At 43.5% G+C, this 125194-nt stretch overlaps 2 protein-coding genes across 3 annotated transcripts; one reads left to right on the top strand and one right to left on the bottom strand.

Annotated features, from left to right (window-relative positions):
- The first annotated feature begins 47792 nt into the window (after nt 1-47792).
- LOC311233035 (RNA-binding protein MEX3B-like) lies at nt 47793-64323 on the top strand. Its single transcript, XM_084319893.1, has 5 exons — nt 47793-48652; nt 49815-50062; nt 56574-56619; nt 57352-58085; nt 59585-64323. Exons 1-5 carry the CDS (start codon nt 47995-47997, stop codon nt 59993-59995), a joined length of 2097 nt encoding a protein of 698 aa, XP_084176019.1. The 5' UTR covers nt 47793-47994; the 3' UTR covers nt 59996-64323.
- A 13183-nt stretch (nt 64324-77506) lies between these two features.
- LOC311245046 (mothers against decapentaplegic homolog 4) lies at nt 77507-116349 on the bottom strand. 2 transcript variants are annotated; one of them, XM_084334808.1, is made up of 11 exons: nt 116248-116349; nt 112808-112896; nt 112161-112613; nt 107765-107939; nt 103772-104020; nt 101315-101422; nt 100640-100690; nt 91845-92028; nt 90748-90916; nt 86425-86563; nt 77507-85276 (listed from the first exon to the last, which is right to left on the bottom strand). In XM_084334808.1, exons 3-11 carry the CDS (start codon nt 112398-112400, stop codon nt 85065-85067), a joined length of 1527 nt encoding a protein of 508 aa, XP_084190934.1. In that variant the 5' UTR covers nt 112401-112613; nt 112808-112896; nt 116248-116349; the 3' UTR covers nt 77507-85064. The 2 variants fall into 2 exon arrangements, with proteins under 2 accessions (XP_084190934.1, XP_084190933.1); XM_084334807.1 differs by lacking the exon at nt 112808-112896 and having other exon boundaries at nt 116248-116332.
- Nucleotides 116350-125194: the final 8845 nt, after the last annotated feature.

Genomic DNA, 125194 nt, shown 5'->3' with positions numbered 1-125194 from the left:
TTTAATATATAATATAATATAATAATTTTGTGCTTCACCAAGAAATTTGGTCAGCAGCCGCCACTGGTGGGTAGATAGATAGATTATTGATAATGAAACATATATACAAGTATACATATAAGGCTCACCATTATCAAAAGGATAAAAACACAATAAAGCGTACAGCTTATTTCCATTGCGGTCCTTGATATTTCTGTGAGTAAAATGTACTGGTGAGTGTATGCCTGGATGTGTGTATGTGTATGAGAGTATGAGCCTGTTAGAGCCTGTGGGTAAAGCGAGGGTGTGCCCACCACGCAGGGGGTACGAAAACATAAAATACAGTAAAAGATTATCATACAATAAAAAACAATTAATACAAATAAAAAATATACCCCTAAAAACCAAATAAAATATAATTAAACCCATGTTCTGCTTCTCCTGAAAGAGTAATAGGGACTTATTAATTTAATGTCTGCTGGTAGCCTATTCCACTCTATCTGCCGCCGAGTACAGGAATGAGTTTTGCCCAATGCAACGTTTACATTTGACTGGGACTAGATCTGTAGGGGTCCCTCTAGTGCCGTGACCATGTAAGTCACTGAACTCGGTGAAATAATTTCTGAGGTAGTTTGGAACAAGATTATTGACTATTCTGTGGACCATGCTGAGTTTGATTTGAGTTACTCTCTCATCTACTCTGAGCCACTTGAGGCAGTCGAAATGAGACTGTTGTAGGTGAGTCCTGGGATGTAACTGTAAAATGAGTCTAATTAATTTATTTTGTGCAGTCTGCAGTCTATTCTTCAGTGACACTGTGATGCTGGTGTACCAGGAGGAACATGCATAATGAAATTGGCATTGAACCAGGGCCCCCGCTAGGATTTCCATTGCTGACCTGTTTACATAGGTTGAAATCCTAGTGAGGAATTTTACTCTCTGGTTGACTTTAGTGGCTACTGGCTAACCTTTGTGCCATGCTCTCTCCTGATAGGGTGTTATCCAGAACACAGCCCAAGTAGGTGACCTCCTATCTGGCTGAGACCTCTCCCATCACTATCCTGAACCCAGGAGACCTCCTCAGTCTAATGGCGGAGCCAAAGAGGATAGCTTCAGTCTTCCCTAGGTGAAGGGACAGCCTGTTGTCAACCAGCCAGTGACTGATCTTCAGTAGCTCACGGCTGAGTGCTCTTTCTACCTCCCCTTTATCCTGATGGGAGACCAGGGGAGCAGCATCATCCGCAAAAAGATATAGATTACAGTCACAGGCTGACTTCATGTCATTTACATATACAAGAAATAAGAATGGACCCAGAATACTCCCTTGCGGCACCCCACACGTTGGCTGGAGTGAAGAGGATATAGTGCCATTCACTTCTACCACTTGCTTCCTACGCCCCAAGTATGATTCTACCCACCTTAATGTAGCACTTTCAAAACCCATAGCCTTCAGTTTAAATATAAGTACCGATATATCGTGGTTCACTGTGTCGAATGATTTTTGCAGATCTAATAAGACCATACCACACGTGTGTGTGTGTGTGTGTGTGTGTGTGTGTGTGTGTGTGTGTGTGTGTGTGTGTGTGTGTGTGTGTGTGTGTGTGTGTGTGTGTGTGTGTGTGTGTGTGTGTGTGTGTGTGTGTGTGTGTGTGTGTGTTGTTACAGGCATATGTTTATAGCCTGTGTTAGAGGGACACCTAGTGGTGCTTGACCGGATGTGATGTGTTGACATGCGCACTGCTGTAACCTCAGTTTAATAAAAGATATACTGAAACATGGTGTCAGAAGCGGGAGCTCCGAAAGAAATAAACGTATAAGGAATAAAACCACGCCATGGCGAGCAACAGCATCCCAGCGCCCGAGGGCATGCGCATGTCTGGGGATTTGGCGAAGAACTGGGATGTTTTCAGGGCAGAGTTTGATGATTTTTTGCTAGCTACCGGTCTGAATGAAAAGCCGAAGCCAGTTCAAGCAGCCACGCTGAGACGGCTAATGGAAAGTGAGTGCCGTCATGTTTATACACACAGCCTCGAGTTGACGGATGATCAACGTAAGGACCCAGCTAATATTTTGCGCGCATTGAGGGATCATTTCAAGCCGGCGAAGAATGTGATCTATGAAAGATACATGTTTGGATGTTGCAAACAGGAGACTGATGAGCCAATAGACTGTTTCCTGACGAGGCTAAAGGAGAGAGCGTCAGCATGTGAATACCGCGCACTGAAGGACGAGCTGATTCGGGACAGGCTTGTGCTGGGTGTCACAAATGAAGGCACCAGGAGGCGCTTACTGCGGGAACGTGAGTTAACGTTACTAGCGGCGACTGAAATCTGTCGGCTCGCTGAACTGACCGAGAGACATATAAGGGTGATGGCCCCGCCATCGCAGACAGACAGTGTGAATGCCGCAGACAGACAGAGCGAGAGGCGCGCATTTCAAAGGAGGGCGGCGCCAGCGGAGAGGGAGCCCCAGTGGAGCTGTAAATATTGTGGGGGGAGCCACAAACGGGGCAGAGAGCAGTGCCCAGCCTATAGTAAAACCTGCCGGATATGTGGCATAGCAAATCACTTTGCCAAGGTATGCCAGGCTGGTAGCAGGTCTGACAGAGTAAAAAAGATAAATGTGCTTGAAGATGATGACAAGAAGGGGGAATACTCAGATACAGATGATAGACTGTTTCAAGTCACTGAATGTGTAAATACTGCAAAGGCCCAGCAGGGGCGCAAGTGGTTTGTGAATCTAGGCCTAAATAAAAAAAAAAGCAGCAGTGCCAGCTGGACACAGGCTCTACCTGCAATGTCATGGGCCGCAGGATTAAAGAGAAGCTGTCACCCAGAGCGGCGCTACACCAGAGCACGGCCAGGTTGAAACTATACTCTGGGGAAATCATGCCATCATTGGGAAAATTTCACACTGAATGTGTCATCCGCGGAGAAAAGCACAATCTCACATTTGAGGTAGTCGACACCGAGCAGAAGCCTCTTCTCGGGGGGAGCACGTGCGAACGTCTGGGCCTCGTGAGCTTCACGGTTCCGGATGAACTTAATAAAGTTGATATAAGTCCACCTATGCCCCTCACAAAAGTTCAGCTGCTGAGAGACTATCATGACGTTTTTAATGACCCAATCGAGTCGGTCCCGGGAGTGATACACTTTGAGCTGGATCCTGAAGTGGTGCCGGTGCAGTGCGCACCAAGGAATGTCCCAGTGGCTCTGAAGGAGAGAGTCAAGGAGGAACTTGACAGACATGTCAGGGTCGGCAACATCACGCCTGTGACTGAGCCCACACCATGGATAAGTAACATGGTGACAGTGGCAAAGCCAGATAAAATAAGGATTTGTATCGACCCGAAGCCTCTCAACCAAGCGCTGCGGAGGTCTCACTACCATATGCCTACACTGGAAGATGTGTTGTACAAGTTGCCAAAGGCCCGCCTCTTCACACTGGCGGATGCTCGCGATGCCTTTTTACAGTGCAAACTTGACGACGAGAGCAGCCGTCTGACGACCTTTTGGACGCCGTGGGTCGGATGAGATGGCTCAAGCTCCCTTTCGGAGTCTCTGTTGCGCCTGAGATATATCAGCGCAAACAACATGAGCTGCTAACGGGCTTGGCCGGTATCGAACCGATCGCTGATGACATCCTGGTGGTCGGATGTGGCGATACGGATGCCGAAGCCGAACTGGACCACGACAAAAACTTGAGTGCTCTCATGGAACGATGCAGAGCAGTGGGACTCAGGCTGAGTGAGCGCAAGCTGCAATTCAAACTCAAGGCCGTACACTTCCACGGCCACATACTGTCTGCGGAGGGACTGAAAATTGACCCAGAGAAAACACGTGCCGTGCTGGAAATGCCGACGCCCACAGACGTGAAAAGCGGTGCAGCGCTTTATTCGATTTGTGACGTATCTAGCAAGGTTTCTGCCAAAACTCTCTGAGGTCTGTGAGCCGCTCCGCAGGCTCTTGGATAAAGACGTCATGTGGCATTGGTTGCCAAAACACGAAGATGCGGTGCGTGAAGTGAAGCGAATGGTCACCAGCACACCTGTACTCAAATATTATGACATCACAAAGCCTGTTACGATCCAGAGCGACGCCAGCATGACCGGGCTGGGGGGCTGTTTGTTGCAAGGGGGACAGCCCGTGGCTTTCGCCTCGAGGGCACTGACGCAGACAGAGCAAAACTACGCTCAGATCGAGAAAGAGTGTCTGAGCATAGTCTTCGCCTGCCAGAGATTCCACCAGTACCTATATGGCAGGAACACTATCACCGCAGAGACTGACCATAAGCTGCTGATCACAATATTCAAGAAGCCCCTCCTGAGTGCACCGAAACGTCTCCAGGGTATGTTGCTGCAGCTGCAGAACTATAATCTTGATGTGGTCTACAAGCCTGGCACCGAGATGTATGTCAGCGACACCCTGAGCAGGGCCACCCTGCCGTGCCATGGGTCTGACACCCCGTACGTGCAGCATGCTGTGTGCGCTGTGGACAGCACCCAGGCAGAGTATTCACAACTGGACCAGGCGCAGCACCTGAATGTTAAGAGAAAAAAAAAAACAGTTGGGCAATGTTATGTTAGAATGTCATTTGAAGTTGTGATTGATAAACAAGATGCAAGCATATCATTATTTGCAAACAGCTAAAGGAAAGGAGATGTTACAGGCATATGTTTATAGCCTGTGTTAGAGGGACACCTAGTGGTGCTTGACCGGATGTGATGTGTTGACATGCGCACTGCTGTAACCTCAGTTTAATAAAAGATATACTGAAACATGTGTGTGTGTGTGTGTGTGTGTGTGTGTGTGTGTGTGTGTGTGTGTGTGTGTGTGTGTGTGTGTGTGTGTGTGTGTGTGTGTGTGTGTGTGTGTGTGTGTGTGTGTGTGTGTGTGTGTGTGTGTGTGTGTGTGTGTGTGTGTGTGTGTGTATGTGTGTGTGTGTGTGTGTGTGTGTGTGTGTGTGTGTGTGTGTGTGTGTGTGTGTGTGTGTGTGTGTGTGTGTGTGTGTGTGTGTGTGATAGGGGGGGTTCCCCTTGTGTGTTTCTCCTCCACCATCAGTGGCCTGTTCGCCTCAAGCCAACAGGGACGTCAGTAGCAATTAGATTAAACTGATAAAGAGGAGCAGACAGAGAAAGTCAACACAGTTTGAAGCAAGGGATGAAAGGAGACAGATTAATGGAGGGAGATAAAGGGAGGAGAGGAGGAAGAATGAGGGAGGAAGTGAAGAGACAGGAAGACAGGAAGGCAGCAGCTCCATCAACACCTGGGAGAGGAGAGGATACTTTACCTCGTCATTCATCTTTAAATTAGACTGATCATCACACTTGTGTGTGTGAGAGTGGTGGTGGTTTCAGGATCTACTGTTTCACTAAGGACTAAGGACAAGAGTGTGAGAATGTGATAGCTCTGTGTGTGTGTGTGTGTGTGTGTGTGTGTGTGTGTGTGTGTGTGTGTGTGTGTGTGTGTGTGTGTGTGTGTGTGTGTGTGTGTGTGTGTGTGTGTGTGTGTGTGTGTGTGTGTGTGTGTGTGTGTGTGTGTGTGTGTGTGTGTGTGTGTGTGTGTGTGTGTGTGTGTGTGTGTTTGTGTGTATGTATGTGTGTATGCAGGGAGCGAAATTAAAGCCCGCCAAGCGCCATTTGCGGGCAGATTTTACGTTTGGCGGGTGGGACTAAGAGGTCTGTCCACCATGTGGCGGGCAACGAAATAGTCATGTGAAAACCGATCGAATAACATGATCCAATTCTTAGCGGAGTTCTCCCTCCTCCAGCCCCTCCCAACCCCATGTAAACAGAGAGGCTAGAGTCGGGCCGGGCAGTCTGCTGACTGCTCTAACGTTAGCTACCGTTACAAAATGACCCAGTCAACTATTCACTTTTAGTTTAATACTGAGGCATTGTCCGTTATCTAGCCGGCTAGCTACTGATAGCTCCCGATATCAACAAATGCTCCAGCAAGTCTAGTAGTGCATAATACCTCCGTTGGATAGGTAGCTACCTAGTACACGTTAGCTCCAGTAGGGTCCAGCTGCAGCGCCGGAGAATCCTTGCTGGAGCTGGAGGCTACAGTATAGGGTCCAGCTGCAGCGCCGGAGAATCCTTGTTGGAGCTGGAGGCTACTCGAGTATACACACAGACAGTGGAGCTGTTTGCAGATAGCGAGCATTTTGACTTGTTGCATGGTGGCGATGTCTCGCAGATAATACAACTACAAGTATGATTATATAATATATATATTTTATTAAAAAAGAATTAAAAAAAAATTGGCTGGTAAGAAATATGCTTGGCGGGTAGATTTTTCTCATCTACCAGCCACTGGCCGGTGACTCAACAAGTTAATTTCGCTCCCTGTGTGTATGTGTGTGTGCCTGTGTCTCTAGACCGCCTCCTCCCACTATTGTTGTTTTTCAGACAACAGTGTTGTGCGCAAGCCAGCCAGGTCTAGCAGCGCCGGCCAGGTCTAGCAGCGCCGGCCAGGTCTAGCAGCGCCGGCCAGGTCTAGCAGCGCCGGCCAGGTCTAGCAGCGCCGGCCAGGTCTAGCAGCGCCGGCCAGATCTAGCAGCGCCAGCCAGGTCTAGCAGTGCTCACTAAGGCTCCGTCTCCCTGGCCATCAATAGACAAACATAATGCTACAGCTGAACGAGCAGCATCCTCGGAGCACAGAGACTCAGTCAGACGGGCCTGAAATCTCACTTCTATTCTATAGGGTCACCACCTCCTTCAGGTGATCATGTAATGACTGCGGGTAGTAGCTAATCGACGACCAGTTGAACTTCTCCGCTCACATCGCAGCGACAACCAGAACCTGCAGATTCCTCCTGAGCAACATTAGAAGGATCTGCCCCTTCCTGACAAAAGAAACCACCCAACTCCTCGTCCAATCAACAGTCATCTCCCGCCTCGACTACTGCAACGCACTGCTTGCTGGCCTCCCGGCCACTGCCACCAAGCTCTTCAACTCATTCAGAACGCAGCGGCCCGCCTGATCTCAAACCTACCGAAGTCGGCCCATGTCACCCCACTTCTTAGGGACCTGCACTGGCTCCTCCCCATTGCTGCACGAATCTGCTTCAAGGCCCTCGACCTGGCATACCGTGCGGCAAAGGGAACCGCTCCCGCGTACCTCCGGTCAATGGTCTCTAACTACACACCCTAAAGACCCCTACGCTCTGCATCTTCTGGCCGTCTCTGACCCACTCCTATCCGAGCTCCGGGAGGGTCATCAAGGAGAAGCCTCCTTTTCTCAGTCCTTGCCCCACAATGGTGGAATGAACTGCCCAACCCAGTTAGGCCAGCCGAAACCCGTCGACTAATAAACTAACCTACACTGTAGCACCCAACACTTTGATGAACATTACTCAGCTGATAGAGTTGTGCCCTTCCTGATGAGTCGCACAGAACTTGTAAGTCACTTTGGATAAAAGCCACAGTAGCAGCCAAGGGATGTAACTTAACGTTCCCTGTCAAAGTACTCGCACAAGGGAACCGGAGGAGTAGAGCATGAGGATTGTGGTTTGAGGATATTGGCATCTCTCTACTGCTGACTTCTCAAGATATCGACGCGCCAAGACCTTTCAATTCTCAAGCATTAGAGAGAGAGAGAGAGAGAGAGAGAGAGAGAGAGAGAGAGAGAGAGAGAGAGAGAGAGAGAGAGAGATTTGATTTTTAAGAACCTTTATTCCAATAAATAAAAGAATTTTTTTTCATTTGTCAATTAAACATATTCACACATAGACACTATTTAAATCCTCACAGAAACAAGGGGTTAAAACGGAGCTGCTCATCAACAACCAAACAAAAAGCTTCATTGAAGCACCAACGCTCCAAAAAACTGTGGAAAACAGACTCTAGTTCCTGATAAAAAGGACAGTTGTTAGACATTGTTGGATTTAACCTGGAGACAAAGCTCTTAGCCACTTCTCCCTTCAGTATCCGCCACTGCAAGTCTCCCGACCTCTTGTTTAGTGGTGCTTGATAAAACACCCTCCATACTGGTTTACAGTCCTCCTGCACAGAGGCCCAGTCCACACGAATGCAGGGTTTTATGTAACCGTGATTTAATGTTCGCGGTTGCACTGTTCGTCCACACGCAACCGTTCAGGAAAAAGATCTCCTGCATCAGGAATGTCCGTTCCACTTAGATAGTCTTGTAACATGTCCCACTCCTGAACGCATTCAAAAAGTTCCTGGTTTGGGTGGCTGGGTGGCGCAGCGGACTAAGCGCTCGTCACCAACGCGAGAGACACTGGTATCGAATCCGGCTGTCAGCGTTGCCTCCGGCTGGCTCAATTGCCTCCGGCTGGCTCAATTGGCAGAGTCAGCGGGAGGGAAGCCGGTGGGGTGGTATTCTGGTCGTTGTAAAACAGCGACTCCTACAGGTCAGTCAGAGCACCTGCACAGCGAGGGAGGGAGATGGTGAGGGTAGTGTGACCTCCCACACGTTACACTTCACCAATGAGAGTCCACGCTGGCAGGTGAAAAAATGCTGCTGGCTGTCTCCTATGTCTCGGAGGAAGCATCTGATAGACTTCAGGGCTCCCTAGACCGACCAGTGGGGGGCACATGCGAGCAACGACCAGGAAGGGGAGGGGGGAATTGGCATAACGACTAAATTGGAATGGGAGAAAAACACCGAAAAACAGGAGGACAAAAAGCGGATAAAAAAAAGAAAAAAGTTCCTGGTTTGGCGACCAGACCTCAGACCCATCAGAGAGGACACTTCCTCTATGTTACGAAGTCCTGGGCCCGCTGCATCCACTATTTGTTTCAGCTTTACTATCCCAGCTGAAACTAAATGCTGGGTGAGACCAATTCTGCTTTCCTTCTGAATGTCCAAACGGACCCCATAGATTAAAGGCTCCTGCAGTAGCCAGAACAGTGAACGTTAGGTTATGACTATAACCAAGTTCTGTTAATTAGGGGTGACGCTTGGCATCACTACTGCACTCGCTCGCGTACGTGCACGCGCACTGAATAAATTCCACAAATGTACCTTTAATACCAGTATTAGTCTGACCACACCCCTCATCAGCTTACCTTCATAAGCAGGTGTGTGGTCACCTGCTCTCCTCCTTCCCAAACTTTCACCACAAGGTGAGGTCAAGGGCTGCAGCGGCCGTCTGATGCCAAGCGTCACCCCTAATTAACAGAACTTGGTTATAGTCATAACCTAATGTTCTGTTTCATTAGGGGCTCTGCTTGGCATCACTACTGCACAAAGGGAGGCCAAGCGGAGCCGCTGGCTGACAAATACACCCCGCTGACAGCCCCCCAAAACCATCAGAACAGGGAGGGCCGAGCCCCCCCGACCCCCCCTAATGGAGGGTATCCCCCCTATTAGAGGCTTCACGGGAAGGCGACGGACCCGACCGTGCGAAGAGGCACTCAAGCAACTCAACGCACAGGGTGAGCAGACCGTGGCTTGACCCCACGACTACACACACGCACAACCCGCATGCCACCCGGGAACGAACGAAGGAACAACCTCGTTACTGCCCCCAGAATCACGGGGTCAAGGGCAAACCCAACCCCGTGGCAAGGCCGTAGCAGCGGAGCGCGAAGGAAGACCCAGACCCACCAAAAGGACTGGACTCCCTGGAATGGGGGCCCGGAGAAGTCCATGATGTCAGCATCAAGACCCCACCAGGTGGGCACGTAGTGCCCCGCCCCCCACATCGCCAGCGTATTCGGACAAAGGCCCCTCAGTTACTGCACCTGGTATTCCCAGGCGGTATCCCAACCAAGTACTAACCAGGCCAGAACCTGCTTAGCTTCCGAGATCGGACGAGATCGGGCGTGTTCAGGTCGGTATGGCCGTAAGCCGAGCGGGCCCTGTCCCCCCAATAGTACACCGCCTGGCACACTGACCCTGCAGAACATGCAGTCAGCATGGCCGTAAGCACACAAAAAAGGTTAACCAACGGAAGCAGGCAGCGCACCGGGGAAAAAACCAGGCAACAGGCTGTTAACCCTAGCCTGGAGACTGCGGACGAGACAGGCGCCAGAGGGGACAGCTGAACACAGCCGCCCCGGCGGAAGGAGCGTAAGCTGGCGGTGTTGCATGACCAAGCCTCCATTTAAAAACCCCCACCCAGAGGGGTCGAGGCAGAGAAGGCTGACACGATTGGCAGACGTCATGAACGTGCAGGGGCACCCTCAACCGGTGAACCCGGGAGTTGACACTGCTCCAACACACCAGGGAATCAACCACCTCGGTGTTACCCAATGCGGTGGTTGTTCCTATAACCCCTCAAGAAAAAACTCCAAAACACACCTGTGGGTATACACCGGCTATACTGCAGTACAAGTGTCTCAGTTTTCAAAAAAGGTTAACCCAGGCCTACGGGTCGACGAAACATTACTTCGGACCGGGCCTGGCGGTACGGGAAGCACAGGGTCACCAGAGGAGGTCAAAAAACCACCCCCACAGGCCCCTCATCGCCATGCGTGAGAGAGGAGCGAAAAAGAATGGAGAACCAGCCCCTAAGCACACCGTACTTGGTATTCCCAGGCGGTCTCCCAACCAAGTACTAACCAGGACCAACCTGTGTAGCGGCCGAGATCCGACGAGATCGAACGTGTACAGAATGGCATGGCTGTAAGCCATTACGACAGTGCTGAGTAAAAACGCACCCAACCAGGGTCTCCATAGCGCTTAACCCTGTGACACCCAGACCGACCTGGCATTTTTCCCCCTGAAAAAAGCCCAAGTCCCTCAGGGTACCAGAACAGCAGATCTGCATCCCCGGCGGACAACGGGTTCAACTGATCTGGACCAGCGTGACCAGAACCAGTCCCGTGCCCTAACCACGCCGACATGACTACTCCAGGAGAAGGGCAGATATGCGTGTTGATCTTAACATGAAAAGAAGGCGCCACCCAGACGTTCGGGCGAACCGCGCCTGGTGGCCCACCCCAAGGGCGTGAGACCCCTCTACATATGTTCAGATCCATTCCGTCATCATCCCCCAGACATGAACGAGAATCCGTCAAAAAACCAACCCAGGTCATGGGATTTGGTCGTCGGAAGAGGAAAAACCCCCATCTCAGTTGCTTTATAAAAACGCTGTTTCAACCACAAGCAACCAAGGCGTGCCAGTCAATCGCCTGTTTACAGCGAGCTAGCACTATACGTGCGTCGGGACACACCCCCATCAATGAACAGGCTATTTAGACCTGTCATTGAATCCCCAAGGCGCCCAGGGGAACGACAAGAGGGGTGTGACACTCCCTAACTCCAACACTTCTGGAATAGAAAAGAAGGAAGCATCAACAGTATGTATCCCAGTCTACACAGCCGGGGTAAAAAATGTACACATTTTTACATCCCACCACCCTCCCATAGGAAGGAGACGGGGATCCCCAGAGAGACTTCCCACGCGAGCTGTACAGATTGAAAAGAATATATTGCACCTTGAGCCATGTAAAAAATTGGTTTTAGGGCTCTCCGGGGAAGAGGCACTGAACCCATACACACTCAATAATCGAATTGAATCGAATACATATACAATAGAATAGGACCCTTCTAGAGGGTCCACTCACTTTGACAATCTGAGGAGGAAGGCTCTGTACTCTGATGGAGGCTCCCTCACATGGAAGAAGGAGTCCGAACTCACAGAAGGCCCGAATAGGCGCTTGGTGAGGAGGAGCCCTGACCACCCCCCCGAAACAGATCCATCACATGGACCTGAACAGCACACGGAAGTCCTACCAACAGAGACGCGCACGGTGACGTACTCTGGCGGGGGAATTCCTGCGGTGCACACGCCCAATATACCAGGCCGTGGGACCAGGAAACTCCCCCCCCCCCCCCCCCCGTAACGTGCCGAACCGCCACGTGACGGGAACCTTGAAGGACAGGGGGTGTACCCCTGACCGACAGAAACAAGGGGGAGAGGAAAGGTTACCAGTTCACCCCTTTACGACCCCACACCCATGATACGATGTAATGACAAAAAGAGAATATGACACAGTCATAGTCAGCTCTATGAAGCGTTTGACAGCTCCACACAGCGCATGAGCTAACCTGCTATCTGATTTTTACTAAGGAAAAACACAGAATAGAGAGGGCTCTAAGAGCCCCGGTCCAACATACACATGTGCTTCTGTGGCCAGTCCAACCCAGTTGTAGGTCACATGACACACACAACCCATCATCACCTACAAAAAATGGCAAAAAACACTCAACAGAGGAACGCCGTTTTTCACAATGAGAGAATACATCATTCTCGATTAGTATCGGCCACAGGCCTTGCTAAGCACACATGACAGCGACCAAACCATTTTTTCTTTTAGGAAAATAAAGTTTCTCCAGCAGATTTAGCACAACCTCAGCAAACAAGCTAAGAGTTACATCGCATCCCTACCACACAAAAGACACAATTAGTGCACAACATGTCTGATAGGAGGATGAAAAAGTCCCCAGGGAACCGGGGGGAAACACAATCCTCTTATTTTACCCTCAATACGGCCAGTTAAAACAGGAACCTGTTAATATGTGAACACACTGTTCATTGTCATCACAGGCTGAGAAAAGAACATTCTTTTACTCACTTGTCACCAAGCATAGCTTCATAGGTTAGTTACCTTAGTTGTGAGTACACGGTACATATAAACACCATGATGTTTCTCACACAACAACCAGATCATTACATCCCGATTTGCACGGAGAAGCTAACTGCCAGTGACAAAAACAGCTCACACATAACCCGCGCCGTATCCCAAATGCATTGCAGCAACACACGTTTTGGGAAAAACATCGTTATTCACAATACATTTAGAAAAGTAAAACCAGAAAACGTGTTATTAGGTCTGGTCAAACCTGTTCCTACCCGGAACGTAGATCAGCGAAGTGCAGTCACAGACACCGTAGGAACACAGCCGCTCCTGTGTTGATCGAACTGGGCAGCGTCGCCGCCCCAACCCGCACTACAGTCCTTTGTCGATGCAACCTTGCCGTCCTGGCTCAGGGCAGGGTCAACGAAACATCCCCTGTCAAGGATGACGTCGTAGTCAAGAGTGTAAAACATGTTAAAATCAAAGCACGTTCAACAGAATAGCATCAAGCTAACGGCCGCTCCAACCGTTCGGGTGCTACTGCTTCTGCTCGCGAGACGCCGAGCTAACGACGCATGCGATCAGAAGCGAGCCCACGGCGGCGCGCGAGAAGCTAAGCTACCCCGCGCCAGGCCATGGCCTATAGCAGCAAGCTAACGTTACCTAGCGATCACGACATGTTAGCACCGCAGCTAACAGCTGACTGGCTAACAGTAGGCCCACCTGAGCAGGCCATGTAGCGATCCCAGCAGGCTAACGCAGCAGTTAACAGCTGACTGGCTAACCGTAAGCTAAGCAGCTATCAATTGAACCTGTAAACAATGACATAACACTCACCCAGACAGGCCGCCGTTCTGAACCTCTCCTCACTTTTTAAGAGAAAAGAGAAAACAAGATGTCAACACCGCTTCACAACGGTGATATTACCAACACCCGACGGAATCAGCACAATACCAACTGGCCTGTGTAGCTGACTTTGAACATGAATCTGCCGCTATCGCACATTCATGCACATATCCCCTCGTGAAGGAATACTCTCATTTGGATATGAAAGATGGGGCCTTAACACGGTGACAGAGAGAATCCACTCGTCCAAAACACACAGGGATCACCAGTGTTAATAGTCGCGGCCCACTAGTTAAAACTATAATGGTCTTCAGACCAAGGTCTTCTGTCGCCTAGGTGGCTGAACAAAGGACCCTAGCCTGGGGCCGGTTTCCATAAACATTGTCAAGTAGCCCCCATAGCACTAACAGACAAGTGGAGCCTGCCAGCAAACACTACTCACCCAACCTGGAACGCACCGCTTCTCACAACAGCGGCATGTCCGACAGTTCAGCTGTGGCCTGACAGGTTTCACCCCAACAAACACAGCAAGGAACTGCAGTTGAGAAGCATGCAGCGGCGTGCTCCCAATACGAAAAACCGGTGGAGGGTTTTTAGAATGATCATCATCTTCTAGACACTCCAGTACGAAGACAATATCGCCGTATTTTCTCGAAAATAGTGAGAGAGAAAATAAAGATATGATGTCAACGTATCTCCTTCCTTGTAAAAAAAAAAAAAAAAAAAAAAAAAAATTCCCTAACAACACGTCAAGTGGGGTACTACCGAGGCACTTTCTTGTGGTGAAAGCGAGAAGGAGGAGAGCAGGTGACCACACACCTGCTTATGAAGGTAAGCTAATGAGGGGTGTGGTCAGACTAATACTGGTATTAAAGGTACATTTGTGGAATTTATTCAGTGCGTGTGCACGTACGCGAGCGAGTGCAGTAGTGATGCCAAGCAGAGCCCCTAATGAAACAGAACTTGTGGGTTCCGTTATGCTCCATTTAAACAGAGTCCATGTTTTAAAAAGTCCTTGATAAAATGGAGTCAGATCATATAAACGTATTTAAACAAGAAAAAAACACACAGGAACCAGCCTGTCCTAGACCTTTGTTTCATCATCATTGAACATTCCCTTTTTGATATTCTGTACTATTTTCTTCAGTCTACAACCCCTCCTTTGTAGTATAACCTCCCTTCTCTCTGCTTCTCAACTGTGAGTTGACAGAGGAACAAAGAGCCTCTTTATCTGAGAAATAATATTAAATTTCACACTTCTTGTTTTTTGTTACTCACAAGAAATGTTTAACCCTTTTTACATAGTTTTTCCCCCTCCTTCACTTTTTTGTGATTCAGACCAGCTCTGACTGCCTTCACTTTCCTCATCCTCTTCCTCCATACCAGAGTCAGGTGACTCAGACTCTGACTGCTCCTCCGGCTTCCTTCCCCTGACCCTGCTTACTGCCTTCTTGGCCTGAGAACAGTCTATTTTATTATTTTCTTTTCCTTTTCTTTTAACAGCACTAGGGACTTTGAAAGACTCATCCATCAATTCTCCATCACTATCTACTGTTTTTCTACTCTCCTTGTTTTGACTTTGTCTCCTGCTGATTGACTTTTCCTGCACTCATTATTTGTCCTTCATTTACATTCTCTTCTTCTTCATTTAAACCAGTTTGATCTCCTGTTTGACCACTCTCCTTGCTTTTACTTAGCTCCTGGTTGACATTTGATGCACCCTGAGTTTGACTCTCAGTTACAGTGTCTTCCTCTCTGCTTACTAGGCACGTGCACACATAGAGGCCAAGGGGTGCTTGAGCACCTGCCTTTTTGAGCCTCATCAAAAAAGTGCCATTTTTGAAAAAAATAAAAAATAAAAAAAGATTTTTTTTTACCGTTAAGCATATAGACTGCCCTTCCAACTGAAAAATGTCAGAATAGAATCAAAATATTAAGTAAAGAGAGAGAGATGCCCCATATTCCATTGCAGTTTGCACGGCCTCCTCAGCGTGCCTCTCCGCGGACCTATATTTTATGCATAGCGTGGGTGGTGATGATGATGATGATGATAGAAACCGCTGTGGTGCATACAGTTGAATGCTGGTATTACACTCATTGAGGGACACGAAGAAGTCAAGTCCGATGGGATTTGGGAATCTCAAATACAAATCGGGATTGGAATAAAAAATGCATTTATATTAAACAATACAGAATATACAGCACTTCTTGGGGTCTGTAGGGTAAGCACTTATTCCCTCCCCCCTGAACATTTATGGAGATGTATGGGCCTTTTAAGTCAGTGATAAAAGTGTCTTATAAGGATAAGTGAGCTCCTGCACTGATTATTATAGTTCAATATTCAATTTTTGATCACCAAAACCTCCCAAAAAGCATAAAAAGGAGGCCCCCCGCTCGAAAAGGGCCCTTAAAAATTGTGCTCGCGCTCTATGTGCGCTCGGTATATTTAAATATATACACACAAGTGTAGTGCCCTTTTCAGCCTTTGAGCACCTGCCCCTCTAAAGTCCTGTGCACGTCCCTGCTGCTTACACCCGTCTGATCCCCTGTTGTTTTTTCACTGTCATTATTTTTCTTATTAGCGTTCGTTAGCCTTCCTCGCCACTGCATCATAAAAACTCTCCCCACTGCGCTCCCGCAGTGGAAGCTTTATCAGGACAGTCTCGATAGAAGTGGCCTTGCTGCTTACAGCCAAGACAGGTTGAAACCCCAGAGCTCACATATACCATATATTCAAACCCATCAACTTTAAATTTGAACACCAGATTAAGCTCTTCGTCATGTTTCCTCATAATCAGAGGATTATGTTTGTGTGACACAGCGTGCACCAGTAATGGGGACTTACAGCCGGATGACATCTTTCTAATGGGTGCGATTATCTTGCCATATCGCAACAACTCCTTCACTAATAACTCATCACTGATTAGCGGTGGTATGTTCGATATGGTAACTCTTGTATACGGCGTAGACAGAGGAGTCACCGTCACAAAAGTGTCTTTAACCGTGGTGCCGGTTTCAATGGTTTTCACCGTGATCCACAAACATTACCACTGCGTCGTTCATCCGAGTGGAAGATACAATGCTGTCGTAACCCACAACTTTTCCCACAGCTAAACTGCAATCCTCCACGGACACATCAACTCCAACCACAAGTTTGAAGCCATGTTTTCTGCTGAGAATAGGAAACTCCATGTCAGCGTCCCTACTATTCCGACCAGCGCGTGCTGGCCGACAGGCGACAGCGACACACGAACTGAGATTAACCAACCTCCGTTTTAACACAATAACACTAAAATAGCAACCTAACAATAAATAACCAACACTCTAATTCATAACATTAAAATCAACACGGATAGAAAAAAGTTAGAAAAACTCACTCACACGCAGTCTTTCACCGAGCTCCTCACTCCACTCCACACACACGCATGCGCACAGAGAGAGAGACAGAGACAGAGACAGAGAGAGAGAACAAGAGAAAGAGAGAGAGAACAAGAGAACGAGAGAGAGCGAGAGAGAGAGAGAGAGAGAGAGAGAGAGAGAGAGAGAGAGAGAGAGAGAGAGAGAGAGAGAGAGAGATGAAAGTAAGTGAAAAAGCAAGAGGATGAATGCGTTCATGAAATAAAGAGGAAATAAATGCGTCCATGAAATAAAGAGGAAATAAAGCAAAAACTAATTTCTACTTATCTGTTTTCTCATGGTCACCCCTGACCAGGTGCTGATGAAGCTAAAGGAAGACGGGAAACTGCAGCCAAATGTCACTGTGTCAGACATCTGGTACCAGGACTCGGGCCTTTCTTATCTCTGTGTTTTACAGCCTGCTTTATTCTCGCTCTGGCATTTGAGATAGAGGCCGGCGCACCCTTTGGCTTAATGACTAGCAGAGGAGAGATCTGGAAACGAACAGGCCATTTACAATCATACGCATGTTAATGTTTTTTTTTTCCTGTATTTTTTAAAAAGATTTGGGGAATCCTATCGTAATTGATGACCGCTGCAGCGACGGTGGAAGCGAGCGATGTCTCTCCATGTGGAAGCCGTATTTAGCACTGTAAATTGGATTAAGACGTGGAGGAAGTCATTTAACTGTACCGAAGGAATTAAACTTAATTGTATGAGGACACATTTTATTTTTGGTAGTCCTGAAATTAAAAGGTGTTATAGATAACATTTGGCCACAGGCCACTAGGTGTCGCACTAGAGCACCGGCATGTCATTTATCCAATCAGGTGCATTCCACATGGGGAAATGGGAAGTAGGGAGGGCATACATGCATGCAACATGTAAACAACAACATTTTGGATAATCAAGCCAAATTTTTACCAGTACACACTTAGATAGATTTTTTCCGCACCTTTCTAAAAGCTCTGTGGATATGTATGTTTTTTTATGTGATACATTTCTTTTCTATAGCACCTAATCAAGAGCATAACATAAAGTCTTCCACATTCAAAATGTCTAAAGTTCTTCCTTTCCATTTTACTTCGCCAGAACTCAAGTCTATTCTATGAAGTAGATACAATTATTTTTTTTATAATTTTGTGTGAGACTTCTATAAAATATCCATTGGAAAAAAAGAAATAAACGAATGCACTTTTTAGAGACAATCCAAATGCAGCGCCAGTCTCAAAAGTTTCCCTTTCGCTCGCTTGAGGCGTCTCTCCTTATCTGCCTCCACAGCCATCGGGAGGACAAGATCTAAGGTTCCGCCTCCTCTGATCTTTCCATCCAATCAGTTTTGAGGGGGGATAAAGGGAAAGAGAGGAGGGAAAGAGTATGTGAGGATGATGATAGAACTATGAGACTCAGCCTAAAGGTTCGGTGCAACTGTGTCACATACACACAGATACACACACACACACACACACACACACACACACACACACACACACACACACACACACACACACAAACGCACACAAACACACACGAAGATGATATCTTGCATTCAGAGACACAAAGTGTCCATTCATGTCAAGGAGAGCTTTTAGAGACGGAGCGGGAAAACAACTCGGGGCGAAAACATCCTCACTTTGCTATGATGGAGCAGCAAGAAGGGCTGTTTCCTATTCCACTCAGGATAAAACATCATAATGAAAATAAAACTGTGTTGTTGTTGTTTTGGTTTTTTTGCACCCCGGTGGCTTAGTCTGCTGTTATGCGTGCCATAAATTCCCAACCGAGTCTGGTACAGATATTAGGTTCACTTTTCTTTTTTGTCATTTCCGTGGGCGAGAATCATGATCATCAAATGATCACATTTGAAATGTGTATACACGGGTAAACAAACAAATGTTTTTACAAAAACCCTCAGGATGTGTAGTTACCGGCGTACAGTATATATAAGTCGAGTGACTTGGACTTGAGTCACGAATTTGATGACTTGGGACACTGGAAAATGACTTGAGACTTGACTTTACTCATACATGGATGACTGGAAACGTGCTCGTTAACATTACTAGGAGCCTCACAGTATGTATTGCAGATGTATGTAAACACACTAAGACGACGTGTACATGCCCTGTTGCTCCCACCTTCTCACCAGAGCTCACGGCTACTGAAGCAGGGCGATGATGTGGCTGTCGCCCTCTGTGATGACATACAGATCTAATGTAGGTGTGTGAGGCAAGACACAGTGTTGACAGGCCTATTATCCTCATGTCCTTTCAACTTGACTCTGCTCGCTTTGTTTTGTTGGGACTTGGAATTGGGACTTGTTGGCCCTACTAGTGACTTGCATGTGACTTGAGCAATTAATAATGAAACCGGTTTATATCGTCATCAACCCTCTCAAATGGATGCGTACGCAACACGTCTACAGGTTCCTTCAGAGGTTGTCAGCGTTGAAGTAAACTGACTCAGAGAGAGAGAGAGAGAGAGAGAGAGAGAGAGAGAGAGAGAGAGAGAGAGAGAGAGAGAGAGAGAGAGAGAGAGAGAGGGAGAGGGAGAGAGAGATATAGGGAGATAGAGAGAGGGAGAGAGGGAGAGATATAGAGGGAGAGAGAGAGAGAGAGAGAGAGAGAGAGAGAGAGAGAGAGAGAGAGAGAGAGAGACAGAGAGAGAGAGAGGGAGAGAGAGAATGTGTCAGATAATGATTCAAAGAAAATAATCCCATCAAAGAGACAGAGAGAAGCAGAGGCCTAGTCCCCACCAGGGCCCTCATTTATCAATGCTGCGTACGCACAGAAATGTGCTTAAACCGTGCGTACGATGATTTCTAAGCAAAGTGTGGGATTTATCAATATGAACGTGTGCATATATGGCACCAATCGGTAGAATAGAAAAACTTTCTTACGGAATACGCTTTCATGCATTAGAGTTTCAACACTGACGTGTTCGGTATGACTCATAATTAATTATAATTGTAAAATAGAGACATGAGTGTAATTATTGTCAAACCCTATAAATAGCATTTGGAATAGGTCTTTCCGAATTAATGCAGCATGGTTTATCTTGCGTTATCGGAAGACTTGTCACAAGGTGCGCTCCGTGGGGAGCTTGTTTTCAGAGATAAGGCAGTCTATTTGCAGAGAGCACATAAGTAGAGTCTGCTACCCAAGACACATTCTCCTTGATTTTTACCGCAATTTCATTCAAGTCCTCTCCACCCTGGGATTTTTGGACACTGGCACGGTCCAGTGTGAGATTGGAGATGGATCGGGCATTTCCCAAACCTCCATGAGCAGGATTATGCCCGCAGTGTTGGATGTCATAATTTCCCCCAATCCCCAACTACATACAATACCCATATCAATAATAACAGCAGGCCAAGGTAAAGAGAGGATTTTACGACAGGTTACCCAACATCATCGGAGGAATAGACTGTACCCATGTAGCTGTCAAAGATCCATCAATAAACAAATTCAGTTATGTGAATAGAAAGGGATTCCACTGGGTCAATGTACAGATAATCTGCGATGCACATTTATCTGATAAATGTTGTTGCTGGTGGCCGGGAGGAACACACAACTCATTCAGGCCTAATTTTATTGAATTCAATTGTAATGGTATTACTGGGATATCTGTAATTAAAATATCACTTAAATGCAGGTGATCGGGGTTATCCACTTAAGCCATGGTTAATGACTCTGACCAACCCAACGACCCAACAGGAGCACAATTATAACTGGGCTCACACGCAGGGCCGCCTGGGAGAAATGCGAGGCCCTGTGCGAGATTTAACCCCCCCCCCCCCCCCCAAAAGGAAAAAAGAAGGGGAAAAAAAGAAATTTTTTCATACAGTCAACATATTCTTAAATAATAGCGCTGCCCGAGGCTGGGCATGATACAGTCAACATATAGCAAGAGAGAGAGCGAGAGAGCGAGAGAGAGCTCCCGTTCTACAGTCAATATACAGTGTTATCGCTGCACAGACCCGGCAATGCCCCTGACCCTCCACCAGAGCAAGGCCAGAGAGAGAGAGAGAGAGAGAGAGAGAGAGAGAGAGAGAGAGAGAGAGAGAGAGACATTGGAAAGAAACAACCCAAAACCAGAGCAAATTGAAATGCTATTTGGCCCTAAACAGAGAGTACACAGTGGCAGAATACCTGAGCACTGTGACTGACCCAATACTAAGAAGATCCTTGACTAGGTACAGACTCAGCGAGCACAGCCTAGCCATCGAGAAAGGCCGCCATAGGCAGACCTGGCTCCCAAGCGAAGACAGACCCACTGCACACAAGATGAGGTGGAAACCGAGCTCCACTTCTTAACAACCTGCCGACTATACCAAGACATATACTTCCCACAAATTGCAAACACCCAAAGAGACTTTGAAAACATGGACAATAACTCTCATACCTACTGGGAGAAATACAAGAATGTGAAATAAAGCCCATTTGAATTGAAGAGAGAGAGATAGATAGAAGAGAGAGAAGTAGTATACGGCACATGTCTCATTATGCAAAACACGCCCCTTTTTTGTAAGAGGCTGGACATCCGTTTTCAGATTTTCTTTTTTTTTAAATAAAAAAGATTCAGAAGTTTTTATTTTTCATATATTGTGTGTTTTCCAAAAAGTCTTAAGAAAATATCTTCACAATATGTATTTGTGTATCTTCACAATAAATGTGTGTATCTTCAGAATATAGTTTCACAACAATCTTCTGAATAAATGTGTGTGTGTATTTCATGGTTTACAGAGTAAATGTGTGTGCGTGTGTGTCTGTGTGTATCTTCAGAATAAAATACAATATCTTCCGAAGGTATTTTGTGTATTCCAAATGCCTAATGTCAAATACCTTGTATTTCTTCAGAAAGTGTATTTATTCCAAGCGGCGATTGAATCTTAAGAATACCCTTTCGCAAGCCTCTCTATCCGTATTGTGTTAGTGAAGAATGAATTCGACCCCCAGGTCTGCTGCTGCTGCTGCTGTTGTTACTGGTGACGCAGAACGTCGTGCAGTACAAGGGTTCGGACCGGGTCACGACTATGATCGGGTGTCGTGCCGTAAAAGAGCATTTCACCCTCTAACTAACTGTATCTGAACCAACAACCCCTATGCGGTGTGATGAAGGCGCTGGTGCAAGGTGTTCTGAAGCAACATACCCCCTGCGTGGTAGTGAACGCGCTGCTGCATGTGTGATCGCTAGAGCGATTGAAAAAATAAAAAAAATAACTTTTTTTAGAATGACAGGGACTGATAAGATGGCCTGACTGGGGCCGATAGGATGTTCGCCACCTGTCAGAAAAGCCGATTTATGACCCGGCGAGTTCCACCTTGCATACGTCAGAGGTGTGTGTGTGTGTGTGTTAGTTATGCGTCTAACTGTCTGTCTGTTTTCTAGGATAAGCCCCTAGCCAGCGCGAAGCATTTCTGTATAAAAGTATTCTGTACATCTGTATGACAACTATTAAAGAAAGTTGAAACTTGAGACCTGAAGATAAAATATGTCTGTACAGATAGAGACCGGGGAAAGCCCTACTACCGAGGGTATCATCGAGGATGATCAAACCAGTATTATTTTGATGGAGAGTTTCACTAGGTTACTAATAAAGGCTAGCATTATTAGTTTGTGTTCAGGGGGAGTTATGGGGGCATGTTTTAGTTTGTGGAAGGTGTGTGATATTATCCATGACATAAATGGGGGCGTAATGTAGAAAAAAAATAAACTATATATATGTTTCTGATTGTGACTGATAGGTCTATGAACGCAATGGCTGACGATATTTGTACACCTGTTATACATACATCTGGTAGAATAGCTCGTATTAGGGCCTTATTGAGAGCCCCTTACAGATATGGAAGGGGTATTTATAATGAAGTATGGGCAACGAGCGACGGAATATTGTGTCTGGAATATGAAGGAAGATTGGACAGAGTTGCGATATACAAACTGGGTCCTGAGAACTTCGAAGGCGACGGAGAAAGGCCTGAGATCTATTTAAGCGAAAGAGAGTTCTGGCAAGTAAAAAATAATTCTTTTGACGCGCTAGACGGTTTGGCCGCCAGAAAACTCCAGGAAGGACAGTTAATTAAACTGTTAACATGCTCCAGTGACTTAGAAGGTTATCTTGTATATTACACAGCACGTGTCTCTATACAGAGCACCCCCGGAGTTATTGGGGTAGGGGTTATGACCATTTTCAAACGGTATGCATCTGGACCTTTGAGAGCTCTATTTACCGTGCCGGTGGCAACATGGTTAGAATGTCTCAACACCTGTGGTGCCGTCACGTGCGAAATGTTAAAACTGCAACAGGATATGGATCATTTGAAGAGACGTCTCTTTCCTTACAAGGAGTCTGAGGATGAAGATAGCCGAGGGGCTGGTGAGGGTGTGATGGAAGGGGAGTGTCAAGCGTAAAAACAACCTTTAAAAGAAAAAAAAAGTTACAATAGACTTTAAAACTCTTGACTTGACTTGACTAAGCATGGCCTCTTTCAACAACGGATACACCATGGAGTCGGCTGTACCAGACTCTTCGTTACTCTACATTTATCCATCGATGGATACCTACGAAACACCTGATCAATCATCACAAGAGACCATCGCCGATGGAGAGGATGGGGACACACCGCCTAATGATGAATGGCGATCGCACACACCAGAGTCGGGTCTCCCTCAAGATCTGCCTACCACCGAGAGGGGGAGAAGACTTACAGTACTCCCAGTTGTCGTGGACGAAAGAGCTGGATTCCTAGATCACCAAATGATCGCCTGCATCAAGTTACTTATGGCCGAAGTGCTGAAGTGTTGCATAGATCTGCACCTCGTCGAGCATTGCTACGGCTGTAGCATACAACATCCCAGTCAACGTCAACATGAATGCTTGTTTGAACCGGCCTTGTATTACATGATTAACGAACCAGCACTAATGACTTTGTTGTGGAGTGGCGAACTGACTCCTACCATCAGCGCGCTCCTGGGCAGACTGTGTTTACCTATACCATCGCCGCTGCGAATACAAGGAATCTGCGAAGGCCTTCTCTTCGAGTTTCAGTCATTTAAGAATAGCGAATGTCTCAAGGATATGGTTAAAGAGATACACATTGATTACCCTGAGATTGATACTGAGGCTGTCTTCGATTCAGTACTGTTATTCATGTCCACAGTGCCAAAACTTCCCAAAGTCTATAGAATGTAATTTTTTTTATTTCTGAAAAAATAAAAATGACGTGTTTAAAAAAAAAAAAAAATGTATAATAGTTCTCTGCCTCATAACTGCAAGGGTTAACTCTGCAGGCAGCGATTCTCTGTCAAGGTCACATTCCTGGCTTCACAGAACAGTAAGTCTGTGAGTAAGTCTTTCCATTCTGCAGGACTACACAATATATTTACAGTTTTACACAAGTAGGAGGAAGAATACAAAGACATTCTTCATAATTACTGACGCTTAAGTCATCTCTTAACATATGCTTAGATTTAAAACAGATATATATAATAAACATGCTTAATCCTTTATATCTTACAAGTGACAGGGAGAACAGGATGTCATAATAAAAAGTGTCACTAGTTGTTTGTGGCACTTCAACACCGCCTCTGTCATCCTGGTCGGTCACTTTCCACTGTTTTAATAGCGTCTGTACGGGGGGACGAGATGGCAATTGCGGGGTCACGTGGCTGTGACTCTCCACACCCCCTCTGTCATCTTGGTTCCCTGGTACCCAGTCTGGGCCATTCACCGGGCCGCTCCTTGTATCAGAGCCATGGACTGCAGAGGGGGGGTGTTTGGACTGCGGGCAGAGGAAGGAGGAGAGACCGTTACGGGATTTGTCACAGATGATAAATGAGGCAAGGTTGAACCAAACACATACAGATATTACGGTATCATCCTAAGAGATATTAGGTAATAATGTACTGAACTTGGTTCAGAATGAAGATGTTTTTGAATGTGCTGTACATTGCAATGGTAAACTTGGGTTATGTGTGACTTCCCTGAGATTATATTTCATTCTTTGTGAAGAGTCTGCAAATTTTGTTTTTGTTTCTTGCTGTTATCTGTTCTTCGTTACTGAAAGAGTTTTATGGGAATTGTTTGTTTTGAATAAGTTTGTATGGGAAATGCTCTTTTTGGCGAGATACTCTCCTGGTTTTTTTTGTGATTCTATTTTTCAGCTTGGTGGTTAGAGGATATGGTGCAGCTGTTCCGGCCTTGACAAAACCAGAGATTGGACATTGTACTGTTGAGTCCTTCGACCATCGTCTGGACATTTGCAAAGAGACACTAATGATGGTTGGCTGTTATGGCTATTTCTCTTTTGCACGTGACACAGGGTCAATCCAGAGGACCTTTTGTTTTTAGATAATAAAAATAGTTTGTGCTGAGTTATTATTATTTGTGTTATTTTTGGTTTAAGGATGATAATATTTTTTGTTGTCTTTATGAAGTGATAATGATTGTGATTAATTATCAAACGGGGGAGTTGTCGTGGAATATATTATCATGTTCTTATAGATCTGTGTTGAGACATCATGTTATACAGCGTGACTTTCAGTGTGACCAGCTTGACTGGTTAATGTGTGTATGTCTCTTTAAGAAGACTCCGACATACCCCCAGCCATAACTTCTTTGTTGTTGTTCCCAGTGACTGAGAACCATTTTTGTTTACCTTCATCATCATATCTGATATTATGTTATGACTGACAACTGTGTATTTAACATATGTCTGAACAGCGCTCTGGGTCAGTCTATGGCCAGACGCTAATGTGTTAACATATTGTCTCTGACTATAAACTGTCCTTTCATTTGTGGCCACGGTGAAATAAACGTTCTTATTATTATTAATAATGACTCAGAATGATTTGTAAACGGCTCATCGTTTAGACCTTTAATATTTCCCATTACAACACCAAACAGATTAGAGGTTCAAAACAATCAGCTTATAAGTTACAAGTTATACAATCATAAAAACAAATCATGACTCAAAAGCAGAACATAAATAAAAACTGTTCTTAAAATGTTGTTATATACGGTCTATCTATAGCTCTGACTCTTTTCCTCTCCCTCTCTCCTTCCAAACTCGTGTGGCTTCAGGTAGTGTGTAACCATCATTGGCGGCTGCTTCAGTCCAACATACCATCCATCCCGTCTCCGGGTCAGGCCCTGGGCTACGAGGAGGTCACCCAGGGTGTTCTCTGCAAACAACTGCCCCCTGCCAGGGACCTCACGCTGGGGCCCGCCTACTACAATCCACTGCTGGTAAAACAGACTATAGCCTGCATGTCTGTAATGAAGAAGCACGCTCACACACACACACACACACACACACACACACACACACACACACACACGCACACACACACACACACACACACACACACACAGTTGGACAGTATATCAGGCTCTGCCTTGCTCGTAAGAAAGATTGTCTACGTACACACACACACACACACACACACACACACATTTAGAATCTTTATTTATGTCCACATAAAGACAATGTTTAAAGGACACAAATATTATCAGTGCACTTGTACATTGTGGGTTATTCTGATACAATCGTGCCCAAATTGACAACCAAAGTTACAAACACACATGGATGATGAACCTGAAAATCTACACACAGCTCATGGATACAGATAGCAGCGTCTTCTCCAAATTGCCCGGCTGCCAATAATTGCTGACAATATCTTGCTAATTGTTTGGCTCTTCTCTTCGGAAGACCGGCCATCTGAAGGCCTCTAACACCCAACTTATGGACACACACACACACACACGCGCGCGCGCGCGCGCTCGCACGCACGCACGCACGCACACACACACACACACACACACACACACACACACACACACACACACACACACACACACACACACACACACACACACACACACTTGCACAATCACTAATTCACTTACATGCATAAACCTTTGTATAACAATATCTACTTAAACAGAAAGTGTGGACATACATTCATCAGGGAATGTTCATTATATGTGTGTGGTCATTAGCCTCTGTTGTGTGTGTGTGTGTGTTTTTCTTCATTAGCCTGTGTGCATGCCTGTGTGTGCGTGTGTGTGTTTGCGTGTGTGTGTTTGTGTATGAGTGTATGTGTGTGTCTTCATTACCATGTGTGTGTGTACTCTGCTCTTAAGGCGATGTTCATTAGCATTAGGCAGATCTAATACGCCACCCCCCGGCCCCCCACCCTCCTTCATTTGGCCGAGAAATAGCTAATGAATGCCACTCCACTTTAAAAAGTCACGGAGTGCCGGCGCTCATCCATTTTACATGCCAACAAAGAGAGCCATTAGTAATTATTCTTCAAGCTATATTACAATATTCACTTAAAATAATGCACACGCCCGCTGGTCTGGCCCTCAATTAAGCCATTCTTCATGTGTTAATGAGTAGGAGAAGTCAACAGCGTCCTTGGCTGAGGTTGTGTGCAGAACAACGCTCTGGTGCAGAACAACGCTGTTATTTAGAGCCATCAACAGTCCATCAATCCACACCTTACTTTAGCCTCTACTACTTCTGTTGCTTGTCCTTTCAACGTTCCTCTCTCTCTCTCTCTCTCTCTCTCTCTCTCTCTCTCTCTCTCTCTCTCTCTCTCTCTCTCTCTCTCTCTCTAATAATAATAATAATAATAATAATAATAATAATAATAATTCATTTAATTTATATAGCGCTTCTCAATGACCCGAAGTCGCTGACACACTAGAATGCTAGTTATGTAAACAAAAACACAGCTAAACTGTCTCTCAGCATCAAATAGTGTATCCACAAACTTTATTAACAGATTTTAGAATGGGTACAATACAATACGGCTCAATACACACAATTGTTAAATAGAATAGAATAGAATGGAAATACTTTTATTATCCCGGGGGAAATTTGACACTGCAAATCGCTCAACATTAAACATTTAGACAGAACAGGTCAGGTCACGAATAAGAATAACAAAACAAATCAAATTGCCTAAGATAAGAATAGAATAAAATAGAATAAAAATGGAATAAAATATACAGTAAATAAATACATAAAAAATATACTGAGGTCTACAGTAGGTGTAGTGAAACACAGTGCTGTTTCAAAAGTAAGAGTCCAGGAAGATGGTAACTGTCACTCTGTGCTCAGTGATGCATTGAGGCACAGTGATGCATTGTATAGTCTGATGGCTGTTGGAATGAAGGACTTCCTGTGCCGTTCAGTGGTGCATTTAGGTAGTGTGAGCCTAGCACTGAACATGCTCCTCCTGTCAGCCAAGTCTGTGTATAGTGGGTGGGAGGGGTTTTCCCTGATGGCCTGGAGTTTAGCAAGGCTCCTCCTCTCCGCCACCCTCCCTTAAATTTCGTTGTAACAACTGTAACAATGACAATAAAGATCTATTCTATTCTATTCTATTCTATTCCTAGGGAGTCCAGCTCCACCCCTACCATGCTACTGGCCTTCCTGACCAGCTTATCCAGCCTGTTTGTGCTACTGCTCTCAGTCCGCTGCCCCAGCAGGTTACAGCGTACAAGAAGGCGCCCGCCACCACCGACTCATAGAACATCCTCAACATCCTTGTACAGACATTGAATGATCTCAGCCTTCTGAGGAAGTAGAGTCGGCTCTGGCCCTTCTTGTACAGTGCCTCTGCGTGTTTTGACCCGTTCAGTTTGTTGTCGATGTGCACACCGATTGTGCACCATTGCGACTTCTATTTGTTAACGGGCACGGAGAGGAAGCATCCAGCCTTCGGAGCAACGGCTATCCACACAGTACTTACTGCGAATACGGAACGCAAGAAATTACCCCCGACTGGCAAGTTTAATAGGAAATCAATGTTTCTATTATATCTGCTCATGTCGGGTGACATACACCAGAACCCTGGACCCGTAATGACACGGAACCAGAGACAACAGTTAGGACTGCTGACCCATGAAGCGGCGGCTAGCTTCGCTAGCACAACCAGACAACTGCTACCTACACAGACGGCGGCGGCGGCTGGCGACACGATCAACGGCAACATTCCTCCTCTACCACCTCTACAAAAGAACCCACGAGAGGCCACAGCGAGAAGGAATGAACCAGGGTTCACAATCGAGGCGCCCAGCACGTCGCGGGACCAAAACAGCGAGGCATCGCCCGATGGCCGGCGAGCTAGCCGGCGAGCTAACATGGCTAATATCAATGTACAAAGGACCCAGGAAGCTAACGGGGCTAACAACAATGGACACAGGACCCCATCCCCCCCTCCCCACCTACCGCCACCCGGGCAACCAGACACCACAGACTATCAACACTTTGAACTCGACGACATAAACGAAATAACGAACACAAATGGACTTCATATATTTCACCTAAACACAAACAGCCTGAGACCCAAACTGGCTGAAATCAGACATTTGTTTTTAAACTGTAAGGCTAACATATTGTGTTTCACAGAAACAAAACTAGACTTATCTGTACAGGATCCAGAGATTGAAATCGAGAACTATTCAATAGTCAGGAGGGATAGAAACCAGTATGGAGGTGGCGTCTGTGTGTATATTCACAAAGATACCAAATTCATCAACCGTACTGACCTTAACCATGACGAGATTGAAACTGTTTGGATTGAAATCTTATTTGAAAGGGCGAAATCAGTACTAGTAGGCACAATCTATAGACTGCCAGAACACAGTGGCTTCTATGACACACTTGATGGGTGTTTAGCTGGGGTGGAGGGCGTAGAAAAAAATTCGTATTAGGGACTGGAACACGGACATGCTACGTAAAGCAGCACCCGTCTTCAAGGCCTTCAGTAGGTTTTGTGATCTACACGGCCTCAGCCAGCTAATCACCCAACCCACAAGAGTGTGTGATTCAACTCAGACTACCATTGACCTCATCCTGACCTCTGACAAGTCCAAGATCTCCAATAAAGGGGTTATAGCATGCGGGTTAAGTGATCATTATATGATATTCTGTACCCGCAAAAAGCTAAAGCAAAAGGCTGGCTGTCACAAAACAGTCACATCTAGAGACCTCAAAACCTACTCTAGCGAGGCCTTTAACCTCGAACTGGAGAGCCTGGATTGGTCAGATGAGCTCAATGGTACACTGGTTGAAGAAACATGGCTTGGCTTCAAAACCAAATTTTGAACCACCAGGGTAAAAAATCACGCTGAGCCGTGGATGCACACTGAAATACTGACCGCTATGAAAGCCAGAGACAAAAAATGCTCTGAGTTTCGTAAAAGTCAGTCAAAGCTTACCAAAAGCACAAGCAGTGAACTCCAAGCCCACATGACTGAACTCAAACTAGAAAGAAACAGACTAAGAAATGACGTAAACTCCATGATCAAAACTGCTAAAAAAAATTGTCATCAATGACAAAACTGAGGAAAACAAAAATAAACCATGTGAACTTTGGAAATTACTCAATAATCAACTAGGCTGCAGTAAAAAACTTAAAACCAGGTTCTCAAACATAAACATAAAGACAGACAACACGCTCATCACAGACAAGCTGGATGTAGCCAATTACTTAAACACTTCTTCACAAACATAGCCACAACACTGGTAAACAAACTACCCTCCCACTCAGGGCATTATGGGGTAGAACACATAGATTGATTGATTGATTGATTGAAAAGTTTATTAACAGATTGCAGAATGGGTACAGTACAGTACAGCTCAATACATACAATTGTTAAGAGGATGCAGACCTGAGAAAGACTTTCGTCTTGTTTCCATCAGGGTCCCCCATTTTCAATTCATCATATAGTAGCATACTACAAGAACCTAGGCGTCCACAAAGACGACTTCAAACTGGAAATGGTAACTACAGATGAGGTACTCAAAAAACTGAGCACCCTCCAACCGAACAAGGCCACTGGCCATGACAACATCCCCTCCAAATTCCAAGCACCTCAAAGGCGCTTAAAACAAAATTACAAACATCACAAAACAAACTGGTCAGACTACTACTTGACCTGAACCCCAGAACCCACCTCACCCCTGCCCACTTTGACAACCTAGGATGGCTTAGAGTAGACGACAGAGTACAGCAACTTGCAATGGGCCTGGTCTACAAGATACACTATACGACCGGGGTGCCCATGTACATGTCAAAATACTTCCCAAAGGTCAGTGAATACCACAACCACTACACCAGAGGAAGCTCAACAAATCATGTTAAACCCAGATTCGGCTCAAACAAGGGACTAAACACGTTTCGCAATTATGCCACAACAATGTGGAATGCCCTTCCCAAAGCTGTAAAGGAATGTGAATCCCTGCCCACATTCAAAACCGCTCTTTAAGAGCACCTACGGGTAGGGTTGGGCACCGAAAACCGGTTCTAATAGGAACCGGTTCCTAACTTCCGGTTCTGGAACCGGAAGTAACATATTTGAATTTCGATTCTAAATTTCGATTTTTTTTTTTTTTTTTTTTTTTTACTTTGTTAATTAATACCCTAGTTACAGTACAGCAACCAAATTAAACTGTATCAAGTCAACTGAAAATGTGAATAGTATGATTTTCTTTTTGAAATAAAAAAAAAATAAAAAATCTCCTTCGAAATAAGCTGTGACCTGTTTTGACCTGCACCTCAAAGAATCGGAATCGAGAATCGTTTAGAACAGGAATCGATATGGAGAATCGGAATCGGAACCGGAATCGTTCAAATCCAAACGATGCCCAACCCTACCTACGGGAGGCTGCAATTCGAAACTGGCCACCGTAAATGCCCAAAACCCCCACCACCTCCTAATAGACAGTCTCCTCCCCACCGCATGTATATATTCCCTCCCCGCCGTATGTATATTTCTCTCCCACCCACCCACCCCCTCCTAATGTACAGTCCCCTCCCCATCATATGTATATACTCTGTCAGGATCTAGGGGTAACAGTACTGTATATTTGAATACCGTTTATGTCACAAATGTATCAGTACTAAATACCTATATGTCCCTATGCCATACATGTCATGTATGTTGTGTATGTCATAAATGTCTATATGAATTGAAAATGGGGGACCCTGATGGAAACAAGACAAACGTCTTTCTCAGGTCTGCATCCCCTTAACAATTGTATGTATTGAGCCGTACTGTATTGTACCCATTCTGCAATCTGTTAAATAAAGTTTTCATTCATTCATTCATTCATTCATTCAAACCTTTTGATCTGTTGCCATAGTGATTTAGACAATCGCACGTCAAGGAACGGAAAGGTCTGGCTTAAGTCAAGTTATCCTGAAAATTATCCGGCTAACTCAGTTAGCCAGGTACGAGGAACAGGGCCCAGGCCTTATGACTTCATTCCAGAGGTATAGTGCTCATTCATAGAAATATGACTATATAGGCCTATAGGCTATAGCACAGCAAGACTAAATGAAAAGTGTCCCCCTAGTTGAAGATTCGAGCACACATAACTTCAACTTTCATTCCTGCAAATATTTTGTAGTGTACCCGTTTTTTTTGCATTTAGAAACTTCCCAAACAGCAATAGAGGCCTTGCACGGAATTTTTGTGTAGTTATCTTTCTTCCAATATTCGAAACATTCCTTACTGGCCTACAGAGCACTGAGGCACGCGCTTTCATTTATCAACACAGGCCAGCTGATATCAAGACTCCTTGTACAGTGCCCCCCCCCCTCCCCCAACCCCCTCCAATGTAAATGACCTAGCATGATTGTCAATATCCCAATGTACAGTTTTGCTTGTACAGTTGTACAGTGTTTCCCCCCCCCCCCCCCCAACCCCTCCCTACCCAATGCCCCCCCCCCCCCCCCCCCACACACAACCCCACCCAACCTCCTCCAATGTACAGTTTTTACGTCAAATGTATATACCCCCTTTTCTGGACTCTTTTTGTATCACAAACAGTACTGTATTTGCAAATCTGGTACGACATAAATGTATAGATGTAGCAGTACTGTCTATCTCAGTGGCGTCGTTAGCCCTGGGCTTCCGGGGCTTTAGCCCCGGATGTTTTTCTCCTAGCCCCGGACCTTAAAAAAAATAAAATAAAAAAAATTGTTTACATTTTTTTTTTTTTTTTTTACTTTTTTTTGTTACTTTTTTTTTTTTTTTTAGATGTCAGCATCCCCATTGTCTGTGCTGAATGTTTGTTAGTGTTTGGTATTTTTTTTTGGTTTTAAGTACTTTTAATCCATTTTTAGTAAGTAGTTTTCATTTGATCCTATAATTCTTTCATTCACCGATTTGTGGACTTTTTTTTTTGTATCCTGAAAGGCGCATTATAAATCAAATGCATTATTATTATTATTATTATTATATTATTATTATTATTATTATTATTATTATTATTATTATTATTATTATTATTATTATTATTATTATTATTATTATTATTATTATTATCATCCAGGAGGGAAAAGACACTTTGGATAGTAGGGACTGCATCTCTGCCTGTCCTGACCAGGAAACACTTTGCAACTGTGATCTCCTCTGGCAATAGTTGGATATTGTAATGTGTGGCGAGGGGTTGCAGCAATTCCACTGAGAGAAACTGGTCTGAGGCTGGATAACATGCCTGTGTATGCCTCTCATAAGTTGTTATCCAACTCATGAGAACCTGCTCTCAAGCTCTGGATAGAACAGTCTCTGTCTCAGCTGATCTCCTGAGCTGAGGTCTGAGCTTGTGCCACAAGATGCCATTACATATGGCCTTTGTCCTGTCATACATGTCCACTGCCATCTCTGAGGTGCGATAACCTTTGAGTGTGTCCTGCACTGTGCTTTTAAATAGTACAGATAGGTATTGAAGATGTGCACTTTAACGCAGCAGCACCTGGAGCCTCCATACCCATGTCCAGTGTCCACTGACAAAGACATGCTCATGATACTGTGATAAACTATAATAAGCTTTAATCGAACCCTGGTTCATTTCCTCGGATAGTCCGGTTGGTTTGGGGTGGTGTGAAAGCTCATTCACTCTTGCAAGTGAACCCTGCATTTGAGATGTGAATGCAAAGCGGACCAAAGGCAGGAAAATACCCAAAAATCTAATATCTTTTTTATGAGACTTTTTTTTTCGATTGCTTAAGCATGATTTTTAAAACGGGGCCCGGTATTTCAAAACACACAATTAGCACAACCACACACACAATTATCAGAACACCTCAGATCCTTTGCTAAATTAAACACTTGTCAAAACCATACACTAATTTAAAAAAAACTACATTTTGTTACTATATGAAACACACGTTTTATATGACTTAATTCTGTTTGAACCAGTTACTCACACTGCTGTGCTTAACCTAAAACACATTTAGCTATTCTACTTCTCAGTGATTAGAGTACTGTAAGTGAAGTACGCAGAGAATGTGCAAATATACAATAAATTCACCAAACACTACACAAGACCAATGCTGTAGACTGATGAAAATATAATTTATTTATCTACATATACCCAAATCAATGATGCAGACTGCTGGAAAAAAAACATTTTCTCTCCATATACCCAAATCAATGATGCAGACTGATGAAAATATAAATTTTCTCGCCATATAACCAAATCAGTCAACATTTCAACATGGAGAATCACAACAAAACATGTCCCAGTTTTCATGCTACTATGTGCATAACACTGTAAGCTCAGCAAATATCAGACAAACATAAAATACTGTATCCAGTAGGCCTACAGGTTAAAATTACAGTAAAACAAAAACAAATTTGAAAAAATTTAAATAGAGTACAGAAAATACTAGACATTATCTCTTTGCCTAGCTGGATCTGGCAAGATACTTTTTTGCTCTGTGTATTGTTTTGCAAAAAGTGTGAGGCTGACATTGTGCTTATAGAGGTGCAAATCTGGGCCTATGTTTTGCTCCTTGAGTGTAATGTTTTGATAATTGTGTAATACTTTTGATTTGAGTGTTTATGCAATTGAAGAAAACTGTAAAGACTAGAGATGAACTGTTTATTTCTTTTGTACATAGGCTGTGCATATGTTTGTTTGTTTGTTTATTTGCTTATGTGTATGATTCTTAACTGTTTTTATTTTGTTATTGGTGTATATGTGTGTATGTATGTACAGTATATGTATATATATATGTGTATATATGTATATTTGTACTCCTGTTGGGGCCTCTTGGACCAGATCAATGTTTTATCTGGCTAAATAAAGGTTAAATAAATAAATAAGAAACTGATGATTTGGTCCTGTTAACTTTGAATTTTCTATGGGGACTGCCCAGATCCCTCTCATGGACATGGACCTCATTTTGAGAACCTCTAATGATTCTAGTTCTTCAGTATTCATCTCTAATTACTCTAAAATTGCGTATTACTGTGTTTAAAAAAAAAAAGAAAAAAAGGGGGGGGGGGGGAAACCCCCCTCCACCCCCCTGGGCTGAAGCCCCCAATGTTTTCTAACCCTAAAAACGCCCCTGGTCTATCTGTATGTCATGTATGTCATATATGTCCTGATGAATTGAAAATGGGGGACCCTGATGTAAACAAGACGAAAGTCTTTCTCTGGTCTGCATCCCCTTAACAATTGTGTGTATTGAGCTGTACTATATTGTACCCATTCTGCAATCTGTTAATACAGTTTTCAATCAATCAATCCTACCTATACCTACACTACCTTTACCTACCTGCTTTCTTATATTTGTTTTGGACAACATTGTAGGATCCTGGGCCAACTTTAGATGGAATCTTGGAGCGCGTCCAAACATTATTTTGACCCCCCTAATAATAACGAGACCGGCAAATTGACCATTCATTACCACGCCGTTGCGCTCAATGTTATTTGACGCGTGCGTCGTTGCTTGGACACTGACTGCGTTCTCTGACTGCTGAGGAGTCACATTTCACACGCATCGACTGGACGCATTCGAATTTTAAGCATTAGAACTTAGAAAATATTCCGTCAGTAATGTTTCACTTTTTAATTACTACATCGTCGTCGTCATCATCATTATCAACAACATCAACACGATTACAGTGACACTTTTCATCTTGACCGGTTGCTAAACTTTATTCGTGATCCAATGCTACCACCTAGTGGTTGTGTGATGCAACTGAACGTTCCAACAGTCTAGTGTAGTTTTGCTATTTGCTTTCAATTTGCTTTCAGATATAATGTACAATTATTAAATATAATGTACAAGTATTAAATATAATGTGCAATTATTAAAATAAATGTATATATGGCATTCTTGGATAATAGATAATAATACAAATCTAGAATCTAATGCTGTCAAACAGCAACCTCTAGGCAAAAGATCCCCACTTGACACTTTGTTGTTTTGTTTTGGTCTGATGTGTGGGTTGTTGGAGTTTAGTAACTTATTATACTGTTAATAGCTCCAGACCTCTCCTGGCAGAGCATGAGATGTGACCAGCAACCAAAGAGCTGATCGTGGATTTTAGGAGAATACAGCAGGGGACACACACGCCGTTGTGGATAAACGGGGCTATCGTGGACAGGGTGAGCAGTTTCAAGTACCTGGGAGTCCACATCACAGAGGACCTGACATGGTCTACACACATAGATTCTGTGGTGAAAAAGGCGAAACACATCACCTGAGACAGCTAAGGAAGTTCAGAGTATCGGGGAAGATACTCCACTCCTTCTACTCCGGGGCTGTAGAGAGCATTCTGACTGGAAACATCACTGCCTGGTTTGGAAACAGCATGGCACAGGACAGGAAGGCACTCCAGAGAGTGGTGCGCTCAGCTGAGCGTACTACGGGTATTGCACTACCACCCCTGCAGGACTTATATAACAGGAGGTGCAAATCCAGAGCCTGCAGAATTATGAAAGACCCTCACCACCCCAACAACAGCCTGTTTAAGCTGCTGCGGTCAGGCAAGCGCCTACGGTCACACGCTGCAAGAACAGAGAGACTCCGACTCAGTTTCTTCTACCAGGCCATCAGAACACTGAACACTGAACTCTCCACTCACAATTACACATGAGCACACACACACACACACACACACACACACACACACACACACACACACACACACACACACACACACACACACACACACACACACACACACACACACACACACACACACACACACACACACACACACACACACACGGCAACCGCTAAAACAATCACTTTAAACAAAATGTCATTTTAAAAAATAGAATCTTTAGAAACACTTTAAAAGAAGGAGGTACTGTATAGTTTAGATACATTAAGAGTTAACACTGTAAATTGTATATTGCATATAGTAGTGTATATAAGAACCAGTTGCTCAGGAACCTAGCATGTCTTTTTTACCATGCATATCTTGTGTCTTATCTATTTAATTTTTTCTACGCCTATTTTATTATTGTATTTTGCACAATCAATGTGGGCATGACCACCCGCATTTCACTGTATGCCCTGGTATGTATGTGACAAATAAACCTCTTGATTCTTGATTCTTGATTCTTGAATAGCAACCCCTCCCCTATCCCCACCCAACTCCAACCCACACATAAGACCAAAACAAAAAATGTAAACAAAGTGCCAGGGCCCTGTTTCTTGTACGTGGTTCAACTAAGTCGATCAAGATGTCATTATCCAGCTTCAGTTAACCCGATGTTTGAAGCCGGGATTTTCCTGTTCCAAGAAGGTGGATTCAGTCTCGTTAACTCAAGCCAGACTTGATTCTCAGGATCAGTGCGCGCGCCCGCCTCAGCTGAGAAGACAGCAGGTGTCGATCGCAGAAATCCTGATTCTCTAGCGGCATTGATTGATTAATTGATTTAAAACTTTATTAACATATTGCAGTACGGCTCAATCGCCTCGCCGACAAGTTAAATGCGTTATCTATAGGCTAATTTTAAGTCCCTCATTACCTCAATCAATCAGATTATATTTCCTTAAACTTGCCTGCTGGATTGAATAATCAAATGAGATCTTGCTAGCGAAAATAATTAGTTAACTGTTATACAGAATTACGATACGGCTCTCTTACCCATTGATTGATGTATAGTCAATCTTTAACTTATCTCCAATGTGGTCTAATGGGTTGTTCTTTTGACTTTCACACAGACGACCGGGGTTCAAGACCCTAGTCGTCTCCTTCTTTTTGCAATATAGGAATAATTAAATTTGGTGCACGTTGAGAGCTATATAAAGAATGACATCCTCAATGCATGTAGATTTATAATATTTTAACTTAAAACCAGGCTACTTTGGCGTATAATCATTAATATTATATTCAAAAAAATCATATTGGAAAGACCGGGATTTGAACCCAGGTCGCTGGGTTGGCAGGCTTGAGCACTACCACTGGACCACTGTGCCAGATGGGATAAATTCATTGTTTATACATTAATGAACGAGAGACCCGTGTTTAGAATATCCTTTGTTATGAATGAAGTTTATCTCTTTATCCTCATTCATTAATGTGACGTCAACGGCTCATTCAATTTCTCAAATCCGTCAAACAGCGCATCTCATCAGACATCTTAATCCCAGTTACAATTGAAATAACCACATAATGTGTACATCGCACGAGCGAGCGCCACCGTCGCCACGGTATATATAACATGCATTATTTAGGACAAAGTGAATTTAGTATCAGCATTTTGGGTCTATTTTACATTTCAAAAGCCCCCTCTGGAAGAATGGAGCACAAGAACGTAATTCAGAATGGTATAATGCAGATCGTAGACTGTGGGAATAGTTTCAGGAAACGGGCCGTCACTTCTTTGCGGGGGCGTGGCGATGGTTCAGGCTAAGTTGAACTTGAACTCTGCTTTCGACCAGGCTCAAACTTTTGGATATGTTGTCATGGTGATTTGGAAAATCCACGTACATGAAACCGGAAAGTCCGGCTAACCCAGTTATCCAGTTAAAGTTATCCGGCTAACTCAGTTATCCAGGTACAAGAAACAGGGCCGGGCTCTTTGCCTTGAGGTCTTTGTTTGACAGGATTACATATTCTACCTTTAAAGATCCCCTCCAGATGTATTTGAAATCCTTAAAAATGTAATATGAATTTGTATATGGTAAATGTGTTTTTTTTAGCACCTTTACCCTGACTGGGAATGCAAGGATCTATGAATATGCAAATTGCCAAAAAAACACACATTAATATTTACAATGACTTCCAAGTCGACAGCTTGTATTATTTCAAGACATACCAATACCTACTCAGCTTTCTGTGCATGCTTGCTGATTGATTGGGCTTGCACCACTCTATCTATCCGATCTCATCTCTCGATACTCGCCCGCTCGTGCTCTGCGTTCACCAAATGCGGGGCTTCTATCGATTCCTAGGGTTAAAAAGAAATCCGCCGGCCACAGAGCCTTTGTCTACCACGCTCCCTACCTGTGGAACAAATGACCTGCCGTCGTCAGGGGCGCCTGCTCTGTCGAATCTTTTAAATCCCTGCTTAAGACCTATCTTTTCTCTCTCTCCTTCAACCTACCCTGATCTCACCTGGTCGGGAACTGACCCTTAGATTAATCTGTCTAGTTTAGTTAGGATGTCTATTTGCTCCCATGTCTGCTTTTCTGCAGACATGGGAGAACCTTTTTAACCTCTGTCTCTGTCTCAACCGGTCCCATGGAGCAGCTTCATACCGTCTTCTGTGTGGCCTGCGGTGCTGAGCCTTCTGGGTGGCTTCTCCTGCCCCCACGGGGCATACGGCCCTGAGCTATTGTCTTGTATCTCATCCTGTATCCATACGCCTGCAGTAGTTCTATCTATTACTCAATTTCACAATTTTCTTATATACTATGATTCTACTGTCACCATGTATGCATATGCTCACTACATGTATTTATTGCTCCATCTCCACCCACTACAAACATGGGAACTCTCTAAGCCCCCCCCCCCCCCCCCCCCAACTCTCTGAGTGCTTGTCTCGTAGTGCTGAACAAGGTGGTGGATGTCTCTGTGTCTTGGCCAAGATTGCAGTGACTGTTCTACTTGCACCACCGAGGCCATGGATCAGCTTCTTATCGTCTTTTGTCCGTGGTCTGTCAACATGGTTTCATTACTGGGTTAAGTACTTCTATTCTATTCACATAATATGCTTACTACATATATCTATTCTATTCACATATATGCTTACCACTTGTATCTATTGCTATGTCCGCCCATCACAATCACGTGAGCTGTCTAACGCCTGTCCCGTCTCCCTGTCTCCCTGACTCCCTGTGAGTGGCTGTCCCGGAGTGATGACCGGAGTGTTGGACGTCCCGTGATGAAGACCGGGAAGATGCAACCCTCTCTGCGCCCCCCCCCCCCCCCCCTGTCTCCCTGTCTCCGGCTGTCTCGTAGTGATGACCGGAGTGTTGGACGTCCTGTGATGATGACCGGGAGGATGCAACCCTCTCTGCGCCGCCCCCTGTCTCCCTGTCTCTGGCTGTCTCGTAGTGATGACCGGAGTGTTGGACGTCCCGACGCCCATGATGAAGACCGGGAGGACGCGACCCTCCTTGCGCCGCCCCTTTGCCTCAAATAGATCCGCTATCAGCTCTATCTTTAATCTTTCAAAATGTTCAGTTGCTATCGCTATCAGCTCTATCTTTAATCTTTCAAAATGTTCAGTTGCTATCGCATGCACTTATCTGTGTTTCACTACACACATGAGTGCATGCTTACCAACTGTTCGCCTGTTTTTACTGCAACACTACTATCACCGACATCTAAGAAGGGAGATCCCCCCTTGAATGGCCCTTCTACGGTTTCTCTCCTCCACATTGCCTGTGGTGCATTTTTTCCTATTGCTAGGTTTTAGTGAGTTTTTCCTTACCTTTGCGTGGGGTATGTCTGGGAGTGTTGCATTTATTTAGCTTTTTTTAATTTTTTATTATTGACTTTATGGTGTCCTTGTTTTGTTCTTGACTTATTGTGATGTTTCTTCTTGACTTGTTTAAAGAAGACGTGTCCGGCCCATGGGGACATTAACGTGTGTTGTCGGGCCTTACAAATAAATTTGATTTGATTTGATTTGATTTGATTGATTGATTGATTGATTGAAAAATGTATTAAAGGTGACATGTACTATAAATGTCATTTTTCAGTCTCTAGCATTGTATTATAGTAATAGGAGTTCGTATCAATGTGTTTTAGTGTCTAAATACCATATTGTCGGATTGCTCTGATTCAGCTCAGCCCCTTTCCTCCTCCAGTAAATCAGGCCATTTTGATTTGAACGGCTGATATACGTCATACGGCCGCTGGGTAGCGCACAGTGATGTGATTGGCTCTGTGGTTGGAGCTAATGCCCGCCCCCATTCTACCTAGACTAGACAGCGAGTGGAAGCCACTTCCTCATGCAGCGAGGCGGAGTGGGGCCGGCCGCCTCTGCGTGCGCTCTGGAGGGAGAGAGGGAGAGAGGGGGCACTTGGGGGGGGGGGGGGGGGACCTGCTGCGGCACACGCGGCACTCCCTCCGGAGTGTGTGCACTGCAGAGGTGTCGGGTTTCGCTCTGGAAGAAGCTCTCTCTCTCTCTCTCTCTCTCTCTCTCTCTCTCTCCCCCCCCCTCTCTCTCTCTCTCCCTCCGACTCTCCGAGTGTGTGCAGAGGTGTCGGGTTTCGCTCTGGAAGAAGCTCTCTCTCTCTCTCTCTCTCTCTCTCTCTCTCTCTTCCACCCCCCCCCTCTCTCTCTCTCTCACTCCCTCCGACTCTCCGAGTGTGTGCAGAGGTGTCGGGTTTCGCTCTGGAAGAAGCTCTCTCTCTCTCTCTCTCCCACCCCCTCTCTCTCTCTCTCTCTCTCTCTCTCTCTCTCTCTCTCTCTCTCTCTCTCTCTCTCTCTCTCTCTCTCTCTCTCTCTCTCTCTCTCTCTCTCCCCTATCTCTCTCTCTCTCTCTCTCTCTCTCTCTCTCTATCTCTCTCAGTCTCTCTCAGCAGACTGTGTGGGCTGACTGTCACTCAAAGTGCTTATGACCTCTGCCAGTGGGTCTTGGACTTCCTGACTGGCAGACCCCAGGTGGTGAGAGCAGGCAACTGCACCTCCTCATCCATCACCCTCAACATAGGGGCCCCCCAGGGCTGTGTTCTGAGTCCCCTCCTCTACTCCCTGTACACACACGACTGTGTGGCTCAGCGGAGTAGCAATACAATCGTCAAATTTGCTGACGACACAGTGGTGGTGGGCCTGATCTCTGCCAACGACGAGAGGGCCTACCTGGAAGAGGTCAAGGTCCTGGCGGGATGGTGCCAGGAAAACAGCCTCTCCCTGAACGTCAGCAAAACAAAGGAGATGATTGTGGACTTCAGGAGGTCGGGGGTCAAGGACTACAGCCCCCTCAGCATCGACGGGGCACCGGTTGAGAGAGTCAACAGCTTCAAGTACCTCGGAGCCTACATATCCGAGGACTTGACATGGACCACACACATTAACAGTGTGGTGAAGAAGGCACGACAACGCCTCTACTTCCTCAGGCGCCTAAGGAAGTTCCAAGTCAGCCAGAAGATCCTTAAGAACTTCTACTCATGTACAATAGAGAGCATCTTGACCGGCAACATCACCTCCTGGTTTGGGAATAGCACTGCACAAGACCAAAGCAGACTACAAAGAGTGACACGTTCAGCCGAACGCACAATTGGAGGGGGGCTCCCCACCCTCCAGAACATTTACTACAAGCGTTGCAAGGGCAAGGCTAAGAGAATCATTAAAGACTCCAGTCACCCGAACAACTGCCTCTTTGAACTGCTGCGGTCAGGCAAGCGATACCGGAGTCTCAAGGCGAGCACAGAAAGACTCAGAAGTAACTTCTATCCCCAGGCCATCAGGCTGCTAAACGAACAATGAATGAACACTACACAACAACAACCACCAAACGCACATAGCACACACATCCACACGCACACACTCACTTTAAACAAACACACTGTAGCACCCACTCCACACACTTTATAGCACACACCCACTTTAAACAAACACACTGTAGCACCCACTCCCCACACTTTATATTTATGGATGAAGGATTGCACTACAACTCGTACACCTTACTGTAAATTGTACCTAAAATTGTACCTCATCCCATTTCTGCTTTGCACTAGATAGTACTGTACATTAGTACACTGCATAGTATTGTGTATTGTATATTATATGGTAACTCAGAACATTGTACATATGTCTATACCGAACACTGTGACCTCATTTTCTTCTTCTAAATTCATGCTATATTATGTTATTATGTTATTTGATACTATCTTGTCTAGCACAGTCTCTGGAGCGTAACAGTAAGAAGCATTTTGTATGAAAGTATTCTGTACTTCTGTATGACAACTATTAAAGAACTTGAACTAAAGAACTTGAACTTGGGCGGAGCCAGGCCATAACAGCTTGAAATCTTGAAGCTGGAAAATGATGGTTTTGAGTACTTGATTAGAAATATAAAACAATGCATTTTTTTTTTTTTAAACGTACAGATGTCTTCAATAGACTAACAGGAATTGTGTAAAGTTGCCCAAATAGTGCTAGGAATAGCAGTACATAGCCCCTTTAACAGATTGCAGAATGGGTACAATACAGTACGGCTCAATACAAACAATTGTTAAGGGGAGCAGACCAGAAAAATACTTTTGTCTTGTTTACATCAGGGTCCCCCATTTTCAATTCATCAAGACATTTATGACATACATGACATACAAATATACAGTACTGTTTCATCAAGACATTTATGACATGCAAGACATACAAATATACAGTACTGTTTACAAGAAAGAGATCATAAAAAAAATATATACATTCGAAGGGGAAGAAACTGTACATTGGAGGGGGTTGGGTGGGGGCGGGGGGTTTGGACATTTACCGGGGCCAGTTTCTAATTGCAACCCTGATGTGAACAAGACGAAAGTCTATTTCTGGTCTGCATCCTTGTAGGTGCTCTTTGAGAGCGGTTTTGAAGGAGGGTAGGGATTCACATTATTTTACGGCTGTGGGTAGGGCGTTCCACATTGTTGTGGCATAATTGCGAAACGTGTTTAGTCCCTTGTTTGAGCCGAATCTGGGTTGAACATGAGTTGTGGAACTCCCTCTAGTGTTGTGGTCATGGAATTCACTGTCCTTTGGGGGGGTGGGGGGGGTCAGCAGCGCTGCGCGTGCCTCACAGGGAGGACTTTACTGTGACGCTTGCTGACATAGGCTATAGGTATGAGTAACGTTACAGAACCACACATAGTCCACACCACACAGGTCTGCATGCATGATGAAGACGCACATATTGAAATACACGTGCTCAGATTAACCCCTCTGATCCAACACTAAAATTCACACACAACAGTCCTATTTACACATAAACACACACAGATGAACCAATACCGAACAACAAGTCCACGACCAAACACATTGAGTCTAACATTATTATAGTAAGCAAATGCAACATTATCACACCAGTCAGCACCCTGGTCAGTACTCAAAGAGTGACGCACCCACACACGAGACAAGCGCAGCTGCGAATGTAACCAACGCACAATAATCATACCATAGACATTTTTATAAATGAGCAATAATGATAATAATAATACAGTTACTGTAATTAGGAAAAGCAGGTTTTACCTTAACACAGAAGCGACCACACAGGCCTGGGATCAGCTGCCTGCGAGATGCGTCCTCACTTGCTGTTTTAAAGTGGTGCGCTAAAGCAGGGTAGTTATTCCAGACTGCTTTTACAGAATTAAAATTACTCTCCACCCACCTGATAGTGAAGATCTGCCCAATTCTCAAAATCTGCATGTCACAGAAGTAGTCCCCGCAGCAGGTGTAATGTTGTTAGCGTCGCCAGCAGTCAATTTAAAATTGTCTGCGATTGAAGAAGTAGATCCTACCGGCTCCTGCTCAGTCGAGTCCATTGGCTGCTTCGCCTTCTTTGTAAAAACCAAAATTGCTTACTTCTTTGATTTTTCGTTTAACTTTCGACATTATCCTGAATACCTGTATTTTTTTTTTTTTTTAAACGGCGGGTGAAGTTTGATTTGTGCCTGCAGGCTGCAGCGCCGCCACGCTCCGAATGGTAATTGCAAGAATAGCATGCATGTCACCATCTATTGAACCAACGGTGAATTAGTGCGCAAATCATGAATCATACATCAAAATAGCCTAATTTTACGCATTATACACGATGATGACGATACAGAAAAATGAGAAATGCATGGCAAAAATAGCATTTATTGTCAGTATTTTAGAGACCCCCCAAAAATTCACAAATCATGTTTTCAGGGGAGCTGATGTCTCATCTAGGAGCTCCCCTGTGGTTCGCACCCTGGACCAGTCCCATTGCAAGTTGCTGTACTCTGTAATAATGTCTTCTACTCTAAGCCATCCTAGGTTGTCAAAATGGGCAGGGGTAAGGTGGGTTTTAGGAGTAAGGTCAAGCAGTAGTCTGACCAGTTTATTTTGTGATGTTTGTAGTCTTGTTTTTAGCGCCTTTGAGGTGCTTTGGTACCATGAGGTGCAAGCATAGTCGTAGTACCCTTGAATGAGTGCTCCTGCCAGAGTCTTCAGGGTATTCTTGTTTACCAGAGAGGAGATCCGGTACAAGAATCTAGTTCGTTGGTTGAATTTTTTTATTACATTGGATGCCATTTTGTCACAGGAAAGATTTGCCTCTAGGATGGAACCCAGGTAGGTAATATCTTCTTTCCTTGTGACAATATTGTCACCCACTGTAACTGAGAAGCCGTCGGTCTTGCTGAGTTTGTTATTTGAACCGAAGAGAATGGACTCTGTTTTGCCCATGTGTAATGATAGTTTGTTATCAGCGAGCCATATGCAGATTTTGCCTAGTTCCGAGCTGAGGGTTTTTTCAACCTGTAACTTGTTCTTGTCAGAGACCAGCAGGGCTGAGTCGTCCGCAAACAGGAACAAGTTGCAGTCACAAGCTGACGACATGTCATTTGCATAAATTAGGAACAGTAGCAGACCTAGTATGCTTCCTTGTGGAACACCACAGCTTACTGTGAGGGGGGGGGGATAGGGTACCGTTTACCTCCACCATCTGCTCTCTCCCCTCCAGGTAGGATTGCATCCAGCTCACTGATAGACTATCAAAACCAATTGCTTTTAGCTTGTCAATCAGAATGGTGTGATTGACAGTGTCGAAGGCCTTTTGTAGGTCCAGCATGACCATGCCGCAGTATTTGCCCGCGTCCACCTCTTGTTTGATGTGGTCGTTTAAATAGAGAAGGCATGTGTCAGTGGAGTGGGATGTTCTGAAGCCAGATTGGAATTTGTAGATTAGATTTTTTTCCGCGAAATATTTTTCGACCTGTTCGTATACAATTTTTTCCATGACTTTCGAGATGGAGGTAAGGATAGAAACAGGCCGGTAGTTGCCTGGGTCTAATTGACTGCCTTTTTTGTGCAGGGGTGTTACTCTCGCAATTTTGAAGTCCTTGGGGACGTGTCCCTGTTTTATGGAGAGGTTTATTATGTGTGTGGTGACTGGGGTGATGGCGGCTGCTGAGTCTCTGAGGAATTTGGAGGGGATGTTGTCATGGCCAGTGGCCTTGTTAGGTTGGAGGGCGCTCAGTTTTTTGCCTACCTCATCTGTTGTTACTGTAACGGAGGTACCGCAGTATATCCACAGTCACGTGGTACAAGTAGTTCGGTGGCTGTGGATGGTAAGCGGTACTGCAAGTAAACTCACTCCCCAGAGGCATCCAAACTGAGTGCTTAGGAGGGATATCCTTTCTTGGCGCAGCGGTTTGTGATGTCAGCCCCGGTGCGGGAGACCGGGGTTCAACTCCCACTCAGGGCGATCCCTTAACAGGGTTCGAATAGGAATTTGAAACACAACGCAGAGCAATACGAGACCGGTTACAGTGGTGCCTATAGACCCGGATGCCCTGGGTGGAGTGAGTTTAGGGGGGTGAGTGTAACGGAGGTACCGCAGTAGATCCACAGTCACGTGGTACAAGTAGTTCGGTGGCTGTGGATGGTAAGCGGTACTGCAATAAACTCACTCCCCAGAGGCATCCAAACTGAGTGCTTAGGAGGGATATCCTTTCTTGGCGCAGCGGTTTGTGATGTCGGACCCGGTGCGGGAGACCGGGGTTCAACTCCCACGCAGGGCGATCCCTTAACAGGGGTCGAATAGGAATTTGAAACACAACGCAGAGCAATACGAGACCAGTTACATTACCATTTCAAGTCGTCTTTGTGGACCCCTAGGTTCTTGTAGTATGCTACTATGTGTTCTACCCCATAATGCCCTGAGTGGGAGGGTAGTTTGTTTACCAGTGTTGTGGCTATGTTTGTGAAGAAACTATTTAAGTAATTGGCTACATCCAGCTTGTCTGTGATGAGCGTGTTGTCCGTCTTTATGTTTATGTTTGAGAATCTGGTTTTAATGTTTTTACTGCAGCCTAGTTGGTTATTGAGGGGTTCAACCTACTTACTAGTGACGTCACAAATGCAACTCAGATTTCAGGGAAGTACAGCGAAGCTCTCTCTCCAGGGAAATAATGTGAATGGGGCTCTGGGTAATAGTTCTGCACAATTAACAAGCTGTATAGTCAAAGCCATGCATCCAAGAGGAGTTAACCATAAAACACGTTTTGAGTGGAGGGAATCTTTAATGACGCCATGACATTTATGCATGCTGGGCTGAATGAATTAATGAATTAATGAAAACTTTATTTAACAGATTGCAGAATGGGTACAATACAGTATGGCTCAATACACACAATTGTTAAGGGGATGCAGACCAGATAAATACGTTTGTCTTGTTTACATCAGGCTCCCCCATTTTCAATTCATAGTGACATTTATGACATACACAACATGACATCATCACATTTATGGCATAGGGACATACATGACATACAGGTATATAGTACTGTTACATTTGTGACATCACGATATGCACTTTAATACAGTACTGTTACCCATAGATCCTAACAGAGAATATACATTATGATGGGGAGGAGACTGTACATTAGGCTATTGTTAGCACTTGTTTTACAAAATGATACATTTGGAATGGATGTGAAAGTTCAAACGAATCTGGAGTTGATAAAAAAAAACGCAATTTGATTAGCAAATGCGCTACACATGCGCCTCTTTGATGGTCGTGAATGCAAGACTGACCCCAAAAATAATCTCGCGAAAATCAGCACCACGAGACTGCTGCTGTGTGTGGACAAAAGAGGACTCAGAAAGAGGGAGGGAGTCTGCATGAAGAGCTGGCAACTAAACAAAAAAAGCAACACATCTTAACGGGCGCTGGGCGCTTTTACACACACACACAGAAACGCAATCTGTATCGGTTAATTGCAACGGGATATACTGGTATATCGCTGGAAAGTTTCGCAGCATGCCTAGCAGCACATCTTTGTTGGAGGCCGACGAGGGGGAGTCGGAGGTCCCGCCGCCACTAGTGCATGTATTCGCCGGCATAGGCCTCGAAGAGCACGGCGCGCAGAGCCAGACCGCCGAACAAGCCGACGAAAGCCTCTCCTACCACCGCCTCCCGCCGATCTCGCACTTCGCTCTCCTCGGCGGCACGGTTCTCGACTTGAAGCCGCTGTCGCTGCGCCAGCAGCCCCCGTCGGAAGAGGAGGAAAATACCGCGGCGGCGGCGCCCGACAGCGAGCGAGAAGAAGAAGTCGCAAATGTCGATCCCGAGAACGTTCGCGTTGTTAGCAGCGGCGGCGGCGGCACGTTGCAGCAGCTAGCGCAGGCCCAGCGCCACCTCGCCTCGTCGGGACCGCTCGGTTCTGTTGTCCTGCCCCCCCCGCCGCCGGGTATGGAACCTTCGCCGGAGACCATCCTGCTGTACAACAGTAGTGACGATCTGGATGATGATGCCTTACAATCGGCCAACGGGATGCTCATTCTGCCGCCTGGGGTGTACGGAGAAGCGGGCTATGATCTGGAGCAGTCGTTGTTGATGAGGAGAAAGAGCGTCAACACCACCGAGTGCGTCGCGGTGCCGAGCTCCGAACACGTCGCCGAGATCGTGGGGAGACAGGGTGAGTTGTTGTTAACCGACGAGAAACTCTTGGACTTGTTCTCGCGGTCTTGTCCCCGGTGCCTCGTTTGTGCACATTAATAATACGTGAGCACGCGCCGGTGTGTTTTCAAGCAAAAGCCGGATCTCTTTATGTGGAATCATGTTGATTGGGGAACAAAGGTGTTGTTGCTAACTGGCTACCTAGCATTCCAGCAGCTAGCGGGGAACAGCCTGTCTTCTTCACGCCATTTCGCCCCCCCTGGGCCCTGGTTTTACTGGACGAAATTATTAGAAAAATAATAATTCTCCTCTAGTTTGAGGTTATTATGGGGTTTTAGACGTGAGGTCTCCAGTAACGTGTTAATGTAAGGGTTTATGAACAAGCGCCCCCGAGGTTGAATGGCTTGGGGGGAAAGGAGTGTTGGCAGTCTTGCTAAGTGGGTCATCATTACCCGAGAAAGACCCCACAAAAAGTTTGCATCAAAAGTTTTTATTTACGAAGCAGACCATGGCTATTTTTTTTAGCCTGCCAGACATTCGATGATATAACTTGCCTAGTTATTTTTTTCTTGCTTCATTCAGTAGTTGCTGTCCCGGCTGCCTTTTTGCGTTTGTCAAGTCACAACATGAACATATTTTCTGACCACCATTGCCACACCAGCCACAGTCTACACAGCTAGCTCCATGTCATAGCCGTGTACCACAGTTATCCTATTTGACTAATACATGGATGCCGTAGTCGCATTTTATGTTCCCATTCCCAAACTTTACATAACGTGATGGTAGGGTTGGGAAGTGTTGTTATGTCAGGTTTGGGACCGGTGGGGAAGGGTGCGCTACTCCGCTGTCTGTTGCACTATTGACAACAGGAAATTACTTTGGTGATGTTGGACTTTTAAAAACTACAAAGTTGTCTTGAGGATGATACAAGGACCATTGAGAATAACCGGTACAAACATATTTAATTTGTAAAATGGCATACTTGTGGAGTAGAGGTGATTTTGATGTGTATAATCTAATATGCTCATAAACCACTTTTTTTAACACTAATTAATGGTTTATTCTACCATTCCCTCATCCTTATCTCTCTTTCTTTCCACCTATTCTTAACCCCTTCATCTCCTGTCGTCTCTCACTACCCTCTTACTTTTTCTCTACCCCCGCCCTGCTCTCTCCCTCAGGCTGTAAGATCAAAGCGCTGCGAGCCAAGACCAACACCTACATCAAGACGCCAGTTCGGGGTGAGCAGCCTGTTTTCGTCGTAACTGGCCGCAAGGAAGACGTGGCGATGGCCAAGAGAGAGATCCTGTCTGCTGCCGAACACTTCTCCCTCATCAGGGCCTCCAGGAACAAGGCAGGCCCGCTGTCTGCTGTGGCGGGTCCCGGGCTCCCAGGAGCCCCTACTCTCCCTGGCCAAACAACCATCCAGGTAAGTTGGCATGGGACAAAAAGTAATCATGCAGACTAGATGGGCCTATTAAATCACAGGGACATTTAACCCTCTTGAGATATCGCATTTTCGAAGGGGTCCCTTGACCTCTCACCTCAAGGTATCTGACCGAAAATGGGTTCCATGGGTAGCCCCAAATACCCCCTTTACAGGTACGCCCAATGCCCATTTTATGCTAATACCATGCCGTTTTGAGCAAGAACCATGCAATACAAATCTGTAATTCTTAACACTTTGGCTGCCATGGGTTAAATTCATGATATACCATAGATTGCCAGCTCTATTTGTCTATGGAGAAAGTCCCCTTCTTTGCAGGGCTATAACTTTAAATTCTATTGCTACATTGCCATTATTAGGGCCCATTCAAAGTCCTATATGTATTGTTCATTGTGTAGCAACGTTAAACTTTTTCATTAACATATTCATAGTAAAGTATGGTCTAATGTATAAGTGTTTTCATCTCTTTCTGCAGCTTTCTCCAGAACGTGATATATAGCCCCAAATGCATTATATTGATGATGAAATACAGTTTGATGGCAATCAGCGCGATATAAAAAATTCCAACTAGACGTACTTCTAGAAGTTACTACACGTCATCTGATGTTGACCGGATGGGCGAGGGGGCGTTTATAATTCCGTGGGCAGCGTTATACCAATCATCTAATGTGGGTCAAATGTTGATAATAGCAGTTAGTATCGAAGACGGTAACGGTACACGCTAAAACTCACCCCAGTCTCCGCGCGCCGTTGGGCGATCATCGTAGAGTAGAAATGTTATCATTATGGGATGGCGATTTACCCGGTCCATCTCCAGCTTGTATAATGGTATATACGTCCAAATCATGTTGTTTATCGAGTTATTGGCAATCGATCGCCATGTAGTGTGACGAGCCAGAGTCCCGGGACATGTACCGAGTGCCCGGAAGTAATACGGCCGTCCAGCAAAACCTCTACTGCGCTTCCTGTTAAGCGATTGTGCCGATCGGCCACCAGATGGCGCTCCTGAACCGCCAGAGAGCTCAGTGGGTCCTCCTGGTGGATCTCAGGCCAGCGGAGGGGAAATATTAATCCGATTCCAGATTTTTGAAATATTGATATTAAAGACGCTGTAAAGCGTCCTCGGCAACTTGAGCATGGCCGGGAATGACGCTTTAACACGGCTCCTGGCAGCCAAAGTGTTAAAAAGAAATGGTGTATTTCACTATCTGCATATTTGGCTCCCTAAACCTCCTTGGACTTGCTTAAATTGGGTAAGACTTGTGTGGGTCCGATCAGTCCAATCGTATTCATGTGTGATGATGATGGTCCCCATGTGGCAGATTTCCACCACCTTGCTGCCCCGTGGCGGAATCCATGCTGCTGCTTTGTTTTGTTTTTTTCCACTACTGACCGACCCATGCTAATTTAGGCACGGCTGTGGGGTAGGTACTATTGTGCTGCAATTGGATACTGCAGACTGTTGATTGGTCAATGGAGCTCGTCACAAAAACGTTTTCCCATGTTCATGGTAAGGTCTGCAGCAATACTTTACAGTCAACCTCATTGTGGAAAAGTTTAGTGACACTCCTATTAAGAAATTAATCAATCTAGCGATCTATGCATGAAAACAATTACTTTTCTTCAGCAAATCTCATTAGTGCCAATATTGTGCTGTCGGATCAGTTCAGTTTGTCGGTTAATTATCTAAAGTTTGCTATTGGCCATTTTAGAGCTCTCATTTTGTTATCACCAAGGAAATGGGTTTGAAAGAAGTTGGTCGATCTAGTGATCTCTGCACAAAAACCATTACTGTTTTCAGCAAATCTCTTGGTTACAAGATTGTATATTGTGTTACAAGATAGTATATTGTGTTCTATTTATAGGTGAAGGCGCTAGGGCTGCGCGATATAACGGTAACGATAAATATCGTGATATATTTTAATAATCGATATCGAAAAAAAATTAAATATCGAATTATTTTTATTTTTTATTTTTTTGTGACCTGCAACAGGGCAGTTTTAAAACCAGAGACGGGGGACAGACTTGTCTTTCTTGCCTGCAACTTAAAGTAATGGCTTTGCCTGTCCAAATGACAATACTAACCAAATTGAGATTTCTTTTTCTCTTGTCCATTTATTTTGTTTGCTTTCTAATTTAAAATACAGTTTGAAACCGTCTGTACACAGTAGGCTATGTGTGCTAGCAGAGCTAGACTCCAGTCACGAGTCATGGTGCACATTTGGTGGTTTGTCCACCAAAAAAGCGCCAAAAGATAGAAAAAAAACTAGCGGAGCCAGAACTGTTCAATTCCCCTGGAGCCACAGCCAGCAGAGAAGCCGGTTTACTTTAGCTTTTAAACCAGCTGCAGTCTGAGAACTGGAGTGTGAGGGGATGTAACACTAAAGATGGCGGCAACAACAAAGAATTGCTGCAAAATAATCATACATCTGTTGTTAAAAAAAAATTAATTTCTTTTACTTATAACAATTTTGATAATTATCATATCGTTATCGCGATATGATTTTTTGCCATATCGCCCAGCCCTAGCGTGAAGCAATTATTTCTCACTACACGCCCAGTCAGTCCATATCCAGGGAAGGAGCATAGTGTATGGCAGTGGTCAGCAACCTTTTTGACATAGAGTGCCTGTTTGAAATATAGTTGTAACTAGTGTGCCTCAACAATCGTATTTTTTTTTCTTCTCATAATCGGGTATATTTAATGATAATTTTTACATTATTACATCATTATTGTTATTGTTATTATTAACAATATTATTATGATGGTTGTATCAACCCTAAATCTGAGTTGGGGGGGGGGGGGGGGATGCAATGCAGACAAACAGCTGCATACAGTGCGACCATTTCACTCACATTTGCCCATCATTTTTGGACACATCACACACCATCGGTGTGTGTACTGTGCGTGTGCTGTCATAGCTCCACCTACAGGCCTAATGGAGAACACCAGGATGTGAATGGAGGGTGAATGTGAGGTATATCGTGTAAATAAGTTTTGATTGATCGCAAGACTACACTGTAAAAATGTTTATAATAATAAGTTACCAGAACATAAAAATATTGAGTTCAGTTACTGTGCGTTAAGGTTTTCAGTTTTCAATCCATAATAAGTTAACAGAAAAATAAGTACACAACTACATTATTTCAACCTAATAAAACTATGTTTATTGTCATTGTTTTAAGAACACAAGTTGACTTGATAATACTCACATTTTGAGTAAAAAAAATGGCTTTTAACATGTGCAATGTTCAATGAAATAGAAAAATAAATAATAAAATGTGTTGATTAATCCCACTGGTCACAATGGTGACCGTAATAATGTTTTTTGTTATAAGGCTCTGCAAATGTTACTGAATGATGTAGCAATGTATTTCCAGCTAAATTGAAATAATAAACAAATAAAGGGTCTCAATTAAATATGTGGTAGTAAAAAGAACCGGTGGGAGGATTTCAACAAGATAAATGCGACAACAGTGCAAAATATTTCACTATAATATTTCAAAGCAAAAAAAATATATATATATATAATTTTTATTTATTTATTTAAATGCTGCCCCCTGTGCCTATGAAAGTGCCTAGGGTTGCCTACGCCTGGTGTATGGGGAATGATTGAATCCAACCATCTAAATGGTTCACTCAAATAAGTTTCTGACATTTTAGGCAAGAAATAGATACTGTATGCATTTGATGGATATTTTTTTAAATTTATTATGTTTTTGGTAGATTTTTTTATTAGTTTATTGGACAAGTCCAGCAGAGAGGAAGGATGGGAGGAGAGATATGGGGAAAGACATGCGGCAAAGGTCGTCGGGTCCGGGAGTCGAACCCGGGACGGCCGCGTTACATTACAGTGCGTTACGTGGTGCGCCACCCTGGCGCCCCACATTTGATGGATCTTAATTCATATTTGACCCGTGATTGAGTCGAAACGATCAATTAAAAGACCCCAAGTTGAAAAGTCGTTCCACTCTCTTTTTGCATTTTACAAAATGGCTACGGTCAATCCAAAACCAAATGCCCACAAAAAAGTACAGCATAGTCTCTCAACTTCCTTCACTGTGTTGTGTCAGTCGTGGAATGTGACATGTACGCCAACAAGCGGCGTAACTCCTCCCAAAGAGGGCTCCTCTATTGTCTCAGCTCCTCCTACCTACGCCAACAAGCGGCGTAACTTCTCCCAAAGAGGGCTCCTCTATTGTCTCAGCTCCTCCTATCTACGCCAACAAGTGGAGTAACTTCTCCCAAAGAGGGCTCCTCTATTGTATCAGCTCCTCCTACCTACACCAACAAGTGGAGTAACTCCTCCCAAAGAGGGCTCCTCTATTGTCTCAGCTCCTCCTACCTACACCAACAAACAAGTGGAGTAACCTCTCCCAAAGAGGGCTCCTCTATTGTCTCAGCTCCTCCTACCTACGCCAACAAGCGGCGTAACTTCTCCCAAAGAGGGCTCCTCTATTGTCTCAGCTCCTCCTACCTACGCCAACAAGTGGAGTAACTTCTCCCAAAGAGGGCTCCTCTATTGTATCAGCTCCTCCTACCTACACCAACAAACAAGCGGAGTAACCTCTCCCAAAGAGGGCTCCTCTATTGTCTCAGCTCCTCTTACCTACGCCGACACGGGTGTGTTGTGTACTGGAAAAACAACCCGGTCAACACAGCGAGGTACAGCAAGGCAACTTAGGGACTTGTTACACTAGTGTTTTTGTCGTCGTTTTTTTGAATACGTTTGATGTCCCTTTTACACAGAAATGCGTTTTTTGGCGGATACGTTGTGGCCCTAGCTGAAACGCTAAATTGTGTTTGCGTTTTGGAGTAGCGCCAAAAGCTCGCCGACAACAGTCGTGTAGTCTGCACGGAGCCGTTGTTGCGACAACGCCCATGCGCACTCAGTAGATACCATCTGCCTGCCCTTCCGGTGACAGCAGAGCTGTCCCAAATAGCTGCAGCTACCATGTGTTGTCAAGTTATTGTTATAAGGACCCAAGTCCAAGCTACAACAGTCTGCATTTGTTTGTATTGAGCCGTATTGTATTGTACCCATTATGCAATATGTTAAATAAAGTTTACATCCATTCATTCTGCTAGCATTACCGATTGGTTGGCTAACATGAGCTAGCATTAGCTATCAGACCCTGTTAGCTCAAAGCTCCTCTTTCAACTTAACAAGCATTAAACAAAATGGCCCAGTCATCTATTCACCTTTGTTTAATACACACAGCGTTGTCTCTAATGTTATCTAACTACTGATAGCTCCCGATATCATCAGTTTGGTGCTGGCTAACTAGCGTGAGCTAACGTTAGCTTCTAGCCACAATGCTATATTGTTATAATGGCATATTCCATTGACGTTAGCATGCAGCTAACTGTAGCTACCGATCTTTTTTTAGATTAAACTATCCGCTCTTGGTGGTCACTTGTGTTGATGTTAGTTTTGTTTCATCAACAAATGACAGGCAGAACACACAGTGAATGTATCCGTTTTGTTTATTGCACTTTTATTAGACTTTGCTGAAAAATAATTGCTGCATTGGGTAAAATAGGCAAAGATGGTGGCGCCCATAGGCGCCCGCCTTGTTGACATGTTCTTTGCAGGAAGTGTATTGGCACATTCAAGTTCTGATTGGTTGAAATTGCCTTCATGTTCGCCACCTACTGCCACCTACTGCTTTGGCAGTGTACTACATCACTGTGCTCTGGTGACAAAAACGAAAGTGTGACTCGAGGCTGCTACGTTGCGGCGAAACTCATCTGACAATGAAACGAAAATTAAACGAAAGGTGTAACCGGCGCCTTAGGCAAGCCTACCCATACTTTACCATGCCTACCCGTACTGTACCATGCCTGCTGGTCAGTTTAATTGTGCCAATAGTAGCCATTTCATTGTAGTGAGATTATTTTTATTTATTTATTGCTTGACCTCACTGTATAAAATGACCACAAACTAGAGGCTGAAGGCATTCAGAGAATGTATGGCTTTCCTAGGTTTATTGACAATAAGGAGGGGTGGAGGGGGCGTTCTGAGCAATTATCATTCAGAACAGAAGTGCTTGCCATCGAAAAAATGCAATTATTACAGAAATCTCCAAATGTCAACGTGTGTTCCTCAAAGTCTTAGTGTGGTATTTTGGAGGGATTGACCACGCTTGTCAACGAGTGCCTAACCAAAATACAGTGCTTATTACAAACTTATGACTAGAAAAACATGACACGCAATGCTGCGCTGCATCTCAAATTTAATCTTCAGGTTCTCCGCTTTCAGATGATGTCACCACTTCTATGTGGCATCTACTGTTGACCTGCTATCTCCCCCCAAACCCCCCCTCCTTAGAAAACTGAGAAATGTGTTTTCTCAGTATTGTAGCATTGGGCAGCTTCAGTTGTTGATCATCAGAGTACTTGGGAGCACTGCCATAATATTTTTCTTACCCATATATTTTCACTTAATTATACTCTTGAACCCAATCTGTTGTGTACTGTCTTACCCTTACAGGTGCGGGTGCCATATCGCGTTGTGGGGCTGGTCGTGGGTCCTAAAGGTGAGTTGTAAACTGGGTGATGATGGAAAAACTTGATGAAAGAAATAGTAGAAAATATAATTATACCAGAAAAACATACAATACTCATACTGTTGTCCTCTCTTCTCCTGTCTTGTAGTCTCTACAATTTTCCCCACTCCACTTCTCATGCAGAACCAGAAGCACTTTATTCGCTAGGCACAAATAATTCCCAGGAATGTGCCTTTGCTGATATTGGTGCATTGGTGCAGCACAGTAACATGCTAAGCCTCATGGTACAAGGACAGTAGGGACCTCATAAGACATTCATAGTATTGCTTGCTTATATCTTAGACCACATTGTTTCTTTTAAGTGACAGTGAAAATATGAGTTAATGTCACCATATCAGGGATTCTCGATCAGGGTAAGATTCCATTCCATTTTAGCAGAACAGGGATCCTCGATCAGGGCTAGATTTCATTCCACTTTAGCAGACCAGGGATTCTCGTTCAGGACTAGATTCCATTCCATTCCACTTTAGCAGACCAGGGATCCTCGATCAGGACTAGATTCCATTCCATTCCACTTTAGCAGACTAGGGATCCTCGATCAGGGCTAGATTCCATTCCACTTTATCACATGCCCTTAGTTTATTCTCTTCTCTTAAGTAAGCCCTTTGATTTTCTGACATGGCAACAAGTACCCCAAAGGGCACAAACCCCAGCACTCCTGAGAAGTGTGATTTAATACGGGCCTTGGATCTTCTCTTTCAGGAGCGACCATCAAGCGTATTCAGCAGCAGACTCACACCTACATCGTAACACCGAGCCGCGACAAGGAGCCGGTGTTTGAAGTGACCGGGATGCCAGAGAACGTGGACCGGGCGAGGGATGAGATCGAGGCCCACATCGCCCTCCGCACCGGGACCTGCGGCGGCATTGAGGCTCCGGGCGCCGACGACAACGACTTCCACTTCAACGGGACGGACGTCAGCTTCGAGGGTGCGGCGGCGGCGGCAGGTTTGGGAAGGGAAGCGGCCTGGCTTCAGGCAAACGCGGCATCAACCGGCGCCGCCGCACCACCGCCACCGCCGATGAGCATAACCGGTACTCAGCGAATCAATAGCAATATTAACGGCGGCGTCAGGATGTCTGCCACCTACCGCAACGACAGCTCCAGCTCACTCGGCAGCGGCTCTAGTTCCGCCGACTCGTTCTACGGCGGAGGGAACGGGAATCGGATGGCCGATTTCAGCCCGACCAGTCCGTTTAACGCCAACTCCAACAACAACAATAATAACGGTGGTGGGGGCGCAAGTTTCTGGTTCGGCGACAGCCTTCTCCCCCTGGGCTCTGAGGAAATGGTCGGTCTGGGGGCGGGTTCCTCCTCGGGATTTGACCCCTTGACCATATCCACCGCCTCGCACCCTGTCCCCCAGCCTCACGTGGTCTGGAGCCACTTCGTGGACCACCAAGGCGTCCAGGCATTTGATGCCCGTCAAACCCAGGTTGGTGTGTGTGGATAGAATTGTGCTTTGATAGAGTGTTTGCATTTCAAATAGTTGAATCATAATAGATAGATGGATAGATAGATAGATGGATAGATAGATACATTACTGCCACTGTCTTAACCCTTTCTCCGCCGATGATGTATTTAATGACGGGTTACGGCGTCTTTGAGATCAATATTTCATATTTTCATCATGGTATTCACATTTCACCCACGGAGTCTTTGCTGGTGTTGTAGGACTCCACTCAACTCTGCAACGCTTCAATACCGCCACCTGGTGGCCGATCGGCGAGTTGCCAAAACCGGAAGTGGCCGGAAGTGCTTAGTCCGTCCCCTATTCTGTCCGGCCACTCGCTATCGCTCGCGGGACTCTATCCAGACACCGTGCATATCGATCCGTTGCCATAACTCAATAAACAACATGATTGAACGTATATTAGTATTATACAAACCGGAACTGGATCACCTAGATCAACATCCCATAATATCAATCTTTTTGCTCCACGCTCATCACCCAACGGTAAGAGGAGACTGGGGTGAGTTTCAGCGTTTTTCTTTACCATTTTCGATACAAACTGCTCTGATCTATATATCACCCATACTACATAAATGATTTAACGTCGGCCACGGAATTCTAAACGACCCCCCCCCCCCCTCCGGTCAACCGCAGATGATCAGTCAACACGTCTAGGATCATGTACAGTTGAAATTTTTTATCTGGCGTCGATTGGTATCGAACTGCATTTGATGATCTAATATATGCATTTATGGCTATTTATGGCTATCTCACGTTCTATGAAATACTGCAGAAAACGATAAAAACATATTTATACTCTAGACCGTATTATTGTATGAATGTGTGAATGAAAAAGTAAAACTTTCCTACATCCTGAACGATAGATAATTGATGTTGAATGGGCCATAGTAATGTCAATTTAGCAATACAATTTAAAAAGTTATAGCCCTGCAAAGAAGGTGAACATCTCCATAGACAAAATAGAGCTGGCAGAGAGGCTACAAGGATGGATATAAGCTCCGGCAAAGAATGGGTTAAGTGCCACAGCTTAGTTCATCATAAGGACCAGGTTCATGGCGATGTTTGCCTCCAGGATCGTCTTGGACCATGATCTCATGATACACACCCAGCCCTGCTCCTCATCCCACAACATGCAAACATGTACCTCCTTACAGCCAGTGCTTGAGAATTCTTCAGGAAATTACTAATTCAGCGCTGGGGGGAAAATAACTAATCGTCTTGGGTGACTAAGACCAAAACGGACCATTAATCACTGAAGAGGAGGCAGTCCTACTCCATCTGCTGCTTTTGATACATAAACCTTCAGTTTAAGATGCATTATTATTACCCTTCTGTAAATATTCTTTCAACTTTCATACCATTCAACTCCCAAAAGGCTCCCAAACTACTACTACAACTAATTTCACAGCATTGTAATTGTAGTATTGTCTTCTAATCTATGCGATTGCTCCTCCCTCCAGACCAGTCAGCCCGGCACTCCCCGCCTCTCCCCAACCTTCCCCGGGACCGAGGCCCTGGAGCACCCTCAGGCCCAGCGCGTACAGAGGGCCCCTCTCGGCTCCGCCGGGCCCCCTGACTCCCACAGGTTCCCGGTCTACGGCCCCGCCTTCTCCTCTTCCAGCGAAAGCACCGCCTCCTCTTCCTCCCCCCCTGACTCGTCCCTCGCCTACCGGCCCGCGCTGGGCTCGGCAGGGAGGGGCCAGGAGGTCTGTATCCGCTGCATGGAGAGCCAGGTGATCGCCGCCCTAGTGCCCTGCGGCCATAACCTGTTCTGCATCGAGTGCGCCACTCAGATATGCCAGGGTCCAGAGGCTGTTTGCCCCGTGTGCGTCTCCCCAGTCACACAGGCAATACAACTCCGTAACATATGATTCCCCCACCCTCCCCCCGTCCAGAGCCCTTGATGGAGAGTTTGGCCAGGTTGAAATACAGATGCCTGTGATGTTGCTCCTTCTCTATGACTTAAAGGTCGGCGGCAAATGCGTAACAATACCCCCTTGTAGACATCGCTACAGTGAGACGTCTTGCAACATTCTTGAGATCAATAGCCTTGGAACAGGACTGTGGAGCTAACATGGCTGACATTGAAAACAACAGTGGCCAAACTTTTCAGTGGTTCTGTCCCGTCTGTCTTCTGGGGACCAGCTTCCCCTTTCGTCTGACCCTAACTAACCGTGACCATTAGTGCAGAAATCACTACACTGGCCCCAGACCAGCGTCTAGGTACAACTTCACCCTACATCGTTTTGTTCCAACAAGGGTGGGGTTGGCTGTGGAGGGAGTCGTGAACCATGATTCATGCGTGTGGTGGGTTAGGATGTAAGGCCCCACACAGGTGCCTGTTATTGAGAGGTCTTCTTCCCAGATGAATGATTGGTTGATCAGTTGAGGGTTGTGCCCTTCTAAGTAGCATTGGATGGGGTGGGATTTTGTTTCTTCGCATTGGATTTCTAGATTTTTTTTGTGATTAATTTCTGCCTAACTATTTTTTATGTATGTTCTGAGTTTTTGATTACTGACTGTTAAAATTGGGAGTACAGCTGGCTTTTGGATCAAGGTTTAGGTTTGTCAGGAAATTATTTTTTATGTTTTTCTTTTTATCTCAACGGTTTTACCATATTTCTTTTATTTTGTTCTGCTGCTACATTATTTTTTTTACGTCATGACATTTTTGCCCCGCCCCACCCCATTGCCTATCATTCGCAGCGGTAGGACCTAATTGGAAAAAAGTAGGAGTAGTCATTGAGTGCATTTACACGCGCATGTTATTCTGGATAATAGTTCATATCCTGCATAATCCTGGCTAAGGTATAATTGGAATATTCCAAATATTACCATGGAAACTAGGCTTACATGGAGTGCAAAAACTAACCGCAAATGTGGTAAGGTGTATCCATGCATTATGAACAGAATATGTTTACATGAACCAGTTCAAAACAGAATACTTGAGGATCCCAAATAACGCCATGCACATGTCATTTGGCTTTTTTAAACTAAGTGGGTGGAACTGCAGGTGTTGTAATCTCAGTGACTCCTCCTTTTTGCTCCTAGGTTGGAACCAGGAAGTGGTTAGCTCCTCCCCCTTAAATAATAGGACGCTACACCACTTTGCTACCGTCATGTTGCTTTCCGTTGCTACTTTAAAACGACAACAAAAAAACATCTGTTTACAGTAAACTTGTGCCTAATTCTGTAATGAGTTTTTGAAACAAAGAAACTTAAAGCGACTGTGTTGTTTTTGTTAATTAATCAGGTTCTGGAGCGCATACAGAGCAAATCGAGACAACCGGCACTTCATACGGTGTACACTCTCCAGAACTTGATTAATTCACAGAAAATTAAAAGATATATATATATATATATATATATATATATATATATATAATATTAAAAAAGACACATTGTTGCTTTAAAACAAGAAAATGGTTTAGTGGACACACAATGTTACCATGTCTTATTATAGCAAACCTGTGGCCTTTTTGGAAAGCCTGTAATTTACTGAACAACACTAGAACCCAAAGCCCAGACCTTATGTTCAAAACAACTAATACTGAGAGAAGTCTGAAGTCTTAATGCATTCAGCTTGGGTCAGTTTCCCGAAAGCATCTTGGCACTAATATCCTATTTATACATTGGAGTAAAATTTATCAAAGCTGTTTCAGCAGTGTAGGTTTTTTGGAAACGCATCTCATATTTATTTCTAAATTATACATTTTTTTACGCTTTTCCCAATTGTCTTCCCTTTCTTTTTTTCTCTTCCTGCATTTTCTCTTCATCCCGTTCTTTAGTGTTGAGATGCTTTTCGGACACTGAGCCTCAGTGACTTGGTGATCTGTACTTGACTAAGCGTTCCAGAATGCCTAGATTGGAGTCACTTTACAGATTTCAATATCATAATGACGGTTCATTGACACATAAACCTCATCCCCATCGTGAGAGCTGATAATCATGTAATGTCACTGCATCGTAGGTAGTCTGGGGCACCGCCCTACATTACGTGGTTGGGCTACTGACATTCCAGCCATATTGATAATCCTTTCACTTGATCCATCTGGTATCAGATTTGCAACGCATTTGGTTTAATTAATTTGGGGATGCGAAATGGCACCAATGCATCGCTTTGCCCTTTGTGAGAGAAGCTTGAGGCGGTTGTACTGTGATGCTGATATTGAGCTCTGGCAAAAATAGTTTTAAATATATGGCCTGCTTGAGGGGCGCTCGATTCATCTCGCCAGGCACAACCAGTCTCAAAAGTAGACCCCCGCCACCTGCAAAATCAGATGGACTAAGCACTCCCTGTGATTTTACAGGTGGAAAGGGATAACTTCACATTTCATTTTCATTTTAGTCTCATTACTTGCACCAGACCCATTTATGGGAGAAAATAATTTCTCCCCACCCCCCTTCAGCATTGCTCATTCAAAACAATGTGTGCTGCTAGCTGGACACTAACAAGCTAACTTGCAGATAGTGGCAGCCAATGGTTTGAATGAGGAATGCTAAAAGGTCATTTAGCAGTTAACCAAGTGACTATGTGAGTTACTAATGAATGAAGACTGACATTTTAAATATCAAGATGACAATTCTCATATTGAGCTATGGCTTTTGCCTAGTTTTGCAGCTTATATTGCCTGCCCTAATGCATTGATCAAAGGCTCTGAGCAGTACACACTTAAATTGGCGATCATTTCAGTTGCCTTCTGTAATGTCTGATAACATTGTTTGTGTTTTATTGTGTGCCCTACAAGCACAAGCCCCTTATTTCATCACATTCTCTGAGGCCCAGGATACTTCCTGATCCTCCCTTCTTCCCTTCAAAGTGTACCCTCGTTCGCTCCTCGCTGACTGAGACGAGATCAACCCGAGCCCTAGCTTAAACATCCACTGAGTCTGTAGGTCCCAGAGGAGTGACTAAAGTAACACATTTAAAGGGGGAAAAGTGTGGAATCAGGCTGAGTAGACACTACTGTTGGTTTACCATCTGGCATGCTAGTGCGGACGTTGAAAAGAAGTCCCTCTGGCTCTCCCTCCTGTCACTTGGGTCGAAATAGTATTTTAAGAGTAATTTAACTTTTTTAGACCTATTATCAAATGCGTCTGTTTCTTAAATGAATGATTGAGCTTGCCTGGGATTATTCTCAAAAGGGTATAAAAAAAATCACCTACATATCTTCTACTTCCAAACAAGACCGGCACAATCAAATACTTGTTAAGTGTTTGGAATGATTTGAAGTAGTCTGCTTAGACTCCTGTCTACTTTCACTCTCTTCAGTCCGTCTAACCGTCCGTCTTCATGGAGAGACAGCTCTCTGAAGGGTTGATTTCTCTTTCTATATCTCTCTAAATATATCTCACTTTCTGTCTCACTCCTTCCTGGGGGAATGCAATATGCTGTAGGCCCTCAACCTCTCCAGATCAATCTTCTCTATTGACATTTTTTTGTGTATTGATTATATTATTACTGTTAATGACTGGTAAATATACAGAATTTTATTTTTTATTTCCACTTGAAGTTACATTTCATATATACAAATATAAATATATCTATATATTAAAATGTTTACAAATAAGATTTTTTCTTTTATTATTTTTATTTTTTACTTTTCTCTAGTGAGTGACTAAGTAATGTGCAGGAAAAGACTTGGGTTGCAGGAGGGTATCAGTGCTATTTGCTTGTAGTCTAGTTATTTAGTTTTCCAGTATTGATGATGATGATACTAGTATTGATGATAAGAGATTTAGCTGCCGTTTAACCTAGTGGAAATGGAATGTGCAACACAAGCATGACATAATGTACCGCCATTGTAAAACGTTACACTGCAACCGTTTGTGAAGAGGCCAAGGATCTAAGCTGCCTGTAATGTCTGTACGCCACCAAAATAAGAATGGTATACTGTAAAATGTATCTTAGATATATCTATATATAAATATATACATATATTATTAAGCTGTACCAACAGTTTAAAGTATTTGCTAATTTTAATACACTTTTGTTATGTATATGTAGGGGAAGTCTTATGGCATATAAATTCTACAAATTTGAGTCGGGAGTTTAAAAGCAGACTATATTTTATGATAACGGCCTTTTAAGTTATTGCGGCCAAAGCACTGATATTATATATTTGCTGTAAAGAGAATTTAAGAGTTTTATTTTTCTGATATTAAAGTTACTTAATAAAGACGTTTTCATTTTAAGCCATTTCTGTCCCTTGTGTTATTTGTACCCTGATATATTAATTGTCTGTTATTTACTTTTTAGAAATATAATATTGGTAATTTGAGCATGCTCACATCTTTGCCACATGCACAGTACCACAAAATACAGCAGTCCATACAACCACAAAGTACTGTAAAGTAGAACAGCACTGCTGCGGGTAACTCTAGATAGAAAAAAGAAAGAAGTGCCGGGAGGTTATAGAACTTTTGTAAATCTTAGGATTCACAAATCTTGAAAAATTGGGAGATTGACAAAATAATATGTTGCAGATTTCTGGACTTTATACCATACAGTGAAAAGGTATGGTATAATTGGCCCAAAGTCCTGTCTATGGGGTATGTTTGAATATATCAAACAAACATGCAAAATTATATTCTTCAATGGAGCGCCATGACACACAAGTCTCTGGATTCAACCAGGTAGTAAGTGGACTGATCAAAACACCATACCATTAAAATCCTTTTTTTTGCAGGTTTCCAAAACGGCAATACAGACGCAACACAAGTGATGATGGTATAACAGGGTTAAAGCTTTATTTAGAACATTTTAATGACCGTTCGAAAAGGTAGAAGCAAAAAGAATAAAACCAACTTTGCCAGTGATCAATTCCTGGTGCCGATATGGTGTTGAGAGCCCTCACGCACCACGTGGCTGCCTGTAGGGAAATTACTGCCTGAGTCAATACACTTCTAGTGGCACCAAAATGGCAGAACGTACTCATGCAAGCAGACCGGGGGATACAAGGATCTAAAAAATGCAACGTACCTATGCTAAAACACAAAAGGGGAAGGGGCGGGAAAGATATACTGTAAATATGGGGAAGGCGGCCTAATACGAGGGGGAAATGGGGAATTAAAAGAAGACTATACTGGCCACCTCTGCTGCAGTTAAAGGAGCACTTCATCCAAAAAAAAATTATTCGTATGATCAGTTACTCACCCCATGATGCCTTGGATTCATGAAGATTTTCTTTTGTTGTTGCACTTCTCCACGGTGAATGTAGAATCCAAAAAATGCTAGAAATACTTGATGAATTGAAGTTAATGGAGATTTTAGGAGTAAGGTCAAGCAGTAGTCTGACCAGTTTGTTTTGTGATGTTTGTAATCTTGTTTTTAGTGCCTTTGAGGTGCTTTGGTACCATGAGGTGCAAGCATAGTCGTAGTACCCTTGAATGAGTGCTCCTGCCAGAGTCTTCAGGGTATTCTTGTATACCAGAGAGGAGATCCGGTACAAGAATCTTGTTCGTTGGTTGACTTTTTTTATTACATTGGTTGCCATTTTGTCACAGGAAAGATTTGCCTCTAGGATGGAACCCAGGTATGTAATTACATTTTTCTTTGTGACAATATTGTCACTCACTGTAACAGAGAAGCCGTTGGCCTTGCTGAGTTTGTTATTTGATCCAAAGAGAATGGACTGTTTTACCCAGGTGTAGTGATAGTTTGTTATCAGCGAGCCAGGTGCAGATTCTGCCGAGTTCAGAGCTGAGGGCTTTTTCAACCTGTAACTTGTCCCTGTCAGAGACCAGCAGGGCTGAGTCGTCCGCGAACAGGAACAAGTTGCACAAGCTGATGACATGTCATTTGTATAAATTAGAAACAGTAGCGGTCCTGTATGCTTCCTTGTGGAACACCACAGCTCACTGGGAGGGGGGGGGGGGGTAGTGTACTGTTTACCTCCACCATCTGTTTTCTCCCCTCCAGGTATGATTGCATCCAGCTCACTGATGTACTATCAAAACCAATTGCTGGGCGTCTTGAAGCCACAGAGGCTAACAATTTTCCACTTGTTTTACAATGTTGTGAATATCACAATGGTGGGTCATTCATACGGACTCTTCTCGTGAACACGTTAAAAAAACAAGTTCCATTTGAAGGCAGCACAACCTGAAATGTTTTCGTTAGCAAGGTGTCGACGCCTCCTGATTCATTTCTTTGCAAAGTAGAAGCTTTGATTCTAGGTTTTCTTTTGTTCTACAAATGATACCAAATTATATCTATTGTAGTTGTTAGTGTGTCAAGGGAAGAATATACTATGTATTTTAAATTGCAAACAACAGGAATACTAATAGAAGATGTCTGCCCACTGAATTAAATGACATTAATGTCATAATATCCAGATTGTCCGCATACAAGGATTAGTGATGCAGTGTGTCTGTATAATGATCCAACTGCAGTTTTGCCTAAGCAACATGGCTCCAAAGAAAGAGAGAGCAAAAGTTGCCTGGTCACTACTGCGGAAGGGTTAGCATACAATAACTTATTAATAGAAATAAAGCCTTCATTGAAGCCCATGTGTTGGAGTACAGTCCATAGATAGCACCATTTCAGCTGGTCGAATGCCTTTTTGACGTCTAGTGAAAGAATGGCACTGTGGTTTTCTGATCTTGAAGCTGAATCTATAACATGACGCAAGCGACCGACAACATCAGATACTTGTGTAACCCTGGTTAATTGCAGATATCTCTCTAAAAGTATTTTCTTTTCTAGCAATGGGTAGACACTTTGACTTTCACTGCATAGCCATCATGATCTTCACTGTCTTCATCGCTGTGAATGCCACCATTGGACTTTGTTGAACTGTAGGAAACTGGTAGAAAACCGGAACAAGATTCTATTTAATGTATTTATTTATTTATATATATATTCATGTATATATATTTTTGTTGTTGTTGGATCCAACAGTAGGCTATAAGCACTCAAAGACAAAAATCAAACCCAAATCAAAGAAACTAAATGACAAACATTCTACTTTCAAAAGTAGCAACATAACAATTGAATGTGTACAGTTGAATTCTAATTGAAAAGTCAAGTTGGGATGTGATTTTATGTTGTAGTTGTTTTTTTGTTTTTTTACTGAAGAAATGATCGGTTAACAGATTGTAAACTGATGGGTTCATTTGAACAAGAAATTAAGATAATATAATTGTATTTATCTTTAAGACGGTTGTCGTGTGTGTTATTGTGGGGTGGAGGTCTTAACTGCTTTTAGTATTAGAGTCTTACAACAGCCACTCTCCTTACCGAACCTAGATAACCTACTGTAGATAGAATTAGAACTGTGCAGCCATTGTGGTTCATCAGTTATTGTAGATACCATTGATGTTGAACACAGGGTTAGACAATACATTCTCCCTGAAAAGGGTTACACTGACTCACTATAGTCTAGATTTAATAAAAACCCAGTTTGGTCGTGATGGACCACATGAGGCATATAGTGCTCCAACCAGGTTGCCCAGACCATTAATAGAGTTTAACTCCACAGTTCATGAGACTTAAAGGAACACGGCAAAAATTTTGGGAAATTTGCTTACTGTCTTCTCCAGAGAGAGACAAGAAGATAGATACCAGTTTCCTCTCTGTGCGTTCAGTAGAAAGCTATCTGGCTGCATGTTAGCCTAGCTTAGTGCTTAGGCATTGTCCAACTAACACCTCTCCCGAAGGCTAACCGGCCATGTCCGCTTCCATTCATTGTCTGTACAAGGTCTGTGTCAAATGGAGGCTTGTCCTAATAGCAAAAGAAAAATAACAGCAATATTTGAGCTAGTGGAAAAGGAACCTCTGGCCAAGCTGGGGCCAAAAAGAAAAATATAATTCTGGAGGTAATCCATCCAAGCCGGAGATCTGTCTCTGTTCATTGATTTGATGGCTTTTCTTAGCTCTTCTAGAATGATAGTGAACAGACGGCCTCCGGGGGCCGGCTTCTGTAAATGTAATGATTACTAAAATTCAGTACAGACTTTTTCATCATGAACAACCTCTGACTTATACCATGTTGGATAGAATAGGTGAAAAGTGCTATTAATCTTTATCGGATCAGAGGCGAAGTTCCCCTCTTTGGTCCTAAGTGTTTTTTTTTTATCTACTTTTTCTCCTCCTTTTTTCTGTGATTTTTCTCCCCATCCCAATTCCTCCCTCCCCTGTCCTGATCGTTGCTCGCATATGCCCCCCACTGGCCGGTTGTAGGGAGGATAGAAGCCTTGCATCACACGTCCCCTCCGATACATGTGGAGGCACATCTTTTCACCTGCCAGCGCGGACTCTCATTTGGCGAGGAGTAACGTGTAAGAGGCTCACACTGCCCCCGCCATTTTCCTGACTTTGCTGTGCAGGCGCCCCAACCGACCTGTAGGAGTCGCTGTTCACAACGACCAGACTACCACCCTTCGACTTCCCACCCGCTAACTCTGCCAATTGAGTTTGTATGACGGCCGGCCCAAGCCGGAGGCAACACCGACAGCCGGATTCGAACCCGGTGTCTCTTGCATTGGTGACGAGCGCAATGTCCGCTGCGCCACCCAGCCGCCTCTTTGGTCCTAATTGTTGAGATGTTTGCTAAACTGTCCTTACCCCTTTCACTGCCACACTACAGAAGGTTAACCGTTTACTATTACACTACAGACGGTTAACCGTGCGGTAGTGAAAGGGTTAACCATTTGTCCTGTGGCAGTGAAAGGGTTAACCATTTCCAAAACATTCCATAATGTCGCAGTGAAAGGGTTAACCATTTGGTAGTGCGGCAGTGAAAGGGTTAAGAGCAAGAAGGCAGCGTGGTCAAGCAGTGCGTTCTGCCTTTTTAGTGTGATGAATGAATTCTGCTTTCTGTCTTAACAGGCCATTAACACTTTCTGTGCCAAAAACGTAAAAAGACGGTTGAGTGCCAAAAACATAAAAAGTTATTTTTGGATCATTTGATCTTTTTACTTTGATCCCCGCTCTACAGACTTGCCCAGAGCGATCTGCATCATTTTCGTCCATCCCCACACATTAGAACTGCAATGCCGATCGACTATCACCAGGTGGCGGTATCGTCCGTGTCTGAACTGCGATTGCTTGGATTGAATCACACTCTAACTTTAATTTCTGCTTGGCCAGTGGCCACTCCTCCTGCTGGGACATAGATTCACATTGATCGCCTCGAAATTTCGTCGCCTAAGCGTATTTGACCATCGAAACGTGTATAGACATATACACTGGTAATCGCGATGGCGATGCGATCACTTGGAATTATTCTTCTTGGAATACCTTCTGGCTAAGGTAAGGTACAGTCTATTTGACCAAATCTGAAACGTGTTTTTCTAACGATCACAGTTCTGTGTTTCACCGGACGAAAAACATGCTCGGCAAACGCGATCATAGTTTTGAGTTAAAGCGACCCCTTTCCCCCCCTTGATGATTTTGTGATGATACATATATACATGTCGTATACCTTTGATTTGGGAGTATTCTGTGTTTCAGGGCAGGGCACGAAATTAGAGCCCGCCATTGGCGGGCAGATTTTATGTTTGGCGAGTGACACTGAGAGGTCTGTCCGCCATGTGGCGGGTACCCAAATAGTCATGTAAAATTATTAAAACTGCGGTGTGTTTTGGTTTTACGACAGTCGCCTTTTTTTGCAGCCGCGTCTCTCACGGCGCGTCATCTCGTTGGCTTGTTTACCAACGTCACATCCGCTACACTCTCTTCTTCTGCTCTGTAGGGAGCTAACGTTACGCCCACCTAGCTAACGCCGATTAGCCAACGTTAGCGTAATGTAATAACGTTAAATGTGATACAGTATGTGGAACCATATTAAAGGAGTAAGCCGGCCGGTAAAAAGACAACTCACCGCGGCTTTCTCACACGAAAAGGTGGAAGAAGTGGCAGCGAGAGCGGGACCACCTAATAAAAGAAAGTTTAGAGAGGAGTGGAAATTTGGAGATGCCGTTAGCGGTGTCTCAAGAGACTGGCTCCAGTATGATGCTGGGGCTGGAGTGATGACTTGTTCGGTGTGCCGCAAGTATGTAAAAAACAAAAACAGAAACAACACTTTTGTTATTGGGAGTAAATCTATGAAGCTGGAAGCAATTCGTGACCATGAACAGAGCCAGTGTCACATTGGCTGCATGCAGTGGTGCAGTCGTAATATTAGAACTGCCTGGACGCCACGTGCACGCGCAGTTCTGTGAAAGAGGAGGAATTAGTGTATGTCAGATTCTGTCAAAAGGGCAAGATTGAGACAACGTTTGTTGGCATCAAGTCAGTGGAGAAGGCAGACGCGGCCTACATAACCAATGCCATCGGTGTCATCATGGATGGAGTGTGTGAGGAGTGGGGGAGCAAGTTGGTTGCTCTGGCAACAGATGGAGCGGCTGTGATGACCGGAGCCAGGAACGGTGTGGTCAGCCGGCTGAAGGGGGACAAGGCCTACATCATCGGGATCCACTGTATGGCACACCGCCTTGAACTGGCCTTTGCCGATTCCATCCACTCCAATGTGATGTTCCAGAAAGTAGAAGACCTCATCAGTGGGCTCTACACATTCTACCACACCAGTCCACTGAACAGGGCCAACCTGCTAAACGTCTTCCAGGCTCTTGGGCACACAGCACTGGTCCCCACCAGAATTGGCGGGACCCGATGGGTAGGACACCTACTGTGTGCCCTGGACCATTTCCTGCATGGTTACCAGGGGCTTGTCCAGCACCTGGAACAGGTAGTGGCTCTAGATTTCTATGCTAAGTAGTACTCCAAAAGTTAACATAAATATGTAATGTAGTAGTAGTAGTAGTAATAGTAGTAGTTTATTCAGTCATCATCTCACACAATGCAATATACACCATCATTTAACAATATTTGATTTTACAGTGACTGAAAAGGTACAGACTGAAGCAACATAATGCTTATATATGCCTGTCCTATATTCTTAACAAAAATTAAGACTCCAAAACAGTATTCTAAAATAAATATAAATAAAGTAAATAACAACAAACATGCTTAGAATTAGTAACATGTTTCAATGTTCTATGCATTGATCAAATCTGCCATACCCCCCCCCCCCCCCCCCCACACAGCAATTAATTGTTTATTTGTATGTCTTTGTTCTTAATGTATTTCAGATTAAATCTCCTGATGCCCAACATGTTAGAGGTGCCCAGCAGGCCAGGGCCAGAGGCTACTACAGTACTGCCAGGGACGCTGCTGTTGTCCGCTTCTGTGGCTTCCTGCAGGACACACTCACACACCTGAGCAGCCTGTCTGCCTGTCTGCAGAGGTCCGCTGTCACCATAGCAGAGGCACACAGCTCCTTGTGCTCAACACAGGCAGTACTTAAGAAGTACAACACCAGGTATGTTTATTTAAGCTGCAAAATAAATGTGTACCTTAAAGGGGAACTATTTGACTATTTCTTTCACTATTTGGGCACTTTTACACAATTCCTGTGAGTCTATGGAACACCTCTGTTTTTTTTTTTTTTTTTTTTTTTTTTTTTTATTGTTTTGTATTTCTAATCAAGTCCTCAAAAACAGCATTTTTCTACCTCAAGATCTTAAGCCGTTTTGAGGCTGGGCTCCAACCACTGTGTGCAGCTCATCATGTACCTGATGCCACACAGCCACATTATCATGCAGCGGTGTCTCTCTGACATCACAAATCATCACATTTTCAAATGACTCAGTTCAGTGAGGGTGAATATTGTGAGAGGAGAATTGGAAGAATGCGCCAATATGAGAATTAGAGACATAGATCATATTAATATAAGTTCACATAGCTAGGAAACAATGCTAAACACTCAAAAAGGCCATTTATAAGATAGTTCCCCTTTAAGAGAATTAAGAGAAATGATTGTGAGTGAAAGGTGAATTCAGAAATGTAAATAGTAAATAGTAGATAGTAAAATTAGTCTTTTATCTTCAGACAAGGGCCCATGATGAAAGCCACAATGGCCAACAGCTACGAGGGAATTCCACTGACCAGAAGTGACAGCAAGTGGAGCAAGACCAGCGTCACCTCACAGGAGAAAATGCTTGACAAGCTACAGGAGAGTCTGACCGACAGGTTCCAGGACGTCAGTGACGGGTTGCTGTGTGCCACCAAGGTGGTCAGCTTCACCAACTGGCCAGAGTCAGCAGACGTAGCAGCAGGTTGCTTTCTTTATGTTTAATACAGGGCAGTGCAGTCAGCCTGGTTCATGATCATATTATTATAGTTTGAATCTTTGAGAATTAAAACTATGCTTTCTGTAATATTTATACAATTCTAGATTTTGGAGAAACTGAAATCGAAACCCTGGTGGACCACTTCAAGCCTGTCCTGGAGACCTCTGGCATTTATGCAGAAAGGATCCCTGACCAATGGACTGTCCTGAAGGCACTGCTGTACCAAGAGGCCCAGTCCCTGCAGAAGATGTCCTGGCTCAGGGTCAACAGGAGCTGTCTCTATTCCTGCCCTGATTTGCTGGCATTGGTCGACCTGGTCCTGTCCTTCCCTGCATCCACAGCTGAATGTGAAAGAGGGTTTAGTATAATGAAACAGGTGAAAACAGACTGGCGGTCCAGCCTAAAGTCTGACACACTGTCAGATCTCCTGATGGTCCAGCTGTCCTCTCCAGAGATCAGTGAGTATGACCCCACAAAAGCTGTGAATCTGTGGCACCAGGACTCCGTCAGGAGTAGGAGACCGGACTTCATGGACGGACGTGACCGGGCAAAGAGGGTGGAGATTGTGGACTCTGATGAGGACATGATTAACACTTTAATCGCCGGAAACGCCGAAACTCGTCATTGCCCGCCATGCTCATTCTGCCGAAGACGCCGTAACACGTCTTTGATATCAATATTTCAAAAATCTGTGATCGAAATCATATTTCTCTCCCGGGGACCTGAGATATACTGCTGAGCTCCACTCAACTCTCTAACGGTTCAAGAGCGCCATCTGGTGGCCGATCGGCAGATCGCCCAACAGGAAGTCATGTGGATGAAGTGGTGCTCACCCATATTTCGTCCGGGCACTCGCTATCATTAGCAGGACTCCATCTTGACACAGTGAACACCGATCGGTGCACATAACTCGATAAACAACATGATTTGGACGTATATACTATTATACAACCTGGAAATGGATCGGATATTTCGACATCCCATAATAGAAAAAATTCTATTCCACGCTCATCCCCCAACGGCGCGAGGAAGATACGGTGAGTTTCAGCGTTATTTTCTAATGTCTGCTATACTAACTGCTCTGATGATCATATGACCCACACTAGATGAATGATATAACGTTGCCCACGGAATTATAAACGACCCCCCTACACCCTGAACAATAGATATAGGACATTGAATGGGCCATAATAATGTCAATTTAGCAATACAATTTAAAAAGTTATAGCCCTGCAAAGAAGGGGAACTTCTCCATAGACAAATAGAGCTGGCTAGGGATGGTAAATTATGAATTTAACCATGGCGATCAAAGTGTTAAGGAATGAGGAGGTTTAAGTTTTATTTATTTTTTATTTATTTTACACATTTTTATGTTCTGTTATGTTTGATGTTAACATTAGGTTACAATTTAAGTTTAAGATTGACATATTGTATTGATTAAGTAATCAATCAATATATTAAAATAATTTGCTTCAAATTTTACTCTGGCCTCTTATTTAAGTGTATTCTTCAACATAATACCTTATCTACTTGAAATGTACTGAATTTCTTTTTATATGTGACACAAAAATGCGTTTTCTTTTGGCTGGTAAGAAATATGCTTGGCGGGTAGATTTTTCCCACTGGCCGGTGAGTCAAAAAGTTAATTTCGTGCCCTGTTTCAGGGGATCAGCCAAAACGGTTTAGGCTTATTGTATTGCACATAACGCGTTTTATCTCGCAATCTATGAAAAAAGACTGTATTATCTTGGAAATGCTAATGTATCTTGTGGAAACAAACTATTATTCCCATGCTGGACTACAAGTAATGTTTGTCAAAATGAGCCACACTGTGTCTCTACAGCTATAATACAGAACACACACACAGCTTCGCAAACATAGTGCAACGACCACGGAAACGACTAGAAGGCTGGCATTCTAGGGATAATGATAACCGAATTGCGTGGCACTCAAAGTGTTAAGTATACCCACCCCCTCCTAATGTACAGTTTCCTCCCCCTCGTATGTATATATTATCTGTTAGGATCTCTGTTTAACAGTACTGTATATTTGTATATATTGTATGTCACAAATGTAACAGTACTGTATACCTGTATGTCATAAATGTCATGATATATACCTGTATATCTGTATGGCCCCCGTAAATGTCCAACCCCCCCCCCCCCTCCTAATGTACAGTTTCCTCCCCCTTGTATGTATATATTTTCTGTTAGGATATCTGTTTAACAGTACTGTATATATCTTGTATGTCACAAATGTAACAGTACTGTATACCTGTATGTCATGTATGTCAGAAATGTCATTATATATATCTGTATGTTGCGTATGTCATTAATGGCATTATGAATTGAAAATGGGGGACCCTGATGTAAACAAGACGAAAGTCTTTCTCTGGTCTGCATCCCCTTAACAATTGTATGTATTGAGCCGTACTGTATTGTACCCATTCTGCAATCTGTTAATAAAGTTTTCAATCAATTCAATCAATCAAGTTCATCCAATAAATTCTGATGCTTGGAATGTTTTCAGGTGAAATGTCATTCAGCATGCTCTGTTCTAGTGCTGCAAATGCAGTTTTCTAAGTTTTCAAAGGATATTTCTGACGCCCTTTGACTGCATCCCATAATGACACTCAAAGGGCATCAACTGACGCACTATGTGTACTAATGAATTCATTAATTTGAAAGTGTTATTCTGAAGTAGGGCAGTGTTGACACGCTAACAGGCAGCCCTAGGTTGACCAGCTCTTAATGACAAAGTACAAAAGACAGCCCTATGATCAGACAACGAAGATGAAATCATGTCGGTGCCACGGATGTCACTGAAAAGAGTTTTAGAGTCTTGCGACATAAAGTCTTATGTCGAGCAGAAAAAAAGGAGAATTCCCTAGTAGTAGGATTCATCATACGCCAGATTACTTTGTGATTATTAGCTCATTTCTGTAGTGCACTGGATGCCAGTCGTTGATCTCTGATCTCTGTTACCCCTGTTCGATCAATATCATGAAGCCATATACAGCAATGAAATCACCCCCTATCAAGATCTGGTGAGTCATAGAAATTCTGGTCAAAATAATTTGGAGCATATACAGGCGCATATCAAATAGATTTGAGTGCCATTGTAGGCTATTTTACAAAGAGAGAGCCTCAAGATAATGTGTCTGTATGAATGGTAAATTAATCTTCTTCCTATAGAGGAGCTCCAGAGTGCTTCTGAAGGGAATTAAGGCCTTGTGAATTCCATAACACAGTAATATTATTCATAAGCTGCACAGGAAAGGCCATTTGGTAAGATTGGGACACACACTTGAAAGAGGAAGAAAAGATAGTGCCACACTCAGCCTTGAGTACCAGAAGTTGCATTTAAACCGTGGGACAGTGAGCCATATAATGGAGCCTCACAACAATGTATCGTGTCCCAAAGGTCACTAAACCTGGGAAAACAATTCTAAACAAAGACAGCATCTAGTAATGGATTGAATATGAAGGAAATATGTGGGAAATTCCATCTGACTTTCCTTGTCTCCTTATCTCTCCCATGATATTCCAGAAATACAATGAACAGTGGGAGCCCTGAGCATCATGCCTGGGTACTTAACGAAATCTGAATGTTTCTGCTGAGCCATTTCACTATCTACCCCTGTACTGCACGTTCTGCACGTGTACTGTGGCATATTCATCCACATAGCACAAAAACTTCTTCTTATTTTTTTTTCAATCTGTATTTTTTGTAAATGCAGGGATGTAATCAGACTGAGCAATACAAGGAAGCAGGAGACAAGAAATTCTGATTAAAATTAAATTGTGCATAATTGCTTCTGTACAGTTGCAATCAAAATTATTCAACCCCCATTGCATATTGGGCTTTTTGGCAAAATATACAATTTCCCAACTGTTTACAATAAACAAATTACACAAGAACTGCTTAAGTTGTTTAATGAAACTAATATTACAGGGGTTGTTATCCAAATTAAACACAAAATGCTACTTTTAATGACTACTGCAGTCTCAAAATTATTCAACCCCTTCATGACAAGCATCTTCAGTACTTAGTAACAGGGGCGTAGCTGGGGGGGGGGGGGGGGGGGGGGGGGTAGCTTAGGATGATTCCAAGGGCCCAGCACTGGGGGGGGGGGGGCCCAATTTCTTTTTTTACTAGACATCACTCAGGTGTATTATTGATGCTCTCATTGATACTATGTTTGTTTCTGAAGTTTGTGTGTGTGTGTGAGATATATAGAGAGAGAGGGGGGGCTTTGGTAGACTATTGCATTGGTCCATTCATTGAAGATGAACGCAATGCGACATCCTTTACTAGGCTCACCCACCAACAGTGCAGGTGCTGAACTGCTGATCCGAATGTATAGGTAAAAACCATATTATGCGTTTTCATCAATAAAAAAATTGCCAAAAAAAAATCCGCTCGCGCGCTTACATTAACTGGGGGCCTACAAATACATTATTTCATGGGCCCAGAATCTGCAGCTACACCCCTGCTTAGTAGAGCACCCTTTTGCTGTCATAACCTGCTGCAAACGTGATGCATAGCCAGACACTAGCTTCTGACAGCGGTCCTGAGGAATCTTATCCCATTCCTCATGGGCAATGGCCTCCAGTTCAGTGATATTCTTTGGTGTGTGTTTTGCAACTGCCTTCTTCAAATCCCACCAGAGATTCTCTACAGGGTTCAAGTCAGGTGACTGTGATGGCCACTCTAAAATCTTCCATTTCTTCTTCTGAAACCAAGCCTTGGTGGACTTTGAGGTATGCTTGGGATCATTGTCCTGTTGGAAGGTCCAATGACGCCCAAGCTTCAGCTTCATCACAGACGGCATGACGTTTCCTCCTATGATTTCCTGATACTTGACTGAATCCATGATGCCCGCCACACGCTGCAGGTTTCCAGTGCCAGAGGCAGCAAAGCAGCCCCAGAGCATCACTGAGCCACCACCATGCTTCACTGTAGGCAGGGTGTTCTTTTCAGCATATGCTTCATACTGACAATTTAAAATGTTTGCCAAAAAGCCCAATATGCAATGGGGGTTGAATAATTTTGATTGCAACTGTATGTACAATAACCAACAACTTTGAATCTTGAGACATCAGTGGCTCCTTCTCAAACCCTCCTAGTCCGTCCTATAATCTGCCTATTTAGTTGCTTTGAGAAGAACTAGATAATCCTGTTCCTACTTGTTGTAACACAGGATTCAGTGAGAGAATGAACAAGACAAATTGTAGAATGTCAGGCAATTTTTTAATAATAGATTCTCCCATAAGAAATACAGGTATAATGTATTGAACTGCAATCTGTCATAAGAGTCACCATCAGCTATTTTGTCTGGTGGTGTCTATAGGCTCCAATGATAACTGACAACGGCAAGTCATACAACAATGTCCGATTGTCGGTTGGCCTAAGAGCGCAGGTTATTTGTCAAATTAAAATTCAGCGACAATCTTCTGTCAAAAGCACAACTCCTCGTAAAAGGTCCTGCTTCTTGTTATCCGAGCAAAGAGCATAAGTAATTACACCAGTTACCGAATGAACCCTCGAGTCAAAACCTTAACTCTGTAACTCCTCATGTAGAGTAAACGACTTTGAAACTGTCAAAAAAAGCAAAACAGTGGAAAAAAATAAAGAAAACATCACAAAGAATTCTCAATAATGACCAGAAATACCTGCACATCAACCGGACTCCCTCCAGGGATAGTAAAGTGGGCAAACATCAGTAACAAAAGCAAAACAAGGCCCAAAATCTGTTGAGCTCTGACAAGACTTCTGCACCCCCCCCTGTAATAACAATTCATACACCATACTAGTAACCTTTAACAGTGCTCATCTGGGATATAAACAAAGACTACATTTATTAAAACCTTTTATGTAATTTCTTCCTCATCGTCATTAAATGGCACATGTTAAGTATATTTTTTAACAGTTTCATACGTCCTTGAATTTGTGAAACATGTTTAAGCTTTTTTTTTGGCCAAAAGAAAAACCTAGTCTACATCTAATTGTAATTGTTTATTTTCCAGCTCCTCTTTATTCCCTTGTATTAAACAGTGTTTCTGGTGAGTGCAGCAACACACCAAACTTGTAATTAATTATTCCCTTCCCTGCCTGGCTATCCCACACCCAGGAGTAAAACAATTTAAAGAAATAAAGATATATTTCCAAACTGGGCAGTACATTAGGTAAGCAGTGTTCCGGTGTCGCATGTGTCCCCTTTTGACATCACCAAGGGCAATCATTTTGAACAGCTCGTTTAGACTGGTTAATCTGAAGACTGACACACATCAATTTTACCCAGCGTCCAAATAACATGTCAGAATGCCAAATCCTCACTAGCATGTGTTCATAATTGATAATCATCAATGGCCATAATAAAATAAATAAAAAAAACAGTGGCAGAAGTATGTCACATGCAAGAGGAAAGGGGCATGATGAGATCAAATTAGCAAGTCATGTCCTCATTTCGCCTCACTAAGCCAATCACTTTTAATAAATGTAGGTGCAACATAGTATCCCTCCATGAAAACCTATAAGCCTAACTGTGGGTGCGTTTAATATACACATTAATATTCCAATATTACTCAGAATACTGGAGTATTCAATTTATGAGTTGGCACATGTTTACAACCGCCAGGATAGGCTCATATCCCATTCAGTGAGAAAGCCAAATGACAGCTGGGACACCGAGCATGTAAACGCCATATCCCATTTACTGTGTTTCCATGGTAACTGTGGCAATTGGAACATGAAATGTATATCAAAAACCTATCAAGTATAGGACCTTAACAAGAATATAAGCCAATGTTTGCAGTATAAATGTAATCCAAACGCACTCAAGATCTCCGCTGGGTGATACCTTTGAGCTGAAGGTTTTGGTTTCCCTAGAGGAAAAAGGTTTCAAATTCAACCTGTAACATGACTTCAGGGAAGTACAGAGTGAAAATGAAGACAAGGTTGAGGACTCAAAATGTTCCAGGTCCAACCAATTTTTGGCGATGATTTGTTTCCAGTTTGCATAATGAAAGGAATTGCAGTTACAATGTGCCTGGTGCAACATTATGGGGGATGATCGTTTTTCATTGTTCATGCAAACATTGACATGCATCAAAACAAACTTATTTACACAGCGAGAGGGAAAAGGAAGCTAAATCTACTGAGCCAAAAGATTCCCTACAAAAGCATGTCAATGCCAACTGTGTGAAAACGTAAAGTTTAGAAAGGTGTCTTAGTGTTATGCGTGTACATTTGTGTCACAACCTAGAAGCCCCTGATCCGAATTACACATAAAATATATCCACTATCCACTCCCTCATTCATATCGCACAACCACACAATAAAAAGGATATGTTAAAAATGAGGGGGAAAAAAGAAAGTGCTAAAAAATGAAATACAATTACTTTCATCAAGTAACACAAAAATAAAACCAAGAAAAATATGATCCATAATATTGCTGGAAATCATTTATTAAAACGCTTCTCTCATCTCTGTCAGTAAAGTAATCTACTACTCAACAGAGACCAAGACATGGATGAAGAATGTGTGAGTGAATCCACCAAGTCGTGTTCTACTGCAGTACTGAATCTCAGCAGTCTCCACTACTCACCTCTTTTATCACAACAAACATCTCAGCAGTAGAGTTCTCTCTTCCTTTTGAAGGAGAAGGGGCAAGGAGTCGAGGAAATGTTTAACAGCATATCGAGAGTATCTAGCTTCCGTATCGGGACGTATTTTCCGAACGAAACAGGATAGGCAGGCGGGACATGACGTCGGGAGGAATTTGATTTGATTGTTGAAAACATCTGCGTCAAACACAATAAAGATAATATTGGTTGAAATTGGTTTGTGCAAGCCTACATAAACAATCATATTTTGTTTTACAGGAAGAAAACATGATTGTATTTTGATATAAGAATTAGAAGAAATCTTGTTTTTCTTTTGCATATATTGTTAAAATATGTGCACAATATAACCAGGGAAGTGATGTAAAATGGTTAAAAAGGCATTTTTTCATTTTAGCTCGACTTTTAAGATTCACCCCTTAGTGATGCACATGACAGACATCACCTCTGCTCTGAAATAACCAATGAAATATGCCATTGAGGAGACAGGAAGTCAATCATCCAAGCCTCTGTGTTGGGGCCTATACTACAAAATCACTTTCCTGGGGCCTATACTATGAAGCCTCTGTCCTGGGGCCTATTCTACGAAGCCTCTGTCCTGGGGCCTATACTACGAAGCCTCTGTCCTGGGACCTATTCTACGAAGCCTCTGTCCTGGGGCCTATTCTACGAAGCCTCTGTCCTGGGGCCTATACTACGAAGCCTCTGTCCTGGTGTCTATACTACGAAGCCTGTCCTGGGGCCTATACTACGATGCCTCTGTCCTGGAGCCTATACTACGATGCCTCTGTCCTGGAGCCTAAACTACAAAGCCTCTGTCCCGGGGCCTAAACTACGAAGCCTCGGTCCTGGGGCCTAAACTACGAAGTTCAACAAGATTTTATCCGGTAGCAGTCTTCACTAACCCCAACAACCAACAGTGACGCTTAACTGGTGTCACAACGTTTTAACTAGGGCTGTCTTAAATACTTCAAAGCTTCGTTCGATGGGCATGGGATTCGAATATGAAAATAAAATTCGATTATGTAAAAAAAAGAAAAAGAATTTATTTTGATAATGGACATATGGATCTACCAGATGGCGATCGATAACTGGGAAATGCTCTGGGGGATCCAACCGGCCCATGGTAAGATCTTTTTCACGTAAATTACATGCTGATCAGGGCTTGTTATGATAGCCAACCACCCGATCAGCGAATGAGGCTAACGCGGTTATTGGTAATCAATAATCAGAAACGACACCCCCCCCCCCCCCTTCATGCATTCATGGTGGACCATCATACCGATCATATGCAGTTTGAGTTTTAACTGTAGCTTCTGTATATCCAAAATGCCATTGGATTTAACGTTAGTAGCTATTAGCCCTGTATCTCGCGTTCCAGGAATTATCCCAGCCGAAATCCCTTATAACGCTTATATTCAAGACGCTATAAAATGAGAACGTATTGATCAACAAATTATTTCTTTAAGCCATTTTGAAGGGACGGTTTATGGTCTCAATTGACAATGAGAATGGACAGATAGCAATACTATAAAGTATAGATTTAGCTCTACAAACAGCCCCACGGACTATACAAGTCTGTTTAGAAATGCTGGCCGTCTACAGTGATTTTAGACGGATCCAAATGGCCATGAATGTTTTAATTACAACAAGCAATGCCGTTTGTTATTTAAGATGAGGTCGGCACTGACTTGTGTTCATTGTGCTGCTTTTATAAAGCCTCAAATGACTGCTTACAATATTTCATGAAAGCAAAGTGTTTCGTTTGTCTAAGATTTAAAAAGGTTTAAACTTTACAGCACTGACAAAGTTGAACAAAGTGCTGTACAAGTCCCCAATATAAATTATAAAAAAAGAAAATTAAATTTCGAAGCTTCGAATTAAAATCGAATCTCGGCCCCGAAGCTTTGAATTCCAAAAAGGGGGCTTTCATCTCACCATTAGTCCTGGGATGATATTAGGCTACCGTCAGAGACACTGTCAGGCTTTAAAACTGTGTAGGACCCAGGCCTAGAACTGCACCATGAGAGAGGGAACTGCGCCCTGAGTGGGAGGTTCGAAGGGTCAAAGTGGGTATCAAACAGGGCCCCGTTCCCCGTACCTGGCTAACTGAGTTAGCCGGATAATTTCCAGTCTAGCCTGACTTAAGCCGGACCCTTCTGTTCCCCGACGCTCGATTGTCCAAATCACCATGACAACAGATCAAAAAGTTTGAGCCTGGTCGAGAGCAGGGTTAACTTCAGTTAGCCGGATGAACCATGGCCACGCCCCCGCAAATAAATGACAGCTCGCTTCCTTGACGTCACATTAATGCATTTGAGAATAAAGAGATAAAACTTCATTCAAAAGAAAAATATTCTAAACACGGGTCTCTTGTCCATTGATGGTCTTGGATACACAATGGATATATCCCGTCTGGCACAGTGGCGCAGCGGCTAGTGCTCAATCCTGGCAACCGGGCGACTGGAGTTCGAAACCCCGCGTTTCCAATATAATCTTTTTGGAATATAATATTAATGATTATACGCAAAAGTAGCCTAGTTTTAAGTTAAAATATTATAAATCTACATGCATTGAGGATGTCATTCTTTATATAGCTCTCAACGTGCACCAAATTGAATTATTCCTACATTGCAAAAAGAAGAAAAAGACTAGGAGAAGTGGGATTCGAACCCGGGCCGTCTGCGTGAAAGTCAAAACCACAAACCGTCACACCACAGTGCAGATAAGTAAAAGATCCACCATACATCAATCAATGGGTAAGAGAGCCGTATCCTTATTCTGTATTAACAGTTGAACTAATTATTTTCGCTAGCAAGATCTCATTTGATTATTCAATCCATAAACCTACTGCCAGCAGGCAAGTTTAAAGAAATATAATCTGATTTATTGGGGTAATGAGGGACTTAAAATTTGCCTATAGATTATGCATTTAACTTGTCGGCGAGGCTATTGAGCCGTACTGCAATCTGTTAATAAAGTTTTAAATCAATTAATCAATCAATGCCGTTAGAAAATCAGGGTTTCTGCTCTCGATACGTGCTGGCTTTTCAACTGAAGCGGCCGCGCGCACTTATCCTGGGTCTCAAGTCTGGTTCGAGTTAACAAGACTGAATCCACCTTCGAGGAACAGGAAAATCCCGGCTTCAAACATCGGGTTAATTGAATCTGGATAATGGGACTCTTGATCGACTTAGTTGAGGAGGGAAGACTGTCAAGTTTTAAACTGTGGATACCAAACAGAGAAGGTAAAGACGACTTTGAACTGTTGAACAGTAAACCAGAACTATTTTATTGCACTGTAAAAATTCTTTTTTGATCTATTCTACTATTTTATTGCACTATTTTACTCTGTCTATTTTATCTTACTCTTTATTATTGTCTATTTAAAACTGAATCAAACCATAAACAAGGTGGCCTGTTGGGATGTTAGATCCTAATGTGAAAAACTGTGATTTTATGTCTGCACTTTATGTGCTCATTTTATGCCTGTCTTTTTTCTTTTGTGAAGCACTTTGAGCTGCAGTTTCTGTATGAAAGGTGCTATACTTTTTTCTGTTGTGAAGCACTTTGAGCTGCAGTTTCTGTATGAAAGGTGCTATACAAATAATAATAATTATTATTATTATTATTACTACAGAAGAATCATGTAGCCGAAATTGCCTGTAGCCATCAGAGGGACAATTAGAAGACTAGCGGGACGATGATGATAATCCATCTTTCATAGAATTATCAGGGAAAGCCAACAGGTTCAGTCTACAAGAACATTTGCCCTCAGAAGACGGCGTTCCAACTGTAAAAGTTAGTTCCTCGTCATCTTCTAGTAATGATATTCTGTTTTCCAATGAGTTGATTGGTCAATCGGCTGTGCTTTTCTATGTTTCGGTCTCCTAGCTAGACAGGTTAGGTGTGCAGCACAAGGTACCAGGGACATCTATCCCAGTAAGTCTCCTCGCTAACCCCATCATCTAGATTCGTAGTATAACTCCATCATCTAGCTTCGTAGTATAACCCTCTGATCTATGTTAACAGCAGGCCTACTACAACTGGATACTGGCAGGCAGATGGAAAGAACAAACTACCTTTAGATAAATGTTTTTGTCGGTTGGTTTCCTCATGAAAGCGGTGTAGCGGATGGTTAAGTCCCTGCTCTTGGCGTCTGATTATCCCCCCCCACTCCGGTAACTGTAGAGCTATCGAACACTGTATCCGTCTTTGTATCGCCAAGTAGTTTCTCAATGCGAAATCTTTTTTATGTCAATAACCAGTTCTGTTCAAAATGGTGCTCTGTGAATTAACCAGTTAGGAGGTGGGAGGTGATCCGATTGGTCAGTCGTGTTACCACACAAGCGAATATAAACAGCCTCAAGTTTCGAGAGCGGAACGATGCGATGCTCTAGTCTAGTTCTGCAATAGCTTGTTGTTCCAGGGGTGCTCAATAATCCGTCTTTCGTACATCACTCATGGTTTCAATCCAGAGGGTTGGGGTCAGCTAAAGGCATGTGTTGTGTATTAACGTGTCCAGTAACCGTAGGTCTCAGTGATATCCTTGTCTTAACTATTTTCTAAATACCCAGTAACCGTTGAATCCAGGATTCCATTGTAACGTGTCTTTAATCTAATTTATGGTTTCAATCCAGGGGTGAGCTATAGGCATGGGGTGAATGACTGTTTTATGGAACTCTGTAATATCCCCATCTTCAACCTTAAGTTATTCTCTAGTCCAGTTATCCCACGTCAAAGCCATAGTATCTGAAATGCTAATCTAAATATATCTTGTAGATACATGGTTGTCCCTTGACAAGTCTTTCCCCTCCCCTCAATAGGCTTGATTGGGCCACCCGCCTGCCACCACGCCTGGAAGAATTCCATCGGTATTGGTTTGAACAGTCGGAGGCCTTTTCCACTGCACTAAGAAAGAGCGTGTTCTTAGGATTCAGACTGACCTATGTCATCCCACGTTATGGTGTAATCCAGAAGCCAGCCAGCCAGCCTGTAACAGACTTAGTCCAGAAAGTATAGGTTGTCTAAAAAGGCTAGACCACAGGGTCTAAATGCTGTTTCGGCGGCATCATCACTCTGAAGAAAGAAAAACCTGGGGGTGACTGCCCCATTATCAATTCAAGTTCTGATGAGATCCAGGGTTAGTCTGTAATGGTGAAGCAAGTTTGTGACGGTCTTAGTCCAATGGTTGGGGGTCGGCTATGGGCATGGTGTGTAGGACTTCGTCCAGCAACTGTAGGGCTCTGTGCAGATGGATTTCAATCCAGCATGGCGTCTCCTTGATGCTCTGGCGGGGGTAGTCGGGCCCCCAGCCCTTGACGAAGCTCATCCTGAGAATACACAACCTGCGCAGGTCATCTACCCCGATACCAGCTGCTGCCGACAGACCTGTGAGAGGAGAGGCGTTTCATCAAACCAAGCATGCACTCACTAGTTTGAACCAATATTGATTATTATATCATCCTTATAATAGAAATTATTGCAGTTAGCCCATAATATATTTAGTATACTTCAGTTGTATGTAATATGTACATGGTAGTCTTATTCACCTGCCTGGTGACTGTGTATGTGTCTCTAGGCGTTCAGGCCCATGTCTTACCGATAGCAGGGGATATCCCCCCCCCCCTACGGATCCTGGTCCTGGTTAATTTCACCTGCCATGCGTGTGTATGTGCGCGTGTGTGTATGTATGTATGTGTCAATATATTTCTCTAAGCGTTCAGGCCCATGTCTTACTGATAGCAGGGGATATCCCTCCTACGGATCCCAGTCTTGGTATATTTCACCTGCCTGGTGACTGTGTGTATCTGTGTGTTTCTCTAGAGTCTAGGCGTTCAGGCCCATGTCTTACTGATGGCAGAGGCTATAGACTTCTGTATATTTCTAGCTGTATATTTTATTCTATTCTTAGGCAATTTGTTTCGTTATTCTTATTTGTTGACTTTGTTCCGTCTAAATGTTTAATGTGAGCGATTTGTAGTGTAAAATTTCCCTCGGGATAATTAAAGTATTTCTATTCTATTCTATTCCTCCTACGGATCCTGGTATACCGTAATTCCTCTAATAGTAACCGGGTCTCAAATACAAGCCGGGTCTCTATTAATGGCCGGGTGCGCTCTTGAGCTAAGCAATTATAAGCCGGCCTCCTAATACAAGCCGGGTTACTAATATACTGAGCTGCATACTGAGCTAGTTACTTGATTTCACTTTGAAAACGTTGAAATGACCAGTGACCACCTGTAATTGCACTGTTTACTATTTCATACAGTACTTGGTTTCAATAAATGAACCCAGTACATTTTACTGGGTTCAAACTGACACAAAATGTTGATTTATTCATTATGATCCGTTTGAAAATTTGAAATATAGGCCTCCCTCTTATACAGGCCTCCTCCTAATACAAGCCTGGTACCCGCTACAGTTGAAACAAATACAAGCCGGGGTTACTATTAGAGGAATTACGGTATTTCACCTGCCTGGTGACTGTGTGCATGTGTATCTGTGTGTTTCTCTAGGCGTTCAGGCCCATGTCTTACTGATAGCAGGGGCTATCCCTCCTACGGATCCTGGTCCTGGTATATTTCCCGCTACAGCGGCCGCCTGAGCCGCTGCTGCCGCCTGGGCTGTGGCCGCCTGCTGCTGCATCTGTCTGTGGCACTGGCGAAGGTCAAACACCTGGGGGGCGGGGAGGGGAGAGAGAGCACATGCATAATTCATCAGATTCCCTTGACGTTTCTGCCATTTCTGACCGATCATGTTACATGGCCGGGAACACGGCTGGCAGGCTGCGTCGTCGTGGTTTAATGATCATCGGCTGCCGTTTGACCGCTCCCACCTACCGGGACAATTGTGTGGCGACTAGATTAAATGCCATGCTCTGCCACTGAATAGGCTGAATGTTTTTCCTCACTTGCGTAGAAATACTAAGTTCATTAACACTTTGAGTGCCAACGACGCTATATGTCGTTAGTTCATGCAGACCGTTGAATGCCAGCGACGACATATAGCGTTTGTTTGTTGTTTTTATTTATTATTATTAGCGATTTGAATTCATATTTCATCAATCTAGTCTCACGTTAGTGCTGCAAACTCTCTGAGCTCCATTGGGAAAATACCGCCCCCTATTGTCTCTCCCTGTTGTACTGCACCCCAGTACAACAGGGACAACATTTTACTTATCCGGCAAGCCATCCGAAGAGATCCAAGTCTTCGCCGACCCTCAGAACAGCGTGGAATCGGTATTTCCAGTACCCAGCGCTGTGTGTGCGCTGATCAGGAAATGAGAATAGATTTTTCAGCTTGCTTCTCTAGCGTGCATAAGTACACATATACTATCGATAATCTAGCGTTTATTTGAAAACGATTCATAAATAGGCCGAAAAATTACAACGTTTTTTGTGTATTCCAGAATATTCCAGTAAAGGCAGTTTATCACAGAATCTTTATATTTTCCTGAAACTTTCAAGAAAACAAGGGTTTTTCAAAATGGTATAAAACGGAAATTAACCGATTAAAAAACAATCCGTTTCGACAATGTTGACTGCAAACAAGTCATTGATAAGCGACGGTCAGATTAGACACAGCCATAATTTAAGACATAGTTTATGCATTCACAACGCTATCATTGAAGTGGGTGCTGGCTAGGCTTGGGCGGTATCATTTTTTTCATACAGTCATACCTTGCCGACATAATACCCCGGTATGGGTATTATGACGGTATGACTTTCATTTTATATTGAAACACGTCGACATTAGGGCCGTTCTTCCAACCTCGAACCTAAATTCCTTAGCAACCCGTGTTACCAAGTAAACAAATCACGGAACGATAGCCAGTTAGCCCGCACCAGCCAGGTACTACTAACGTTAGCTCCCAGTTCGATAGCCAGTTAGCCCGCACCAGCCAGGTACTACTAACGTTAGCTCCCAGTTCGATAGCCAGTTAGCCCGCACCAGCCAGGTACTACTAACATTAGCTCCCAATTCGATAGCCAGTTAGCCCGCACCAGCCAGGTACTACCAACGTTAGCTCCCAGTTCGATAGCCAGTTAGCCCACACCCGACAGGTACTACTAACGTTAGCTCTCAGAACGATAGCCACATAACCCTCTGCTGGCGCGTGCTGTGCACTACAATCAACTCCGTGTCAGTGTAATAGCAGTCTGTGACGTCATGGTATTGAGAATGATACCGGCGGGATTTCGAAATATCCTGGTATACCGTAATACCGCCCAAGCCTAGTGCTGGCATTCAACCATGTTTTGAGACGGGGACCCGTGGCACTGGAAGTGTTAAATACAAGATTCATCATCAGTGGACATTTTTATAGAAGATTACTCATGTTTTCCACCATCGACGAAAAACACCTCTTCAAACAATATCTGAAATAAAATTAAATAAATTATATTATTAATTAATATTATGTACCTTACTACTATACTTATAAAATGGTGCATTTATATAGCGCTTTACAATTTTTGTTCCTCACATTTGACCCATTCACTCACACAGACTGTGGAGGCAACCATGCAAGGTGCCAACCTGCTCATCGGTAGCAGTTAGGGTTTAAGTGTCTTGCTCAAGGACACTTCGACACGCTGCCGGGAGGAGCGGGAATCAAACCGGGAACCTCCGAGCAACTGTTACCCCTCACCTTGATGAGGGGTTATGGTAGATTTCTCCTACCTTTATATAAGCGTTATGGTATATTTCTCCTACCTTTATATAAGCGTTATGGTATATTTCTCCTACCTTTATATAAGCGTTATGGTATATTTATTTCACCTTGATGTAAGCGTTATGGTAGTTCTCCTACCTTCATGTAAGCATTATGATAGATTTCTCTCACCTTTATATAAGTGTTATGGTAGATTTCTCCTACGTTTATATAAGCCTTATGGTAGATTTCTCTCACCTTTATATAAGAGTTATGGTAGATTTCTCTCACCTTGATATAAGCATTATGGTAGATTTCTCTCACCTTGATATAAGCGTTATGGTAGATTTCTCTCACCTTGATCTAAGCGTTATGGTAGACTTCTCTCACCTTGATGTAAGCGTTATGGTAGACTTCTCTCACCTTGATGTAAGCGTTATGGTAGATTTCTCTCACCTTGATGTAAGCGTTATGGTAGATTTCTCTCACCTTGATATAAGCGTTATGGTAGACTTCTCTCACCTTGATGTAAGCGCTACACCCCTTCCTGACAAGCAGCGACGCGAGCGAGCGTGATTGCGAAAATGATTAAAATGTATTAGTTTCAATCAGACTATCCTGATCTGCCGCGAGCGACAGCGAACTGAGCGGCGATGTCGTTCCCCCCTCAAATATTCGCTCGCTGTGTCTCTAGTTGAGCGATTACTCGTCCGAGTCCCGCCCCTAAACATTTTTATTGGTTGAGAATCGCAGGCTGCTTTGCCCCCTGTTCCTGGTAACACACAGACACACTCAAACACGCGCCACGTCATATCAGGACAGTGTCGCGCGCGATTTCGTCCCTAGTTCGCTCGCTCGCTGCCTGTCAGGAACCGGTGTTATGGTAGATTTCTCTCACCTTGATGTAAGCGTTATGGTAGACTTCTCTCACCTTGATGTAAGCGTTATGGTAGACTTCTCTCACCTTGATGTAAGCGTTATGGTAGATTTCTCTCACCTTGATGCAAGGGTTATGGTAGATTTCTCTCACCTTGATGTAAGTGTTATGGTAGACTTCTCTCACCTTGATGTAAGCGTTATGGTAGACTTCTCTCACCTTGATCTAAGCGTTATGGTAGACTTCTCTCACCTTGATGTAAGCGTTATGGTAGATTTCTCTCACCTTGATGTAAGCGTTATGGTAGACTTCTCTCACCTTGATCTAAGTGTTATGGTAGACTTCTCTCACCTTGATGTAAGCGTTATGGTAGACTTCTCTCACCTTGATCTAAGCGTTATGGTAGACTTCTCTCACCTTGATGTAAGCGTTATGGTAGACTTCTCTCACCTTGATGTAAGCGTTATGGTAGATTTCTCTCACCTTGATGTAAGCGTTATGGTAGATTTCTCTCACCTTGATGTAAGAGTTATGGTAGATTTCTCCTACCTTTATATAAGCGTTATGGTAGATTTCTCCTATCTTATAAGCGTTATGGTAGACTTCTCTCACCTTGATGTAAGCGTTATGGTAGACTTCTCTCACCTTGATGTAAGCGTTATGGTAGATTTCTCTCACCTTGATGTAAGCGTTATGGTAGATTTCTCTCACCTTGATGTAAGAGTTATGGTAGATTTCTCCTACCTTTATATAAGCGTTATGGTAGATTTCTCCTATCTTATAAGCGTTATGGTAGATTTCTCTCACCTTGATGTAAGCGTTATGGTAGATTTCTCTCACCTTGATGTAAGCGTTATGGTAGATTTCTCTCACCTTGATGTAAGAGTTATGGTAGATTTCTCCTACCTTTATATAAGCGTTATGGTAGATTTCTCCTACCTTATAAGCGTTATGGTAGATTTCTCTCACCTTGATGTAAGCGTTATGGTAGATTTCTCTCACCTTGATGTAAGAGTTATGGTAGATTTCTCCTACCTTTATATAAGCGTTATGGTAGATTTCTCCTACCTTATAAGCGTTATGGTAGATTTCTCTCACCTTGATGTAAGCGTTATGGTAGATTTCTCTCACCTTGATGTAAGCGTTATGGTAGATTTCTCTCACCTTGATGTAAGCGTAATGGTAGATTTCTCTCACCTTGATGTAAGAGTTATGGTAGATTTCTCCTACCTTTATATAAGCGTTATGGTAGATTTCTCTCACCTTGATGTAAGCGTTATGGTAGATTTCTCTCACCTTGATGTAAGCGTTATGGTAGATTTCTCTCACCTTGATGTAAGCGCTGGGGTAGATTTTGTGCACAGCATCTCCAGGAGCGCGGCCCGCCTCTCTGTCCAAGTAGTAACTCTGAACAAACACTGCATGGTCGCTGAGGCAACGCACCCACACATCCCCCTCACCCTTGCACTCCAACTGGACACCTTTACCGATGTGGAGCCTGGGAGAGAGAAAGGGGGAGAGAGAGAAGGAAGGAAGGATGGCGATGGCGAGAGAGAGTAAAGGAAAACATGATGAAGAGACAGAAGGAAAGAGGTAAACAAATGAGATACGGCTGATCTATTCACATGAGATTGAGATCATTCATTTTATATGAGGGGTGTGATTGTGTCATGATGTGACGAGTGGTTCCAGCTGTTGGGAGACACCTACTGATGCGATGGAGCAGATTAAGTGACATCGGCACCCCAAATTCAAATTGACCAAACGTATCTAAAGACACTCCAGTCTCAAAAACCCAAGTATGTGATCATCCGAGTCAATCACGACCCCTGAAATCTAAATGAAGTATCCAGCAGGGGAATTAGGGCAAGGATGCATAACATTGTATGTTACATTGCCTGTCTCAAAAGGTCGAAATCAGTTGTTACTCCTATTTTTACTTGTAAGCTAATGATTTGCTGGCAAGGATAGTTTGAAAATGGCTTTAAAGGCCCCATTAAACAGCATGCAAAGCAGCTGTTTGCCGTGGATTTATGCATTTTGCAATGAAACAGGATGGTGGGACTTAACGTGGGGGAGGGTCTTGATTGGAACATTAATCCAAAGTGGAGACACTGATGTGACCCTGCACTCTACTGTTGAGGACTAATGACGATGAAGTTTAATATGATGGGAGGGCTCCATCATTTTCAAACCGATGATCATATTTTATTTCAAGGATTTTTTTTTATGTACATCCCAGAGTAAAGGATGGGTCAGTGACAAAAACATAGATAAATAAAAATGTATATAAGATTTTTTTTGAAAATACAGTAGTCTTTTTATTGGCATCCTGGGACACGAGGTAACAAGATGAGAAAAGTCATTTTTCACATCATGTGATCATTTCAGGAGGAATATTTCACCCAAAAACAGACAAGTGTCACCTGGCTCTCTCGATGGCCTCGGTCCGATGCACATTACTGAGCTGACCCAGACAGAAGCGGTCGCCCCCGGAGGGATCCACGTAGCCGTCCACCGTTACGACGGGGCAGGTCGACGGCACTTTGAATGTCTCGCCCACCTGCACGTCCATCTCAAAGTAGGCGATGGAGCACCAGTAGTCAGGCGCTGTAGGACAGAGTGATTAACGTCACATTATAACAAGTGCTGGGCTGATCCGAGTACCTGTGAAAGGTCCCATATTTTGCTTTATTTTTCACTATTTGGGCAATTTTAATAAAATTCATTGTTATGTATTTTTAGTCAAGTACTTTGGTGGACCACTTTCTGCCCTTCCAGACTCCAAGCTGTTTTTGGCTGGGCTCTGCCCATACTCTCAATGCACTTTGATTGACAGTCACCGACCTGCACTAGCAGATAAGAGAAAGAGAGAGAGAAAGAGAAGAGAGAAAGAGAGGAGAGAGAGAGAGGAGAGAAGGAGAGAGAGAAAGAGAGAAAGAGCTCCCAATCCCTCCCACCCATTCTAACTAGTGAAGCTGCTGTCTTCTCTGTGTGTGACTGGGGAGGGAGGGGGGGAAGAGGAGGAGAAGAAGAGAGAGAGAGCGAGAGCGAGAGCCCCCACCCCCCCAGAATCCCTCCCACCCATTCTAACCAGCGAAGCTGCCGTCTTCTCTGCGTGTGACTCGGTTGGCTAGCTAGCGCCTAACGTTACGTTAACGTTACAAGGGTGCATTGCAAAGCTTATTAGAAGCATTGAAGTTTTTACTGCACATAGAAACAGCGCGGGGGGAAAGCTGGGATTTATAAGCACTCTGGAGCTATGCTGTCGAACACTTTTGAGGAAGTGCTGAACAGCTGAAGGTCTCTACTGTCAAAACCGCTTCCGCATTATTTCCACTCGCTCCGTTTTGATCATAATTTCAACGTATCACAGTTGATTGTGGGTGGGTGGTGGCAGATCAGCGCCTATTCACATCAGTGAGCGAGTCAATTCAGAATGGTTTGGTTCAGTGGGGGAGGTTCTTGTCTGAGCTGAACTGAAGAAATGGGACTGGGTAGAGATTTCACATCTCGTCAGTGGTGGTGGTACAGCCCCACATTGCTAGAAAACAATGCAAACCACTGGAAAATACCATTTATAAGATAGGGGATCTTTAAGTTATAGACTGCGTTGCAACGCACAACATTAAACCATTAATATTCGAGATATTCCATTTTTGTGTTGGGTCATATAACACAGCATGTCCCACTGACGATAACCCAGATTTGCTCTTATCCTGGCGATGAGAAATCTGTGACAAACCGATATTACCCACGATACGGAACCACCTTATAACATTTACAGTGTATGGAGATGTTCTGTTCCCATGAGAATACAATTCTCCATTTACTCATGTCAACTAACACGGACACATGCTTGTTAAACATCTTGTTCAACATCTCATTCCAACATCACGAGTAGTAATATGTTGTTCCCCTCTTTGCTGCTGCACTGGCCTCCCGTCACCTGCGAAGGCTTTCCCACTAGATACTGGAACATTGCTGCAGGGATTTGCTCCCATTCAGCCACGAGAGCATTAGTGAGGTCAGGCATTGGTGTCGGCACTGTCGGGCGATTAGGGCCTGGCTCGCAGTTCATCCCAGCCGTGTTGGATGGGGTTGAGGTCAGGGCTCCGCGAGCGGGTCAGTCGAGTTCTTCTACACCCGTGTCGACAAACCATTTCTATATATGGACCTCACTTTGTGCGCGGGGAGCACCGTCATGCTAAAATAGGAGAGGGCCTTCCCCAAACTGTTGCCACCAAGTTGGAGAATAGTCTAGAACGCCATTGTATGCTCTGTGGCATTAAGATTTGCCTACTCTGGAACTAAGGGGCCTAAGCCTGAACCATGAACAAACAGCCCCAGACCATTAGGTGTCCGCATACTTTTGCTCATTAGATTGGAGATTAGAGACTAGAGTCATGTAGTGAATATTATATTATATGGGGATATTGGTAATTGGGGTATAAGGGGGCTTTCACACTAGCCATTCGGGGTCGAATCAGAGCGTGATCACACCAAAATAGGGGTGATGAGAACGCTCCCCCCCCGTCCCTGGGGACGCTGATTCGCTCCAAACCTGGACCGCTGGAATAGGTGGTATCAGGTGCAAACCAGCGTCCCCGACGACGGAGCGGGGCATGGTGTGCAAGCTTACTGTAATGCTTTCATGCTTGCTTGAATTTTGGGCAGATAAAAACATACAGCAACAACTGGACAATACCCACAAAAATTATATTTATGGGCAATTTGGAGAGTTCAGACCTCAACCAAACAAGCATGTTGAGCCTCACGGCTCAGTGGATGAAAACTTCGAGATGAAGCCACGTTACAAGCCCAAGACTTCCCTGGCTCGCATTAGGCCTGGCAATTTTTTTGCCATTGCCATGTCTATACATTGGTTTCTTGTTCGAATGCATTTATTTCTATAGACCAGTGGTGCCCAACCAGTCGGCCGTGATCGACCGGTAGATTGCAGGCTGATTTTCAAGTAGACCGCGAGAAAATTTTTATATAACATCGAGTATGTTGTCACGTCTAGGGCTGTCTTAAATACTTCGAAGCTTTGTTCGATGGCACGAGCTTCGAACATAAAAAAAAAAAACGAAGTTAAAAAAGAAAAGAAAAAATCCTAAATCTTGCGCCTCCATTCCAATGAAACGAAAGTAAGCGGCGCCTTCCCGCCTCCATTCCAATGAAACGAAAGTAAGCGGCGCCTCGACTCCACCTCTCTACAACAAGCACGTGGAGATTATCTGTGTTGAAAACAACAAGGACATGTGCAGCAGACATGTCGACGAAGAAGTCATCAGACGTGTGGTTACACTTTAAAATATGCAAAGACAATGCCCAAAAAGCAGTGCCAGATATGCCAGAAGAAAATGGCATATCACAACTCTACAACAACTGTAAGTATCGTTGTACACGACGGCGACGCCACACAAAACATTAATAAGGCTATGCCTATGCTACTATGACTAATGTGTTACCAAGTTGGCTAATTTAATTGTAATCATCTGCTTTTGTAGGTGCATTGTCTGATATAATTATAAATTATAAATTAAATATAATATAATTGTTTGCTTGATAGACGAAGGTTGCAACATAATTATGTAATGTCATGTCGTTGGCTGTGAGAGCAGCCCCACTGCACCCAGGCAGCGCAGCCGAGTGAAACCTTGTTGGCTGCGTCAGTCACGAAAGGGGCTACTTAATTAATTAATCCAATCCACTTTATTTATAGAGTACATTTAAAAACAACAAAGTTTACCAAAGTGCTGTACAAGTCCCACAACATAAGATAAAAAAAAAATATATATATATATATATATATATATTTAAAATCGAAGCTCGGCCCCGAAGCTTCGATTGCCAAATAAAGCTTTGAAGGTCAGCCCTAGTCACGTTGCGGCTGAGCTTTAGCGCAGAGCTTTCCTCTCATTTCATTATAGACACAGACCAGCGCGGACCTTCAATGACATGAAATATAATTGACGCGAGCAATGGGCTAACGTTAGCTGCTAAGTTATCCAATAACTAGGCTAAGCTAACTAGCGTTAGCCACTAACCCTGGAAAACGCTCAAAGCGGACTCCACAACACCAGTTCCATTAGTGAGAAAAGGGGGTGGGTTATATTGACAAGGCTTGACAACAGAGGTTCAAATATAACTTCATATTTATTGGTTACTCGTTTCTTTATATCGGGCATTCAGTTTCCATCACCATGTGTTGACGGTCGAGTGTGACATCATCGCCTACGGCAGCTTACACGCTCAAAACGCAAACCGTAAACAAAACCCGGAGCGAACCAAGACTGCAGTGTGTACACAAACCAGAGGGGGGAGAGGGAGGGGGGGAGTTCGCACTCAAAGACGGAGCGAGGACGGAGCGGAGCACCCGTTCCTAATGAGAAAGCCCCCAAGAGTGCATGGTAATAACTTAATCCGCTCCCAGATCTTAGCGGGGATATGAGCTAGTGAATAACGCATGCGTGTAAACGTCACCCAATTTAGGAATTGGAAGTTACACAAATTTGAAAGCAACATAAATTGTGTGTGTAAAATATATGTTGCACTCAACCTGTGAAAGTTGTGGCTTTGACTCAAGTCAGTAACGCTACACAAACCCATCACTCAAATACAGGCGAGACTTGTAGATCCAGCCTTGTAGCCCTGAGGGGGATAACGTGTGGGCAACTTTGAGGTAATAGAGATTAGAGATGTTCCGATACCATTTTTTTCATTTCCGATCCGATACAGATACCAGAGTTTTGGGTATCGGCCAAAGATTTTTTTTTACAGCTACAGACACTGTTTTACAGATAGTTTTTTTTTCTTCTTTTTTTTACAGTATATTACTAACCCTGTGATATGATTGCCATCATTGTTGTATGGCCTGGCTCAGTTAAACCCTTTGTAAAACATGAACAAATACATACAGAGAATGAATGCCATGATAGAACTTTCTTTTATTATCAAGTTTGACAGTCAGTCATAAATTAACAAGCACGTTAGCACTTAGCATGTGATAAGTTGCGAGTTGCGACCATGTACCCGTATGTGCCAGGGACACTTTTGTGGACAAACCGACTGACAAGAGCTATAGAGCTGCGGTCGCAGCTAAAAAGAACATAAATAAATAGGAATAACAATTCCTTTAAAAAAAACTGTTATTGCAGCCACAATTTTGTAAAATAAGACATTTAAATAGTACAGAAAAACAGTAGTGGTACATCAACTTAAAAACAAAACATTCGAAATAAACGAATTACAATTACAGTGTAAAATAAATTTCCCTCACGTCAATAACAGTCTGGTTGGGGTCAGTTATCCTCACCTCCTCAATAACAGTCTGATCAGTCATCCTCACCTACTCAATAACAGTCTGATCAGTCATCCTCACCTCCTCAATAACAGTCTGATCAGTCATCCTCACCTACTCAATAACAGTCTGATCAGTCATCCTCACCTCCTCAATAACAGTCTGATCAGTCATCCTCACCTACTCAATAACAGTCTGATCAGTCATCCTCACCTCCTCAATAACAGTCTGATCAGTCATCCTCACCTACTCAATAACAGTCTGATCAGTCATCCTCACCTACTCAATAACAGTCTGATCAGTCATCCTCACCTACTCAATAACAGTCTGATCAGTCATCCTCACCTACTCAATAACAGTCTGATCAGTCATCCTCACCTCCTCAATAACAGACAGTCTGGTTAAGAAAAGAGCAGCAGTTACACACACAGTAAACAAAAAATAAGTTCACATTGAGTAGGAACTGAGTGAGTATTGCTCACAATTTAAAACTTCCAAGAGCAATTGCTCTTTTATACTAACAGTACAACATCAATAACAGTCTGGTTGGGGGTCATTCTCACCTCCTCAATTAACAGTCTGGTTAAGAAAAGAGCAACAGTTAAACAGTAAACAAAAAATAAGTTCACATTGCACTTGCAGTACTAGGAACTGAGTATTGCTCACAAACTTCAAGAGCAATGGCTCTTTTATACTAACAGTATACAACAGTAGTGTGCAACATCAACAACAGTCTGGTTGGGGGTCATTCTCACCTCCTCAATAACAGTCTGGTTAAAAAAAAGAGCAGCAGTTAAATCAAATCAAATAAAATGTGCAGCAGTTACACAGTAAAATAAAAATAAGTTCACATTGCACTTGAACCGAGTATTGCTCACTATTTTAACTTCAAGAGCAATGGCAGGTTCTTCTTCAAGAAGATGAGCATTTCTGCTCTCTCTCCTCCTAGCCTGTTCCTCTTTGCATCGACAGTGTTGGAGGCTGTGCTGAACAGTCTCTCGCTATCCACACTGGTACAAAAAGCACAGAGAAATTGTGCAGCAGTTGCAGCCAGGGTGGGAAACCAAAGTTGGTTGCCTCCCCAGTACTGGAATGAGCCGTCTGAGCGCGGGATAGTTTGCTCTGTCAAATATGTCTGTATTTGAACCTGTGTGCTTGTGCTTGAGCTAGTACTTGCCCTGCCCCCACGTTCATCATCATGCTCCTGCAGGATCTCCTCGAACAGGCCCTTGAAGCTGCTGCTTGGCTGTGCCTCCATACGTGGGGCCTTTTCCACTGGCTCTGCTGCCTCAGCTGTGGTCCTCCTCGTCCTCAGTGACGCCTCCATTTTGTCAACCTCTTGGTTCAGTGCCTCCTTTGCATGCTGGATGCTGCCTGCACTTGTGAAGTATCTGAAATATAACAATATAAAAAAAACATTAATAATTAAATAAATGTCTAAAATAAACAACCTCCTCCAGTAGCTCTTGATGGTGACACATAGGTTAATGCACTAGTAAATAAATAGTAATGTATATGAATGATGCATGTGCATAAAATAATAACAATGCAATGTCTATTATCTAGAACACCATTTCTAAGTTTTACTTTTGTTTATAATATTTACAATTGTTTGTTTTCTAAATGTAGACTAGGATATTATTGTTGTTATTGTATAAAGTAGACTATGATGCAACATTTTTATATGTTGTTAATTGTTTGTGTAGCCTACAGTGAATCTAAAACATGGCCAGTGTATGGACATAGATGTGATTCAAACAATAACAATTAATAAAAATGTAATTCAAATGTCAATCATGTTTCATACTTAGCTAGCAAGTTTTCTAGCCTAGCCAAAATATAGCCCCGTCACTACTTGTGTTATTTAAATATTCATATTTACATCCACATTCATTTCTAACACAAGAACTATTATATTTAATAAGCATACTATTAGACATACCTGTCTTTGAAACGCGGGTCCAGGAGAGTGGCAACTGCATACAAGGGCTCATCCTCTATGGTTTGGAATCTTTTCCTGGCAGCCTCTAGAAGGGTAGTTTTCATTGTTTTTATACCGGTGTCCTCCGGGTTCTCCCGAGCAAGCAGCCGTTTCAGCACCGTGACAGAGGGGATCACTTCAGCTGCAGAGGAGGTGGAGGAGCAAACCTGTCTCGTCAGCTCTTCAAATGGAGCCAGAACAGCGATGGTTTTCTCCAGCAATGCCCACTGGTTGGCTGTCAGGGTCGCTGGCAGGTCATAGCCAGCTACATACGATGAAATAGACCGCTTCTGCTCCAGTAGACTCTAGGCCATATAGAGCGTGCTGTTCCACCTCGTCGCTACGTCTTGGTGCAGACGTTTGGTGGGCACTTGGAGGTCTTTCTGGATGTCCCTCCAGGCGTGTAGTAGCCAGTGGCAAGTGTTTAAAATGCCCAACTATTTTCCTACTATTTGCCAGCGCATCGCTCACACTTGCTGGGATAGTAACCCTTCGTGCACCACCAGCTGGATCGAGTGGGCAAAGCATCCCAAGCTTGACACGTCCAGCTCGTCCATCGCTTTCTTCATGTTGCTTGCGTTGTCGCGCAAAACAACATGAACGTTGGACTTGGGGATGTTCCATTTGGCCAACATCCCTTCAATTGTTTCAGCAATTGCAGTGCCAGTGTGTGACCCACGGAATTCATTTGCTTGCAGCACCGCACTTTTAAGAGCTAAACTTGTCGAAGCCGTGTCCACCCAGTGTGCGGTTAAACTGAGCAAAGACATTGGGCACACGTCGGAGCTCCAAATGTCAGTTGTAAAACTAATCGCATGAACGTCTTTTAGTGTTCCTGAAATGTGTTCCCTCACCGTCTCATATAGTTTGGGGAGGGCAGTTTCAGAGATATATTTGCAACCTGGCAAATTGTACCGTGGCTCCAAATGTTCCATTAAGCGGCGAAATCCCACGTTTTCAACGACCGACAGGGGTTGGTCGTCCAGAACAATAAATTCGATGAGTTTGTCGGTTATCATTGTCGCTTTTGGGCTGTCTTTTTTGGTACTTTTCACGTCGCTGGAATGCGGTTACCAGCGTTTGTTGCTGCAGCTCTTCACTTTTTTCCCCCTTTGTTTTGATGAACTCTGCATGCTCTTTCACGTGATGAGTCTTCAAATGCTTTATTAAATTGCTCGTATTGAAATTGGCAACACTTGTGCCACCACTCGAAACTAAAGTCTTGCATATTTTACACGTCGCCGTTTTAGTGGTGGGATTTTCCAGTGTAAAATATTCCCAAATGACTGAATTCTTTTTTAGCTCTGCCTCATGTTACACCCCGCTGGCGCCGCTCGTGTCGTTTACCTGTGAAAAAAAATGAAAAGCTGGGCGTGATAAATGACGTCATGGTATCGGAGGCGACACTTTCGGGGTATCGGCCGATACCGATACCACCATTTTAGGCAGTATCGGCGGCATTTCCGATACTGGTATCGGAACAACTCTAATAGAGATGGATAATATTATGCTCAGCAGGGTTGTGGATTAGCCAGCAACTGGGATAAAATCATTGTAAAATAACATAAGTTGGCTCATACTTGTTTATACTTTATGTGCCTTGAGTCGACTATGTTGCATGTGTGTGAAATAATCTACTGGCTAAGTGCAATAATATACTGCTGAACTCATGACTAGATAATCTTTTCATATATACATTCAAACTTGTTCAAATATGCTCATGCGTGTGTTGATTGCTTCTGGTGATTTTATCTATATTGTATGTACCACTGAGGGACCGCACAAAAGTTTGTTTTGCTGCTATGCAATGACAAATAAAGACATCATTCTATTATATTATATTCTACAAAGAAGGAGGAAAGTATAAATAAAAAGCACTGTTCATCATAAACTGACAATCTACATTCAGATTGTGTGTGTGTGTGTCCTCTTACCTGGATGATTTGATATGGGAGGTTGGAAAGCCAACTCATTGTGAACAGGCCCTATGAGAGACAGAGAAGTATTGCTTTCAAAAAGAGAGACAGTGACCGGGATCTTACTGTGTTAACCCTTTCACTACCACACAACAGAAGGTTAACCTTGCACTACCACACTACAGACGGTAACCGTCTGTAGTGTGTTAGTGAAAGGGTTAACCTTATGTAGTGTGGTAGTGAAAGGGTTAACCATTTGTCGTGTGGCAGTGAAAGGGTTAACCTTCTGTATTGTCGCAGTGAAAGGGTTAACAGGGGGAATGGAGTATTTGTGCTGTGTGTACCGTTCTGATGGTTCAGTGGTTTCAGGGAATGTGTGTGTAACGTTCTGATGGTTCAGTGGTTTCAGGTGTGTGAAACGTTCTGATGGTTCAGTGGTTTCAGGGAACGTGTGTGTACCGTTCTGATGGTTCAGTGGTTTCAGGGAACGTGTGTGTACCGTTCTGATGGTTCAGTGGTTTCAGGGAACGTGTGTGTACCGTTCTGATGGTTCAGTGGTTTCAGGGAACGTGTGTGTACCGTTCTGATGGTTCAGCGGTTTCAGGGAACGTGTGTGTACCGTTCTGATGGTTCAGTGGTTTCAGGTGTGTGTACCGCTCTGATGGTTCAGTGGTTTCAGGTGTGTGTACTCACAGTAGTGGCCCGGGTGGGACATGGGAGGGTGATGCTGCAGATGGCCATTCTGATGGTGGGGCATGTTGGGGGTGAAGGTGCTGTTTCTAGACCAGGCAGAGCCAGCATCTGGTGAGACCAGGCACAAGAGATAACACAGTGGAATGAAAACACATCATCTGGTGAGACCAGGCACAAGAGATAACACAGTGGAATGAACACACATCATCTGGTGAGACCAGGCACAAGAGATAATACAGTGGAATGAACACACATCATCTGGTGAGACCAGGCACAAGAGATAACACAGTGGAATGAACACACATAATCTGGTGAGACCAGACAAGAGATAACAGTGGAATGAACACACATCATCTGGTGAGACCAGGCACAAGAGATAACACAGTGGAATGAACACACATCATCTGGTGAGACCAGGCATAAGAGATAACAGTGGAATGAACACATCATCTGGTGAGACCAGGCACAAGAGATAATACAGTGGAATGAACACACATCTGGTGAGACCAGACACAAGAGATAACACAGTGGAATGAACACACATCATCTGGTGAGACCAGACACAAGAGATAACACAGTGGAATGAACACACATCATCTGGTGAGACCAGGCACAAGAGATAACACAGTGGAATGAACACACATCATCTGGTGAGACCAGACACAAGAGATAATACAGTGGAATGAACACACATCATCTGGTGAGACCAGGCACAAGAGATAATACAGTGGAATGAACACACACCATTTGGTGAGACCAGGCACAAGAGATAATACAGTGGAATGAACACACATCATCTGGTGAGACCAGGCACAAGAGATAATACAGTGGAATGAACACACATCTGGTGAGACCAGACACAAGAGATAACACAGTGGAATGAACACACATCATCTGGTGAGACCAGACACAAGAGATAACACAGTGGAATGAACACACATCATCTGGTGAGACCAGGCACAAGAGATAACACAGTGGAATGAACACACATCATCTGGTGAGACCAGACACAAGAGATAATACAGTGGAATGAACACGCATCATCTGGTGAGACCAGGCACAAGAGATAATACAGTGGAATGAACACACACCATTTGGTGAGACCAGGCACAAGAGATAATACAGTGGAATGAACACACATCATCTGGTGAGACCAGGCACAAGAGATAACACAGTGGAATGAACACACATATGGTGAGACCAGGCACAAGAGATAACACAGTGGAATGAACACACATCATCTGGTGAGACCAGGCACAAGAGATAACACAGTGGAATGAACACACATCATCTGGTAAGACCAGGCACAAGAGATAACACAGTGGAATGAACACACATGGTGAGACCAGACACAATAGATAATACAGTGGAATGAACACACATCAGCTGGTGAGACCAGGCACAAGAGATAACACAGTGGAATGAACACACATGGTGAGACCAGACACAAGAGATAATACAGTGGAATGAACACGCATCACGCACTCACACACAGACTCGTGGCTAGTAGGGCTGTCTTAAATACTTTGAAGCTTCATTTGATGGGCACGGGATTCGAACTGGAAAATAAAATTTGAATATATTAAAAAATGAATTCAATGTTTTTTTTCATCCCCCCTCCCACCTGCAAAATCTTGCGCCTCCAATGAAATGAACGCCATACACCTCATTAACTCTGCCTCTCTTTGTTAACTACAACAAGCAATGCTGTTTGTTATTTAAGATGAGGTCGGACTCGGCACTGACAGATTTGTGTTCATTGTGCTGCTTTTATAAAGCCTCAAATGGCGGCTTACAATATTTCATAAAAGCAAAGTGTTTAGTTTGTCTAAGATTTAAAAAGGTTTAAACTTTACAGCACTGACAATTGTCTATAGTATTTTTTATAGTGTCCCGACCCATATAAAAACATGTCTTAATAAAAAAAATTGTCAAATTCTGCCTTTGTCTCTATTAACTACAAATATTTATATAATTTTTGCTTTATAGACGAAGGTTGCAACATAATTATGTAATGTAATGTTGTTGGCTGTGTAACGGAGAGCAGCCGCCCAGGCAGCGCAGCTCCCGACTCATTATTAATTTAATGAATTAATCCAATCCACTTTATTTATAGAGCACATTTAAAAACAATAAAGTTGACCAAAGTGCTGTACAAGTCCCACATTTTTTTTTTTTTTATCTCGAAGCTTCGGATTAAAATCGAATCTCGGCCCCGAAGCTTCGACAGCCAAAAAAAGCTTTGAAGGTCAGCCCTACTGGCTAGGGATACAACAATTAACCAATTTCACTATTAACGTGATTAAATACGCGGTTGATTAACCGTAAGCATTTTAGAAGCTACGGTATCTATGTCTACAGTATTAAATTATATTTTGGCTATTTTCTTAGCCAAGCTCAGCGACTGAATTATTCGTCTTAAAAACACAGACTGAATACTTTCATGGCGCAACTTACTCCCGGATCCAACAGCAAGGGCGGGGAAGGCAGACGTAGAGGCCGAGGCCTCTGTGGGGGGCAGCAGGGTGGAGGGGCCGAAGGACTCCGGAGGGCCAGAGCGGCTGCCGGAGGGCGGGTGCTGGATGGTCTGGAGGGAGTGCCCCCCATCGATGGAGGGCAGGCTGGGTTGGCCGTCAAAATCATACTCGTCCTTCACCATTAGCCCTGAACTGGGGCCAGAGCTGGTCAGTGTGAGCCCTGATAGGTCTATGGGGAGAGGAGAGGGGGGGGGGGGGAGAGAGAGAGGGGGGGGGGGGGGGGAGAGAGAGGAGAGCGGGGGGGGGGGAGAGAGGGGGGGGGGGGGGGGAGAAAGAGAGAAAGAGACAAGGAGGGGGAGAGAGAGAAATAGAAGGAGGGGGAGAAGATGAGGAGGGTAGAAAACCTTTATACTCTCATCTATTCCTATATCTTATCAGGTCTGAGATATTGATTAGAGACTAGGGTGGGAGAAATAATTGATACTTGTGATCCAATCTTTTGCAATGCTACAAATTAACAAACAATTAGTAACAAGTTTAATTATATCAACTCTGTCTTTAAACCATGACATGTAACAACACTTGGGAGGCATTGTGCAGTGAACTGGTGTAAAAAAGAAAAGATAATAAAAGATCCCATCCAGATGTATTTTAAACACTTAGAAATGTTTCCATATTGAATAACTATATTTAATTGTTCCACTACATTGTTCAATAAATTACTGAAAATAGCTTAGCAGCATCTCTACACATTTACCCTCATTGAGAATGCAAGGAAATTGATACAAAATAAAATGGTATTTACTGGGGATGCACGATAATTATCGGGCCGATATCAGCAATTATAACGTCATCCCGATAAACCCGATAACGTTATAGCTCCGATAATATATAATACATTTTTTGGTTAACACTTTAAGTGCCGAAAACGTGTTTAGGCGTCTTTCCTAGCCATGCTAAAGTTGCCGAGGACGCCCTAACTCGGAATCATATTTCCCCTCTGCAGCCTTCACACACAGTTCTGAGCTCCTCTCAATCCTCTAGCGGTTCAAGAGCGCCATCTGGTGGCCGATCGGCAGAAGCGCCAAACAGGAAGTCATGTGGATGAAGTGGTGATCACCCATATTACTTCCGGGCACTCGCTAGGCGTCCCGGGACTCGAGCTCAACACAATACATAGCGATCCGTTGCCAATAACTCGATAAACAACATGATTTGGACGTATATACTATTATACAACCTGGAAATGGACCGGGTATTTCGACATTCCATAATGGAAAACTGTCTACCCCACGCTGATCGCCCAACGGCCCGCGGAGACTGGGGTGAGTTTTAGCGTGTAGTATTACCGTGTTCGACACTAACTGCTATGATGAACATTTGACCCACATTAGATGAATGGTATAACGTTGCCCACGGAATTATAAACGATCCCCCGCCCATCATCAGATGATACGTAGAAACTTCTAGAAGCACGTCCATTTGAAATTTTTCATCTTTCACCGATCGCTACCAAACTGTATTTGATCATCAATATAATGCATTTGGGGCTATAAATCACGTTCTGGAGAAAGCTGCAGAAAGAGATGAAAACATACTTATACTTTAGATCATATTTTAGTATGAATATGTGAATGAAAAAGTTTAATGTTCATACACCCTGAACAATACATATAGGACATTGAATGGGCCCTAATAATGGCAATCTAGCAATAGAATTTAAAAAGTTATAGCCCTGCAAAGAAGGGGAACTTCTCCATAGACAAATAGAGCTGGCAACGGATGGTATATCATGAATTTAACCTTAGGCAATCAAAGTGTTAAAAGAAATCCGGTGTGGGTGGATTTGGATGAAGGGCGCTTGTTTTTATTATAGCCTCCTCCCGTTTTGCCAGTACTGTGGTACGACAGATAGCGTGTGGTTTAGGAACAGGGAGTTTTTCACAAATCCAGCGCTCCCTTTCTTGGCTGTGACGTAGTCACGTTACATTCGGAGGCAGACAGTCGATCTGCCAATTACGTCCCACCGCTTGCACCCACCTCTTCTTCTTACCACCAATCAGAAGGTCTCGTTAGTTTATTTACCTCCGGATTGTCAGCCATTACTCTACTCGGAGCTCAGGCTAATAATGTTAGCTCCCCGCCAGCCACATTGACAAGTACCAGCGCTTATACATTACTGGCAAATGTCTTGTTGCACTTGTGGCAACGAGCGTTGTCAGCATCGACTTTAGTAAAATAGACTTTTGAACGTTTCGTTCTGTCCGCCATGATGAGAGCAGAGCTGTCTGTACTCGGCAGCACCCGTGTGTGTGTGTGTGAGCACAGCCCGCTCCTCGCGCAGGCAGAGACACCGAGGCAGGAGAGATATAGAAAACGGCCAACAAGATTAGTTTGCGACGTTTAAATTCCTCAAAAAAAAACTCCATAATTTCTCGAGTACCGATAGCAGTACCGATGACGTCGGAGCTTATAAATACTAAAAAAAAAATTGAAAAAAAATTATATATATATAAATTTAAAAAAAATTATAATACAATAAATATCAGTTATCGATATCGGTTATCGGCTTGAGGAGCATAAAGTTATCGGTATCGGTGTCAAAAAATCAATATCGTGCATCCCTAGTATTTACCAGGAATTCCAAGCCGGAAGCTTATATTTCTTCCATGACATGCCAGTACCTACTCAGCTCTCTGTGTAGCTGAAGCTAAAGGTGTCAAGTTACCACATATTGGACCGTGAAATGTTCGACCCATTAGCCACATCAGACATGCTACTTAGATTTCAGGCAAGGACAGAGAAGCTCTCCCTCTCCAGGGGAAGAATGTGGAAAAGGGTGCTCTGGTGACATGTTCTGCACAAATAACATTCTATAGTGACTATATAGTATAGTCCAAGCCATGCCTCCAAGAGGAGTTAACCATACAAAATAAATGTGTTTTTGAGTAGAGGGTCATCTGATCATTATGCATTCAATTGGATAAAAAAAATGTATTAGGTGCGACAAAGATCTTTAATAATTTAACTGTAACCTTAACACTTTGAGAGCCCACCACGACATAACACGCGTTATCAGCCCGCCCCCTGAATGCCCACCACGACAATTAGCGTGTTATTTTTCATATTCATATTTCATCAACCAAGTCTCTCGTTGGGAAACCAGCCCCATCAGGAGCTCAGATGTGAAAAAAGCACCCCCTATCGTCTCCCAGATGGTAATGCACCCTTTTGGAATGGACTCAATGAAAATGGATGAGAAAAGAAAAATTCGGAATCCACATTTTACTTCTCAGGCATGTAACCCGAGCCGACTGCAGTCATTCTGGTCCCTCAGAACAGCGAGGAATATGTGTTTCGAGCACCCAGCGTTGGATCAATAAAAGCGATCGATTTTTGGAATGGCGATCAGGAATTGGAATGATCTTTTTGGAGAACATCTGATCTGAGGTAAGGAATCTATTTTACAAGTCTTGGGATAATCAGAGTTGTATTCGCTGAGCTCTCAGCATTCGCCCTATGCGTGTGTGTTTTCTATCGATTTTCTATTATTTCATCTACATCATTTCATTGGGCTATAATTAACACAGCACAGGGATTCAGTGTCCTCTGATGACATCATGGGAGGAGATATTCAAACTCATCAACTCTCAATAACTGTCAAACTAAATGAACGTGTGCCAAACTGTTCAGAGCCTTGGGATATGTGAGATTATATGCAAAATAAAAATCAGCTTTGTTTTTCAGTGAAGTGCCCCTTTAATCATTATCGCATTTAATGGAATCATCGATTCCCACCCCTGTTTAAAGGCCGACCATTAACACTTTGAATGCCATCCACGAGTTTCTCGTGTTTACGTCAACGTTAACATTGGAGTGGATGTGGGCATTCAAGGGGGTAAAAAGGAAAACACGGCCGGCTCTGAAAGTGTTAAACACCATTAGGCTCCAAGGAGATCATCCCGCTCCTCACCTATACCAGGGGACACCACCCTCTCATAGTGGTAGGGGTTCACACAAACGCTGTCGCACTTGAGGTCGAAGGCAAACTGGCAGTACTTGACGTGCTTCAGTTCATTCTTGTGCAGGTCAGGCCACCTCCACAGCCTGGCATAGATCACATGAGGGAATCCTTTACGCCCAGCCACCTGGGAACAGAGAGGTCAGAGTAAAAACACAGGCCAGTTACTCATGTTTTATTTGAATTCCTTTATAAAAAAAATGTATTATTATTTATAAAAAATTTAAATAGGGTATATCCTGTATAAGACATTGGTATAATTGGTAATTTCGTTGGATATACACTGTATACGGTAAAATATTATTATATACTTTTTTTTGTTTTCTGTTTCTGTACTTGCATGTCATTTTAGCCACCTTAATTGTTAGTTTCATTATGCATTGTGTGTTGAGTACTGACTTTTAATAATTTTGTTTTGCAATAATAAAAAAGAAAAGAAGAAAAAAAAAAAAAAAAAAGAAGAGGACGAAAATTGACCAAAAACGCCTTCTAAAGTTCGCAAAAAGGTTTCTAAACAATGTTATATGCATCTCAGGTCCGTTCAGAAAGAACGTGTACAAGATTTTACACAGACGCGGTGTGATAGATATAGAAACTGCGTCGAACGGTGGCTTAGGTTACTTTGATCCAGGACAGTCATGATATGCAGCAAATTTGTATCAAAAATACTTTACCTTGTGATTCACAACCTGCAATATTAAAGATTTTTCAATTTTCAAAAAAAAAAAAAAAAAAAAAATGAAAGAGTGTGAAGAAAATGTGCTGTATTCAACAGGCTACTCAATAGTCGTCTTCCTGATGACATCACCCGAAGGAAATATCCTAACTTAAAACACACAATTACTGTAAAACAAATACCGTTATAGATATTATATACATTATAAAACCAGCTGTAAATTTTAGGTGATGTGCCGCTTTAAGCCTTAAATATTAACACATTGAGGGCCAGCCACGAGAAATCACATTATTTCATGCCATGCGTTGAGTGCCAACGACGAGAAATCTCGTTTTTAATCGTTATTTTTTTTATTAGCGATCTCCATTCATTTTTCATCAATCTAAATGTTACCATTGGGACTGGCTTTGAGCTCGAACAGGGAAAATACCGCCCCTATCGTCTCTCCGGAGGGTATTGCACCCATTGGATTGGAATGAAATGGATGGGAAAAAAAGACTCCGGAATCCACATTTTACTTATCAGGCATGTAACCGGAGACAATCCCATTCATTGCCCACCCTCAGAACAGCGTGGAATATGTGTTTCCAGTACCCAGCGTTAGGGCTGGGCGATATGACGATATTATATAAATATCGGGTACAGTTCATTAACTATACACTTTTTAAACGTATCATGGATATCGTGATGTTTTGCCCAAGAGGATTGTGTCGCGTCAATCTGGTCCACATGTTGAAACTTTTGAACAGCGGCGCCCCACACACACTACTGCATCAAAGTTACTACTTATGATAACAAAAGCATTCGTTTTGTGGCATTAACGTTATATAGTTACACGTTCAATAATAACATCAGCGTATTTACATAGCAACGTCCGAGGTCGACCTAGATATAGCAAGCATTAGTCGTTCATATCTCAGCCCGTGCTGACTCAGTTGTGCCCATTCTGCGGTCTGTTAATAAAGTTTTCAATCAGACAGATGTATGGAAAGGCTTTTATTATAACATCCGTTGCAGTAAAATCATTATGCCTCCAGTCGTTTAGTCGTCCTGCGGAGCTAAAAGCTAAACGTCGGCCGCGGGGCGGGGGAGCTACCATTGTTGTTGTCATTGAGCTCTCCAATGGCGGAAGTAAAAAATTAATACGCGCTTGCCGATTGGTGCTAAGAACAGCAGGGCGGGTGCAAGCGCTGTGACGTAATTGGCAGACTCGACTGTCAATCAAAATGATTCTGTTTGCCGTCTGAATGAATGAAAACGTTATTAACAGATTGCAGCATGGGTACAATACAGTACAGCTCAATACAACAACAGTGGACTGGAGGATTCAGACCTGGGCCCTGTTTCTTGTACCTGGATAACTGAGTTAGCCGGATAACTTTAGCTGGATAACTGGGTTAGCCGGACTTTCCGGTTTCATGTACGTGGATTTTCCAAATCACCATGACAACATATCCAAAAGTTTGAGCCTGGTCGAAAGCAGAGTTCAAGTTCAAGTTAGCCTGAACTATCGCCACGCCCCCGCAAAGAAGTGACAGCCCGTTTCCTGAAACTATTCCCACAGTCTACGATCTGCATTATACCATTCTGAATTACGTTTTTGTGCTCCATTCTTCCAGAGGGGGCTTTTGAAATGTAAAATAGACCCAAAATGCTGATATTAAATTCACTTTGTCCTAAATAATGCACGTTATATATACCGTGGCGACGGTGGCGCTCGCTCGTGCGATGTACACATGATGTGGTTATTTTAATTGTAACTGGGATTAAGATGTCTGATGAGATGCGCTGTTTGACGGATTTGAGAAATTGAATGAGCCGTTGACGTCACATTAATGAATGAGGATAAAGAGATAAACTTCATTCAAAACAAAGGATATTCTAAACACGGGTCTCTCGTTCATTAATGTATAAACAATGAATTTATCCCATCTGGCCCAGTGGCCCAGCGGTAGTGCTCAAGCCTGCCAATCCAGCGACCGGGGTTCAAATCCCGGTGTTTCCAATATGATTTTTTTGAATATAATATTAATGATTATACGCCAAAGTAGCCTGGTTTTAAGTTAAAATATTATAAATCTACATGCATTGAGGATGTCATTCTTTATATAGCTCTCAACGTGCACCAAATTGAATTATTCCTATATTGCAAAAAGAAGGAAAAGACTAGGGTCTTGAACCCCGGTCGTCCGTGTGAAAGTCAAAAGAAGAACCCGTTACACCACAGAGAAGATAAGTAAAAGATTGACTATACATCAATCAATGGGTAAGAGAGCCGTATCGTAATTCTGTATAACAGTTAACTAATAATTTTCGCTAGCAAGATCTCATTTGATTATTCAATCCAGCAGGCAAGTTTAAAGAAATATAATCTGATTGATTGAGGTAATGAGGGACTTAGAATTAGCCTATAGATAACGCATTTAACTTGTCGGCGAGGCGATTGAGCCGTATTGCAATCTGTCAATAAAGTCTTAAATCAATTAATCAATCAATGCCGTTGAGAATCAGGATCTCTGCCATCGATACGTGCTGGCTTTTCACCTAAAACGGCCGCGCGCATTTAGCCTGACTCGCAAGTCTGGCTTGAGTTAACGAGACTGAATCCACCTTTGTGAAACAGGAAAATCCCGGCTTCGAACATCGGGTTAACTGAAGCTGGATAATGGACATCTTGATCGACTTAGTTGAACCACGTACATGAAACAGGGCCCAGAGAAAGACTTTCGTCTTGTTTACATCAGGGTCCCCCATTTTCAATTTATCATATTTCATATCTAAATCATATAATATCTCATTGCTAAATATATGCAATATATAATCTAATAATCCAATAATCTAAATCTAATATATAATATAAAAATGCTAAATGCATGGGTATTTTATTTTGTCTTTAATGTTAGTAGCTTGCAAACTCAAATACTGTCTTGGTAAGCCTCATAATGAAAGGAAAAAAAGAAAAACATCGTGATGCGTATCGTGTATCGCCGAAAGGTCAGAAAATATCGTGATACCATATTTAGGCCATATCGCCCAGCCCTACCCAGCGTTGGATCAATAAACACGATCGATATTTGGAATGGCGATCAGGAATTGGAATAATCTTTTTGGAGAACATCTGATCTGAGGTAAGGAATCAATTTTACCACTCTTGGGGTAATCAGAGTTTTTCTCACCTATATCTCAGCGTGTCCCATATTGCGTGTGTGTGCGTGTGTGCTGATCAGGAAATGGATAATCGATTTTTCAGCCCGCTTCTCTAGCGTGCATAAGTACACATATACTATCGATAATCTAGCGTTTATTTGAAAACGATTCATAAATAGGCCGAAAAATTACGTGTTTTGTGTATTACAGTAAAGAGCGATTCCTGCAGAATCTCTTTTTTCTGGAAGTTTAAAAAAATGAGCATTTTTCAAAATGGTATACAACGGAAATGTACCGATTAAAAATCAATCCGTTTCGACAATGTTGACAGCAAACAAGTCATTGATAAGCGACGGGCGTATTAAACACATAGCCATAATTTAAGATATAGTTTATGCGTTCGCAAATGTGCTCGCCCTCCCATTGACTACAGCGCCGGCACTCAAGCGCTAAATCGTGCGCCCCCTGCTGGCACTCAAAGTGTTAATAAACACTGTTCTAGTTCGGACCACTCCATTGCCCTACCTGCAGTCGTCCATCCAGTGTCCTCTGAATGGTGACACACTTGCTGGGGTGGGCTCCATTAGTGGTGATGGCCGTGATGAGCGAGTCCAACTCATCCTTCTTCTCCTTCAGCTTCTTCACCAGGCTCTCGATGGCCCGCTTGGCAAATGTCTCACTCTCACCACCCTGCCTGTGACACATCAAGCTGTGCACGATACTCAGGCAGGCGTCGTTGCTAGTAGGCGTGTTGGCGATAGACATCCTGACGTACGCGCGTGCATGCGTGTGTAATGCGCAGGGAGGAGTGAGTTTTCTAATGGAAGTTAAAGATGTCTTCTTCTTCTCGCCGTGTCATCAGATCTGTCACTCGGAGGATTCCGAATATAATCCAAGAAAAGCAGAGGCTGATTGTCAAAATGTTGGAGGCTTATGTGCCTCCAAAACTCTCCTCTTCAGGAGCAAGGATGGAGGGATCTGAAAAATAGAATGAAACAGAAGAGGTGGGCAGGGATACAGACTCATGAAGCCGACAAGAAGAGTCCATTTGAAGCAATTTGGTAGCACAAGCGTCATAAGACTGAAGTGCATGTACAATGTTACTCTTGGATATCGGCAAATACCCGCATTAGTGTCCAAAATATCTAACTAGGGCAAGCCTAAAAACTCACGATTTTCCTCGAGTCTGGGTACATCATAAGATAAGATAAATCTTTATTAATCACCGGAGGGAAATTCAGATGTCATAGCAGCAACAGCCCTGAGAATGAAACACAGGAGAGGTAAGACTAAGAGTCCAGAATCAATCAATCCAAGAAATATAAGAAAATAAGTCACTAGTCAACAATGAGTAAGACTAAAGTTCTCATATGGGGGTCAATTGGTTGTGGAGCCTAATGGCTTCTGGCACAAAGGACTGGCCAAGGTGGTTTGTGGTGTGCCGAGGAAGGGTGAGACTGTGGCTGAACGTGCTCCTCATCTGTGCTAGCTCATCGTGGAGGGGATGGGAGGGGTTTTCCAGGATAGCGTCCAGCTTCCTCCTTATCCTCCCCTCCGGCCCGCCTCCAGATTGTCCAGTTCAGCTCCAACTACAGAGCTAGCCTTCCTCACCAGCTTGTTCAGTTTGTTGGCATCCCTGGTGTTGACGTTACACCACCCCCCCCCCACCCAAATACATACCACGGCAAAGAGGACACTGGCTACTACAGACTGGTAGAACATCTGCAGCATCCTGTTGTACATGTTAAAAGGACCTGAGCCTCCTCAGGAAGAACAGCCTGCTCTGTTCAGTCCAGTTTATTTTTCAAGCAGGGGAGGAAACTAACTTTTTGGCTTACCAGCCAACTGGCGAGTATCTGATTTTTTTCATCGTTGCGGGCAAGACCACCCGCATTTCATTGTATACCTGTATGCCGTGACAATTAAAACTCTTGACTTGACTTGACTAAACAAGACGAAAGTCCTTCTCTGGTCTGCATCCCCTTAACAATTGTGTGTATTGAGCTGTACTGTATTGTACCCATTCTGCAATCTGTTAATAAAGTTTTCAATCAATCAATACTGGGTTGGGCTGGTTTAGGTTGGACTGAGTTGGGCAGTGAAAGAACCAAGCATTTCACTGTAATGTAATAGCTAAATAAAACAACTTGAACTTGACTTGTTACATTTGCACTCTGGTTGTATGCCAAATGTATTCTGGTTGTACTGTACTTGTGCTGTAAGATGACAATACATTGGAACCGAATCGACAACGCTAGGGGTTCAGCAGGTGTATTCTGAATGCCAAGTATGACAACATCACCGTTGTGAAGGGCATATGGGCGAGTGGTGATATGGGGGGAACCCCGGTAATAATAAAATGTCACTCGGCTGCATTTAAGCAAAGCCGCTCAGTATAGTCGTCCACTATGTTGAATGCGCGTTATGGTAGCTTGTTACATGCTAGGTAGCTAGCCGGCTAATGCTGGTTGACTTGTCATTCTCATCCGACTCGAAGGAGACGCGTCGCGTGCTGTTGTTCGCCCCCATGTCAGACCGCACTGATATCCGAAAGCGACGACTCTACATGCAATTATTTTCATCCACTGATGTGTTTTTGTAAGTTTGTCTATGTTGTCAAGCCGGCTGCCGGTGGCAGGAGTTTGTAGGTCTGCGCGCAGTGGTCTGTCCACTTCCCCTAGATGGGCGGCATCTTCTAGAAAATGAGTGTTCATTGGAGGAGCTTAGAGCGCATCTGTACAACGATGATGTTCATTGGTTATGGTCGGATTATTATGAGGCGCAAATGGGAGGAATCAAGGGGGGAGTCAGAGTTCGGCTTGTGCCAGTGAGCGAATCAGCAGATTGCAGAATGATTTTTTTGTTTTGTAATTACTAGTACTCGCCAGACTGGCGAGTGCTCTTCATGAATTACTCGCCAAACGTAAAAAATACTCGCAATTGGCGAGTAAAGTGGCCTAATTTCCTCCCCTGTTTTCAAGTGTACTCCCAGGAATTTGTGTCCACCACCTCCTCCCCTCGGATAATGATGAGTTGGAGGCCTCTTCTCGCACTGCTGGTAGTCCACCACCAGCTCCATTCCGATGTCGAGCTGGAGGTGATTGTTGTCACACCACCCTACAAAGTTCTCCACCAGGGCTCTGGACTCCTCCTCATCGTCATGTGATGCAGTCGACAATGGAGGAGTCATCGGAGAACCTCCGGTTGAAGCGGAAGATGTAGGTGTAGAGGGTGAACAGGAAAGCGGTAACGGCACAGTTCCTTGGGGGCGCCGGTGTTGCTCGCCAGCACATCTAACAGGTTGCCCTGCAGTCTGCTGGTGAGGTAGTCCATGATAATCCAGGCCGTGGTCCACCTGCCGAGAGCTGCTGAGAGATTCTCAGCTAGCTGGAGTGGCTGGATGTTGTTGAAGGTGTGGGAGAAATAGAAAAACATGATTCTGACACTGCGGCTTCTCCAGGTGTGCGCAAGCTCTGTGGAGCATGTAGATGAAGGCATCATCCACACCAATGTTTGCCTGGTATGCAAGATGCAGGGTGAGTCACTCACCAGGGACTTGAGGTGCTGCAGGACTAGTCTCTTGAAGATCTTCATGACATCAGAGTAACTGGTCTGTAGTCATTGAGAGCGCTGAGGGCATCCCTTCTTGGACTCCAGGTGTATGAAATATGCTGGAGCTGTGATCTGGTGGGGAGGGATGGAGGGAACAAGTCACTGCCTCCTGGGCATGAGAGGTGTGAATGGGGGCACTGGTGCTGGTGAGTGCCCAGGCTGCCCTGCTGAGCTCAGGGGGGGGGTTGGGTGGTCAATGGGCTCAGCTCGTATGCACGTTCCAGGGTCCCCTCAACAGCAGTGCTCGACAGTAACCAGTTATCTTTCTTCTAACCCACACACATCTCTGGAGCTGCTGTAGCCTATCCTCCAGTCTGTCCTTGTAACTGTCCATGGCCACCGTCAACTCCTTCTGAACAGTCTTTGTCCCCCTAGTGTCCCCTACCACGAAAGCCCTCTTCCTCCTGTTCAACAGGGCGTTAATGTCCCCATTGATCCAGGGCTTGTTGGGAAAGCAGCGCACATTGAAACTACAAGCTAACTAGTAGCTAACATTTAGAGAGAAGCCAAAATGTTGCTTATTCAGAGAAACACTTTATTTGGTTAGCTAGCTATTCAGTGGCGCCAGTCTGGCTGCAGTTAGCAGCTAATATTAGCCAACTAACTGCTGCTAATATGATTAGCACTGGTGGCTGGTGGTGTCAATATTGGCAAACGATAACTACTTAGCTGATGTAGCCAGCTAATGTTAGCTAGCTTGTTTGTTTTTAATAGGAATTTAAACAGCGGCAAGAAATTGTAGCTATCCCTGTGCAACTAGACATAAGATTATAGCAGATTGTTTGACTGTCTGTGAGATTGAAAACAGTGCATCTTAGAATAATGTTTAAAAGTGCAAAATCCAACCATCTGACGTTAGCTAGCGTTAGCAAGAAAGCCCCGTCGCACCTCTCGTCCAAACCTACCTGCAGATCATGCTTCTTGAATTATTCACATTATATTAGTTAATCGTTCACAAAAACATGATCAAACATCCCTAGGCGCGCCAATTAATCCTTACTTCATCAAGATAGCCGTGGGGACATTGCCAGAGCAGGATTAGAAATCACTGATTTCGTGTAAACGCCTCCGCAGTATCCCTCCCACTGCTCCCAGTCCCAACCCGTTCCTCACACACTACTTGTTTTCTTCAATGGCGCTTTGCGCATGCGCATTAACTACAACGCAGCACAGATTTGCCAAAGCAGATTGGTGATCCAGATACAGCAAGTAGTAAGTGGAACATTAATGTATTGTAAAATACCAGGTAAATGCATATCGTTTCTTTCAACAGGACAGAGTTTGATACCTATACAAAAAGTGCACCAGCATTGTAATGTCTCCAATACAATTTTAATCTGGCCTTGTTCAAAATATGTGGTAGGGTTTGATAATTCATAGGAGTAGAGCAGAGATATCATATTATTAAGTGTTTTATTTTGTAGAGGTGCATAACCTTTCATACACAACATTTAAATTCACTCACTCACTCACTCACTCACTCACTCACAAAAGGCAAAGCAGCCTTCTGACGATTTTGGAGGGGCTATGGTTATGTGTATCATCTGTCATTATCATCATCATCATCGTCATCATCACACTCACTCAAGGTAAACGCACACCGTGCCTAGTATCTTCTGTAGGGATGCAGCTCTAGAGTTTTGCCTTCTTGACTCCTAAATAGGTCAGTGTTTTTGACAGACATTACATTCTTGTTATGGTATGGCTACAATTCTCTAGAGTTCACATTAATGCATAGATAGCGGTAACCATATGGTGAATTGAAAATGGGGGACCCTGATGTAAACAAGACGAAAGTCATTCTCTGGTCTGCATCCCCTTAACATGTGTATTGAGCCGTACTGTATTTTAACCATTATGTAATCTGTTAATAAAGTTTTCAATCAATCAATCAAACCAATCAGGCTGCACTGTAACACGTTGTCCAGCAGAGGCCAGTATTTTCCAGTTCAGTGTGTCTACGTCTATAATAAGGACCTCCAAGTTTCCCTTGTCCACAAACACAACACATTGTGGCTTGTTATGAGTAACTGAAAACCACATGTCTGTGGTATTTGTGCCTCTTTTATGTCAGTATGTGGGTAGGATTAAGGGCTTTCTAGTATAACCCTTTACAGTAGCTCAGAAGTCAACTTTACCAAGCTTTTTTGAATGCTCCCTACCATGTAACCAACCAGCCCTGAAGGTGCCCAATGGGTGTTATTCCACTTATCAATATTGCTTTTCAGTGTCCTGTGCTATTCTACTTAAGAACATAACATGTTTCCTTTTCAAGAAATGTTATTTTAGGGCCGTCCCCTTCCATTCCCTGGCCTAGTGTGTGTGTATTCCCACCTCTTCCACCTCTAGTTTAGATGTTAGAAACCAGGGGTCAGCAACCTTTTTGACATGGAGTGCCTGTTTGAAATATAGTTGTAACTAGTGTGCCTCAACAATATTCCATGCATCGTAATTTTTTTTCTCATAATCAGGTCTTTTTAATGATAATTTTTACATTATTACATCATTATTGTTATTGTTATTATTAACAATATTATTCTGATGGTTGTATCAACCCTAAATCTGAGTCGGGGGGGGGGGAATGCAATGCAGACAAACAGCTGCATACAGTGCGACCATTTCACTCATATTTGCCCATTCATTTTTGGACACATCACACACCATTGGTGTGTGTACTGAACGTGTGCTGTCATAGCTCCACCTACAGGCCTAATGGAGAACACCAGGATGTGAATGGAGGGTGAATGTGAGGTATATCGTGTAAATAAGTTTTGATTGATCGCAAGACTACACTGTAAAAAAGAATATAATAAGTTACCAGAACTTAAAAATATTGAGTTCAGTTACTGTGCATTAAGGTTTTCAGTTTTCAATCCATAATAAGTTAACAGAAAAATAAGTACACAACCACATTATTTCAACCTAATAAAACTATGTTTATTGTCATTGTTTTAAGAACACAAGTTGACTTGGTAATACTCACATTTTGAGTAAAAAAATGGCTTTTAACATGTGCAATGTTCAATGAAATAGAAAAATAAATAATACAATTTGTTGATTAATCCCACTGGTCACAATGGTGACCGTAATAGTGTTTTTGTTATAAGGCTCTGCAAATGTTACTGAATGATGTAGCAATGTATTTCCAGCTAAATTAAAATAAACAAATAAAGGGTCTCAATTAAATATGTGGTAGTAAAAAGACCCTGTGGGAGGATTTCAACAAGATAAATGCGACAACAGTGCAAAATATTTCACTATAATATTTCAAAGCAATTTTTTTTTTTTTTTAATAATAATTTCCATTTTTTTTTTTTTTTTTAATGCTGCCCCCTGTGCCTATGCAAATGCCCCCGCGTGCCTATGCAGGCACGCGTGCCTAGGGTTGCTTACCCCTGTTATAAACTATGGTGCTGGACTAATGTATCCATCCAGACCATCAGATGGCATGGAAAGGGAAGTGAAAATGTTTGAGAGAAGAGAACAGAGAACAGAGAAGTGAAACACTCTCTCGCAAGTTGCAACCATAATCAAGTTCAAGTTTCAAGTTCAAGTTTTCTTTTATTTGTCACATATAAAGTACATGTACATTACAGTGAAATGCTTGGTTCTGTATGAGCCCCTGAGAATGTGCTTCATACAGTAAAAAAAAAAGTAAGTAAAAGAGGAATAAGTCCCCACATTATACAATATACAAACTTCTTCTTAAAGTATTTCTATTATATTCTATTCTTCTTGTCTTGTCGTGTCCACAAGACAGTCAATTACAAGGCTTGGCTAGATGTGGTTCAACCACATCTGAACACATTGCTGTCCCTTCTCATTGAACTCTGCCAATGCTGCCTCCGATGCTGTGCAGGGCTGTTCTAGCAAGGGGCATATCAGGAGGTGCTGCATCATAAGACAGAAGAAAACAGTTATTCTTGTTATTATACTGTTTACTTAGATCATCAGAGCAAAGGTGCACAGTGGTAAACTGTGGATATTTCATCTTAATATCTTTATAATAATTCTTAATATAGGACTGGTTCATGCGTGTCTAGATTGCTGCATCATCCTTTCTCTACTTTCCACCCATAGTGTAATACATTATGGTATGGAGTAATCAACAGGATAATTATTTGCTAGTCAGTTGTCACAATCTTATCAGTTGTAATATACCCTAGGAATATTGGAATTACTGTCTTCTTGAATTTTCTCCCACTGCTTCCACTGAACATGAATTTTGTCTGCACAAGCCAAGCCAGTGTGAAGATGTTTGCAATATCTTGTTGTAGAAACTACGCACTGCAGCTTTAACGTCAATCAATCATGTTTAGTAAATACACACCTGATTTTATAGTCTTATTCTAATACATTTTCATTACTTTTGTATTATAGGAAAGCATGGCTAGACAAAAATTGTCAGTTGAGGAGCGAAGCATAAGAAATAGAGAGTACCAATGAAAGAGAAGAGAAAGATTATACAGTGACGAAGAGAGCAAACATGCCTTGCAAGAGCAGGAAAGACAAAGGTGGAAAAAGAGGGTTCAAGACAAAAAAGTAATAGAAATAGACAAGATGGGAGACAGGGCACAGAGGTATCGGAAAAAATATTGGAGAGAGGTCCACAAAAGGTGCAGATAGAAAAGGTCCTGTGAAGGTGCGGTGCTGGAGGCAGACACCCCCCCCCAGATCAGGATATTCTAGATAACAATGCCAGACAGCGCAGAGAGTCTCTCAGACAGGAACAGAAACAAAGTAAAAAAATATATATATATACAAACTTTAAAAGAGAAGATTACAAATGTAACAAAGCAACAAAACAACTTGAGAAAAACAATAATGTGCTGAAAAAAGGCTACAAATACATCACCACTGGACTCTCCAGGCACGGAAACAAAGAATATGCTATCAGGAAGCAAAGTAAGGAATCAGAAAATCCAAAAGGCCCTGCTATTCCACCACATCCTCAGAAGAGAGCTGAAGACAAACAAACAAACAAACTCCTGGCCCACGGCGCCAAAAACTAGCACTGAGTGTGTCATCAGGCACGATTCTTAAAAAGTATCGTCTTCTTCAACAAATTAAAGACTTTGGGTTAACCTATAAGTTAATGAGAGAAAGGGAGCATCCTCAGAAAAAGCCAACATTCATACAGGGTATAGCACAGACTGTCCAGGATTTCTTCCTGAACTCTGCACGTGTGACGATGTGTGATGATGGATAGTGCTAATGATGGCTTTGTCATTATAAATAATTTCCCATATCTTTTAAAATCTTCGAAATTTTGCAATACAAAATTATGTAGGTTAGAGTTATCCTATCCCAAAAATGTACTCATATTTAAATTCCCCATTAAGAAATGCATCATTTAGACACCTTGCATGTTAGGATTTCCTTCAGATTCATGTTGGCATCCATGTATGGCGAAGGCCCGGACTGGCCATCGGGAGCTCTGTCTGTCTGTCACACACACACAAAGGGAGCCGCATGTGATTGGTGGAGGCGGTACCAGGCCATACAACTGATTGACAGTTGAGATGAATGAATGAATGAATGACTTTATTTGACAATATAAAAAATAAACATGTGACAGAAGAGCACAGTCGGGATATACTGCCAAGGATGAAACACAAAAAAGCTCAGAGCTTATTTCCATTGTGGTCCTTGTAGGGGGGTGGGGGAATGTGATGCTTAAAACATGCATCATACAAAACGTGACATCACAACACATCACATATACCATTTAACATTTATATACATACAGACTCATACAACATGCAAGGGTGCCTTAAGCTAAGTGTCTAGGTATAGTCCCTTTTGAGCCATGTCTTCAGATGGCGAATGGAATGGCAGATGGCACTTCTGCAAAATGACAGGGAGAGACAGCGAAAGACAAAAAAATTCAAGCATAACCTGCGCTTGAAGATGGACAGTGGAAAAAGAGGAAGGGTCGAGCAGAGAGGGAAAGAGAGAAAAATACATACTGCTTACTGCTTGTATTTCACAGAACAGTCAGATGGAAATGACTGGAAATGAAATGTTTCAACAGTGGAAAAAAGAGGAAGGGTGGGGCAGAGAGGGAGGGAGAGAAAAATACATACTGCTGACTGCTTGTATTTCACAGAACAGTCAGATGGGAATTACTGGAAATTAAATGTTTCAACACTTCAACAGTGAAAAAAAGAGGAAGCATGGAGCAGAGACGGGACGCCCTAAATGTTGCCGCTAAATGTGGCAACATTGACCAAATGTTTTCTTGCACCACGGGACCACCAGGTTAGTCAGTGATAAAAATAAACATGCTAGCTAGCTAACATAGCTAATGTTACCATGCATCATCATCATCCCCTGTCATTTTTTCCCCGCATAAATCTTTTATTCAACTTCAGTCCTGATCATAACCATTTAAATTTTTCTTGTAATGTCAGATTAAAAATGAAATACTCTAACTTTTCTGATTTCTGAGTTGTTAAGTCTGACATTACAAAAACAAAAAATCCATCAAAATCAGTGTTGTTGCTAATCAATTGACACATGATGATTATAACAATTATTAGCCTGTAATAATCCCCCCCAGAAAAATCCACTTTGCATTTGATATATTGAAAATATTTAAATGTGTGTGTTTTTTTAACAATAATTTGTGATGCCATCACAAACAATGGCATTTAAAGGGTAAACATTTTAAAAGTCCTGCACCAGCATGTAGGGAATTAAGTCATTGTAACAAAAATCTTCCTGGTGGGGGACCCCCAGACCCCCTGCTTAAAAATTTGCCTGACTTGGGCTATATTTTGCACTATATTTCCTGGCCTGAATAATTCCCCCAGTCCGGCCCTGCAAAGGGGTGAAAAATGGTCAAATCTGCCAGTTTGAAATACAAAATGATGTAAGTTAGAGTTATCATATCCGAAAATGTTTCCTATATTTTAATTCCCCACAAGAAACACATATTTTAGACACCCCTCATGTTAAGATTTCTTTAAAATTCATGTTTGCACAAAAGTATGGCCGCCCTAATATGATCATCGATGTGGATCTTTGTCAACACCGTCAGATGTTTGTTTTTGTTAATTCTGTGGAAAATACAAATTCCTTCTTCAGTTTATGTTGTTTAAGTAATAAAGGAGCATCAGATCTTCATCCTCTTGTCTTATTTACTTAATGATCTTTTTTTTATCATATCAAAATTAAAAACAAAGTTTGAAAATGCAAATATTTCTAAATCTGTGTTTTCAGAATAGTGTGAAATTACACCTGAGGTTTATATATTATATTTGATTGCATACCAGAGTAATTAAACACTATTACAACATACTTCAGAACCTTAGATTCTTGTTGGACTGGAATAATTAGAATTATATACTTTTTTGTGTGTCTGACGGAGTTAACCCAAATCAAGTTTCAAAGGGAAACATGTGAATTTGTTCAAAATGTTTTTCTATGTAGAGCCCGCACCTTTACATGGTTAAATAGCTCAGACTTTTCTCTACATGAATATACAACTCTAATCAATATAGTGTGCATTCTCAAAATATAATATTAAAAAGTGTTTTGTCCCGACTCTCAAGAATCAGTAGAAACTGTACATTGGATTGGGTAGGTGGGGGGGGGGACTGTACATTGGAGGTGGTTGGGTGGGTGGGGGGGGGGGGTGGGTAGGAGTGGGGGGGGAGGTTGGGTAGGAGGGGTGGGTGGGGGACACTGTACAACTGTACAAACAAAACTGTACATTGGAATATTGACAAGACCATACTTGGTAATTTACTGTACATTGGATGGGGTTGTGTTAGGACATTTACAGGGGCCAGTTTCGAATTGCAGTCTCCCGTAGGTGTTTTTTGAGAGTGTTTTTGAAAGTGGGTAGTGATTCACATTCCTTTACAGCTTTGGGTAGGGCGTTCCACATTGATGTGGCATAATTGCGAAACGTGTTTAGTCCCTTGTTTGAGCCGAATCTGGGTTTAACATGATTTGTGGAGCTCCCTCTGGTGTTGTGATCGTGGTATTCACTGACCTTTGGGAAGTATTTTGACATGTACATGGGTAACTTGGTCGTGTAGTGTATCTTGTAGACCAGGCCCATTACAAGTTGCTGTACTCTGTCGTCTACTCTAAGCCATCCTAGGTTGTCAAAGTGGGCAGGGGTGAGGTGGGTTCTAGGAGTAAGGTCAAGCAGTAGTCTGACCAGTTTGTTTTGAGATGTTTGTAATTTTGTTTTTAGCGCCTTTGAGGTGCTTTGGTACCATGAGGTGCAAGCATAGTCGTAGTACCCTTGAATGAGTGCTCCTGCCAGAGTCTTCAGGGTATTCTTGTTTACCAGTGAGGAGATCCGGTACAAGAATCGAGTTCGTTGGTTGACTTTTTTTATTACATTGGATGCCATTTTGTCACAGGAAAGATTTGCCTCTAGGATGGAACCCAGATAGGTAATATCTTCTTTCCTTGTGACAATATTGTCACCCACTGTAACTGAGAAGCCGTCGGTCTTGCTGAGTTTGTTATTTGAACCGAAGAGAATGGACTCTGTTTTGCCCATGTGTAATGATGTAAAAGTTTGTTATCAGCGAGCCATATGCAGATTTTGCCTAGTTCTGAGCTGAGGATTTTTTCAACCTGTAACTTGTTCTTGTCAGAGACCAGCAGGGCTGAGTCGTCCGCAAACAGGAACAAGTTGCAGTCACAAGCTGATGACATGTCATTTGCATAAATTAGGAACAGTAGCGGACCTAGTATGCTTCCTTGTGGAACACCACAGCTTACTGTGAGGGGGGGGGATAGGGTACCGTTTACCTCCACCATCTGCTCTCTCCCCTCCAGGTAGGATTGCATCCAGCTCACTGATAGACTATCAAAACCAATTGCTTTTAGCTTGTCAATCAGGATGGTGTGATTGACAGTGTCGAAGGCCTTTTGTAGGTCCAGCATGACCATGCCACAGTATTTGCCCGCGTCCACCTCTTGTTTGATGTGGTTGTTTAAATAGAGAAGGCATGTGTCAGTGGAGTGGGATGTTCTGAAGCCAGATTGGAATTCGTAGATTCGATTTTTTTCCGCGAGGTATTTTTCGACCTGTTCGTATATAATTTTTTCCATGACTTTCGAGATGGAGGTAAGGATAGAAACAGGGCGGTAGTTGCCTGGGTCTAATTTACTGCCATTTTTGTGCAGAGGGGTCACTCTCGCAATTTTGAAGTCCTTGGGGACGTGTCCCTGTTTTATGGAGAGGTTTATTATGTGTGTGATGACTGGGGTGATGGCGGCTGCTGAGTCTCTGAGGAATTTGGAGGGGATGTTGTCATGGCCAGTGGCCTTGTTAGGTTGGAGGGCGCTCAGTTTTTTGAGTACCTCATCTGTTGTTACCATTTCCAGTTTGAAGTCGTCTTTGTGGACCCCTAGGTTCTTGTAGTATGCTACTATGTGTTCTACCCCATAATGCCCTGAGTGGGAGGGTAGTTTGTTTACCAGTGTTGTGGCTATGTTTGTGAAGAAACTATTTAAGTAATTGGCTACATCCAGCTTTTCTGTGATGAGCGTGTTGTCCGTCTTTATGTTTATGTTTGAGAATCTGGTTTTAAGTTTTTTACTGCAGCCTAGTTGGTTATTGAGTAATTTCCAAAGTTCACGTGGTTTGTTTTTGTTTTCCTCGGTTTTGTCATTGATGAAATTTTTTTGTGCTGTTTTGATCATGGAGTTTACATCATTTCTTAGTCTGTTTCTTTCCAGTTTGAGTTCAGTCACGTGGGCTTGGAGTTCACTGCTTGTGCTTATGGTAAGCTTTGACTGACTTTTACGAAACTCAGAGCATTTTTTGTCTCTGGTTTTCATAGCGGTCAGTATTTCAGCGTGCTTCCACGGCTCCGCGCGATTTTTTACCCTGGTGGTTCTTAGGGGGGCCATGTTGTTTAGTATCGTTGAAAATTTGGTTTTGAAGCCAAGCCATGTTTCTTCAACCAGTGTAC

The sequence above is a fragment of the Notolepis coatsorum genome (genome assembly GCF_963971535.1).
Source record: "Notolepis coatsorum genome assembly, chromosome: 1".
Lineage (NCBI taxonomy): Eukaryota > Metazoa > Chordata > Actinopteri > Aulopiformes > Paralepididae > Notolepis > Notolepis coatsorum.
This window is presented reverse-complemented; position numbering and strand designations above follow the sequence as displayed.

Bases quoted from the DNA above. Each gene is read 5' to 3' on its own strand.
- LOC311233035 (XM_084319893.1), top strand. From the start codon at position 47,995: ATGCCTAGCAGCACATCTTTGTTGGAGGCCGACGAGGGGGAGTCGGAG. The intron at 48,653-49,814 runs GTGAGTTGTTGT...TCTCTCCCTCAG, and splicing joins CGAGATCGTGGGGAGACAGG to GCTGTAAGATCAAAGCGCTG. The intron at 50,063-56,573 runs GTAAGTTGGCAT...TTACCCTTACAG, and splicing joins CTGGCCAAACAACCATCCAG to GTGCGGGTGCCATATCGCGT.
- LOC311245046 (XM_084334808.1), bottom strand. From the start codon at position 112,400: ATGTCTATCGCCAACACGCCTACTAGCAACGACGCCTGCCTGAGTATC. The intron at 92,029-100,639 runs GTAAGAGGACAC...TCTGTCCTACAG, and splicing joins TCCCATATCAAATCATCCAG to CGCCTGACTACTGGTGCTCC. The intron at 90,917-91,844 runs GTGACACTTGTC...TCTCTCTCCCAG, and splicing joins GAGGCCATCGAGAGAGCCAG to GCTCCACATCGGTAAAGGTG.